The sequence below is a fragment of the Pantherophis guttatus genome, chromosome 17 (assembly GCF_059756535.1).
Source record: "Pantherophis guttatus breed Tessera chromosome 17, ASM5975653v1, whole genome shotgun sequence".
Classification (NCBI taxonomy): Eukaryota; Metazoa; Chordata; class Lepidosauria; order Squamata; family Colubridae; genus Pantherophis; species Pantherophis guttatus.
Window position 1 is genome coordinate 8,498,203 of NC_142079.1, and position 104,874 is coordinate 8,603,076.

The 104,874-nt window shown below is 44.0% G+C and overlaps 5 protein-coding genes across 7 annotated transcripts; 2 read left to right on the plus strand and 3 right to left on the minus strand.

The window, feature by feature from the left end:
* Positions 1-455: 455 nt before the first annotated feature.
* On the minus strand, positions 456-40,486 carry HIRA (histone cell cycle regulator). 2 transcript variants are annotated; one of them, XM_087880225.1, is made up of 25 exons: positions 39,849-40,486; positions 35,554-35,616; positions 32,890-33,000; positions 32,021-32,111; positions 30,172-30,266; positions 28,487-28,582; positions 26,977-27,137; positions 25,808-25,975; positions 23,144-23,257; positions 21,645-21,715; positions 20,595-20,700; positions 19,173-19,400; positions 17,955-18,040; positions 16,264-16,458; positions 15,367-15,537; positions 13,552-13,744; positions 11,096-11,197; positions 8,884-9,032; positions 7,871-8,032; positions 7,678-7,736; positions 7,279-7,384; positions 5,848-5,970; positions 3,946-4,109; positions 2,640-2,728; positions 456-1,466 (listed from the first exon to the last, which is right to left on the minus strand). In XM_087880225.1, exons 1-25 carry the CDS (start codon positions 39,883-39,885, stop codon positions 1,350-1,352), a joined length of 3,057 nt encoding a protein of 1,018 aa, XP_087736351.1. In that variant the 5' UTR covers positions 39,886-40,486; the 3' UTR covers positions 456-1,349. The 2 variants fall into 2 exon arrangements, with proteins under 2 accessions (XP_087736351.1, XP_087736352.1); XM_087880226.1 differs by lacking the exon at positions 16,264-16,458 and having other exon boundaries at positions 39,849-40,473.
* Positions 40,487-43,033: 2,547 nt separating this feature from the next.
* On the plus strand, positions 43,034-48,733 carry MRPL40 (mitochondrial ribosomal protein L40). Its single transcript, XM_087880231.1, has 4 exons — positions 43,034-43,179; positions 44,638-44,721; positions 45,888-46,046; positions 47,110-48,733. Exons 1-4 carry the CDS (start codon positions 43,121-43,123, stop codon positions 47,417-47,419), a joined length of 612 nt encoding a protein of 203 aa, XP_087736357.1. The 5' UTR covers positions 43,034-43,120; the 3' UTR covers positions 47,420-48,733.
* Positions 48,734-49,954: 1,221 nt separating this feature from the next.
* On the minus strand, positions 49,955-55,137 carry C17H22orf39 (chromosome 17 C22orf39 homolog). The gene is made up of 3 exons (XM_087880230.1): positions 54,944-55,137; positions 52,496-52,663; positions 49,955-50,359 (listed from the first exon to the last, which is right to left on the minus strand). Exons 1-3 carry the CDS (start codon positions 54,968-54,970, stop codon positions 50,234-50,236), a joined length of 321 nt encoding a protein of 106 aa, XP_087736356.1. The 5' UTR covers positions 54,971-55,137; the 3' UTR covers positions 49,955-50,233.
* Positions 55,138-56,995: 1,858 nt separating this feature from the next.
* UFD1 (ubiquitin recognition factor in ER associated degradation 1) lies at positions 56,996-76,289 on the minus strand. Its single transcript, XM_087880229.1, has 12 exons — positions 75,624-76,289; positions 74,695-74,827; positions 72,303-72,335; positions 71,119-71,240; positions 69,039-69,169; positions 68,156-68,228; positions 67,906-67,974; positions 65,799-65,864; positions 63,891-63,938; positions 61,586-61,674; positions 58,776-58,857; positions 56,996-57,112 (listed from the first exon to the last, which is right to left on the minus strand). The coding sequence occupies exons 1-12, from the start codon at positions 75,624-75,626 to the stop codon at positions 57,038-57,040; spliced, it is 924 nt and encodes a 307-aa protein (XP_087736355.1). The 5' UTR covers positions 75,627-76,289; the 3' UTR covers positions 56,996-57,037.
* On the plus strand, positions 75,937-97,754 carry CDC45 (cell division cycle 45). Of its 2 annotated transcripts, none has more exons than XM_087880227.1 (18): positions 75,937-76,005; positions 78,504-78,563; positions 79,611-79,703; positions 80,088-80,225; positions 81,532-81,675; positions 81,992-82,047; positions 82,176-82,224; positions 83,646-83,707; positions 84,432-84,482; positions 84,724-84,843; positions 85,751-85,882; positions 87,621-87,719; positions 88,522-88,683; positions 91,749-91,887; positions 93,068-93,151; positions 94,483-94,601; positions 94,838-94,914; positions 97,380-97,754. In XM_087880227.1, the coding sequence occupies exons 1-18, from the start codon at positions 75,937-75,939 to the stop codon at positions 97,442-97,444; spliced, it is 1,719 nt and encodes a 572-aa protein (XP_087736353.1). In that variant the 3' UTR covers positions 97,445-97,754. The 2 variants fall into 2 exon arrangements, with proteins under 2 accessions (XP_087736353.1, XP_034291682.2); XM_034435791.3 differs by lacking the exon at positions 75,937-76,005 and adding an exon at positions 76,861-77,219.
* The last annotated feature ends 7,120 nt before the right edge of the window (positions 97,755-104,874 follow it).

The window sequence follows — 104,874 nt, forward strand, 5'->3', positions numbered from 1 at the left end:
GTAAGCCGCCCTGAGTCTCCGGAGAAGGGCGGCATATAAATCGAACCAATAAATTGACTCAGCCTTCCATCCTTTCTAAGGTAGGTAAAATGAGGACCCGGTTTGTGGGGGCAATAAGCTGACTTTGTATACAATATACGAAAGTATGAAGGCTATTGCTTAACGCATTGTAAGGCACCCTGAGTCTCCGGAGAAGAGCGGCATATAAATCAAAATAATAAATAAATAAATAAATAAATAAATAAATAAATAAATAGGTCACTCATTGTCATAATCTGATATTATCCCCCTTGCTTTGTAAACTGCTTTGGACCAGTATTACATAAGGAACCATGGCCCCCCCAAAAATAAAACTGACTATTTGAACGCTGAGTTCAAGATTTTGTTTTCACAGGTGGAGGCCTGTAGAGTTTAATGCTACCAGCAGCACAAAGGCATTCACGTTCGTTCTGAAATCAATGCAATGTTCATTTATTAATTGTACTTACAAAACAAAACAAAAAAATAATGCCCTCCCACCCCAAATCCCTTTTCCTTTTTTGAGCTATCCCTTCCCGTTTTGCCAATACCTTTTACAAATAGTTAAAAAAAAAAAAAAGACATTTATTTTGGTACAATTGTTCAGCAACGTAGCTGTCATAATTAATGAAGTTACGTTTTGATACGACAAGAGGACTTTGGGGATGAGGGGGGAAGGGGAGGGGAGGGGAGGGACGGGACGGGGGAAATTATTGGCCAAATAAAATTCTCATATTACAAGTTAGCAAATTCTAGTATAAAAATAGTCCGCGGTGATCAAAACAGCCTCTCGTTTCTAATGGTGATCCGCAATTGGGAGAGTTTTTGTGGGCTGCATAATTCTGTAGGGATTTTCGGATTTTCTGTTTTGGGCGGCTCCTCTTTTTAATCTCCCCAATACATAAATCCTCAGTAAAGAACCCCGAAATGAGGGCTTTGTATGACATTCAGTTTAGCTTCTTGTAATGTGCTTTTTTTCAAAGGATATTCAAAAGGCTCACTAAAAACGTGTCTCTGGAATCCAACAATCCTCTTTGAAGACCATTCTCACGCCCTGACAGCTACAAGCTGTGAGGCTCAACTTCCAGGAGAGAACCAAAAAAAGACATCCTTTTGCTTCCCCCAGATGTTCACACTTCCCTCTTGCGATCTTCTTTTTAAAAACGGCAACATTTTAGCTTGTTAAAAGACCCCAGGCCTGGCTCCTGCCCCCCTCCCCCGTGTTTTTCAGGAGTGTTAGCTTCTGCCAATGGACCTTCTATTTCTCCTTCTTCTTCTTCTTCTTCTTCTTCCCTGCTCTCCTATAGGCTGGAGAAAGATCTCAGAGGACGCTACTTGTCTTTCAAAATGTCCAGCTGCTCCTGGTATTCCGTAAAAAGTCGCTGGAAACGAAGGTTCTGCCCGATGACGGGCAACAATTCCTTCAGCAGGTCCCGTTTCCGTAAGCCCTGCACAAAACACACACACACAAAGAAGCATGTCACGGAAGTCAAAAGTCAGAGAAGCAGGGTGGATACTACTGCGCTGAGCTCTTCCCTGTCCCTTGTCTGCATGGAAACGCCCCATTTCTATAGAAAGAGGCTTGGGAAGTGTAGTGGTGAGAGTGCAGTACTGCAGGCTACTTCTGCTGACTGCCGGCAATTTGGCACTTCAAATCTCACCAGGCTCCAGGTGGACTCAGCCTTCCGTCCTTCCAAGGTGGATAAAATGAGGACCTAGATCCATGATGGCAAACCTATGGCACAGGTGGCGCGTGGAGTCATATCGGTGGGCACGCGAGCGTTGCCCTAGCTCAGCTCCAGCGCACATGCGTGCACCGGCCAGCTGATTTTCGGGCCTTCTGGGCCCACCGGAAGTCGGCAAACAGGCTGTTTCCAGTCTCCAGAGGGCCTCTAGGGCGTGTGGGGAAGGCTGTTTTTGCCCTCCTCAGGCTCCTAGAAAGCCCTTGGAGTCTGGGGAGAGTAAAAAATGGGCCTTCCGGGCCCACTGGAAGTCAGCAAATGGGCCGTTGCTGGCCTCCGGAGGGCCTCCAGGCGGGTGGGGAAGGCTGTTTTCACCCTCCCCAGGCTCCAAGAAAGCCGCTGGAGGGTAAAAAACAGCCCTACCAGGCCCACCGGGCCATCGCGTGCCAAGAACAGGTGGAGCATGAGGCGGAGTGACCGTAGCGGCATCCCCATGGTCACATGATCAAAATTAACCAACTTGGCAACTGAGTCGTATTTATGACGGTCGTGGTGTCCCCGGGGGTTACAGGATCCCCTTTTGCGACCTTATGACAAGCCAAGTCAATGGGGGAAATCAGATTCATTGAAGAGCTCTGTTACTAACTTAAACGACCGCCGTGACGTAACAAACTGTGGCAAGAGAAGGTCGTGAAATGGGACAAAATTCATTTAACCAATGTCTCAGTCAGCAACAGAAATTTTGGGCTCAATTGTGGTTGTAAGTCGAGGACTATTTGTATGTTATACGTTCCGTTCTATATGGCTGGAAAAGTGAGCAAGATGGGGGTGTGGGGGAGGCATTCAGGCTGATGCAGCTGAGTTAGGGAGGGAGGGAGGGAGGGAGGGAAATGTAATTTTATGTGTTCCCCCCCCGCCCCCCAAAAAAGCAATGCTTACCACGACGGTCGATTCCCACTGACTTCCAGAGGAAGAATGGACAGGACCTAACAAATCCTTGCATAATTCCCTCAAGCGATATTCAAAGCCTGAGGAAGAGAGTAAAGAAGAAGACGATTCACAAAGAAGGCAATACTCTCTCCAACTAATTCAGAGACAATAGGTGCCTGGGGTGCAATCCCCAAAACAGCCGGAGCACTATTTGAATATCATCGGCATTGACAGAATCCCCATCGGTCAATTGCAAAAGGCAGCTTTGCTTGAAACAGCTGACATCCTGCAACGAGAACTTTGATACCGTCAAACAGAAACATTGGCCTGTCCTAAGCCCTCGGTATGTCCTAAGTCCTTCAATATGTCAAATCCAATCTGAGCATCTGGCTGACTGTGCAACAAAACCATAATCGTAAGCATCCCCAAACATCTCGAACATCATTTGAACACCATCTGTATTGACAGAATCCCGGTTGGTCAATTGCAAAAGGCAGCTTTGCTTGGAACAGCTGACAGCCTGCAACGATACCGCTAATACCATTGAACAACAACGGATCCTTAGGAAGGACTCAGAAGGTGGACAAAAATGCCAAATCCAGTCTAAACATCTGGATGACTGTGTGACAAACCACTGACAACATCTCCATCGGTCAATTGCAGAAGGCAACTTTACTTGAAACAGCTCGCATCCTGCGATGGTATCTTTGATATTATTAAAAACTTCTGGCTATTCCAGGTCCTTAGAAGGACTTGATGCTGAGATAAAAATGCCAAATGCAGTCTGAACATCTCTGTATAAAGGTAAAGGTAAAGGTTCCCCTTGCACATACGTGCTAGTCGTTCCCGACTCTAGGGGGCGGTGCTCATCTCCGTTTCAAAGCCGAAGAGCCAGCGCCGTCCGAAGACGTCTCCGTGGTCATGTGGCCGGCATGACTCAACACCAAAGGCGCACGGAATGCTGTTCCCTTCCCATCAAAGGTGGTCCCTATTTTTCTGCTTGCATTTTTTAGGTGCTTTCGAACTGCTAGGTTGGCAGAAGCTGGGACAAGTCACGGGAGCTCACCCCGTTATGTGGCGCTAGGGATTCGAACTGCTGAACTGCCGACCTTTCGATCAACAAGCTCAGCATCTTAGCCACTGAGCCACCGTGTCCCTTTTATCTCTGAATCCCAAAGCAACTGGAGTACAACTGGAACAACACTGGCATTGACCACAGTCCCATCAGTCAATTGCAAAAGGCAGCTTTGCTCGAACAGCTGACATCCTGCGATGAGACCTTTAACATCGTCGAACAAGCACCATCATTCCTTACCTTCCTTAACCAGGTACCGTGCATAGATAAGCAGCCAGTGACGATATTCATGACTTGACTGTAAAGCCAAAGCAGAGGCCACCTGATTCTCCAGGTACGCCGTGGTGGTTTCTTGCTGCACCAAATGAGGCATGGAGAACAATTTGGCTGCCTGTCGCCCAGAGCTGTGGGAAAGGAACAAAGAGGAGGCAGGTTTTAGGAGCTGAGAATGGAAGGAAGTGTAGGTGGTGACCAGGCTGAGCCCGTGGGAAGGGGTCAAACAGGTCATAAGTCACGAGTCCCTGCGTGCCCACGAGAGATCTAAGACCAGCCCAGTTTGAATGCCTTTCTTATCTCCCGCTCATTTCCCTTGACTGTTAGTTGGCCAGATTCTTGTAGAGAGCTTTAAGCTTGCAATAAATCTTTATAAAGGTAGTCCTGGACTTACGAACACAATTGAGCCCAGAAGTTCTGTTGCTACTGTAAGTGAAACCTTTTGTTACGTGAGTTTTGCCACTTTTTACACTTTTCTTTCCAGTATTGTTATGTGTATCATAGCAATTGTGCAGTTAGTAACATGGTTGTTAAGTGAGCCTGGCTTCCCCCATTGATTTTGCTCGTTCAGAAGGTCGCAATGGGGGATCCCATGTCCTCGGGACACTGCAACCGTCATAAATAGGAATAAGTTGCCAAGCATTTGAATTTGGATCATGCGACCACGGGGATGTTGCAATGTCGTAAGTGTGAAAAACAGTCATTTTTCAATGCCCTTGTACCTTTGAACAGTCGCTAAACGAGCTGTTGTAAGTAGAGGACTACCTGTACTCATTGGAGCTGCCTGGATATCCTGATTTCCCTGGTGCTTGACAGGAAGCTATATAGGAGCTTTTGGGGGATTGATTGATTTAGCGTTTGGCAAATACAGCAGGGGTGAAATCTAAAATTTGTTATTACCAGTTCTGTGGGCGTGGCTTGGTGGGGGGTTAATGTGACTGGGTGGGCGTGGCCAATTTTTTTTTTTTTTTTACTTTTAAAACCATTTTTCGAAGAGGTTGTAAAAAAATGTTTTCAAAAGGCTCTGACGATCCCAGCTGAGTTGCCTGATCAGCAGAGGCTTTTTTTCTTTTAATCAGGCAACTCAGCTGGGATCGTCAGAGGCTCTTAAAAGCATTTTTTCTACAACCTCTGAAGAGGTTGTAGAAAAAATGCTTTTAAAAGCCTTTGACGATCCCAGCTGAGCTGCGCGATCATTGGAGGCTTTTTTTTTTTTTAACTTTTAAAAGCATTTTTTCGGCCGAAGAGGTTGTAGAAAAAATGCTTTTAAAAACTAAAAAAAAAAAAAAAGCCTCTGATAATTGCGCGGCTCAGCTGGGCATGGGGGGGGGGGGGGAGACAGGGATTTTTGCTACCGGTTCTCCGAACCACCCGCCGCCATCACTACTGGATCGGGCGATCCGGTCCGAACCGGGAGCATTTCACCCCTGAAATACAGGGACTTATAGTAGTTCAAATGTTAATGTCCAGTCCACCCTGCCATTCAAGGACAGGGCAGTCTATGTTGAAAAATATCAGACAAATATCAGACATTGGGCCAGTGTAAGTTCTTGATGGAAATTTGGACACAATGTGGTGAATAATTTGTCGAGGAGCACCACAGTCACACTGAGGGGTAGAGACAAGACCCCACTTAAACAATGAGTCCTGGCAGACACCATGTTGGGTACGGATCCTGTTCAGACTTGTCCAATGCTGGCGAGGAAGGTCAAAACCTGGCACCTTTTCGGGGGGGGGAAATCTGCACAGTTCCAACAGGGGCAGCATTCAGAGTTCAACGCAGGGGTCCCCAAGGTTTTGGGTGATCAAGAGCTTGGCTCGTTTTGGCGGTAAACACAGAGAGGTAGAGCGAGACAGACAAAGTCGTACTTTGACATTCGTCCTTGAATGATGGCTAAAGGTCCCGAACACAGCATGGACTCCTGGGATGGTAGACTGCTCCTGAAGTCTGCACACTGTGCCAATGTTTCCTGCTTGTCGGAGACAAGGTTCCTGGAAAGGCAGAACATGTTACAGTTATCCAAGTGGAGGAAGGAGAGACCTTCTCGCAAAATTAAACAGGTGCAAAGTGGGAATTTAACCAGGGGTGGGCTGCTGGGGGTTAGCCCTTAGCTAACCTCTAGCTAAGATTCTGTGCAGTTCGGAGAACCCCCAAATCCCACTCCTGGCTGGCCCCGCCCCTCCCAGGAGTCCCCACCCAGCTCGTTTTAGATGCAGGTAAGTCCATGCGCGGAGGCTCAGGGAGGGTGAAAAACGGGCCTACTGGAAGTTCTGGAAGGCCGGAAAGGAGCCTGTTTCCAGCCTCCAGAGGGCCTCCGGAGCCTGGGGAGGCCGTTTTCGTCCTCCTGGAGGTTCAAGGGAAGACTCTGGAGCCCAGGGAGGGCAAAAACACCCCCCCTCCCCACCGCCGTGGTGCAGAAGGCTGACTAGGCTTGGCCACGCCCACCCAGCAACCCGGCAAAGAACCCCTTGCTAAAATGTTTGAAGCCCACCCCTGAGTTTAACAGATTTCATTTCCCATCCAGCCGAGTATAGGGACCTCAAATCCCATTTAGATTCATCCCATTGTGCAAAGCCCAGCCCTCCACTTAAACAACAGGTAGGTCAACTGCCAAACAGATTCCCATTTTTTTTTTTAAAAAAAAAACCTGTATTCTTTTTTAATTGACAGCAAGCCCAAGGGAACTGTAGGACAAGGCAGTGGCAGGACCTGAGGGTGGAGTCAGAGCCTCTAGTACAGTGGACTAAAGCACTGTTATTAACATCTGCTGCTTGCAATTACTGCAAGTTCAAATCTCACCAGGCTCAAGGTTGACTCAGCCTTTCTAAGGTTGGTAAAATGAGGACCCAGACTGTGGGGGCAATAAGCTGACTTTGTATAAATATACAAAAAGTATGAAGGCTATTGCTTAGCACATTGTAAGCCGCCCTGAGTCTCCGGAGAAGGGCGGCATATAAATTAAAGCAAAAAAAAAAGAAGAAAAAAAAAGAGAGGGGTTAGCCTAGAATCCTACGTAGCCACAATTGGCTTAAAGTCCAATTCCCCTTGAATTCTGTCAACCCTTATCTAATTCCGAGCTGGTGCTAACCGTGAGTCGAGCATAGACACGAGTAGTAATAAGTCAAGTTTAATTGGGAAGCTCACGGGTGGACCTGGTCTTTCGTGCAGGAGCAAAATAAAACCGCGTCTTATTGCCATATTAACTTTATATCATTTGTTCCAGAAGCATTAACGGCGGATCGATCCTGCTTAGCTCTTAAAAGAATCACCTCCCTTGTACCTTCCACCTTGGGGCTCACCAAGAAGACAGAGAAGGGTTAAAGCAATATGCTCTTCCGTCCGACATATTCATCACGGGGATGCCATGCTGAGTCAGCAAGATTTGAGAGACGGTGGTTTCACTTCCTGCGGAGGTCAAACATACCTGTCAGTTTTCTTGGCGGCACAAACACGGGACGGGTCTTGTCAACTGACGGGCGGAGGACGGGTAGTCCTTGACTTATAACTATTCATTTTAGTGACTTTTTGAAGTTACAGTGGCGCTGGGGAAAAAAAGCGACTTGCGTGCGGTCCTCGCACTTGCAACCTTCGGTCACGTGACTGACCACTTGTCACCAATTGCTAAACGAATGGACGTAAGTCCAGGACTACCTTCGAAGAGAGTTTAGGTGGCCCTAGGTGGACTTGAGCGTCGTTACCTGCTAAAATGGTTTGTAGGGACTCGTCTTTCACCACCACGGACTGCTTCCGCACGTTCCTAAAAGGGGAAAACGTGGAGGAGGAAAAAAAAGGGTCGTTCGAGTTCCACGTGACGTGTCTTGGCAAAGGAAGATGTGAAAATGTGATGGGGGGGGGGGGAAGGGAGGGGAGAGAGAGAAGTCCGGTGCTTACCAGACGGAGAGGGTTGCAGCCGTTGTGAGAGCCATCATGTAAAACCCTGTACAGTGCAACGTGGAGATGGGGGAGTGGAGAACGATGGGAGGGAGAAGGCGACGGCCACACGCCGAAAACACAGAGAGGGTCCGCTTTTCACAGGCCACACTCACCACTTCGCTGGAGGGAGAAGCACAAGACAAAAATAGTCGTTTTGGTACTTTGGGCTAGTGGTGAAGGCATCCGGCTAGAACAGGGGTCGGCAACCTTAAACACTCAAAGAGCCACAAAGGTCCTAACCGGAAGCCCCCGTTCAATTCTGGAGCCGACCGGAAGTCCGGTTCCCCCCCCCCCCCCCACCATAGAGTCTCCTCCTAGAGCGGCGTCCTTTTCCCTCTACCTGTCCTAACCGAAAGCCCTATCAATTGCGGAGCCGACCAGCAACAGGGAGCCGCAGCAGAGGGATGAAAGAGCCACATGCGGCTCCAGAGCCGCGGGTTGCTGACCTCTGGGCTAGAAAGAGGGAGACGTGAGCGAGTTCTAGTTCCACCTTAGGCGTAAAAGCCAGCTGAAGGACTTTTAACCAATCATCCGGAGAGTTTCTAGTCCGGCCTTAGCCATGAAAGTCAGCTGGGGAACTTTCGGCCAATCATTAGGAGACTGGGAGGTCTAATCCAGCCTTAAGGCATGGAAGCTGGTTGGGTGACTTTGGACCAATCACCAGGAGACTGGGAGTTCTAATCCAGCCTTAGCCATGAAAGTCGGCTGGGGAACTTTCGGCCAATCATTAGGAGACTAGAGGTCCAATCCCGCCTTAAGGCATGAAAGCTGGCTGGATGACTTTGGACCAAGTGAGTGTGTGGCAAACTGGTAGTAAAGATAAGTGAAATCTACCTCTGGTACAGAGGCATCACATTGGGAAATGTCACTTTTTAATCCGATGCACCAACTTTTGAGACTGGGCACCTGAGCATTCTCTCTTTATTGTGCACCTCCTCAGACTCGTCCCCCCCTGCCCCCCCCAAGCTTACCAGCTTCCCGCCGCAGAGAGAATTCGGCTGGTGAGCACCGTTTCCCACTCTTTCCCTTCTCGGTTGCACTTCAGTCTGCTAAGTTTGACTCCTCCCACAGTTGTGATCTCGTTTTCCACTTCAATATACATGGAGGGATCGGAGCTCACCTGCAAGAGAGATTCCTTTGGAGCCCTAAGCAATCCCAGTTCAAGCCAGGAAAGAAACGTGGAGGTTTGTGAAGAACCTGATATGGTGTGTAATTAAAAGGGCAGCTGCTTGTCTATTCCTCTCTGATAAACAGATCGATAGATCGATAGGAGATAGAAATAGAGACAGATAAGCTGAAATAGGTATAGATAGATAAGATAGATAGATAGATAGATAGATAGATAGATAGATAGATAGATATAGATGAGAGAGATAAACGTAAAGATAGACAGATAGACAGACAGATGAGAGATAAACAGATAGAGATAGATAGATAGATAGATAGATAGATAGATAGATAGATAGATAGATAGATAGATAGATAGATAGATAGATAGATGAGAGAGATAAAGATATAGATAAGAAACTGAAATAGGGATAGATAGATAGATAGACAGATAGACAGACAGACAGATAGCCAAGAGAGAGATAAACAGAAAGATATAGATAGTTAAGAAACTGAAATAGGGATAGATAGATAGATAGATAGATAGATAGATAGATAGATAGATAGATAGATAGATAGATAGATACCATATTTTTCGGAGTGTAAGACGCTCCGGACTATAAGATGCACCTACCTTTTTTAGTGAGGAAAACAAGAAAAAGAAATCTGCCTCTGCCTCCCAGAAATTTTGCCTCGTTGCAGCAAACAGTGTCCTTTCGTTTCATTTTCGTTTTTAGCATAGCTTGATTAGCACAAGGAAAAAAAAAAAAACTTCTCCCAGCAATTTACCTCCTTGCAGCAAGCAGCAGAGGCCCGAGCAGCAATAGGCAATGGCAATCCCTGCAGCCTGAAACAGCTGAGAGTCGGGGACAATCAGCTTGTGCTAATTAGGCTGTGTTGAAGCTGAAATGGGCTGTTTCTTCTTGCTGCAAGGAGGTAAACTGCTGGGAGGCAGAGGCCAAAGGGTGGGGGCCAGAGGGTGGGAGGGGCCACATTCGGTGTATAAGACGCACCCAAACTTTCACCCCCTTTTAGGGGGGAAAAAGGTGCATCTTATACTCCAAAAAATATGGTAGGTAGGTAGAGCTAGATAGATAAGACAGACAGACAGACAGGCTGAAATAGATAAGTAGATAAACAGACAGATATTACAGAGTCAGTCTCTCAGTCTATCTATCTATCTATCTATCTATCTATCTATCTATCTATCTATCTATCTATGACAGACAGACAGACAGACAGACAGACAGACAGACAGACAGACAGAGAAATTCTTGGAGGAGTGGGAAAGTGTTAGCAAAAGAGAAACAGAGAAGGAATGTGTGCAATTGAGGCAAACGTGAAATCTCCAGTTCCCAGTAAGCTTTATCCAAAGTTCTTAGCCAATTTGTTTTTTTCCATTAGGACAATAATTCTATTTTTTAAAGACAGTAAACAGTAGACGGCTGGGGAAATAAAGTGGTGTTTGCTAATTATGATTCCGACACCCCTTTAACTAGGCAGCAGTACGACTGTATCATTTTCTCCCTCTTTTTTGAAGATGTACTAATCTAGATTATCAGTGCGTCCATTTGTCTGTAGGGCTCTTTCCCATTACTTACTGGGGGGAATTCCTCCAGCATGCATTTTTAAAACTGCAGTGAGCCTGAGTTATTGGTTTCGGGGGGGTCCTGCATTCGATTCCACATTAGACAGATACCGTGTTTCCCCGAAAATAAGACCTTGTCTTTTATTTTTTTGAACCCCGAAATAAGTGCTTGGACTTATTTTCAGGGATGTCTTATTATTTTGGGGCGCGTGGAGCAAGACGGGGATTCTCTTGCCGTCTTACCTGATTTGCAGCTCTGTCTCCCTAACCCTAACCAGAAGAAATGGCGGGGACCGACTGTGCATGCATTTAAATATTTTCGGCGGAGGTCTTATTTGGGGGGGGGGAGCTTATTTTAGCACATGCACTCAAAAGCCCAATTGGGCTTATTATCAGGGGAGGTCTTATTTTCAGGAAAACAGGGTAGAAAAATGGCAGAATAAAAAAAAAAAAACACCTAATAATAAATACTATAATCTACCTCTTACCTGCAATGCGAACGATTTCTGTAGGACTGGGTTCGGCAATTTAAGTGCTAACGGTGTACTGTGGCAAGCACCATCTTTCTCAGTTGCTAATATAGCCGGAGACTGGGAGACAAAACAAAACAAATGTTAAGAGCCTTGGTGGCGCAGCAGACTAAAGTGCTGTTAAGTAGCACCAGCTGCCTGCAATTACTGCAAGTTCAAATCTCACCAGGCTCAAGGTTGATTCAGCCTTCCATCCTTTCGAGGTAGGTAAAATGAGGACCCGGATTGTGGGGGCAATAAGCCGACTTTGTATAAAAAAGAACACCGCTTTGGGGGGGGGGGGCAAAAGCCCTACTAAGCAGGTCTATACAAAAGTATGAAGGCTATTGCTTAACACATTGTAAGCCGCCCTGAGTCTCCGGAGAAGGGGAGCATATAAATCGAACCAATAAACAATAAACAATAAGATGCCCCTCTCAACTCCACTCTAGCACAAATTCTATCAACTGATTAGATTTTGCATTTGAGATGGTATTCGGAACAATTTTGCAGGGTGAATCTCAGCTAGTTTTGAAGCAGGCCAATTGGGCTGAAGCGCGAGCGTGTTTGGTGAAAAAATTCTTGGGAGATCTTGGAGTCTTAGTGGACAACCAATTAAATAATGAGCCAGCAGTGTGCAGCGGCAGCCAGGAAAGCCAATGCAATCCTAAATTGCATTAACAGAGGGATACGATCAAGATCAAGGGAGGTACTAATATCACTCTATAAAGCCCGAGTAAGACCACACCTAGAGTACTGCATCCAGTTTTGGTCACCACACTATAAAAAAGATGTTGAGACTCTAGAAAGAGTGCAGAGAAGAGCAAGAAAGATAATGAGGCGACTGGAGGCTAAAACATACGATGAACGGTTGCAGGAACTGGGCATGGCCAGTCTAGTGAGGAGAAGGACCAGGGGAGACAGGATAGAAGTCTTCCAATATTTGAGGGGCTTCCACAGAGAGGAGAAGGGGGTCAAGCTATTTTCCAAACCACCCGAAGGCCAGACAAGGAACAATGGATGGAAACTGACCAATGAGAGATTCAATTTAGAAATAAGGAGAAATTTTCTGACAGTGAGAGCAATCAACCCATGGAACAGAAGTTGCCTTTGGAAATTGTGGGACCTTCATCACTGGAGGCTTTCAAGAAGAGAGTGGACTGCCATCTGTCAGAAATGGTGTAGGGTCTCCTGCTTGGGCGGTGGGGGGTTGGACTATATGACCTACAAGGTCCCTTCCCACTCTGTTCATCGGTTAAAAATCAGTTCTTAAAAGAGTGGGATTGATTAAATCAAGTAGCTATATAGAGATCACCGATTGTTCTCAATAGCAATAGCACTTAAGACTTATATACCGCTTCTCAGTGCTTTACAGCTCTCTCTGAGTAGTTTACAATGCCAGCAGATTGGCCGCAACAATCCGGGTCCTCATTTTACCGACCTCGGAAAGATGGAAGGCTGAGTCAATCTTGAGCCCCGTCAGGATCGAATTCTAGGCTTTGGTATTCCAGAATTTGCCTGCAATATTGCGTTCGAAATCACTGCGCCACCAGGCGCCGGTAAGCCAATAAAAGAGAATTATTGGCAGCTCAGCTGCTAATAATTGGTTGGTTGTTTTCTTGCAAATGTCTCATTACCGAACTAAGCAACATCATCAGTGTGCCACTATGCAATAAACCATGATGATTGGCTTAATGTGCTTGCAGCTAGATTTAAGAAGATACAGTCCCGTTTCTAAAATGGAAACGAAAAGGATCGATGGTTGTGTATCAAAGAGAGGTGGCTACCGCTGACCTAGGCTCCCTTAAAAACCAGGAAGCAGAGTCTTGGACCCGGCAAAAAAAACCCTTTTATTTACACGACTGTGAATTCCTTTCATTCACAGTCAGCAAGGCCTGTCCAAACAGTCTTTCAGAGGAATATTTATCAACACAGACCTTATCTCGCTTGGCAGGCTGCCAAGTCAATAATTTACAAACATAGTGCAAGGCCAAACTTGGTACAGAGTCATGGACAGATCTTTCCACTCTCGAAACAACCGAATGAACGAACTGTTTCCTGCAAAAGCCCCCTCCCCGTTCGCTCCTCTTTTGTTTCCTATGGGAGGGGCCAATCACCTCCAAGGTGTGGCTTTACTCCCAAGTCGACCCTGCTTTCTGAGTTGTTCTTGTCTTCTGGCAGCTCTGCGCATGCGCACACTGGGAACGGGCTCCAGCTGTTCCTCTGCCTCTCTGATGTCCAACTCTGGAGGCTCCGGAGTCCGTGCATAATAGATGGCCCAAGTCTCATCTCTGCCTCCAACGCAGAGCCCTCGTCCGAGCTTTCCCCAGCCCCCAAGATTGGCCCATTGTTCCTCCCCAACCTCCTCACTGTCTGACTCTGCTGCCAGCTCTGCTGGCTGCCGGCAGGCCAAAACAACCACCTTTTTTGGTTACCTGAACGGTTAAAGTGACAGGCATGAGCCGGGAGTCTTTCCGAGGTCTTCCTTTCTTCTTTTTTTCAACGTCAAGGTCCAGCTTTCGCTTGGAGAGCGACAAGGGTTTGATGGCCAGCTTTTCTTCGCTATCGCTGCTACTTTCTAGGAGATCCCTGGGTTTGCTTTCCCGAATAGAGTTCTGCTCCTTCAGTCTGCAGAAAAAAGAAGGGGAAAAACAACAACCGTGTGATCCAGTTGTTAAGGAACCAGCTTAAGCTTAGCAAATGGAAGGCTCCGAGTTCTAGTCCCCCCCTTAAGCATGAAAGCTTGGCTGGGTTTTGTGACTTTGGGCCACTCGCTCTCAGCCCAATGCACCTTAGAGTTGTGCTGGAGAAAATAGGAGGAAGCAGATAAACCTGCGGTCTTGAGTACCGTATTTTTCAGAGTATAAGACACACTTCCCCCCCCCCCAAAAGGGGGTGAAAATTTAGGTGCGTCTTATACACCGAATCTAGCCCCGCCCACCCACTGGCCCCCACCCTTTGGCCTCTGCCTCCCAGCAGTTACTTCCTTGCAAGCAAACAGCAAGAAAAAAACAGCTCCTTTCAGCTTCAGCACACAGCCTAATTAGCACAAGTTGATTGGATCGGCCTCCTGACTCTCAGCTGATTTGCTCTTAGCTGTTTGCAGGGCTCTCCTGCTTGCCGCAAAGAGGTAAATTGCTGGAGCAGATTTTTTTTTTCCTTGTGCTAATCAAGCTATGCTGAAAACGAAACTGAAAGTAAAGCAGGCTGTTTGCTGCAAAGAGGCAAAATTGCTCAGAGCAGAGGCAGATTTTTTTTTTCTTCTTTTCCTCACCAAAAAAGGTAGGTGTGTCTTATACTCCGGTGCGTCTTATACTCCGAAAAATACGGTATTTCTAAAGATTATAAAGGTGAGATACAAATAGGTAAGTAAATAAATTAGGGTTCCAGGTCTAGACTGTAAATAGGGATGGGTTCATGGGGGTTCGGCAGGGTTCAGGCGATCCTCTAGCCAAGGATCGCCGGGGTTTGGCGAACCCCCAAATGCCCACCCCATCCTGCCCCTCCCAGGAGTCTCCATGCGGCTCGTTCATCATTCCAGGTAAGTGCAGGGGCCGCAAGGAGGGTCTGGGAGGGTGAAAAACAGGCCTCCTGGAAGTTCCAGAAGTCTGGAAACAGGTCTGTTTCCGGCCTCCGGAACCCAGGGGAAGCAGTTTTTGCCCTCCCAGAGGCTCAAGGAAAGCCTCTGGAGCCTGGGGAGGGCGAAAAATGTCCTGTCCCCCCCGCCATGGTGCAGGTGGCCAACTAGGGCACGCCCACGCCCACGCCCACCCAGCAACGGGGCAGCAAACCCGTTGCTAAAGGATCTGAAGCAGTGGTGGGTTGCTCCCAGTTTGGTCCGGTTCTATAGAACCGGTAGTAAAACCGGCGGGAGGCTCCACCCACCCGCCACGCCGTCATCATAGGTGATCTGTGAACGCGCAGAAGCTTCTGCGCATGTGCAGAAGTGCGTACGCTCCCGCTGCGAATTGGTAGTAAAGGTAAGTGGAACCCACCCCTGATCTGAAGCCCACCCCGATTGTAAATATTTGGCTGACCACTAGATGGCACCAAAGAATGAGAGTTTCTGGCTCTCTTTGCTGCCATCTAGTGGACATTTACATTTTTAAAGCGCATACCGTTATCTCCCTAAACGAGCATTCTTTGGACTGCAGCTCTCAGAAAAATAGAGGAGGCTAGCTGGGTGCTTTCTCCTTTGCTTAAAGAAAGGCGTCCAACTGAAACGGTTCTTTTCCAGTTCAGCATCTCACCTGTCCAAGGTAACCTGATTGGTGTGCGAGACGGGGGAAGTCCCTGAGGTGGCTTTGGATCGCTCCGTAAACCGAGAATCGAAAGCCTTCATGGGCTCAATCTTAGAAGAGGTGGGCAGCACTGAGGGCGAAGCGGCTGGGAGAGCAGCTGAAGTCGAGGTAGCGTTCAGACTGGGAAAAGAAGAAAGGAAAAACGTATTTGAGGCACCCCACATATCTGGCAGGGCTCCGCTCTGCTCACAATTGGGCAAGAAATAAAATCACGAACCGCTGCAGTTTCTATCCCCCTACCCCATTGGATTTAGGGGTAAGAAACGCCACACTCAACCCCAAGTGCCATCAACTTTCTGAAGCAGCGTTTCCCAACTGTGACAGCTTGAAAGATGCGGGGACTTCAACTCCCAGAATTCCCCAGCCAGAATATCTGGGAGTTGGAAGTCCACACATCTGTAAGCTTGCCAAGCTTGAGAAAACGCTGCTCTGAAGTAGCCAGGACTGGGACAAATCCAGATCAGACTAGCGGATGGCGCTCGCTTCGCATCTGTTACATTAAAAATTGGGGATACCTAAGAGGGGCACCGGGCAAGCCACATCCTTCGGAAACGTAACCTGACCTAACCATGGAATTTCCGTCTGCGTATCTAGGTTCTAGTAGCAAGCAAAGAAGAACGGGGCAACTTGCTGCGGCCAACTCACTACTGCCTACTCGCCATGGCCAATTTGCCACGGGACACGGGCTCGCTGTGGAACAATTCCGTTTTTAAATGATTTTTTTAAAAAAATATATACGGGGCTTCCTCCTCGCTAAGCCAACCCACGCTGCAGTGAACGGGTCCTTAAGTTTCCACCCCACCCACCCCAATTCGTAAGGAGAAGGCCTTTCGTTTCGATGCTCACCCATCCTTGTTGGCTACGTCTTCCGCCGATTTAGCGGCCGCTGCCATGGGCTCTAAGGCAGGCTTAACGGTGCCCAGGGAGTTGGCCGCGTTGTAATCTAACGCTATGAGCTGATTGGTCTGGGAAGCTGACATCATGGACCCGGCTAAAGACCCCGAGAGTGGGATGCTGTTAAAGAGGGCTGTCGAAAAATCCCTGTTGGGAAAAAGAAAGGCGGTCAGGGGAAATCGGGGCGTATTATCCCCGCCGGACCATCATCTCCTTTTTAACAACCCCATCATCCCTGGCGGGGTGGAGCCTGGGCAACTGAATGGAGCTAGCAGAATGTTTTCCTGGCCGGATGCCCTTCCTGTCGCCAATGCGGAGTTTTGTTCAGCAGATATAGTCTCGGTGCGCGCAGAGAGAGAAATATCTGCCTCTACCTACCGTATTTTTTTGGGGAGTATAGGACGCACCTTTTTCCCCCCGAAAAAGAGGGTGAAAATCTGGGTGCGTCTTATACTCTGAATTGTAGCCCCGCCCAGCTTCTCAAACGGAGATTTCAGAGGTTGAAAAAAGCATCAGAACTGATGTTTCAGAAAAGAAGCCTCCAAACAGAGCTTCAGAAAAAAAGCCCCCAAACAGAGCTTCAGAAAAAAAGCCTCCAAACAGAGCTTCAGAGGCCTTTTTTTTCTGAAGCTCTGTTTCGGAGGCTTTCAGAGGCAGGAAAAAAAAGCAAAAAAAAAATCAAGGCACAGAGCTTACAACCAAGGAACCTGTTGCTAAAATTCACCTCTGGGATCAGCTGATTGGGGGTATTCCGGGAGGCCGATCCACCTGCCAATCAGCTTTTTACTTATTTTCCTCCCCAAAGACTAAGGTGCGTCTTATACTCCGAAAAATACGGTAGGATCGAACTCACGGCCTCCTGATTGTGAGCTGAGAGCTCCACCACTAGGCCACCGTGCCACTCATTATCCCCGCCGGATTGATCAGGACAACCTGATCCTATATAACTGAAACAAGACCGTGGTCTACAACTTACAAGCCTTTCTTTAGTGACTTTTCTGACAGAAAACAATGACTTATGACCCATTCTCACACTAACAACGGTAGCAGCGTCCTCGGGTCACATGATCAAAATTTAAATCTTTGGAAACCAATAGGCCATTTATGACAGTTGTAGAATCCTGGGATGATGTGATGGCCACTAGTGACCTTCCCAACTGGTTTCTGACGAGCAAAATTCACGGGGGAAAGCTGGATAACCACCGCGTTAAGGATGGTTCAGTGAACAAGAGTGGCAGGTTTACTTAACAAAACCACGGCTCCCTTAGTGACTGCGGCGACCTGCCTAACGACGGTGGGGGAAAAAAAGACTACATTTGGGCACAATTCATTGAATGACAGTCTGGCTTAGCAACAGAGCCTCCGGTCCCAATTCTGGCCATAAACCGGAGACTATTTGTATGGGCTGAAATCTGAGATTTTTTTTACAAAAAGAGGAGAGGTGATATCGGGATACATCTCATTCCTTCTTTGCGGTCGTAGCTGGATGGGGATGGGGGGGAGGCCCTTTTGAAAGTGGTTTGGTCTATCCTGCTTCTTCCTCACACTGAGAGAGAGAGGTGAGGGGAGCTTTGCAAGGTTTGTTCACCTCTACCTTTGTTTTCAAAACAAAATGAAAATCCGACATATTTTGAAAACAGTACCCTGTGTCCAACTGAGCTATGCAGAGCGGTGTGATCCTTCGCCGACCATCGGCCGTCCTGGTCTCGACTTGTTTCTTTAAAAGGTTCTGCCAGGAAGAAATTAGGATTATTAGGATTTTGGGGGGTTTTTTTGTCGTCACAACACAGTTTGTCTAAAGTCCAGCCTCCCGGTATCGCTTGCTCAGGTTGGCGGCCGTATGAACGGGAGGGATAAAGAAATATTAGATAAATAGATAATCTCAAAATATCTTTAGATTGATGTGAAACCCCCGTTTGCCTTTTAGCCTTTGTTTTTTGTTTTTTGTTTACTCCCAATGATGTATTCAAAAGCAGTTAATCGAGAAATCTACTTTTAAAGGCAGTTTTGCTTCATGCACCAAAGACAAATTCCTTGTGTGTCCAATCAAACTTGGCCAATAAAGAATTCTGTTCTATTTCTATTCCTTTTGCTTCCACTTCTCTCATTCTTCTATTACTACTTCTTTCCCTCCTTCTCCTTCTCCTTCTCCTTCTCTATTCTATTCTATTCTATTCTATTCTATCCTATCCTATCCTATCTTATCCTATCCCTATTCTTCCTACCCTATCCTATCCTATCCTATCCTATCCTATCCTATCCTATCCTACCCTACCCTACCCTTATTCTATTCTATCTGTTTACAATGGACTGCCTCAACCTTGTGTTCCCTAGACACAAAGGGAGGGAGGAAGGGAGGAAGGAAGGAAGGTATACCTGTAAAGAGAGAAGAAAAGAGAAGACAGAAAGGGAGATAGGAAGAGGGATAGAAAGGGAGGGAGAGTGGAAGGTATACCTGTAAAGAGAGAAGAAAAGAGAAGACAGAAAGGAAGGGAGGTAGGAAGGTATGAGAGAAGGAAAAGGAAGCAAAGGAAGGAAGGAAGGATATACCTGCAAAGAGAAAAGGAAAGAGAAGATAGTGGAAGGATAGGAAGAGGGAGATAGGAAGTGCGATAGAAAGGGAAGGAGGAAGCGAGGGTAGGAGGGCAGGAGGAAGATATACCTGTAAAGAGAGAAGGAAAGAGATGACAGAGAGGAAGGGAAGAAGGGAAGAAGGAAAGAAGGAAGGAAGGACCATCTTCTATCCAAGAGGCATCAGCTCTTCCATGGCTACATGGCCTGACATGTATATTTCATTTTACCATCTGTTCACCAAAAAAGAAGGACCAAAAAGAATGGAAGAGGCGAGAGGAAATCGCTACCTTTCTAATGTCCTCCAAGCTTTCTCCATTCACCATGCTGGCCAGTTTAGGCGCCGTTATCGCTGCTGCGGGGCCCATTCCGTCTCTCAGGGCCTCGTTCTTCTTCTCCACTTGCTGCTGCCTTTGTTGGTACTTCAGCATCTCCGGATTCTCGATAATAGCCGTTGAGAGATGCGCCTCCGTCATGATAGCTAAACTTTTACCGTACGTCGACTGGTGGATGTTGCTCTGAAAGGGGAGAGAGCACCGGAACGTAACATCAGGCCACTGGCCCATCTAGGCCAGGGGCGTCAAACTCAAGGGCTGGATCCGGCCTGCGGGGTGCTTAGATCTGGCCCACGGCACCACCATGGAAACAGCGAAGGACCGGCCCGTGATGCCTCCGCCAGCGAAAACAGAGCTCGCCCTCCCGAGCTCTGTTTTCGCTGGCAGAGAGTTGCAGGAGGTTATTGCAGCCAAAAACGGAGCTCGGGAGCCCGTTTTTGCTGGTAGAATGCTCGGACCTCCACAAGTGCCCCCAACACGAGTGACGTTGAGCTAGCCACACCCATTCCGGCACCCCGAGGTCAAACCCAACCCTGATGCGACCCTCCAATGAAATCGAGTTTAATACCCCTGCTATGGAGGGTTAGTATGTTTTCTGGACTTCTATCCAGTTTTCTTGTTTTGTAAAACTTTCTTTTTTAAAAAAAACCTGTTGCTGCTTTGCACCAATGCAAACAATTTCCCCACTCGGCTCTCTGCTCTCTCCTCGGCTTCCAACTAAGACAGATTTAGTAACCTGAGATTCTCAGATCCAACTAAAGACAGCCTAGCTCTCAGCTCCATCCCATTTGCTATTTCTGGGAAACCTGTGTAGGCAGTTTAAGCCAAACCACTCATTTCCTTCCTTGTTCCTTCTCTCTATCTGGAGATTCCCCGATCGCCTTCACCAAGCCTGGATAATGTCGTTTTCTGCATCTCAATCTACGTTGCCCGGACGATGATCCAAACCAACGAAGCAAAGTTTAATAAAGCGTGGTGGCATCACAGATTATATCTCACTTTGCCTGATCTCTGGGGTCCTATCTCAGAGCCCACCCAGGCTCCGTTTTTGGCCGCGACAGCCTCCTGCAGCCCTCTGCCAGTGCAAACGGAGCTCTGTTTTTGCTGACAGAGGGTTGCAGGAGGCAACCGCGGCCAAAAATAGAGCTCAGGAGCCCATTTTCACTGGAAGAGCGCTCAGGCTACTACAGATGCCCGGACATAAGTGACATCAAGCTGGCCATGGCCCCCCCTTCACCCCCCACCCCCGAGGTCACAAACAACTCTGATGTGGCCCTCCATGAAATCGAGTTTGACACCCCTGATCTAGGCAGTCTGAGAATATTTAAAACAGAAGGAATTTGAAAGGTCAGCATGCTCAGCGTAAATCGCAGCCACCTTCTCTTCCTCGCTCAGGGGGTCCCCAAGCTCGTCTTGGGAAAAATCCAGAAATGCCACCGATCCATCCATGGAGCAGACTAAAATGCCAAGGCCGTTCAAAGTCCTGAAGGAGGAGAAACAAAGAGAGAGAGAGAGAAAAAATCTATGGAGATTCTCAACTCATCCAGGTCATTCTTTTTTTTTTTCTTCTTCTTGTGCCATATCTGTCATCGGACGTTGGCGATCCCTATTTTGATCAACAGCCGCAACGAAAAAGTGCCGCTGAGTTTTGTCCAAACCCAGTCCCTTAGATTTTGAAGCTATGAGCTTCTTCTTCTGCCTGGACCTCGTTTGCCTTCAATCTTTCCCTGGAGGATTAAGTGAAGTAATCCAGGTCATCGTTGTTTCAAAAGCAGACTTCATTTTTCCTTGAAGGCATTTCGCTTCTCATCCAAGAAGAGTTTGAAAACCCCCCAAAAAACTAACTCTGAAATAATTTCTGCTTTTCAGAAGACCTGGGCTTCGCCCAATCCCGTTTCAATCCCTCCGGGAAAGCCCTTTAGGGTGTGGAATTGCAATTCTAGCACTGATGAAGTTACCTGCTGGGGTAATGAAACGTCTGCAAAAAACAAGCCAAATTCAGAGATCTTCCCCCCTCCCCAAGGATCCCACAATTGTAATTAAAAGAATTAAAATAAATAAAGCCCATAAACCACTTTCCAGGGTTTGACCGTTTAAAGGTGGGTCGGTTGTGATTAAATTTTCATCGTAAAAAATGTGCTCTTAGAATTATGCATGATGCATGAGCAGTAACGTAGCTAATTGAGTTCTTTGCGAGCAGATTCAGTTGTTCTCACGCAAATGCTTAAAATAACATGGAGGAGGGGAGATTTTGAATAGAATAACAGAGACGGAAGGGGCCTTGGAGGTCTTCTAGTCCAACCCCCTGCTCAAGCTGGAGACCCTGTGCCATTTTCAGACAAATGGTTGTCCAATCTCTTTTTAAAAGCCTCCAGTGATGGAGCACACACAATGTCTGGGGGTGAGTCCCCATGAAAGCCACCTTACCATGAGATATCCATGATGGACTTGTCGAACAGCTCATGTATGACGACCAATGGCCTTTTCAGACACGTCAGCTAAAAACAAAATGGCGGGTATATGAATTATCACAAAAGGAGCCTCATGTCCTAAGATTTAATGACACACCTAATTTAGCATACATTCGTCTTTGGCTATAAGAATGGAAAATTTTAAGAAAATTGGTGGGAACCTGCAGCTTTCAAACTGTGTTACAGGTAGTCCTCGATTTATGTCCGTTTGCGGCATTCACCAATCTCACAAGCCAGTGGTTTAGGGTGGTTTTGCCAAAAACCAACACAATTGGCAAAACGTTGTTGCAGTAGTAAGCAATGGGTTCATTTAACACAACGGCGGCGTTCGCACTTCGGCCGCATAAGAATTGCCACAAAATACTCCACAAAATCAGGTCGGCCACTTATCCGACCCACACACAAAAGATCACCTGCCCCTGGCACTTCCCACCCACAAGATTGGCAAGAATTAGTAAAAAACACTCCCCAATTTGTTGGAAATGTGAGGTGGATCTAGGGTCATATTACCATATGTGGTGGGAGTGCTCAAAAGCCAAAAGTTTCTGGCAGCAAATAAGGAGCTGGTTAGAAGAGATGTTAATGTTTAAAATAGAAGTTAAGCCGGAATTTTTCTTACTGGGCATGACAGATGTCAAATATGACAATAATGTAACCTATTTAATATTGCATATACTTACCGTGGCAAGACTAGCATTTGCTCAAAAATGGAAGTGTAAAGAAATACCCTCAGCAGAAGAAGTAATACACAAAATTTACAGCTGTGCAGAGATGGACAGACTTATTTTAAAACTCAAAGACAAAAGTGAATCAAGATACTATGAAATCTGGAATAATGCCTCCTACTAAGGCAGCATTTAACATCCAGCTGCCTGCAATTACTGCGAGTTCAATTCTCACCAGGCTCAAGGTCGACTCAGCCTTCCATCCTTTCTAAGGTGGGTAAAATGAGGACCCGGTTTGTGGGGGCAATAAGCTGACGTTGTATAAAAATATACAAAAGTATGAAGGCTATCGCTTAACGCATTGTAAGCCGCCCTGAGTCTCCGGAGAAGGGCGGCATATAAAAATAAATAAAAATTAAAAAAAAAAAATTGGTTAGATAAGAGGAAGAATGCCAAAAACAAGGGATAATGAATGTCTGGGAATGTACATATCAATGTATATCAATATATCAATGTATATTGAATTTGTGAATGTAATATAGGTTTATTAAATACATGCATAGTTGTTTAGGAAGTAAAATACTGCATACTTGATATATAATGAAATAGGAGATATGTAAATTTGTATATAGATCAGGGAATAGATTACTTATTAACTTGATTTAGACGCAAATGTTAGAAACCAGAGACGTTGAGCAATGTCCATTGTTTTACTTTTAAAACTAATAAAATATTTTTTTTTAAAAAAAGACCACCTACCACTTAAAATCTGACTCGGCCTGTTACTTACCCAGACAGAAAGCGATCGGTCTTTGCTCCCAACTGCACAACAGCAATACGGGCAGCTGGGTTTGGTGGAACTGCCGTTCTTCTGCTTCTTTTTAAAGATTTTTGGATTGAATTTCTGGAAAGAAAAAAAATCAGTGTGGTTTGCTTTTTTTTTTAAAGATACTTTTAAGAAACAGAACCAACAGATACTTTGGAGGCAGTCCTCGACTTACGACCCGTTTTGAAGCGGCTGTTTGAAATTACAACAGCGCTGGGAAAAAAAGGGGGACTTAGGAGCGCTCCTCTCACTTATGACCATCAAAGCATACCTATGGTCATGTGATTCACGTTTACGACGGTTGCAGAGGTCCCAGGGTTACTCGATCCCCTTTTGTGACCTTCTGACAAACGAAGTCCGTGGGGAAGCCAGGTTCACTTAACAACCCTGTTACTAATTTAACCACTGCAACAATTCACTTAACAAATGTGGCAAGAAAAGTTGTAAAATTGTGTGTGTGTGTGGGGGGGGATTTCTCACTTAACGACGTTTATTTTATTTATTTTATTTTATTTTGAATTTGTATACCGCCCTTCTCCCTGAGGACTTGGCGGTGAACAGCCAAGTAAAAACATCAAGTACAAATATTAAAATACAATTTTATTTATACAACCTATTTATTTCAACTAGCTGGGCTGGCTTGAGTTAAATTTTAAATTGATTTTAAATTGGGTTGTTTTAATTTACGGCCAAAATATTTAATTATTTTAAACTGCTTTTAAATTTTGTATGTTCTGTTTTTTACTTTGGCTGTTCACCGCCCTGAGTCCTATTGGAGGAGGGCGGTATAGAAATGGAAACAAACAAACAAATTAATTAATTAATTAATTAAATATATATATATAAATTTGGCCCCATTAATTAAAAACGATAAACAAAACACTTAAAAACACTTAAAAAATTAGGCATGAATTTTGGACTCCGTTGTGGTTGTAAGCTGAGGGCTATCTGTACTTTCTTAAGGGGAATGTTGTGGGGTTTTTTAAAATTTTTTAATTTTATTATAATATATTATAATTTTATAATAATATAAATAGAAAAAAAAGCAATGCTGTTTTTGGCCCCAGATTTGTCTTAATATGAAACTCTGATATTCTGGGTATTTTGACTCTCCTTCAATCTACCCACATCAACATTTTATTTAGAATAGAATTCTTGATTGGCCAAGTGTGATTGGACACACAAGGAATTTGTCTTCGGGGCATAAGCTCTCAGTGTACATAAAAAATACATTTATCAAGAATCGTATGATACAGCACTTACCGTGTTTCTCCGAAAATAAGACCCTGTCTTAAATTTTTTTGAACCCCGAAATAAGCACTTGGCCTTATTTTTGGGGAGGTCTTATTATTTTGGGGTGCATGGAGAAAAACAGAGGAAATGGCAGGGACCGGCTGCACATAAATATTTAGGGGGAGGGCTTATTTTCAGTGGAGGCTTATTTTAGTGCATGTGCTCAAAAGCCCAATTGGGCTTATTATCAGGGAATGTCTTATTTTAGGGGAAACAGGGTAGTGATAGTAATAGGATACTAAACAAGCAATTAAATCATACTAGGAAACTAAATAAAACAATATAATCATAAAGATACAAGCAACAAGGTTATAGTTGTAAGTAGAAAAGGTAATAGGAAAGATGAGAATAATAATAGTAATACAGCCTTAGTAAATAGTTTGACAGTGTTGAGGGAATTATTTGTTAAGCAGAGTGATGGCATGTGGAAAAAAACTGTTCTTGTGTCTAGTTGTTCTGGTGTGCGGTGCTCTATAGCGTCGTTTTGAGGGTAGGAGTTGAAACAGTTTATGTCCAGGATGTGAGGGGTCTGTAGATATTTTCACAGCCCTCTTTTTGACTCCTGCAGTATACAGGTCCTCAATGGGAGGAAGGTTGGTAGCCATTGTTTTTTCTGCAGTTCTAATGATCCTCTGAAGTCTCTGTCTGTCTTGTTGGGTTGCAGAGCCAAACCAGACAGTTATATGGGGATGATGTCAATTAAAATTGTTATGTCGCCCATCTCACCTGTAAAGGGGACTCCCCCAGGGGTGAAATCCAGCAGGTTCTGACAGGTTCTGGAGAACCGGTAGTGGAAATTTTGAGTAGTTCGGAGAACCGGCAAATACCACCTCTGGCTGGCCTCAGAGTGGTGAGGGAATGGGGATTTTGCAATATCCTTCCCTCAGGAGTGGGGAAGGAATGGAGATTTTGCAATATCCTTCCTCAGGAGTGGGGAGGGAATGGGGATTTTGCAATATCCTTCCCCCAGGAGTGGGGAGGGAATGGGGATTTTGCAATATCCTTCCCCCAGGAGTGGGGAGGGAATGGGGATTTTGCAATATCCTTCCCCTAGGAGTGGGGAGGGAATGGGGATTTTGCAATATCCTACCCCCAGGAGTGGGGACGGAATGGAGATTTTGCAGTATCCTCCTGCCACGCCCACCAAGCCACACCAAGCCCACCAAGCCATGCCTACAGAACCGGTAGTAAAAAAAATTGGATTTCATCACTGGGGGAGTCCCCTTTCCCCTATGAACCCCCGAGCAAGATTTCCTCCAAAGCCTGACTTATCATCATTTGCTTTGGAGCCGTTGACTTTGGAGCAATCTACCTTCAGGATGGGAGAGAACTCACCACTACTGTCACTGCTTTGCGGTGGCCGACAAAATCCATGTTGGTTTTCCATCCGTCCCTCTCAATGATCTGGGCGGTGGGCCCGGAATTATTCATCGCATGGGCCGAGACCAGGTAATGCCCGTCAGGAGACCAGCTGATGCGCAACACGTGTGTTGTGCCTCCACACTGAAAGAGAACGAGGGCATCGTGCACAAAACTGCCGAAGATTCACAGGCAGAGAAGCATGAAAGAAAGAAGCAGGGCTATTCGGATTTTCCATAGCTATGTGGTGTGGCATGCCAGCGGCCAGCAGAGCTGGCAGCGGATTCAGACAGTGAGGAGGTTGGGGAGGAACATGGGCCAGTCCTGGAGTCTGGGGAAGGCTCTGATGTGGGCTCTGCGTCCGAGTCAGAGAGGGAGCCAGGGCCGAATGCCAGTTATCAGCTGCCTTTGGAGTCGGACATCAGTGAGGCAGACAAACAGCTGGAGCCTGTTCCTAGTGTGCGCATGTGCAGAGTTGCCAGACGAAGGGAACAGCTTAAGAACAAGGGTCAGCTTGGGAGTAAGGCCACAGGTGGACGATGAAAGGCCCCTCCCAGAGGGAATAAAAGAGGAGCGAAAGGGGAGTGGAGTTTGCAGGAAACAATTAGTTCATTCCTGCATTCTTGCCAAGTATTGCAGCATCTGAAAGATATCGGCCTGGCCACTCTCCAAGGCTGATAAAGGCCGGTAATTGTGAACTATCTTGAAAGACTGTGGGAGAGGAAAGACTTTGCTGGAGAGGAATTCACTGTAAAAGTACAGTACTAACGGTCAAAGCAAATTGATGATAGATAAGAGTCAATGAATTCAAGGTGGCCTGGACTTAAGATCTCTTGTGGATGCGAAGGGACTCGAGACTGATGACATGTTTGACCCCTCCCTCAGGCTCAGCTGGTCCTCTCCTACGATGGCACTTGGTATCTGATTCCCCACCCCAAAAAATGGTGCTGCGAAGTGTGAACATAACCATTCTCTGCAACTTTTTCAAGCAGCTGGATCTTTCCACTATGAGATTCCAGGAAAAAATGCAGCTGCTTTAAAGAGTTTTGGGCAGGTGGGTGTCTTGAAACTGACTCGGAAGCCCGACTGCGGAAGGACGGAACGATGCATGGAAACGTTAAGCTCATCGTTATCACACTACGTACTTCGTCAAAAGGTTTGGTAATGCTGGTTTCTAGCTGCCAGTCCATGGTTCGCCAGACTTTCAAACTTCGGTCATCAGCTTGAGATGCAATATATTTCCCAACAGGGTCCCAGGTCAGCCCCTTAACCAGGCCGGAGTGACCTTTCAGAGTGGCAAGGATTTCTGCGGACAGATTAAAAAAAAAAAGAGAGAGAGAGTGTGAAATGGGTAGTTAATGGAAATGCTTTGGATTCAAGCAGGAGACGGGAGCCTCACACATTGGCAGGACAATTCAGTCAGTGGGGAGCTCCTTACCAGAATTGAGATTCATTTTTTTTAAAAAAAATTAATTTTAGCAAAGCATCCAATACAAAAATATAAAGAGGAGGAGAAATAGAGGAGGAAAAGAGGAAGAGAGAAAAGTATAGGAGGGGGGTGGGGAGAAAAGAAAAAAGCATTGACTTCTGAGTCCTTTTGGTGCAGTAGAATAGGACAATAACATGAAATCTCAACTTTTTACTTTTATACAGTAAAGTATAAAGTAGCCATTTCTACAACATCAAATAGCAATAGCACTTAGACTTATATACCACTTCACAGTGCTTTTACAGCCCTCTCTAAGCGGTTTATAGAGTCAGCCTCTTGCTCCCCAACCATCTGGGTCCTCATTTTACCCGACTCGGAAGGATGGATGGAAGGCTGAGTCAACCTTTTGCTGGTCAGAATCGAACTCCTGGCTGTTGGCACAATCAGCCTGCAATACTGCATTCTAACCATTGTGCACCATGGATGGATGGATGGATGGATGGATGGATGGATGGATGGATGGAAGGAAGGAAGGAAGGAAGGAAGGAATAGCAATAACAGACTTATATGCCGCTTCACGATGCTTTTACAGCCCTCTCTAAGCGGTTTACAGAGTCAGCCTCTTGCCTTCAACTATCTGGGTCCTTATTTTACCAACCTTGAAAGGATGGAAGGCTGAGTCAACCTTGAGCCGGTTAGGATCGAACGCCTGGCTGTAGGCAGAGTCAGCCTGCAATACTGCATTCTAACCACTGTGCACCATGGATGGATGGATGGATGGATGGATGGATGGATGGATGGAAGGAAGGAAGGAAGGAAGGAAGGAAGGAAGGAAGGAAGGAAGGAAGGAAGGAAGGAAGGAAGGAAGGAAGGAAGGAAGGAAAATATATACTGCTTCACGGGGCTTTTACAGTCCTCTCTAAGTGGTTTTACAGAGTCAGCCTTTTGCCCCCAACAATCTGGATCCTTATTTTACCCATCTTGGAAGGATGAGAGGCTGAGCCAACCTTGAGCCTGGTGAGATTCCAACTGCCAAATTTCAGGCAGCCGGCAGTCAGCAGAAATAGCCTTGCAGTCCTGCATTCTAACCCACTGTGCCACCGCGGCTCTTATCTCTCTATAAACCTATCTAATCAGCGAAACCCAAAATCAACGTTTCATTACCCCCCCCCCACCCCCAGCCACCTCAAGCACAAAGTCCCAAAGCGGTTTCCAAATATTCTTACCGGGGAATTTGAGAGCATTCCAGATCACAACCGTGTTGTCCACGCTGCAGGAGGCTAGCCACGCGTCGTGAGGGGACCACGCCACGTCCATGACGTCTATGTGGAAGTGTGAAAAACATGGTAATATGAATTCCAGGGACAGCATCTGGCCCATACCAATTAATCCTGTGACAGTAGGTCATAAGTCAAGGACTACATGTGCTCTTCTTCACAGAAACCTGGTAAGGACAGGTGGGCTGAGAGACCATGATCAAAGCAACCAGCAGGTTTGAGTGGCTGATGGGGTGGGGGTGGGTCTAATATCTGGGTATTGCTGGCTGTAGTCCAACAGACCAGGGTTCCCCAGCTTTGGAAACTTTAAGGCTTGTGAACTTCAACTCCCAGAATTCCTCAGCCAGCCTGGAGAATAGAAACCCACAAGCCTTTAAAGTTGCAAAAAGTTGGAGACCCCTGCCATAGACCACCTGAGTAAACTAATACAGGTGTCAGGGTCGGATGCCCTAATTAATTCATGAGCCTCAAGCCAAGTTTCAAAAGAAATCCAGTTTTTTATTAGGAGCAACATGTCGGCACATACCCAAGTGGAGTCAGCTCTGCCCCACATAATTTACGTCCCAACTATGAGCCTGTTTCCCCCCCCTCCCTGGGTGTGTCATTAATCACATTCTCCAACGGAGCACTTTCGCGGGCAGTAGAGAACACGCCTCTCCGGCTGGCTCTGGTAACGTAGGTTGAGGCCTTGAAAAAGATATGCGTGGAATGTGCTGCCGTGTTGCTCCATCAGTTTTCCCCCCTCCCTTCTATGGCAACTCGAGAGCAGGCCAGGAATGCTTTACGAGTTGATAACAGGTAGTACTCGACTTATGATCACAACGGAGCCCAACATTTCTGTTGTTGAGACATTTGTTAAGTGAGTTTTTGCCCCGTTTTACAAGCTTTCTTACCGCAGTTGTTAAGTGAACCACTGCAGTTGATAAGTTAGTAACCCGGTTGTTAAGTGAATCTGGCTTCCCTGTGAACGTTGTTGGTCAGAAGGTCACAAAAAGGGGATTCACCTGACCTTGGGACACAGCAACGGTCATAAGTCACATTTTTCAGTGCTGTTGTAACTTCGAACAGTCACTAAAAGAACCATTGCAAGTTGAGGACTAACTGTGACTAGACTGGAATAGGTAAAGGTAAAGGTTCCCCTCGCACCTATGTGCTAGTCGTTCCCGACTCTAGGGGGCGGTGCTCATCTCTGTTTCAAAGCCGAAGAGCCAGCACTGTCCGAAGACGTCTCTGTGGTCATGTGGCCAGCAGGACTCAACGCCAAAGGTGCACGGAACGCTGTTCCCTTCCCACCAAAGGTGATCCCTATTTTTCTACTTGCATTTTTTTAACGTGCTTTCGAACTACTAGGTTGGCAGAAGCTGGGACAAGTCACGGGAGCTCACCCCGTTATGCGGCACTAGGGATTCGAACCGCTGAACTGTCGACCTTTCGATCGACAAGCTCAGCATCTTAGCCACTGAGCCACCACATCCCGGACTGGAATAACACGATGCAAAAAAAAAAAAAAAAAGAATGACATCCAAACGTCATCAAGCTTAGCCCGTCAGACGATCAAGGAGGAATCTTATTTTTTTTAGAAAGCAGACAATGCGACACAACCAAACCCCTCGGGAGTTTTCAAGCAGTCTTACCGCCTGAGTGGCTTCTCAGAATTGAGACACACCTCCACTGCTCTACGTTAGCCAGCTTACTACTGGAACCAAACACGGTGCTGGGCCCAATGTACCTGGGGAAGAAACAGGGGAGGTGTCAATAAAGGAGAAGATTTGCAGCTCAGAGTTGAAACGAGGGGTCCTTGCTGCTCTCTTGAGCTTGGTTCTTTTCTGGCAGACGTTTTGTGTCCGACGGGAATATCGTCAGCACTAGAAAGGGAGTGGAATTTGTGGAGAGGAGGAAGAAGGATGGATGGATGGATGGATGGATGGATGGATGGAAGGAAGGAAGGAAGGAAGGGAGGGAGGGAGGGAGGAACTGTGGGGTCCTTGGTGCTCTCTCAGCTTGGTTGTTTTCTTGCAGATATTTCATTATCCAAACTAGGTAACATCATTAGTGCTAGTCTGATGATGTTACCTCGTTTGCTAAATGTCTATGGAGATTCTCTGTCATCCAGGTCATGATTGTCTCAAAGGTGCTTTTTTCAAGAGGCAACTGGACTTTTTGCTTTTTTTTTTTTCTTTGAAGATGTTTCGTTTCTCATCCAAGAAGCTTCTGAAGAAGCTTCTTGGATGAGAAACGAAACATCTTCAAGGAAAAAAACCAGAAAGTCCAGTTGCCTCTTGAAAAAGAATCTTTGGGAAGATAGTTTGGTAAGATCATCAGACTAGCATCGTCGGACTAACACTAGCACTGATGAGGTTACCTAGTTGGGTAATGAAACGTCTGCAGGGAAACAACCAAGCTCAGAGAGCACCAAGGACCCCACAGTCCACCCCCTCTCCTCCCTTCTAGTCCTGATTATGTTACCTAGTTGGGTTATGGTCTGTTGTGTGGATGTTTGGGTGGTTTAGGGGTGGGGAATTTGTGGTGGATGGGAGCGTGTTTGGGGATTGTTATGTGTGTTGGGCCTGGTCTTTGGGTGTTAAGTGAATTTCGTTGTATGGGTATACTGTGTATACACGTACAATGACTATTTATATATTTATTTATTTATTTAATCAATCAATCAATCAATCATTGGCATCCTTCAGTCTCAAGAGACTATAGTACTGTGCTCTGGAAAGAGGTCCTAAAACAGCATTTAGTGCGACTAAAAAGGCCAATTCGAGAGTGGCAATCCCTTCCACTCTGAGGGCAGATATGTTCATTATTAAATTCATTATTTATTTATTTATTTATTTATTTATTTATTTATTTATTTATTTATTTATTTATTTATTTATGGATGGATGAATGAATGAATGAATGAATGAATGAATGAATGAATGAATGAATGAATGAATGAAATGTCTGCAAGAAAACCACCAAGCTCAGAGAGCACCAAGGACCTCTCAAACACGTGACGATTAGTAAGAACAGCCAAGTGGCGGCATTGATACAAGAAGTGATGTAAACTCATTTTAGGAAACAAAACCCAGGTTTAACTTCCTCTCCATCGACAAGCCCATTCTTTGAATTCATGTTTACCCAACTTATCTATTTAGCGTATGGCACCTACAGAGGCGGTGCAATCGATGACCTACAACACTGATAAAACACACAAGAGTGCACAAACCCAGAGTGAAGTTTAAATAGAGCCATCAGCATAGGCAGGCAGGCATGCAAAAATGTGTGAACGAGACAGTACAGCAAGATAAAAGTATTAAATTAAGGTAAAACCATGATAAAATGTGGCGCCGGGGTGTCGCTACAGGATAGATGTTATAGTTATAGATGTTTACCCAACCTTGACCATAAGATAAAGAACTCCCCCCCCCCCAAAGAGCCTGAGGAAGATGCCAAGAATTAAATTTAGTGGGGGGGAAGGGAGGAAAATACACTTACGCTGCTCTCTTCCAGATCATGATCAGTTTGTCATCTCCCCCTGAGGCAAGGTATATGCCGTTGTTTGACCATCGCACGCAATTCACGCAGGCTGGAACAAAAATTGGAAGAGGAGGGTACTTGAAAAAAGGACACATTTTTTCCTAAGGCTGGAGCTGGTGGAAGGGTTACCACCTGGTGATATTTTCAAAGCACAGGTGGTGTTTTTCATCCTCCAAAATGTCAGACGAGCTTTTTTGGCATTGGACGATATATATGCTTTATTTGTATCCTGCCTTTGTTATTTTTACAAGGCGGTGAACCTATCGAAACTCACCTTCCTCCTCCTATTTTCCCCATAATAACAACCCTGTGAGGTAGGTTGGACCGAGAGAGAAAGAGAGTGATTGGCCCAAAGTCACCCCAGCTGGTTTTCATGCTTAAGGTGGGACTAGAACTCACCCTCTCCTGGTGATTGGCTCAAATTCACCCAGCCAAGCTTTTGTACCTAACTCAGAACTAGAACTCACCCTCTCCTGGTGATTGGCCCAAAGTCACCTAGCTGGCCTAAGGTGGATTGGACTGAGAGAGAGAGAGAGACTGGCTCAAAGTCACCCAGCTGGCTTTTATGCCTAAAGTGGGATTAGAACTCACCCTCTCCTGGTGATTGGCCCAAAGTCACCCAGCCAGCTTTTATACCTAACTCGGGACTAGAACTCTCCATTTCCTAGTGGCCCAATGTCACCCACAGTTGGCTTTCATGCCTAAGGCAGGACTAGAACTCACGCCTTCTTGCTTTCCAGTCTGGTGACTTAACCACTAGACCAAACTGGCTCTCAAATTACGCTGTCCCATCACTCCCCCCAAAAGAAAGATCTATTCTACCATACCTAAATGATTGTCCATCTGACAAAGCATTTTGGGTACATTCTCGTTCTTTTCATCCTCCTCCTTGAGGACAGGAGCCATATTCCATATTACAACTTTTCCGGAATCTTGCCCTAAAGACACAAGGAAGAACAAACTTTTCACTGCAGTTATTGCGAAGAAGGAAAGGTAGGTTTTTATCTTTGCTAAAGAGCTTTCTTCAAAGCAGTGTGTAACCTCCTTCTTAATTTAGCAAACAATAGAGCACTAGACGTGTCTGCTTCGGCAGCAGAGTTTCTCCATCTCAGCAACTTTAAGCTGTGTGGACTTCAATTCCCAGAATTCCCCAGACAATCTGGCTGAGAGTTGAAATCCACACAGCTTCAAATGAGAGAACCCAATTCCACTGAGGCTTCTGCTGCAGCAATAGCATTTGAACAAAAATACGCTACAAAGAAATGCAGTATTTCAAATATGGCTGCACATGTTTAAGTTTAGCTCAAAGTTGCAAAACTATGAATACACGTAGCTACAACCTGGATTCTAAAGAAAATGTAACTTCTGTACTGATACTACAGAGCAACAAATATTTTTTAATGATAAGATCTCAGGAAACACCTATGGCTTAATTCACAGTGGGGTTTTTTTTTCTTCCAAATTCTGTAGCTAGCATCACTTTCATTAGGGGAAAAATGTACCCCTGCCACTATAAATAAAGGAGAGGGAAAGATACTGAACGCTGAAGCCTATTCAACTGCACATTTTAAATTAATCCAACTAATGCCACATTAATTATAACCTCGGGGTTGGCAAGCGTATTTGCTTCCGATATTTTATCCTAAGAATCTCAATCGCTGCTGTTCGCCACGCACGCTGTGGGGCTCACTGCAGGCGAAGTCCACCCCCTAAATCCGTGATGGCAAACCGGTGGCACGCTGAGCCCTCTCTGTGGGCATGCGCGCTGTTGCCAGTTGCTCTTCTCGTTTCCGGCCAGCTGGTCTTTGCAGGTGCCAGAAAATGGTCTGAAAATGGCCAAAAACCAAGCTGTTTTTTGGGCTGTCTCCGGACCTTTTTCGGGCTGTTTTCTGGGATTTTTAGCCCAAAAAACAGCCTGGAAATGGCCTGGAAAACAGCCAGAAAACGGCCTGGAAAAACACCGGAAAACGGCCAAAAAACAGGCATGTGTGCGCCAGCCAGCTGGTCTAGAGGTTTCCGAGAATCCAGTTTGGGCACTTGGTCCTGAAAAGGTCCACCATCACTGCCCTAAATAAATCAAAACCAAATGCAGGCGGACTCAGGAATAGCCCAGGCCTATTATAACTAGCAAAACAGCCTGCATCCGAGCAGAGAAAATGCACAGAGAATGTCCAAGTCAGATATAACTCTAGGGGCGATGCCTGTGTCTGGTTTCTGTCCTTTACTGTCACTCTGTTTCTATCGTTTTAGGCCCAGCAATATTTCACTTCTGTGATCCCAACTGAAAGGACCAGAGCAACAATACTTTAAAATATTCCTTAGGTAAAACGTAATGTTTAGCATGACTCGACCCATGTTCTGCCCCAGCTACGGACCCCAAAGAACGCAGCACACACAAAGTCTGTACAAACCTTAGTTTATATGGTTGGCAGAAAGCCCAGAAGCAATTTGCAGAAAACTTAAGATCAAGGCACGAAGGAGAGTGAACGAAGTTGTTCCCTGCAAATTGCTTCAGTCGGCATTCCTCCTTAAATAGGCTAAGGGAGTGGCCAATTAGCCCCAAGCCTTACTCTCGAGGAGACCTCCTCCTGAAGAGCCACTCGTGCCTTTTGGCAGCTCTGCGCGCCCGTGCATCGAGAAGAGGCTCCTCCTCTTCGTCCTCTTCACCCATGGAAGCTTCTGGAGGTTCTGAAGGCCCTGGCTGAATCCCCGCCTCTGGCACATCTTCTCCGGCCTCGTTGTCTGAATCAGCCACCAGGTGCACAGGCTGCGTACGGGCCACAACAATCCAGAATTGTTAAGGGCAAACGGATGCTTTTGTTTGCAGGCTGTTCTCACTTAATGACCTGAAATTAGCTGGTAGGAAACACCACTGCTAAGTGAAGCGGTCATTCAGCAAGGACCTCCAAGATGACTTACATTACCCTGTTTTCTTCAAAATAAGACATCCGTTGATAATAAGCCCAATCGGGCTTTTGAGTGCACGGCAATAAGGCCAAGCGCTTATTTCAGGGTTCAAAAAAATATAAGACAGGGTCTTATTTTCGGGGAAACACAATAGCTGGCAGGAAACGCCACTGCTAAGTGAAACGGTCATTCGGCAAGGACCTCCGCGACGACTCACAACATTTTTTCAGGATGGCCGCTAAGTGAATCACAGGTTGTTCAGTGAGGAGCGTTTGGCTTCCCCCACTGACTTTACGTGTTTGGGAGCCAGCAAGGAAAGTCCACAGACGGCGATCATGTGACAGTGGGAAACTGCAACAACCATGAATGCAGTTTGCCAAGTGCTCAAATCATGATCACATGACCGGAGGTGGGGGGGGGGGGAAACGCAGCTCCATGTTTGTGGAGCAGTTTTAAGTCTTCCCTCCCTGGTCGCGGAACAAGCGGCCCCCTAAGCGAAGTGTACCTGCACGGGTTAACTATTTAAGCTCCTTTGATAGACTGGGTGCAGGACTTTTAACAAGAAACTTTTTCGGCAACCCTACCTTGCCCTCCGGTTGCAAACTTGGTCCCATCTGGATGAATGTCAACTGAAAATATCGGCTTCGCTGGAAAAAAAAAAATAAGAGAGAAAAATACTTTGAGCAGAGTATCCTTGTAATGCACCACACTGCGGGGAGACAGAGAGATAGTTTATCACTAACAAAGTGATAAGTCAGCCAGCAACTATCTAAAATAAAATTTCAAAGCTTCCAAGTTAAATTTAAAGAGGAAGAAACCCGACTATTCCACTGCGTTTTTCCAAAGAGATCAATGACCAAAGATGCTGTAGACCGGGGTTTCTCAAAGTCAGCCAATTTAAGACAAGGGGACTTCAACTCCCAGAATTCCCCAATGTAAGGTAAAGGTAAAGGTTCCCCTTTGCACATATGTGCTAGTCGTTCCCGACTCTAGGGGGCGGTGCTCATCTCCGTTTCAAAGCCGAAGAGCCAGCGCTGTCCGAAGACGTCTCCGTGGTCATGTGGCCGGCATGACTCAATGCCAAAGGCGCACGGAACGCTGTTACCTTCCCACCAAAGGTGGTCCCTATTTTTCTACTTGCATTGTTTTTTTACCTGCTTTCAAACTGCTAGGTTAGCAGAAGCTGGGACAAGTCACGGGAGCTCACACGGTTACGCGGCACTAGGGATTCGAACCGCTGAACTGCCGACCTTTCGATCGACAAGCTCAGTGTTTGTTAGTTGTCAACAAACAACTAATAATACACTTTAAAACCGACACGTATCACACCCTCTGGGGGTGACCTCTTTCACGGCGAGGTTTGCACTCTGGAGGTCTTATTGATCAATGTGATTTTAGCTGACTTTCTAAAAGAAAGCACAACGGCTCCCAAGGAAACTCTGCAATGGGGCTACTTTGAGGAGTCCTTATCCACCAATCCTTTGGATGGAAGGAACTTCAAACACCCCTTCCTTGGAAGCCCAGCAGGACACTCTGGATATGGTATGGGTATTTGTAGCCCTTTCTTCACCTCTGCAAAGAAAAAAAATCCAACGATGCTTCCAGATCCTTCTTGACAATAAGGATTAAAGGATCAGCAATACGCTTTGGAGATTTGCTCGATCTATATTCTTTAGAGGGTTAATATGTGATCTTCCGTTACTGTTGTTGGTTATCTTTACAAATCTCCTAGCAAGAAATCGCTAACGCAAAGCTTAACTGTCCAGGAGGCTAAATAAGGTTCAATAATGCACAATGAAAGATGATCAAAAGACAATCCTGCTTTCCATAAAAACCAACCAGACCCGTCGTAAAATGTTTTCCAAGTTAGAGATGCTGACATTTGTCTTCCTAATGGGAAATCTATGATCTGTTCAGCAGCCCAAAGTATAGTTTAATACTTTTTTTCCAGCGAATGTCCCATAGAGGGTCCAAGCAATTTTTGATCTGGATGGAAAATACATTTCCTTCAGAGGTCATGAAATGGCCACTTATGTGCTAGATTACTTCCAAAGAGCTCTTTTAAGTTTTCAGGGGGAGAAAAGGCCGTTTAGCTTCCCTTTGATGGAAATACTGCATTTCCCTGGAAATAAGACCAGGCCTTATATTAATTTTTTTGCTCCAAAAGACGCATTAGGGCTTATTTTCTGGTTAGGTCTTATTTTGGGGGAAATACGGTACTAAATGCATCCATCTGGCTGACAATCTTAACTGGGGCTTATTTTGGGGGTAGGATTTATATTACTAGCATCCTGAAAAATCATGCTAGGACTTATTTTCCGGTTGGGTCTTATCTTCGGGAAAACAGGGTAGCACAATGCTAAAATAGGGAACTGTGCCCTTCAACGAAGGTATTGGGAAGATATACACTGTCCCAGGTCTGCAGAAAGTAAGTACTGTTTTCAAGTAGCGGAAGAGATCAGAGAACCAGAAACCGTCTCTTTAAATGCTAAGTTGTCACTAACACCTTTCATTCTACGCTGAACAAAGAAAGACTCAAACCACGAAGCCTAATTTAAATGTCAATAAATATCTCCAAGAAATGTCTATTACAGAATGTCTATCTGGTTTAATCATCCAGATCATGGGTGTCCCAAATTTGCTTTTTCCAAAAGGCAACTAACTGAACTTCCTTGGTTTTTTCCTCTTTGAATGGAAGAAGCTTCTTGGATGAGAAGCGAAACGTTTTCAAAGAAAAAACAACATGGAAGACCTGTTGCCTTTGGGATCTCCAAAAAATGTGTACCATAGATATAAAATTGTAAATACTGTGTTTCCCTGAAAATAAGACCCTGTCTTATATTTTTTTGAATCCCGAAATAAGTGCTTGGCTTTATTTTCGGGGAGGTCTTATTATTTTGAGGTGCATGGAGCAAGATGGGGGTCCTCTTGCCATCTTACCTGATTTCCAGCTCTGGGTTTAAATATTTTCAAGGAGAGTCTTATTTTAGCGCGTGCATTCAAAAGCCCAATTGGGTTTATTATCAGGGGATGTCTTATTTTCAGGGAAACAGGGTACTACAAAAGCTACTGCCATCAAACATGTCAAAGAAAACGGTTTTACATGCAAAATCCTACAAGGGAGGCGTTTTTTTAAAAAATGCAGCAAACTCTTTATAAAAGTTTTCTGTATTATTCCTGCGCTTCAAGGTCCTGATATCAAAACCCAGGACAAAGGAGAGTCAAAACTGTAAGGAGCTACAGCACTTCAGCTAGTAAACAAAAGACACTGCCCTCTGCCACCTATTCTGATTTTCCTTAGGAATGGAAAACTTTGCACACGCTTACAAGACTTAGAGAGAGTTAGAAGACCTCTTGCACTGGCTCAGAGGACTCCCCCCCACACACTTTTCTCCTTCCCTCCCACGAGTCTGGAGGGGTCTCGCACTGGAGTCTCCCCCTAGCCCTCTGCATGTGCTCAGAGGTCCCCCCCTCTCTCCACCCGCCTCCCCATTGAATATGGGAACCATTGACACTTCCCTAGCCCTCTGCACTGGCTCAGAGGACCCCCTCCTTCCCTCCACCCCACCTGTGGGGATAAAGCCGAAGACCCTTTCTCAGCACTCTGCACTGGCTCAGAGGACCCCCATCCTTCCCCCCCCCACTTTCTCCTCAACCCCCCCCCCATTGAATATGGGAAACAGTGACACCTCCCTAGTCCTCTATACTCGCTCGGACGACCTCTCTCCGCCCGTGGGGATAAAGTTGAGGACCCTCCCATAGCACTCTGCACTGGCTCAGAGGACCCCCATTCTTCCCCCCCACTTTCTCCTCAAACCCCCCCCCATTGAATATGGGAATCATTGACACTTTCCTAGCTCTCTGCACTCGCCCAGAGGACCCCCTCCTTCCCCCCTCCCCATGGGGATAAAGCCGAGGACCCTCTCCCAGCACTCTGCACTCGCTCAGAGGACTCCCCCCATTTCTCCTCAAACCCCCCCCCACCCCACTGAACATGGGAATCATTGACACTTTCCTAGCTCTCTGCACTCGCCCAGAGGACCCCCCCCCCTCCCCATGGAATATAGGAACCATTGACACCTCCCTAGCCCCTCTTGCACTGGCTCAAAGGACCCCCTCCTTCCCCCCTCCCCGTGGGGATAAAGCCGAGGACCCTCCCCCAGCACTCTGCACTCGCTCAGAGGACTCCCCCCCCTTTCTCCTCAAACCCCTCCCCACCCCACTGAATATGGGAACCATTGACACCTCCCTAGCCCTCTTGCACTGGCTCAGAGGACTTTTTCCTCCCCCCACCCCGCCCATGGAGATAAAGCCAAGGACCCTCCCCCAGCACTCTGCACTCGCTCAGAGGACTGCCCCCCCTTTCTCCTCGAAAACCCCACTGAACATGGGAATCATTGACACTTTCCTAGCTCTTTGCACTCGCCCAGAGGACCCCCCCACTTCCCAATGGAATATGGGAACCATTGACACCTCCCTAGCCCCTCTTGCACTGGCTCAGAGGACCCCCTCCTTCCCCCCCCACTTTCTCCTCAAACCCCCCCCCCATTGAATATGGGAATCATTGACACTTTCCTAGCTCTCTGCACTCGCCCAGAGGACCCCCTCCTTCCCCCCTCCCCATGGGGATAAAGCAGAGGACCCTCCCCCAGCACTCTGCACTCGCTCAGAGGACTCCCCCCTTTCTCCTCAAAACCCCCCCACCCCACTGAATACGGAAAGAATGACTGACACTTTCCGAGCCCTCTGCACTCCCTCAGAGGACTTTTTCCTCCCCCTCCCCCACTCCACTTTTCTCCTTCCATCCCACGAGCCTGGGGGAGGGGGGTGTCTCCCCCCCGGCCCCCCCCCTCTCTCTCTCTGCACACGCTCCTCTCACCGTTGTGGTTGACCCAGGTCGGCTTCAGGAGCTTCATTTTCCTCCTCCTCCTCCTCCTCCTCCTCCTCTTCTTCTTCTTCTCCTCCTGCTTCTTCCCTCCACCGAACGGCTCCGTGTCGAGAGGCCCGGCTCAGGCTGCCCTGGGCGGAGGAGGAGGCGACGACGACAGCGGCGGCGGCAGCGGCCTCAGCCCCGGCCCCGCCGGCCGCCTCAGCGCCGCCTTCCTCCTCCTCCTCCTCTTCTTCCTCCCTTCTTCTTCTTCTCCTCTTCGAGGCCCTCAGGGCCGCCTCGCCATCGCCCGTCCCGCCAGCAGCAGCAGCAGCCGCCGCCACCCGGCCGCATCCCCCGCTCCCGGCGGCTCCCCGGCAACGCCGGAAGTCAGCGGAGGGCAACGACCCAAGCGGCCCGGCGGGAAACAAGGGACGACGCCCAGAGAGGCCGGCCGGGTGGCGCGGCGGGGGGCTTCCCGGGAGGGACCCGGGAAAGGCGACGGCCCCGGTACGCCGAGACCGTCAGGGAAACCCGGCGTCCCCGGAGAAAAAGAAAGCGGCGGGGTAGAAAGAGGCTCGGAGGCGGCTCAGAGGCCCGGGCGGTCGGCATGGCTAAGGCGAGGGGGCTGGGAGGAGAGGAGAGACAAGAGGGGCGGCCCTGTCAGGCGGCGGGAAACTACAGCTCCCGGGAGCCTCGGCTATGGCGGCTGGGGCTTGAGGCATGCTGGGAGGTGTAGTTCAGCGGGAGGCGACGGGGAGCGAGGCAGAGAGCGAGAGGGGGGGTGACGTCATGAGTGTCCTTGCAAGTCCCCCGGCCTGATTGATTTGGAGAATGGAATAGGAATAGAACTAGAATATAGAATATAGAATATAGAATAGAATATAGAATATAGAATAGAATATAGAATAGAATAAAATATAGAATATAGAATAGAATAGAATATAGAATAGAATATAGAATAGAATAGAACATAGAAAATAGAATAGAATAGAATAGAATAGAATAGAATAGAATAGAATAGAATAGAATAGAATAGAATAGAATTAGGATAGGATAGGATAGGATAGGATAGAATAAGATTAGAATAATATTAGAATAGGATAGGGTAGAGTAGAATAGAATAAAATTAGGATAGAATAGGATAGGATAAAATAGACAATAGAGAAGGAAGGGGAGTAACATGGCATGGCATGGCATGGCATAGAATGGAATACTTTATTTAGCCAAGTGTATTTAGACACACAAAGAATTTGTGTCCTGTGCAGAAGCTCTCAGTATACATGCAAAGCAACAGAGTAATGATAATTTTAATTCTGATGCCAATAAAAGGGGTTATAGTAAAGAAGACGAGAATGATAACAATAATACTCCAGCCATACAACATTAGGTAAAAATAGCATAGCATAGCATAGCATAGCATAGCATAGCATAGAATATGAAATGGAATTAGAGTAGAATAGAATAGAATAGAATTCAATAGAATTCAATAGAATAGAATAAATACAATTCAATAGAATAAAGAATAGAATAAGATTAGAAGTAGAATAGAATAAGAATAGCATAGCGTAGCATAGAATGGAATAAGATTAGGATAGGATAGGACAGAATAGAATAGAAATAGAATATAATAGAATTCAATAGAATAGAATAGAGAATAGAATTCAATAGAATAGAGAATAGAATAAGATTAGAAGTAGAGTAGAATAGAATAGGAGTAGAATATAAACTTTATTGTCACTTTAAATGTACACTAATCAGCATACATTAAAATGAAATTTTGTTGCATTCAGCCCTTTAAAAGAGAACCATTATGCATATAGCCCCATATACACATATTCAAGGTATACAAATATTATTTATTGATATATTTTTCCTATTGTATTTATATACTTTATTAAAATATATTTTAAAATACATTAAAATGTATTTACCTATTTTACCATTCAGGTAGTTCTCCACTCATAACAGTTCATTTAGTGACCGTTTGAAGTTACAACGGCACTGAAAAATATGACTTATGACTTTTTCACACTTACGACTGTTACCGCATCACCTTGGTTACGTGGTCAAAATTCAGATTCCTGGCAGCTGGCTCATATTTATGACCGTTGAAGCATCTCGGGGTCATGTGATCCCCTTTTGCGACCTTCTGACAAGAAAAGTCAAGGGTGGAGCCCGATTCATTTAACAATTGCGTCACTAACTGCAGTGATTCGCTTAACAACTGTGGCAAGAAAAGTCAAAACTCAACAAATATCCCACATAACAACAGAAATGTTGGGCTCAATTGTGCTAATGGACTACCTATATTAGATAGATAGATAGATAGATAGATAGATAGATAGATAGATAGATAGATAGATAGACAGATAGATAGATATGTGTATATATATGTGTGTGTATGTATATGTATATGTATATATATGTGTGTGTGTGTGTGTGTATGCTCGTATAGGCCTTACCAGCCACCTGTGGACACATCGTGGACAGCCCACAACCAGTTAGATGTCATCCTCTTTGAACACGATTGCTGCCTGCAATTACTGCAAGTTCAAATCTCACCAGGCTCAAGGTTGACTCAGCCTTCCATCCTTTCGAGATAGGTAAAATGAGGACCCGGATTGTGGGGGCAATAAGATGACTTTGTATAAAAAAGAACACCGCTGGGGAGGGGGGAAAGCCCTACTCAGCAGGTATATACAAAAGTATGAAGGCTATTGCTATAATGCATTGTGAGCCGCCCCGAGTCTCCGGAGAAGGACGGCATATAAATCGAACCAATAAATAAATAAATAAATAAATAAATAGATAGATAGATAGATAGATAGATAGATAAATAAATAAATATTATGTATAATATAGGTAGTCCACGAGCACAGTTCAAATATTATTAAAATAAAAACAACATTCATTATAATTTATTGGCCGCCCAATAAATTATATCTTACCATAGTCCAATTCTGGGCAGCTTTATAAATTCATAAAGGTTTTTATTTTTATTTTTTTGGTTGTTTATATGTTCTGTTTATACTTTTCTAATTGATTTATTTACACCACCCATCTCACCTTGCAACCCACAAATCAATGAGAGAAAACATTCAAAATAATAAATATTAACTTTCAAATTGAGACACAGAGAGAGAGAGAGAGAGAGAGAGAGAGAGAGAGTTGCGCGCGCAGCTCTTCCGGAACTTCCCGACGAGCCTTCGGAAGCGGGAGAGCAGCAATCAGAGTCGGACTGCGGTCCGTCGCTGAAGCGGTCCTCCATCAGGAACGGAACCATGTGGGCTGGTGGTGCGTTAAACCTCCTCGGGAGCCGGACGGGAGGCGTTTTATTTCGGTAGGCGGCCAAAAGGGGGTCCTAGGTGGGGGTCTTTTCGCCCCTTCGTCTGTTTCCAGCGGCGACCAGCGCATTCTTAGGGTGGATTTAGGGGAAGCAAGCCTCGCCCTTGGGGACGCCCCGCACGAAAACCTACCATACAGCAGAAGAATAACAACAGTTGGAAGGGACCTTGGAGGTCATCTAGCCCAACCCCCCGCTCAAGCAGTTGATCCCTATTCCATTTCAGACAAAGGGCTGTTCAGTCTCTTCTCTAAAAAAAAATTCCAGTGGTGGGTCACCCACCATTTATCATAATTTATAGAACATCGAATAAGGTTGGAAGGGACCTTGGAGGTCATCTAGTCCAACCCCCCTTCTCAAGCAGTTGACCCCTATTCCATTTATTTATTTATTTATTTATTAGTCACATTTCTATGCCGCCCAACTCCCTAGGGACTCTTTATTTCAGACAAAGGGCTGCCCAATCTCTTAAAAGACATCCAAGGATGGGTCATCCAAAATTTATCATAATTTATAGAACATTGAATAAGGTTGGATGGGACCTTAGAGGTCATCTAGTCCAACCCCCTGCTCAAGCAGTTGACCCCTATTCCATTTATTTATTTATTTGTTTGTTTGTTTGTTTGTTTGTTTGTTTGTCGCATTTCTATGCCGCCCAACTCCCTAGGGACTCTTTATTTCAGACAAAGGGCTGCCCAATCTCTTAAAAGATGTCCAGGGTCATCCAAAATTTATCATAATTTATAGAACATCGAATAAGGTTGGATGGGACCTTGGAGGTCATCTAGTCCAAACCCCTGCTCAAGCAGTTGACCCCTATTCCATTTATTTGTTTGTTTGTTTGTCAAATTTCTATGCCACCCAACTCCCTAGGGACTCTTATTTCAGACAAAGGGCTGCCCAATCTCTTAAAAGACGTCCAGGGTCATTCAAAATTTATCATAATTTATAGAACATCGAATAAGGTTGAATGGGACCTTGGAGGTCATCTAGCCCACCCCACCCCCTTCTCAAGCAGTTGACCCTATTCGATTTCAGACAAAATGGCTGCCCAATCTCTTAAAAGACATCCAGGGATGGTTCATCCAAAATTTATCATAATTTATAGAACATCGAATAAGGTTGGGACCTTGGAGGTCTTCTAGTCCACTCCCCCTGCTCAAGCAGGAGACCTTATCCTATTCCAGACAAATGGCTGTCCAGTCTCTTCTTCAAAAAAAACTTCCAGTGATGGAGCATCCACAACTTCTGGAGGCAAGTCGTTTTATTGATTAATTGTTCTAAGTGTCAGGAAATTTCTTTAGTCCTAGGTTTGATCTCTCCTTGATAAGGTTCCATCTATTATTTCTATTCATTTGTATCCTGCCCTTATTGCTTTTACAAATAACTCATGATGGCAGACACCTTCCTTCTAATTTGTCTGCAACCCTGGATTGACATTATATATACTTTTAGTTCTCAGTTAATCTGGAATGGACAACTTCGCGCGAACCACTGGCAGTCTTCCCTCTTGGAACTGAGAACAGCTCTGCCCATGAGGTAAAGTAAAGCCCAAATTTTATTATTATTATTATTATTTATTCAATTTATATACCGCCCTTCTCCTAGTGGACTCAGGGCGGTGCACAGCCAAAACTAAAATACATAACAATACAAAATTTAAAATTAATTAAAAGAATTATATACTTTGGCCCGAATTAAAACAATGCGAATTAAAACCCATTAACAGATTAAAACTAAACAATTAATAACCATTAAAAACTAAAAAATTTAGGATCAAATTTTATTTGATCCTTTCCACCTTATAATATAGGAAGTACTATAAAATTTATTCTTTCCCTTACCTTATCTGAGAAATGTTGGAATCTTGTGGTTAGGTTCTCCATTCTCTCATTTTATCATCCAAGAACTGAACAAGGTTAACTTTGGTAGACAGTGAATGAGCCGAGATCATTCCTGGATGAGTAGTGATTTAAATCTTTATCATATTAATTATTTCTGAACATTTCACATCTGTTTTGCCATCTGTTGAAACCTAGATAAAAAAGTGATAGCTTTCTTGGTTTAGTCCTAGGAGTGAGGTCAGCCAGGCTCTTTACAATTCATATACGTGTTTTAAAAAAAGTAATTTGACTGGGAGAATCCATTAAATGTTCTGGAGTGAGGAACTTGGCTTGCTTTTCCAAGTTCACATTTCAAATTTATCCAATACACTCAACTAACTAATTAATATGACTGCAATTTATTTTTTGCTTATGCAGGAAAAAGTGCTGCTGAATCCAATAGGATTTACATTTGAGTAAGCACATATATATCCCAATACCCACACCCACACGTATAAGTGTAGTCTCAACTTCTGACCATAACGGAGCCTGGAAATCTGTCTTACGTGACCGACTCAATTTTACAATTATTTTGTGGTGGTTGTTAAGCAAACACTATGATTGTAATGTAAATGTGCCAGTTGTTAAATGAATCCATTCCTATGGTTATTATTTTTTTTTTTTTTTGCTATTAAACTGGCCCAAAAGGCCATGAAATAGCAAAAAAATGTTATAAATCAGTCACAGGACTGCACAACGCTACAACCGTCTGTGATTTTGAGATTTCTTTTTTTTGCATTGAAGTCCTCCTGAGAAGGTGAAATAGCATCCTATAAAATTCAAGCGACCACTGATATTTTATTTATTCCCCCCCTCCATTAGAGCAGAGCCCCCAAGGAAGAAGAAAAGGATAGATCCGAAGAGGGACTTCGCTCTAAGAGAACGGCTGAAAAAGAAAATCAGAAAATTGGAAAGAGCAGCTCAAGAGTTGGTTCCTATTGAAGACTTCATCATCCCGTTCAGATTCATGGATGAAAAAAGGTAATGGAACACCAGGCAGGTGGGATCACTGCGGATCGTTACCGCAATTTAAAAAAAAATTATTTAGCATGTTCATTCGTGCCGGCTGGGGAATTTGGAGAGTTGACGTCCACACGTCTCCAAGTGGCTGAGATTGAGAAACCCAGAGGGTATACCATCATAAATATGAGTTACTTTGTCAGGCATCTGAATTTTGATCATGTGCCCACGGGGACGCTGCAACGGTCATTAAGTGTGACAACTGATTATGAGTCACTTTTTTCAGTGCCGTTGTAACTTTGGTGACTAAACAAATTGCTGTAAGTCGAGGACAACTGTTCTGACCAAGACTTCATGAGATAGTAACAATCACACCCTTAGTCCCCAAAAACCTCTTTTTATTTCAACGGCAGTGAATTATGTTCATTCACAGCCCGTAATGAGTCCCAAGCAGTTTGTGAATAGTCCGACAGAAGTCTGCCACAGACTTTCGGGATAAGGCTGATAAGCACCCACCTTTATCTCCCTTGAAACACTGCCAAAGACCTAATTGCCAATTAGCTTTGCAAGGCCAAACAGAGCACAGAGTCAAAACGGAGCTTCAGAGTTTAAACCGACCAGAACGAACAAAGTTGCTTCCTGCAAAGGCTCATGTCCCTTTGCTCCATCTTTATGTCTTATGGGAGGGGCCAATCATTTCCAAGCCTTACTCCCGAGTCGCCCATTTTGTCTTAACTGTTCTTGCTTTCTGGCAGCTCTGCTTATGCGCGCACTGGGAATAGGGTCCCCCTGTTCCTCTGCCTTGCTGACGTCAGACTCTGGAAGCTCCGGAGTCAGCACATAACTCCCAGATGGCCCTGGCCCCCTCTCTGCCTCCGACGCAGAGCCCTCGTCTGAGCCTTCCCCAGACTCCAGGACTGCCCCATGTTCCTCCCCAGCCTCCTCCCTGTCTGACTCTGCTGCCAGCTCCGCAGGCTGCCGATGGACTACAACAACAATCTATATGAAACTACAAAAAAAACCTTGGTTTAGAAAAATCTCCCACGTGACTTTTTTTTAAATTTGCAACCTGTTTTGCTCACAGGGTCCGAGAACTTATACCGCCCTCCCTTGAAGAAAGCGAAAAACGAGCTAAACTTTTGAAACAGTGGGCCGCCTATAAGCAACGACAGGACAAGGCCGAGATGGACACCATAAAAACTCTCATCGCCGCTCAAGAACAGGCTTTAAGGGAATTGCGCCTGGAGTCGGAAGAGCTGTATCAGGCAGCCATTCTGCGGGATGATGGCTTGTTCCCTTTCGACAGGGAAGAACCCCTGCACACTCCCCCTCAGGCTACGTACGAAGCCCCTGAAGGAAAATGCAACGATCTCACGAAAACATATACTTACTGATTTGGGTTGTGGGAAAAGCAATACCATCAGCAAGCATAAACATGCTCCATTATGTTCTACCTGACCATTGCTTAGATCTCAATCACCAGTCCAATGTAGCTGTTTGATAAACTTACCATTGACACACATACCATATTTTTCGGAGTATAAGACACACTTTTCCCCCACCAAGAGGTTGAAAATTTGGGTGCGTCTTATACACCGAATGTAGCCCCGCCCACCCGCTGGCCCCCACCCTTTGGCCTCTGCCTCCTAGCAATTTGCCTCCTTACAGCAAACAGCAAGTTTCATTTTCAGCACAGGCTGATTAGCACAAGCAGCTGATTGTCGGTTGAATCGGTCTCCTGACCATCAGCTGTTTCAGGCTGCAGGGATTGCTATGCCGTCTCCATGGGCCTCCTCTGTTTGCTGTTTGCTGCAAGGAGGCAAATTGCTGGGAGACAGATTTTTTTTTTTCTTGTGCTAATCAGCCTGTGCTGAAAATGAAACTGAAACAGGCTGTTTGCTGCAAGGAGGCAAATTGCTGGGAGGCAGAGGCAGATTTTTTTTCTTGTTTTCCTCCCCAAAAAAGGTAGGTGCGTCTTATAGTCCGGAGCGTGTTATACTCCGAAAAATACGGTAGATCATATAAGAGTCAGGGGGAAAAGCTTTGAATGCTGACTCTTTAAAATAGTTTAATGTCCTACATGCTCCAATGTTTCGGTGGCCACACACATATATTCAATAAATAAAATCTTGTGAGATACCTATGAGCCAATTGGAAAAGATTAATTTTCTTGGGAGATTGAAAATGCAATGCATCCGAAGCCCCATCCTAACTAGTCTGAGCTGATTCTTAAGATATTAAGATTCTTAAAATATTAACATTTTTAAAATATTAAGATTAAGATAGGGGAGACATGATAACAGTGTTCCAATATCTCAGGGGCTCAAGGACTCAAGCTATTCTCCAAAGCACCTGAGGGCAGGACAAGAAGCAACGGGTGGAAACTAATCAAGGAGAGAAGCAACCTAGAACTAAGGAGAAATTTCCTGACAGTTAGAACAATTAATCAGTGGAACAACTTGCCACCAGAAGTTGTGAATGCCCCAACACTGGAAGTTTTTAAGATGTTGGATAACCATTTGTCTGGTGTAGGGTTTCCTGCCTAAGCAGGGGGTTGGATTAGAAGACCTCCATGGTCCCTTCCAACTCTTATTCTATTCTATTCTATATTAAAGGTGCAATTAATGTATTGATCAGCGTTTTGTAGAAATTCCACTTTTTGCTACTCTTCTGGAAGTTGAATAAATTATACTTGCCAATCGTTTAAAGTAGTTTTGCCCGACAGAGTGCTGATGAAAAGCTATTTTATACAGGGTAGTCCTCGACGTATGACCACAATTCAGCCCAAAATTTCCATTGCCAAGAGTCGTTAAGTGAGTTTTGCCCCATTTTAATACTGTCGTTAGGTAATTGCTGCGGTTTGTTAAGCTAGTAACAGGGTTGTTAAGGGAAGCTGGCTTCTCCATTGACTTTGCTTGTTAGATGGTCACTAAAGGAGATTCTGCAACAGACATAAATCCATGCCAGTTGCCAAGCATCCAAATTTTGATCACATGACCATGGGGAATGGGGATGCCGCAACATTCCTGAGTCTGAAAAATAGTCAGTCCTAAGTCACTTTTTTCAGTGCCAATGTAACTTTGGTCACTAAATGAACTGTTATAAGTCGAGGACTACCTGTACATCTGGACCGTGGAGTTGAACAGAACAGAATTGCCAGTTCTCCAAACATCCAGCTTCTTGCTGAGTTCACACATCCTGTTAAGCCATAATGTATTGGTTTTTGGGGGGAGGGTTATTAGGTTTATTAGTAGGGACGCAGTGGCTCAGTGGTTAAGACGCTAAGCTTGTCGATCGAAAGGTCGGCAGTTCAGCGGTTCGAATCCCTAGTGCTGCGTAACGGTGAGAGCTCCCGTGACTTGTCCCAGCTTCTGCCAACCTAGCAGTTGGAAAGCATGTAAAAAATGCAAGTAGAAAAACAGGGACCACCTTTGGTGGGAAGGGAACAGCGTTCCGTGTGCCTTTGGCGTTGAGTCATGCCGACCACATGACCACGGAGACGTCTTCGGACAGCGCTGGCTCTTCGGCTTTGAAACGGAGGTGAGCACCGCCCCCTAGAGTCAGGAACGACTAGCACATATGTGCGAGGGGAACCTTTACCTTTTTAGGTTTATATAAACAACCCTGTGGTTTGTAAAGGATGCTTTAAGACGGACTTGAATCATCATCCTCTTTTAACAACCCCATAATGCCTTGCAGGATAGAGTCTCAGCAACTGAATGGAGCTGAGAGTGTTTACTGGCCAGATGCCTTTCCTGTCTCCAATGCAGAGTTATATTCAGCAGATATATTCTCACTGTGCCCAGAGAGAGAAATATCTGCCTTTATCTAGGATCGAACTCACAGCCTCCTGATTGTAAGGCGAGAGCGCCACCTCTAGGCCACCACACTACTCTTAAACCAGACCTGAAGGTTGCATACAAATAAAAGAATTTTTCAGTTGTCCCTTTATTACCCAGTAGAGATATTTTTATAGCTAATTTGCAACAAAGGCAGAACTTGTAAACAGCAAAACATATCCTTTGCAACGATCGTCCTTTGAAACTTCGCCCTGACTTAGGAGAAGAATTCAGAGCAGCTATTTACAGAAAAAAATAAATCTGACACACTTAAACCCAAGTTTAGCCAGGTGGGAGCACAGATTTATGACAGGAAAATCCCTATATTCAGGATTAAAGAGGTCCCACTAGGATATTTGGAGAGCTTCATCATTTGAAGTTTTCTTCCTCAATGGGTGAATTCCATTCAGGTGGAGGGCTTTTTCTCATCTTCCATACTGGGGAATGTTTCTGTTTCTTGGCCATCCGTTCAAGCTCGCTGTTACACAGCTCTTCCTGCAACGGATCAAAGCTCTTATTAATAATATCCCAAGACTCGGTACACACCGTGCTTTTCAGAGTCTGTAGGGTCCTTGGTGCTCTCTGAGCTTGGTTGGCTTCTTGTTTGGCTTCGTGAGCCAAACGGGCAACATCATCAGTAGCAAACCCCACTCCCTGCTAGCACTGATGGTGATACCTAGTTTGGTAATGAAACGTCTGCCAGAAAAGAACCAAGTTCAGGGAGCACCAAAGACTACTCATTACAAACATGAGCTCCTTCCTTTCCTTTCCTTTCCTTTCCTTTCCTTCTTTCCTTTCCTTTCCTTTCCTTTCCTTTCCTTTCCTTTCCTTTCCTTCTTTCCTTTCCTTTCCTTTCCTTCTTCCCTTCCCTTCCTTCCTTCCATCCATCCATCCATTGTGCACAGTAGTTAGAATGCAGTATTTGCAGGCTAATTCTGCCCACAGCCAGGAGTTCGATTCCTCGCATCCTGGACATAAACTGTTTCAATTCCTCAAAACGACGCTATAGAGCACTGCACACCAGAACAACTAGACACAAGGACAGTTTTTTCCCCAAACGCCACCACTCTGCTAAACAAATAATTCCCTCAGCACTGTCAAACTATTCACTAAGTCTGCATTACTATTAATCTTCTCATCGTTCCTATCACCCATCTCCTCCCACTTATGACTGTACGACTGTAACCTTGTTGCTGGTATCCTTAAGTTTTATATTGACTGTTTCCCAATATGATTTGATTGCTTACTTGTTCCCTATGACTATCATTGAGTGTTGTACCTTATGATTCTTGACGAATGTATCTTTTATGTACACCGAGAGCCTAAGCACCAAGACAAATTCCTTGTGGGTCCAATCACACTTGGCCAATAAAGAATTCTATTCTATTCTGACTGGTTCAAGGTTGACTCAGCCTTCCATCCTTCCGAGGTCGATAAAATGAGGACCCAGATTCTTACGGGCAAGAGGCTGACTCCGTAAACCGCTTAAGAGAGGGCTGGGAAGCACTGTGAAGCGGTATATAAGTCTAAGTGCTGTTGCTCTCTTGATTGATAAAATCAACTTTGGGTCACATCTACAATATCTCTTTATAGAAAACAACATTTTTGGTTGTTTTGCAAAGGGTTCTACCCTGTTTCCCCGAAAATAAGACATCCCCTGATAATAAGCCCAATTGGGCTTTTGAGCACATGCGCTAAAGTAAGCCTCCCCCCCAAAAGTAAGCCCTCCCCAAAAATATTTAAACCCAGAGCTGGAAATCAGGGAAGACGGCAAGAGAAGCCCCATCTTGCTCCACGCGCCCCAAAATATTAAGACCTTCCCAAAAATAAGGCCAAGCACTTATTTTGGGGTTCAAAAAATATAAGACAGGGTCTTATTTTTGGGGAAACATGGTATAATTACATAAAGCCAGTTTGGTGTAGTGGTTAAGTCACCAGGCTCAAAACCGGGCGACCCCGAGTTCTAATCTGGCTTGGGCTTGGGCCAGTCCCTCTTTCTCAGCCCCGGAAAGGAAGCAATGGAAACCACTGCTGAAAAACCTTACCAAGAAAACTGCAGTTGGACACAACTGAATGGAAGAGGGGGAGGGAAAATTTAGCCGTTCCTGCCGCTAATCAACCAATTCATGAGGTAAAGAAATGTCTCTTTCTGTTCTATTTTTTTTTTATTTTTTTATTTATTTCGTATGGCGTAGCAAAACGCAGCCTAGTGCATAAAATTCACAGAAACCACACCTAAAATGGGCTATGAAAATACAAAACCGAGGTGGCGCACTGGTTAGGGTGCAGTACTGCAGCTACTTCAGCTGACTGCTAGTTCAGCAGATCAGCGGATCAAATCTCACCGGCTCAAGGATGACTCAGCCTTCCATCCTTCCGAGGTGGGTAAAATGAGGACCCAGATTGTTGGGGGGCAATATGCTCTTTAGTATACTGTCTTTGGTGTAAGCCGCCCAGAGTCCTCGGAGAGTGGGGGGGCATAGAAATATGACAAATAAATAAATAAAGAAAACCCCAGAGCAGTGAATTATTTGAAAAAACCACTGTACGAAATGATGAATAAACGCAGGAGTAAAATTATACTTCTGTAACTTTCATCTTCCAGATCCCTCGCCGGACTCCATACTGTACCTTGGCCGCCGCGCTTTTGCTTCTCTCCCATTCTTTGCAATTTTTGTAATCCTTTTTCCACTGCGCACAAGATGGCGTCTCCCCGTAAGTGTAATAATGATGGTATAGATTACGGATACTCCGGCACAGCTTCCATTCAGACCAGTAATCTGTACAGGCTCGGGGTGGCTGTCGGACACAAAGCACAAACACACCGGGAGATGAGATGCTGCCTAGGGAATGATTAGATAATGGACAGCATAGCCCTCAGCTTCCTAATGGGTGGAGAGAGAGACTCAAGAAGGGATCCTCCCTAGTTTCTCGGGATATAAAGGAGGCAGCTATAATGGTAGGTGGGAAAACCTTGGGAGTTGGGGCAGAAAAGGAGAGGAGAAGCTGCCTAGGGAGCAGTCTAATAAGAGATGGCATTGCCCAGAGCTGCATAATGGGTGGAGCAATAGAATCAGAAGGGACCCTCGCTAGTTTCTTTGACTGTAAAGGAGAGGACTGTAAATGGTATGTGGGAAGGACTTTGGGAGATAGGGGGAAGAGATGCTGCCAAGGGAACGGTCAGATAAGGGACTGCTTATCCAGCAGCTGGACAATGAATAAGACAAGAGACTCAAAAGTGACCCTCCCTAGTTTCTTGGGATGTAAAGGATATGGCTGTAATGCTATTTGGGAAAAACCTTGGGAGACAGGGAGATGAGATGCTGCCTAGGGAATGTTTAGATAATGAACAGCATAGGCCTCAGCTTCCTAATGGATGGAGAAAGAGACTCAAGAAGGGACCCTCCCTAGTTTCTCAGGCTGTAAAGGAGGCAGCTATAATGGTATGTGGGAAAGACCTTGGGAGTTGGGGCAGAAAAGGAGAGGAGAGGCTGCCTAGGGAGCAGTCTAATAGGAGACGGCATAGCCCAGAGCTGGACAATGGGTGGAGCAAGAAAATCAGAAGGGACCCTCCCTAGTTTCTTTGGCTGTAAAGGAGAAGGCTGTAAATGGTATGTGGGAAAGACTTTGGGAGACAGAGAGAAGAGAGGCCAGTAAGGGAACGCATACCCCACAGCTGGACAGTGGGTGGGGCAAGAGGCTCAGAAGGGACCCTCCCTAGTTTCTCAAGTTGTAAAAGGGGATGTGGGGGAGGGAAATATACAGGTAGTCCTTGACTTACAACGGCACTACAAAAAGTGACGACTGTTTTTCACACAAGACCCTTGGCAGCATCTCCCTATGGTCACATCATCAAAATTCAGATGCTCAGCAACTGATTCATATTTATGACGGTTGCGTTATCCCGGAGTCGCATGATTCCCCTTCGGCGACCTTTTGACAAGCCAGATCCATTTAACCGTGTTACTAACTTAACAACCTCAGGGATTCCTTTAACAACCGTGGCAAGAAAGGTCGTAAAAGATTACAAAAAGTCACTTAACCAATGTTTCGCTTAGCGACAGAAACGTTTGGGCTCCATTGTGGCCGTAAGCGGAGGATTACCTGTACAAGCAGCTGTTCATCGGCATTGTTTGCAATTGTGCTGAACGACCCACAATCTGAGATTCACCCCGATCAGAAGAAAACTCAAACAGGGCCCACAAAGTAAATTCTGCAACGTGCATATGATGGCTAAATCTAAGGTGCGTTCTTCATTTTTGCTTTCTAACTTTCTCGCTTTTTCTTGCCTTCAATTTTTACCCGTTCAGGTTGCACTCACTGGTCTCACCCTATTCTTATTTTTCTCTAGGCTTTCCTGCTTTATTTATTGACATTTATTTATTTATTTGTTGTGTCACCCAGAGTCAGTTCAGAGGCAGGCGGCGGCATACAATTTTAAGGAATTATTTATATATTATTATCTATTATGCTATTATCACAACAGCAATCGATGTTATGTCTTTAGAACGTGTTCTAGCTATGTAAATACACACGTGTAATATACACTCTATATGACATACAATACGTAATGTACGTATTAATATCAGTAAATATAAATTAACATTTACTTAATGAAACTTATATGCCATCCGTCACACCTGATGCACCCCCCCCCCCGCCCACATATAATTTTATTTTAAATGTAGGATACAAAACATAATAAAAACCATGATGCAGCACATACATTTAGGCTGAAATGCAGAATGTAAAATATTAATAATTCGTGATTATTGTGCAAAATAATGGTTACTCTAAAAAAAAATACATTTCCAGTTCTGGAGTTCCTTAAGAGCATCAGAGGAGTTGGAAAGACTGCTCTATCCTGGAGAAAGTCAACATCGGGCTGCATTCACACGACCTGCAAACACCCGTGTCCTGCATTCGCACAACCTGCGCGCTTCACCCACCCACAGGCACAAACACACACGCGGGAAAGGCTTTTCCCTTCCTGCTGGCTCAAGGAAGGACCCACCCAATGGCCGCTTTTTCCATTATTAGTCACGATTATGGGGTTAATTGTGACCCGGGAAAGCTCACCTGCCAAGATTTCCCTTCAGCGGCCATCGCGTGGTCTCCTTTCCGCTGGGAGAACGACCTGGGAGGGGCGGAGCTTCTGGCCGACCGTCCCCGCCCACCTTTGTCCCAATGGGCGGGGCAAAGCGCCGTTTGGAACTTTACCAGGGACCCCTAAGGGCTACGGTCAATAACGCGCAGTCATCTCTTCCGGTTCTCTGGTTGTAATTGGAAAAGCGGATAGGCGGGTCGAGGCTGGGGGTGGGGAAACTCAAGAGCTACAGTCCGCAGCGAATACACATCACGTCCGGTTCCCAGGCGTAAAGGAAAAGTTCCTCCTTGTGTGGGATATATATATAAAACTTACATAGACAAATATATATATATATGTGTGTGTGTGTGTGTGTAATGTAATATATATAATGTAATATATATATTAGATTACTGATTTGTATTCCGCCTTTCATTGTTTTAAAAGTCGAAGCTTTAAACGCTATATATACGTGTGTGTGTATATGTGTGTGTGTGTGTGTGTATGTATGTATATATGTATGTATATGTATGTATATTAGTGGTGGGTTTCAAAATTTTTTTTACTACCGGTTCTGTGGGTGTGGCTTGGTGGGTGTGGCAGGGGAAGGATACTGTAAAATCTCCATTCCCACCCCACTCCAGAGGAAGGATACTGTAAAATCCCCATTCCCTCCCCACTCCAGGGGAAGGCTACTGCAAAATCCCCATTCCCTCCCCACTCCAGGGGAAGGCTACTGCAAAATCCCCATTCCCTCCCCACTCCAGGGGACGGATACTGCAAAATCCCCATTCCCTCCCCACTCCAGGGGACGGATACTGCAAAATCCCCATTCCCACCCCACTCGAGGGATACTGCAAAATCCCCATTTCCTCCCGATCAGCTGGGACTCGGGAGGCAGAGAATAGATGGGGGAGGGGGGCAGTCAGAATATTTACTACCGGTTCTCTGAACTACTCAAAATTTCCGCTACCGGTTCTCCAGAACCTCGATTCTGGGATTTTTTTCTTCTGGCAGCCAGCAGGCCTTATGCTGCCCTAGGCTGCCTAGGCTGCCAGAAGAAAAAAGCCCAGAATCGAGTGGATGTGACTCATATATATATATATATATATATATATATATATATATACATACAGTGGTGGGATTCAACCAGTTCGCATCACTTTGGGAGAACCGGTTGTTAACTTCCTGAACAGTTTGGTGAACTGGTTGTTGGAAGAAATCATTAGGGCAGAGAACTGGTTGTTAAATTATTTGAATCCCACTACTGTATATATACATATATACACACACACACACACACACATATATATGGTGTTTAAATCAACTTTTAAAACAATGAGAGGCAGAATACAAATCAGTGATGTAATTTCGCCAGTCTGATCGTTTTGGAGCAGTATAAGCCTTGTGGATGTTTGAGAACTGTAGTTGTAGGGTGGGAGCAGGAGGCTCTCATTGGAACTCACAAGTTTAAAAAAAGTTATTGCATTTTTTAATGATTTGGGCCAGTGCGTTATTCGCAATTCATACCCTCGCTCTCTTTAAAGCAAAGCAATTTGACAAAAGATAATGAACGGTCCTCGGTGCTCTCTGAACTTTGTTGTTTTCCTGCAGAAATCTCCTTACCCAACTAGCTAACAACATCAGTGCTGGATGGGATGGATGGGAGAAGGAGAAGGAAAAGAAGAAGGAGGAGGAGGAGGAGAAGGACTGTTGAGTCCTTGGTGCTCTGAACTTGCTTGTTTTCCTGCAGATATCTACCCAACTAAGTAACAACATCAGTGCTTGGGATGGGATGGGATAGGATGGGAGGAGGAGGAGGAGGAGGAGGAGGAGGAGGAGGAGGAGGAGGACTGTTGTGTCCTTGGTGCACTAAACTTGCTTGTTTTCCTGCAGACATCTCTTTACCCAACTAAGTAACATCATCAGTGCTGGAAGGGAATGGGGGCTTTGCTCTCAAAACTGAAATGTCTTCAGAAGCCCATTTTCATTTTCTGTTCAAATTATCAATGCGGAGTAGCAGGAATACAAACAGTCTTGCCAGAAATGCTACAGGATTATTTTATTGTCGTCCGAGCGTTAAGAGTTCAGGGTTTTCGGCCTTTCTTGCGAAGGGACTGACCTTCTCCAGAAAACGCGATAAAACGACTGCCAGCATCATCCTGAAAAAACGGAGAAAAGGTGATTTTGGACCCTAATTATTTTCTGGAATTGCACTCACAGAGTCAACAGGTCCTGCTTTCAATGCTATTCGGATGAACAATTTTCAAGTTTATGGAGGATCCAGATATTTTTTTGACAGGAGACATCAGAAAAGCTTATATAAATCATCTCTGGGCATTTTGGCTCGCAAGCTACTTAACACAATATTAACATCAGATTTCCGACTTCCATCAGATTCAGATTTAAAAAAAAAAAAAAAAAGACGTTGAATTATTTATTATTTCTTATGCCATATATCAATACTGCCCAGTTTTAAGATGGGAAAGGCATCCAAATGCAATTAACAAAACAAACACCAAAAAAAAAAATATGTGCAGAAATGAATAGATTAACGTTGGTAATTAAAGAAAAGGAAGAATCGGAGTATTTTAAAGTATGGGGGAAATTATATTAATGGTTAGAGAAGAGATATATATATATAAATTTAGATAATTGATGAATTAATATAAACATAAGAAATTTGGGAAGAATGATGTAACAATCTAAATGAAAAAATAAAGGTATGATAGAAATATGAAGATGGAGGAGTAGAAGACACAAAATATTCACTCAGATGAAACACTGAATGATTAAGGATGTATTGTTTGTTTTTATGTTTGTTAAAAAAAACTTTTATTAAAAAAAATGCTTGGGTGGGGGTTGGACTAGATGCTCTACAAGATCCCTTCCAACTGTGTTAATCTCTCTTTTATATCTGTTATCAAGATGTGTCACTGGATTAAAAAAAAAGCAAACAAAAAAAAACATTTTTTGATATATTTGTTTCTTTTTCCCCCCCCTCATCTTTTTTTCGTTTCTCCATCAAATAATATTTATTGATTGATTGATTGAATTTCTATACCGCCCTTCTCCCGAAGGACTCAGGGCGGTGAACAGATTAAGATTTCATATACATATAATATATAATATATATATATATATTTATAAACAGTAAATAATAGATTGAGTCAACTTGGTGTATCTGCTAAGACCTTGGCATAGAATTTAGATGTTTATGCTAGCCCTGCTTGTTGAAACAGAAAAGTCTTCAGGGCACGTCGGAAAGTGCGAAGATCTGGGATTATTCGTATTCCAGGGGGTATTTTGTTCCAAAGAGTAGGTGCCCCCACAGAGAAGGCTCTCTCCCTTGGAACTACTAGGCGACATTGTTTTAATGATGGTACTATGAGTAGGCCTACTCTGTGAGAGCGTATTCGTTGGTGGGAGGTTATCGGTTGCAGCAGGTGGTCTCGTAAGTACTCAGGTCCTAAGCCATGGAGCACTTTAAAGGTAAGAACCAATACCTTGAAGCGCACTCGGAAGGCCACCGGAAGCCAGTGCAGCTCGCGTAGAAGAGGTGTTACTTGTGAGCGCCATGTTGCTCCCATAATTACTCGCGCAGCCGCATTCTGGACCAGTTGGAGCTTCCGGGTGCACTTCAAGGGGAGCCCCATGTAGAGAGCATTGCAGTAGTCAAGTCGGGAAATATATTGCTGATGTTTGGAATGTGATGATGTATAACAGATCACAATAACCGGCTACAACTTCTCTGGTTGGCTGGTTTGGGCAAAGCTTGTTGAAATTCACAATCTAGGAAAAATCCCTACCCAACTTCACTCTCACCTCTTCTACTTTCTTGACCAGCGGCCGGGAATTTCGAATGAATGTGATTTTGCCAATTTTGAACTCGTAATTCGGGATGCCCCTGGCAAGAGGAAGGGAGAAAGTTATTCCTTTAAAAAGACAGGATTGAGGAAAAAGTTTATGGCGGTCAATTTTGCATTTCAGGGCCCCGTGTTCACATGTCCCCTTTTGTTCTAGGCCTAGATATTTAACTCACTGAAAATTTTACTGTATTTTGTAAGACGCTATAAGTCAAAAGGATGCTGGCTGGCACAAGCATTTCAAAATCAACCCATTAAGCCAGAAAGACAATTGGAGGTGGAGCTCTCGCTTCACAATCAGGAGGCTGTGAGTTCGATCCTAGGTAGAGGCAGATATTTCTCTCTCTGGGCACAATGAGAATAGATCTGCTGAACAAGAACTCCGCACTGGTGACAGGAAAGGCATCTGGCCATTAAAACACTCTGCTAGCTCCATTCAGTTGCCCAGACTCCACCCCACAAGGGATGATGGGATCGTTAAAAGACGATGATGATGATGAATCCAGAAAGACAATTGCTGGATTCTCACAACACGCTGCTCTACTCCCACCTCACCTTATTTTAGGGTTCAGCATAATTTGCAAAACTCAGCCGTGAGTTATTTCGGTTTAAGCGGCTTTACAAAACCAGCCACTCTGGTTATTAATATGGTTTGATGACCCCATATACTGGATAAACCCAGACAACTATCAGCAGTCACCAACTGGTGGTCCGTGGACCAACAGCGGTCCGCGAGAAAATTTAGGTGGTCCGCAGAAAAATTATTTGCATTTTTAATATTACACTAAATCAGGGGTCCTCAAACTACAGCCCCTGGGATGGATACGTGCAATGAACGTTTGCATTGCTGCAGAGAGTCTCCCCCTTCGGGGTCTTTTTGTGTGGGTCAGAGGGGGGCAGAAATTCCAACTTGGGGTCTGCTTCAGCCTCCTGGTGTGGGGCTTTGGGCGAAGGCTGGAGGGAAGTGCCGCTGGTGGCGAAGAGCCGGAGAGCCTCGTTCCGGTGGGACTGCATCATGGCCTGGAACTGGCTGACCATCTCAGCCCACTGAGCCTCCAGGCGTCGGTACCTGGCCTTGCACTCCTGCAGGTCTTCCCTCTGCTTGGAAAGCCTATGCTCCTAGTCCTCAGTGAGGTGCTTCTGCTGAGCCCCCTTCTTGGCCAGATCCAATTTGAACTGAGCTGTTTTGCCAACTTTCTCGTGGTGGCTGCTTAGCTCCAACAACTGCTTCCTGTTGGGGCCCTAAGGAGCCTTGGGGGGGGAGGGCAGGCGAGGAGGGGCTGGGAGGGGAAGGGCGAGTAAAGGCGATGTGAGTGACATTGAATTGGCCACGCCCACCCAGCCAGTCATTAGGCAAATCATATTAGTGGTCCGCGGGATTTAAAATTATGAATTTAGTGGTCCCTGAGGTCCGAAAGGTTGGGGACACCTGGTTTAGATATTAAACTAGGCCAGGTGTCAGCAACCTGCAGCTCCGGAGCCACTTGCGGCTCTTTGCGCCCTCTGCTGTGGCTCCCTGTGTCGGGTGATCCCACTACTGGCTGGCCCTACCCCTCATCCTCCCCTCCCAGTCACTCCTCGCCTGGCCTGACAAGGGCGATGGCAGGGGATGGAGAAGCGGCCAGGACAGAGACAGAGAGATACAGAGAGAGGGGGAGAGAGAGACATAGAGAGATACAGAGAGAGGGGGAGAGAGAGAGACATAGAGAGATACAGAGAGAGGGGGAGAGAGAGAGACATAGAGAGATACAGAGAGAGAGGGGGAGAGAGAGACATAGAGAGATACAGAGAGAGGGGGAGAGAGACATAGAGAGATACAGAGAGGGGGAGAGAGAGAGAGACATAGAGAGATACAGAGAGAGGGGGAGAGAGAGACATAGAGAGATACAGAGAGAGGGGGAGAGAGAGAGACATAGAGAGATACAGAGAGAGGGGGAGAGAGAGAGACATAGAGAGATACAGAGAGAGGGGGAGAGAGACATAGAGAGATACAGAGAGGGGGAGAGAGAGAGAGACATAGAGAGATACAGAGAGAGGGGGAGAGAGAGAGACAGAGAGATACAGAGAGAGAGGGAGAGAGAGAGACAGAGAGATACAGAGAGAGGGGGAGAGAGAGAGACAGAGAGATACAGAGAGAGAGGGAGAGAGAGACATAGAGAGATACAGAGAGAGGGAGAGAGAGAGACAGAGAGATACAGAGAGAGAGGGAGAGAGAGAGACAGAGATACAGAGAGAGGGAGAGAGAGAGACAGAGAGATACAGAGAGAGAGGGGGAGAGAGAGACATAGAGAGATACAGAGAAAGGGAGAGAGAGAGAGACATAGAGAGATACAGACAGAGGGGGAGAGAGAGAGACATAGAGAGATACAGAGAGAGGGGGAGAGAGACATAGAGAGATAAAGAGAGAGAGGGAGAAAGAGAGAGATGTCAAAAGGATTTTGTGGTTCCCGGTGTTTCTTAACAACCGGTTCTCTGCCCTAATGACCAGCTGGGTAGGCGTGGCTAGGGAAGGGGTCATGTGACTGGGTGGGAGTGAGTGACATCGAGTTGGCCACGCCCACCCAGGTTTTGTGGCTCCCGGTGTTTTCTTTTCTGTGGGAAATGGGTCTAAATGGCTCTTTTGAGTGTTTAAGGGTTGCAGACCGCTGAACTAGGCCTAAACAAAACAAGCGATGAGGAAAACCAGACCACCAGAAAAAAAAAACAGCAAACGATCTGAGGGAATTGTGGTGGAAGTAAAAAAAAAAAAAAAAGAAAGGCCCAACTAACCGTCGAATATCTTCTGGTTTAATTGGAGACGGGCTTGGATCGACTCCCTTCTTTTTTCCATCCAACCTGTTCCCAGATCCAGAAAACGCCTTAAGAAGAGAGAAAAATCATCACTTATTTATTTATTTATTTATTTATTTATTTATTTAATGCAATTTATATTTATTTATTTATTTATTTTAAATTTATATGCCGCCCTATCTCCGAGGACTTAACTACAACGTATATCTGACAAGGGGGGGCATCAAAACTGAACCGAATATATTTGTATCAAAGAAAAGTTGGGAGCCATTTCCCCTTTTTGCTTTTCCAGAGTCCTCCACTTACGACCACAACGGGTTCCAAGATTTCCAGACATTTCTTGAGTGAATTTTGCCCCATTTTACATGGCTTTTCTTGACACGTTTGTTAAGTGAATCACTGAGGTTGATTAAATTAGTTAAACATAGCTGAGCTCAATGTTTCTGTAGCTAAGCAGGACAGGCGTTAAGGGAGTTAAAAGATGATGATGAATGGTGCATAGCCTAGAGGTGGAGATCTCCCCTCACAATCAGGAGGCTGTGAGTTTGATCCTAGGTAGAGGCAGTTATTTCTCTCTCTGGGCACAAGGAGAATATAATCTGCTGAACAAAACACTGCATTGGTGACAGGAAGGGCATCCGGCCAGTAAACACTCTGCTAGCTCCATTCAGTTCCCCAGACTCCACCCCGCAAGGGATTATTATAAGGTCGTTAAAAGATGATGATGATACAGGGAGTCCTCAACTTACAACCACAGCCGAGCCCAACATTTCTGTCACTAAGCAACACAAGCGTTAAGGGAGTTTTGCCCCATTTTACGACCTTCCCTGCCACGGTGGTTAAGGGAATTGCTGCAGCGGTTAAATTGGGAACACGGTTATTAAGTGAATCTTAAGCTTCCCCACTGAGTTTTGCTTGTCAGAAGGGGATCATGTGATCTTGGGATATAAATACGAGTCAGTTGCCAAGCATCTGAATTTTGACGTGACAATGGGGATGCTGCAACGGTCGATAAATATGAAAAACGGTCGTGAAGTCACTTTTCTCAGTGCCGTTGAAACCGAACGGTCGCTAAATGGACTGTTCTAAGTCGAAGATAATTGGGGGGGGGGGTTCCCACTTTTATCTTGCTTTTCGTTGAGATTCTTTCTTGCTTCTCTATTTTCTTGCTTCTCTGCCATTTTCGAAATTTATTGAGATTTATTTATTTATTGGTTCGATTTATATGCCGCCCTTCTCCGGAGACTCAGGGTGGCTTACAATGCGTTAAGCAATAGCCTTCATACTTTTGTATATACCTGCTTAGTAGGGCTTTTGGGGGGGGGGGCCAAGCGGTGTTCTTTTTTTATACAAAGTCAGCTTATTCCCCCACAAACCGGGTCCTCATTTTACCTACCTCGGAAGGATGGAAGGCTGAGTCAACCTTGAGCCTGGTGAGATTTGAACTCGCAGTAATTGCAGGCAGCTGGCAGCTAAGTGCTACTTAACAGCACTTTAGTCCGCTGCACCACCGAGGCTCCGAGATCGCATTTTAAAAAAAAAACACCTCGACAGAACAGATTTAAATCAGACTTTATCCCAAAGTTCCCCGAAGCCAACCCTCTAAGGAACAAAAATCAGAGCATCAAAGATCTTTTTTTTTTTTGGTTTTTTTTGCTTTTCTTTACAGGGTTTGCAATCTGACTGAGGTAGCTTAAAATCCCAATGATTAAACCAAGTAAGATTTATCCAGTGGTGGGATTCAAATAATTGAACAACTGTTTCTGTGCCCTAATAGATAGAATAGAATTCTTTATTAATGCTTTATTCTTTATTATTTAAGTGCGATTGGACACACAAGGAAAGCAGATGGTCTCGAGTATGAAATCCGTAGCGAATCGCAGAGATTAATAAAAAATAAGTGACCGGCTGGGTGGGCGTGGCCATGGTGGGCATGGCCAGGGGTGTGTGACAGGCAACGCTCCGCCTCTTGCACCCCACTGGGAGCAAAAATGGGCCGTGGGAGGGGGAAACACACGACGCATCTCCCGCGCCCCGTTTTGGGCCTAGTAGGCTTCCCAGCAGCCTCCTGAGAGCAAAAACGAGCCACGGGGGCTGTGCCACACCCCCCATGCCCCGTTTTTGGCCCTAGTAGGCCTCCCTGCACTTACCTGGGAGCTAAAATGGGGCACGTGAGGACTCCTGGAAGGGGCGGGGTAGGGAGGGGCCAGCCAGCAATTTAACTACCGGTTTGCCCGAACTGGCTAAATCCCACCACTGGTTTTATCTCAATAAAGAGACTTACACGGAATCCCAGATCGCTCACATAGCCGCTGTGATCTGCTTCAACATCCTAAAAAGCAAGAGGAAAAAAAGATAAATGAAGCTCTTTCATTTAGCAACAAAAATGATGAGGGGACTGGAGACTAAAACATATGAAGAACAGTTGCAGGAACTGGGTATGTGTAGTTTAATGAAAAGAAGGACCAGGGGAGACAGGATAGCAGTCTTCCGATATCTCAGGGGCTGCCCCAAAGAAGAGGGAGTCAACCTATTCTCCAAAGCACCTGAGGGCAGGACAAGAAGAAACTAATCAAGGAGAGAAGCATCTTGGAGCTAAGGAGATGTCTCACTGTCTCCTGACAGTGAGAACAATTAATAAGTGGAACAACTTGCCTGTTGTGAATGGCTCCAACACTGGAAGTTTTTAAGAAGATGTTGGATAACCATTTGTCTGAAGTGGTGTAAGATTTCCTGCCTAGGCAGGGGGTTGGACGAGAAGACCTCTAAGTCCCTTCTGTTATTCTGTTATTTTGTCATGGCTTCAGAAGGCAGCACAGATAAATTGGAGTATTCCTCTAGAAGAATTTAGCTCTTATCAGGCTTATCACAAACTCTGCTTCCAACTTGTCTGCTGTTGGGGCAATAACCGAAGAAACAAAACCTCTACTAAAGTAGAGTTTTATGCTTGGAATAACCCTGAGGTTCCCAGCGGCATAAATCAGATTAAATCAACATCTTTATTATGCTCTTTAACCAGTCTTTACAGTACCGTGTTTCCCCGAAAATAAGACCCTGTCTTATATTTTTTTGAACCCTGAAATAAGCGCTTGGCCTTATTGCCATGCGCTCAAAAGCCCGATTGGGCTTATTATCAGGGGATGTCTTATTTTGGGGGAAACAGGGTACAAGAGATATAGTTTGACACAAACCATTCATTATAGGGAAAGGGGAAAAAATCAACGATGAAATGACCTATCTAAATTAAAACTTTTGTGCAATTGCATAACTTGGTGAAGGTATTTGACCCCCCGATATGTTAGTGTTAAGGTCAGCACCCCTTAAAGAAAAACAGACATAAAATTTAACAGGGTAACCCTCGTATTTGGAAATGATTGGGGTGATAGGAGCCATGGCACCAATAAATCTTTTTTTTTTTAAAAAAATCCAGCAACCCATAATTGTGCCAGGCTGTGATGTGAAGAGAGAAAGGAGTTGAAGATCAGCTGATCCAATGGAGAAAAACCATCAGTCCCAGTTCCATGTTTCCTATGGCTGTACTGAAATACTGCTGGTAAATTTCTACCGCTGCACCATAGAGAGTATTTTAACTGACCGCACCTGTGTCTGGTTTGCCAATTGCACAGTGGCAGATAGGACAGCGCTCCAGAGGGTCAACGTCATTGCCCAGAGGATTATTGGTTGCCCCCTCTCGTCTTTGGAAGAGCTTTTATAGCTCCCGCTGCCTTAAGAAAGCTCAAAACATTCTTAAAGATCCATCTCATCCTGGGCACCCTCTTTTTTTTTTTGAACTATTACCATCTGGCAGCCGGTACAGGGCAATAAAAACAAGGACAAATAGGCTGAAAAACAGCTTCTATCCCAGAGCAGTAACTATATTGAATTCTAGTGTATAGTGCAATATTAATGCAATATCAGGGGTTTTCAATACAGTTGTATAGAATGTGAAGGATGTGTGTTTGTGTTTTTATTTTTATAGTTACAATGTACGCTGAAGACATTTAATTTTGTTGTACGATGTGCAATGACGATAAACTAAACTAAACTCTCCAAACATTTTGAAGATGAAATGGATCACTACTTCTCTCAAGAAAAAGAGAGAGAGTTTGTGTGTGTGTGTGTGTGTGTGTGTGTTTCTCTAGCGGGAGAAGGAAGCCAAGAGCCAACAACAACACAACAAGAAGCAACTTACAGCAGACTCCTCGTGAGGCGCTTGTCTCTCGGGCTCTTTGTAACCCAAAGGTGCATCGAAGTCCACCTGCATTAAGTCAACGCAACACAAAAGTTACACCCAGCGCACAAATTTAAGTCAATGCAACACAAAAGTTACACCCAACTCACAATCATCACGGTACCTAGAAATCCACTTTATGTCAGGCACGAGCAATCAGACGCACTCACGTAGAGTTTAAAGTTGCTACTTTATTGTTCTACGCCTATAATACAGGAATCTTCCTAGATGGGCAGATTTCCCCTTGGAAAAACCATGAAGTTCAAAAGCATTCAAGGGGTGGGAGGGGTCAAACCATGCTCTCTTGTGCTTAGGTAATGAGTCCAGGCTAATTCCCTATTTGATCCCTCCTTCCAGCTGGGCCAGTTGCTTGCCAACGTCTTTATTACAGATTGTTTACAAACCCCGGTTTATTTAATGAGTATCTCTTCACTCACAGAGGGTTAAAAGATGCATGAACTTAAAAGGAGGCAGGGAATGCTGCAGGTCCCATCCCCGAGAGAGATACACCTGGTGGGACCCAGAAGAAGAGCCTTCTCTGTGGTGGCTCCCTCTCTCTGGAACATCAATCCCCCAGAGATTAAAATGGCCCCCCCTCTAATACTCTTCCAGAAGGCGCGGAAGACCTCGTTCTGCCAGCGGGCCTGGGGAACCCAGAGCGGGATGGAGCCCATTCAATGGCTCGCGTGATCTGCTGTTGCCGGGGCGGGAGGTGGGGAGTGATTTTATTTTATTATGATATTAATTTATTTGATTTTTTAAAATTAGTTTTATTGTTTTAAATGTGGTTTTTGTATTCTGTAAGCTGCCTTGGGTTGCCATGGGCAAATAGGCGGCAATATAAATTTAATAATAAATAAATAAATAAATAAATACAAAAAAATTTTTATTTTATTTTTCAATTTATATACCACCCTTCTCCCTAAGGACTCAGGGCAGTGCACAGCCAGAATTAAGAACATGAAATACAAATATTAAGAACAATTAAAATATATATAAATTTGGCCCAAAAATTTAAAAATCACAAACCAATTAAAACATTTTAAAATTTCTTCTTAAGCCAGCCCGGCTTGCTGGAAAAAGTGGGTTTTAAGGGCACGGCGGAAGGCACTGAGGTCTTGGATTCTCCTTATCTCTGGGGGCAGCTGATTCCAGAGGGTAGGTGCCCCCACAGAGAAGGCTCTCCCCCTGGGGGTCACCAGCCTACATTGTTTGGCTGATGGCACCCTGAGGAGGCCCTCAGATAAATGAATGAATGAATGAATGAATGAATGAATGAATGAATGAATGAATGAATGAATGAATGAATTTCAACTTCCAGAATTCCCCTGCCAGCATTGCACTGCTGATTGGGGGATTCTGGAAGTTGAAGTCCACCCATTTGAAAGTATATGACTGTGAGAAACGCTGATTTAGAGTCTGCTTGTTAGAAGACTTTGCAAGACCGAGTTTTGTTGTGTTAAAGTGTGTGGTGAGCAGACACGACAACCAGGGCTGGGCTTCAGATCCTTTAGCAACGGATTCGCTGTCCGGTTGCTGGGTGTGCGTGGCCATGGTGGGCGTGGGCTACTCGGCTGCCTGTACCATACCACGGTGGAGGAGTGGGGAGGCTTTTTCACCCTCCCCAGGCTCCGGAGGCTTTTCTTGAACCTCCGGGAGGGCGAAAACAGCTTCCTCTGGGGTCTGGAGGCCCTCCGGAGGCCGGAAACAGGCCCGTTTTTGGACTTCCGGAAGGCCCATTTTTGGACTTCCGGAAGGCCCGTTTTTCACCCTCCCAGACCTTCCGCGTGGTCCCTGCACTTATCTGGAATGATGACTGGGCCGCATGGAGACTCCTGGGAGGGGAGGGGTGGGCATGGCCAGCCAGAGGTGGCATTTGGGGGTTCGCCAAACCCCGGCAATCCTTGGCTAGAGGATCGCCCGAACCCTGCCAAACCCCCAGGAGCCCACCCGTGACGACAACCCTACCAGGCCGAAGTCTGCTTTGTTCCATTTTGGTATCGCAATGGTACCAATCTGCCCTACCAGTGGCTAAGCCAAGATGGAAGACTGTCCATCCCTGACTTACATTCATGTCACATTCAATGATGGACACAGCTTTGTCCGGCTTGGTCTCCATGACGCGAAGTTCATAGATCTAAAAGAAAGAAAGGGGGGAAAGAAAGAAAGTAAGGATGAAGAACAGAGTGCGTGGAAGTCTTTCCCATCCCTTAAAAACTAGCCGGCTGGGGAATTCTGGGAATTGAAGTCCACATAATTTAAAAATTTCCCAGGTTGAGAAACACTGTTGTAGCCTCTCCTTGTCTGCAAATAACTACCTTTTCGTTGTAATTGATGGCGATGACGTCTCCAGTGGTGAGGCAAGCAAAATTCCGGAGTGCGTTTTCCAATCTTCCGAGAGTGTTAAGTGGAAATACGGAGATCTCCCGATCACAGTGTAAAAACATGAGAAGAAACTTTGGAAAATGATATACAAGTTACTGAACGCAGCTGAATTCCCCCGCCACACACACACACATACAGGTAGTCCTCAAGAAGTAGTGCGGTGGCCTAGAGGCGGAGCTCTCGCCTCACAATCAGGAGGCTGTGAGTTTGATCCTAAGTAAAGGCGGATATTTCTCTCTCTGGGCACAATGAGAATATCATCTGCTGAACAAAACTCCGTACTGGCGACAGGAAAAGCATCCGGCCACTAAACATTCTGCTAGCTCCATTCAGTTGCCCAGACTCCACCCCGCAAGGGATTTTTAAAAGATGATGATGATACAGGGAGTCCTCAACTTACAACCACAGCCGAGCCCAACATTTCTGTTGCTAAGCAAGACAGGTGTTAAGGGAGTTTTCCCCCATTTTACGACCTTCCCTACCACGGTGGTTAAGGGAATTGCTGCAGCGGTTAAATTGGGAACACGGTTATTAAGTGAATCCATCTTCCCTACTGACTTTGCTTGTCGGAAGGACGCAAAAGGGGAAGGCGTGACCCCAGGACACTGCAACCGTCGTAAATTTGAGTCGGTAGCCAAGCGTCTGAATTTTGATCATGGGTCCTAAGTCACTTTTTTCTGTACCTTGGTAATGTTGAAAGGTCACTAAATGAAGCATTGAAAAGTCGAGGGCTACCTGTATACATTTAGAAGCAAAGCATTCCAGCTCTAATGAATCAAGGTGATTCCCTCTTGAAGGACCACCCAAAAAGGATACACAGCTTTGGGGTTGGTGATGTCGAGAAAATCGGGACTCTGTGGCTGAAATTTGGAGTAGGTGGCCACTTGGAGGTTGACGCTTTCCACTTGCACCAGGCCTCCTTCCTCCAGAAGAAGATTCTGCATCATCTTGAGGAGAAAAACAGAGTGGAAACGGATTTCATGCCAGGCCCGAAGCTCAATATGATTCACTATAAAGTTTGCAAACAGAAGTAGGAGGAACAGATAACAAATAGGATTGCAACAGCCAGAGGGAAGAAATTCATCTTTAATTTTCCCACTAGGAAAGGTAACTTCTCCCCGTGTATGTTCACTCTTTAACCAGTCATCTACAATTCCAGATCAAATCTTTTTAGTACGGTTAAAAAAAAAAAAAAGAGAGGTCTCAAAATTGAGAGTGGGGGGAAAAGAAAAGGGGGTGAAATTGACCATGAATTGATAGGAGGCTATTGAAATTGACTATCTACCACTTTTACCTGAGAATAGAAACAGAAATAGAGACATAGGAAGAGAGGAGGAATGGAGGGGGGAGGAAGAGGAGGAAGAAAAGAAGAGAGAAGGAGAAAGAGAACGGGACAAGGAGAAGCAGAGATGGAAGGGAATGGCATGGCATAGAATGGAATGCTTTATTTGGCCAAGTGTGATTAGACACACAAAGAATTTGTCTCCCATGCAGAAACTCTCAGTGTACATGCAAAGCAACAGAGTAATAATAATAGTAATCCTGATGCCAGTAAAAGGGGTTATAGTAAAGAAGATGAGAAGGGTAACAATAATACTCCAGCCATACAATATTGAGTAAATATAGAATAGAATAGAATAGAATAGAATAGAATAGAATAGAATAGAATAGAATAGAATAGAATAGAATAGAATAGAATAGAATAGAATTTTTTATTGGCCAAGTGTGATTGGACACACAAGGAATTTGTCTTGGTGCATACGCTCTCGGAGTACATAAAAGAAATATATACATAGACCTCAAGACAGTACTGTGAGAATTAGATGTTCAGCAGAGTGAAGGCAAACTTTTATTTGTTCATTTGTACCCAGCCTTTTATTATTTCTACAAATAACTCAAGGAGGTGAACACATCCATCACATTCCTCATGGAGTCTGTCCTAGTGCTCTGTAAGGTTAAAGACTCGCAAAAGAATGTCCGGGAAATAAATATTTGATTGTAAAGGATTTTCAGCTGAAAGTGGTATAAGGTAAAGGTAAAGGTTCCCCTCGCACATACGTGCTAGTCGTTCCCGACTCTAGGGGGTGCTGCTCATCTCCGTTTCAAAGCCGAAGAGCCAGCGCTGTCCGAAGACGTCTCCGTGGTCATGTGGCCAGCATGACTCAACGCCAAAGGCGCACGGAACGCTGTTGCCTTCCCACCAAAGGTGGTCCCTATTTTTCTACTTGCATTTTTTTATCTGCTTTCGAACTGCTAGGTTGGCAGAAGCTGGGACAAGTCACGGGAGCTCACCCCATTATGCGGCGCTAGGGTTCGAACCGCTGAACTGCGGTGTACAAATGAACAAAATACATCCACCTTAAGTAATCCACTTTCACCAATGGTTCAGGAGCAAGAAATTGGCCAAGTAGCAGATGCTCTCATCGCTATACTAAATGGTCTAAGGCACCCTGTTATTAAGCTGGTTATCAAGACCAGATGCCTGCAATTACTGCAGGTTTGAATCTCGCCAAGGCTCAAGGTTGACTCAGCCTTCCATCCTTTCTAAGGTAGGTAAATTGAGGACCCGGTTTGTGGGGGCAATAAGCTGATTTCGTATAAATATACAAAACAATGAAAGCTATTGCTTAGCGCATTGTAAGCCGCCCTGAGTCTCCGGAGAAGGGCGGCATATAAATCAAAATTAAAAAAAAAAATGGGGAGAAGATTTGGGACACGCCATGAAAACAGCATGTAAAATAATTTGACGTTGCCGAAGAGACTCGCGCTTTGTTGAGGGTTGCTAAATTAGATGCCCATAGACGAGTTTAAAATGGATTTTGTTTGTATTAAATCAATCTTGACACATATTTGAGCACCGTGTCTCTAATTTCATGAAACAAAACCATCTACTTACCCAGTGTGGAAGGTAACAGATGCCTTCATCAGCCACAAATTCCAGCACGCCGCAATGAGTCATCCGGTCCGAATTTTTATTCGTCAATTTAAACAACATCGGGTAGGTAATATTAAGCCGACCTGGTGGAAACAAGTAGAGAGGAAATCTACAAAGTTCATTATATCCAAGGAGACAATTCTTGACCTTGCAGAAAATCGCTAGGACAGCTAACGCCATCGGTTAGTTAGTGTTACTAAGAGGGTGGTTTTTTTTTAATTTGCTTAAACTTAATTGCTCTCCTCCCTATCCCATTTCCCTCCCCCAAAGATGTCTTTGAGACCGTAGGTTGGCAGAGAGAACCTATCTTTGGGTAAAAATTGAATTCAATTTTTTATCAAAATTTAATTTCTAAGATTAATTTTTGCACTTTTTAAAATTTCATCAGTTATATTACATCGTACGCTGCCCAGAACCTCTCTTTGAGGGAGACGGGTGGTTTAGAAACATGATAAATAGATAGATAGATAGATAGATAGATAGATAGATAGATAGATAGATAGATAGAGAGATAGAGAGAGAGAGAGAGACAGACAGACAGACAGACAGACAGACAGACAGATATAGATAGATGATAAATGAGATAGATAGATACATTAATAGATAGATAGATAAATAGATAGATAGACAGACAGACATAGATAGATGATAGATTAGATAAATGATAGATGAGATAGATAGATAGATAGATAGATAGATAGATAGATAGATGATAGATAGATGAGATAGATAGATAGAAAGAAAGAAGGATGGATGGATACTAGATAGATAGATAGATACCAGATAGATAGATAGATAGATAGATAGATGATAGATAGATAGATAGATGAGAAGAAAGAAAGAAAGAAAGAAAGAAAGAAAGAAAGAAAGAAAGAAAGAAAGAAAGAAAGGAAGATGGATGGATGGATGGATGGATGGATACTAGATAGATAGATGATAGATAGATAGATAGATAGATAGATAGATAGATAGATAGATAGATAGATAGAGCTAGATAGATAGATGAGATAGAAAGATAGATAGATAAGATAGATGCTGCCAAACCAATAATTTTGGGCAAAGAGTAGGACAACAGTGCTTTAAAGAAATAGATGTGCAGTAATAGAATATCAAGCATGAAAACACATTAAATATACACAACTTACTGAGTTGATCCAAGGCAGAGGGTGGCATAATTACTGCAGGAAAAAGACAAAAACAATTTGTGAAAAATGTCAGGAAAAACAGACACCTGCTGGCAACAATAACAACAACAACAACAACAAAGCAATTCTAGGACATTTAAACCACAGACTTCAACCATTTCGCCAATATTGAAGGTACCAAAGTAGTGTTTTTCAATTTAAAATCTTTTCTGGGATTGTCAGGATTGTACAGGTAGTCCTCTACTTACAACAGTTCACTTAGCGACCGTTCAAAGTTACAACCGCACTGCAAAAAGTTACCGTATTTTTCAGAGTATAAGACACACCTTTTTCCCTCGTAAAAGAGGCTGAAAGTTTGGATGCGTCTTATACTCCGAACGTAACCCTGCACACGCGGTGCCCAAAATGGCTACCGGGAAGCATCTGAATTTAAATCACGTGGACATGGGGATGCTGCAGTGGTCGCAAGTGCGGGCCTGGGGTATTTGCAGGATCACCTCCTACCGGCCTCCCACCGCCCAGTGCGCTCACATAGGGCTGCCCTCCTCCGGGTCCCCTCAGTTAGACAATGTCGGCTGGCGGTCCCCAGGATGAGGGCGTTCTCTGTGGCCGCACCGACCCTCTGGAATGGGTTACCCACCGAGCTCCGGACGGCCCCCGACCTTCCGCGCCGACCTAAAGACATGGCTCTCCCACCAACTTCCCTGATCTGCCGCGGATTTTAATTTGGGTATTTGGGGATTTTAAATTTGGTTTTAATATTATCTAATTTTTACTTATTGTCGGGTTTTTCTACCGGAGAAGGGCGGTATATAAATCTGACAAAATAAATAAAATAAATAAATGTCCATAATCCACTTTTTTCAGTGTCGTTGTAACTTCAAACGGTCATGAAATGAAATACCCAGATTCTATTATGTGGGATATCAGCTGCTATGAGTTGTTTAGGTCAAGACATAAATATGAGGCTCCCTATATGAGGTAACCAGGTAAAACAGGATGTTCCCACAGGACAACAACTAAGGGACACGCCCAGTCAGTTGGCAAACAGGTATAGGAAGCACAACACTCGTGAAGAAATGATGACTCTTTTAACCAGAGCACGAGACCAGGTTATCTAAACACATTAAAAGAGATAAATCACATTTCTAGCAAACACCGGCCTGTAAACAGATTTACAAGCTTTGGCGGCTGTATTGAGTACAAGCTGATCTGGTCCATTTTTTTTTTATGAAAAAAAAGCAAATTTAAAGCAAGGGAAGATAAGAGTTATTAATGATTCATAGCCATGTTGTCTCCAGCTTATTTTTTTTTAAAAAAGATTGGAAGCACTTGAGTTCTTTCCATAGCCGCTTGTGAAGAAAATCGTTAGAAATCAACTCTGAGAGGCTTGGAAAATAAAGCGCTTTTTAAAAAAAAACCCGAAGAGGAGCTCGATAAATAATGCAGGGCTATATTTCTTAAGTTCATCAGGCAGGTTTCCTGTGAAAGATGGTTCCAGAATAAAAGTGGGCTTATCCTCAGTGGTGAAATCCGAATTTTTTTTATGACCGGTTCTGTGGGCGTGGCTTAGTGGGCGTGGTGCAGCTTGGTGGGCGTGGCAGGGGAAGGATACTGCAAAATCTCCATTCCCACCCCACTCCAGGGGATGGATATTGCAAATTCCCCATTCCCTCCCCACTCCAGGGGAAGGATACTGCAAAATCCCCATTCCCTCCCCACTCAAGGGGGAAGGATACTGCAAAATCCCCATTCTCTCTCCACTCCCGGGGAAGGGATATTGCAAAATCTCCATTCCCTCCCCACTCCTGGGGGAGGGATATTGCAAAATCCCCATTCCCTCCCCACTCCAGAAGGATACTGCAAAATCCCCATTCCCACCCCACTACAGAGGAAGGATATTGCGAAATCCCTATTCCCTCCCCACTCAAGGGGGAAGGATATTGCAAAATCTCCATTCCCTCCCCACTCCAGGGGGAAGGATACTGCAAAATCCCCATTCCCACCCCACTCCAGGGGAAGGGTACTGCAAAATCCCCATTCCCACCTCACTCCAGAGGAAGGATACTGCAAAATCCTTATTCACTCCCCACTCCTGGAGGAAGGATATTGCAAAATCCCCATTCCCACCCACTCTGGGGCCAGCCAGAGGTGTTATTTGCCGTTTCTCCAAACTATTCAAACTTTCTGCTACCGGTTCTCCGAACGGCTCAAACTTTCTGCTACCGGTTCTCCAGAACCTGTCAGAACCTGCTGGATTTCACCCCTGCTTATCCTCCTCTTCCTCCTCCTCTCCCCCCATCACCTATGGGCCAAAATCATTGCTATTTCAGCCTGCCAGAGAGGGAAGTTACAGTAAATCAAATTGAAAAGAAAGCCAAACAGCGCATACTTTTCCCGCCCTTCTCCACATCGGATCGGTCATTAGGGCCAGCGAGCATGGAGACGGAGAAACAGCGGTATTGGGTGGAGAAACGATTCTGGAAGACGCGGGGAATGGGGTGATCAAACATGTTGAAAGAAAACTGGAGAAAAGAAGAAAAAGAAGGGGGCGTTAAGACGAGCACAATCGATTTGCCATGATCAATTCTCCTAATTTATGTTTTTAATTTATATATTTCTAAATCTTTTACAGTTGTAAGCCGCCCAGAGTTACCTCGAGGTAAGATGGGCAGCCAATAAATTTTACAAACAAGCAAACAACCCTGGGTGGGATTTATAGCCCATGAGGCTTGCCTGCAGATAGGCAATCCACCCCGCCTGCATGGGATTTGTAGTCCACCTCATCCAGATGTGGTTTGAAACCCACCCTGCCAGGATGGGATTTCTGTACCCCACAAACCCTGGGTGGTTATTTGTAGCCCATGAGGCTTGCCTGGAGATAGGCAATCCACCCCGCCTGCATGGGATTTGTAGTCCACTCCACCCAGATGTGGTTTGAAACCCACCCTGCCAGGATGGGATTTCTGTACCCCACAAACCCTGGGTGGGATTTGTAGCCCATGAGGCCTGCCTGGAGATAGGCAGTCCACCCCGCCCACATGGGATTTGTAGTCCACCCCACCCAGATGTGGTTTGAAACCCACCTTGCCAGGATGGGATTTCTGTACCCCACAAACCCTGGGTGGGATATGTAGCCCATGAGGCCTGCCTGGAGATAGGCAATCCACCCCGCCCACATGGGATTTGTAGTCCATCCCGTGTCAGCTTTCAGCCAGCCAAGCTCCTTCCCGGCCAGATGAGTCTGCATTTTCCCTCCCTGCCAACATCTGGCCCTCCCTCGACCTCTGGATGGGGAGGGGGGTATCCCGAGGCCTGTACCATGGTGGCGATGCCTCCTCCGGCCTCCCCTCCCAGCCGGCCAAGGGTCCCCCCAAAAAAACCGGCAGCCGCCGAGCCTCTTCTCCGCTCTTCGCCCGGCTAGGAAGCCTCTCGCTGCGGATGGAGAGCCGCTCTTCGGCCTAGACCCAGGCCCAGGCCTCGCCACGCGGGGGTCCCCCAAATCCGGCCTTCCTGGCTGGGGAGCAAACGGGGATCGGACCCCCTTTCTCTCTTCGGATTATGGGTCACTTCTGCGGGGAAGAGCAGGCAGGAAGCTTTAGTTTAAAGGAGCCGAGAAACTACGCCTCCCAGAATGCAGTTCGCGCCATCGGTCCGTCGATGTTTTTTTTTCCGGCTGTGCGCAAACGACTCAAGCGGAACGGTAAAACTATCCTTGTTTTCCCTGCGTAGTTAACGCAGCCGAGTCTCCTTTAAGATACTCGGAATTACAGGAGCGTCCTTACGGCTTTCTTCATAAGGCGACTCTAGAGTTGTTTTTAGGGGTTTATCAACTCAGACAGAAAGCGGGGAACGTTATAGGAAAGGGAATGCCCTCATCAAAGATGGCGGCCAACCAGTTTGCCCTTACTATGCTGGCTCTGTTTTTGTTTTGCTTCTGAAAAGGGGGAAAAAAAGATGGTGGGTCACTCTCCTGGCCCAAGAGTTAGGAAGACTTGCGTTGCAACATCTACTACCGGTACTGTTTAGGCACTGCGAATAAGAATAGGAAAATGGATAGGGGATAATAATTGATTAGTGAAACTTCTTTATACAGATAGTCCTCGATTTACAACACTTCATTTAGTGACCAAAGTTACTGAAAAATTATGATTTATGATCATTTTTCAAGGACTACTGTGTAGGACTATTATACATTGTACTGTTCAGAATATAAATAACTTCTGAGCACTTTAGAAGGCATAAAAGTGTAGAAACAAAAAGAGAAGTTTGTTTATTTATTTATTAAGGACAGAAGTCTTAACCTAAAAGAAGTCTGCCTGCCCCAAAACGAAATTAAATTTTTTTTAAAAAAAAAATTCCTGTCCTAATGTCCCTTTTGGTATCCTTTTCATGTATTCAAATTATGTTTATACTTTTATCTGTTATACATGCTTGACAAATAAATAAATAAATCTATTTCTTTCTATGTATCCTGATTTAATTATTTCAAGCCTTGGAAAAGAACGGGACCCCCACCCTGCGATTATCTATATAAGCATCCTACCGTATTTCCACCCTCTTCGCCCCGCACGTATGGAATGATGCTTTTTTTTTTTTTTTTTTGAGAGCCGGAAGTCTCTCTCTGAAACTATAAAGACCGTATCCCCCTTTTCTCTCCTCGTCTTTCAGACGGGTGAAGAAGAGGGCGGGACTGAGAAAGGTATGATCCCGCCTATCCAGAACGTCAGAGCGATATCCTCGGCCTCCGATTGGTCTCTTTCCGGAGCGTCCCAACCAATGAGGGGAAGGCGCTGCTTTGGCGCCTTTCTTGAAGCGGGTCTTTCTTCTCGCCCTCCGCCGCCATTGTTGTTTTCGCGGCCGGTCATGTTCCTGACAGACTTTCGGAAGGAGTTTTACGAGGTGGTCGTGGGCCAGGTGAGGGGGAGGCTGGAGCCTCTCGGGGTCAGCAGGAGGAGGAGGATTGAGGACGACGGCTGAGGAGCATGGGGCTTGTAGTCCGCGGCGTTGAGAATGACCAATGAGCCTACCCGGTCGGGCTGTTGTGCAAGCTTAACACTGCTGAGGGGACAGGGTGGCGGGGGTGGGGGGGATAAAGGAGCGGAGTTGGGCCTGGCCAGATTCTGAGGGTTTTTCCCCTTGAAAGAGGGGGCGAGCCAGCAGAGTCGTGGCTGGGGAGGATGGGCGTTGTAGTTCAGCCTGGGTGTTGTAGTCCCACCTTTCTGCCCATAGGCTGGGTTGTTGCAGAGGGTTTACAGGGTCGGGGAGGAGGCAGATGGACCTGGATGGGGATTTGTTTGGGGATGGAGGTGTCTGTGTGTGTGTGGGGTGGGGGAAATGACTGGTGGCTGTGGAGGATGGGACATGTAATCCACCATTGGGCTGCTCCAGTGTGGCTGTTGTACAGGACTCCGGTGCTGAGGCCTGGGAGGAGCTGGGCCTGGGATGAGGGTTCCCCCTTCAGGGTTTTCGGGGCTGGGGAAGATGGGTATTGTAGTCCACCCTGTAAAAGCTGTAGGCTTATCTGGTAGGGCGGTTGGATAGGCCTCCTGTCAGGGTGGTGGAGCTGGGCTTGGGGTGGGTGGGTGGTTCCCTTTCGGGTTTTAGGGACCGGTGGCTGGGGAAGATAGGCAGTGTAGTGCCTTGGGGTTAGAGAGTGGCCAGCGAGATCCCACTGGGGGAGTCAAAGCTCTGAAAGGGGAGAAAACTTTTCAGAACTGGCTTTGCGGAAGTCTAAGCAAAGCCCTTGAAACTATGGAGGTGAAGATGAAATGGACTAGATTGGAGAGGGATTCAGGGATCGGCTGCTCCTAACTAGGAAAGGCAGATAAACCAACCTGGTACAGGTAGTCCTCGTCTTACAACGGTCCACTTAGTGACCGTTTGAAGTTACAACGGCACTGAAAAATGTGATTTAGGACTGTTTTACGACCGTTGCAGCATCCCGATTGGTCAGGTGATTGACATTCAAATGCTTGACAACTTGACTCACATTTTTGACGGTTGCAGTGTCCTGGGATCATGTGATCAACTTCTGCGACCTTCTGACAAGCAAAGTCAGCGGGGAAACCAGATTTACTTAAACAACCGCATTACTTGCTTAACAAGTGTCTCCCTTAGCAAGATACATTTTGGGCTTAGTTGTGGTGATAGGCTGAGGACTCCCTGTAGTTGCTAATTGTATATATATATTTTTTACAGCGGGTGCTGCTTCTGGTAGCTTCAGACATAGATGCATTATGTGCTTGTAAAATCCTCCAGGTAAGTCTGCCCTTCAAGTGTTTTGAGTGTACAAGTGACAAAATATTGTGCAATTGGGTTAAAGAACTGTAAGTAAGCATGCAATGAATATTATTTCCAAATAAATGGATATAGTATCAGTATAAGGGACACAGTGGCTTTGTGGGTAAGACACTGAGCTTGTCGATTGAAAGGTCGGCAGTTCAGCAGTTCGAATCCCTAGCGCCGCGTAATGGGGTGAGCTCCCGTGACTTGTCCCAGCTTCTGCCAATCTAGCAGTTCGAAAGCACCTAAAAAATGCAAGTAGAAAAATAGGGACCACCTTTGGTGGGAAGGGAACAGCGTTCCGTGCGTCTTTGGCATTGAGTCATGCCGGCCACATGACCACGGAGACGTCTTCGGACAGCGCTGGCTCTTCGGCTTTGAAACAGAGATGAGCACCGCCCCCTAGAGTCGGGAACGACTAGCACATATGTGCGAGGGGAACCTTTACCTTTACCTTACTACAGTATCATTCATGCAGGGCAATGGCTGGGGGGTGAGGTAATTGAGGGAGTTTGCCTTATTTTCTAAAAAATACATGGTTTTTAGTTACAATTACCTCCAAATACGTCCCAGATGTTTCCTATAGAAAGTGCTCTCAGGATGCTCTTTTAATGATAAATGAATTAGTGTACAAATCTATAGTCATTGGATATGAGTCAAATGGCAAATAAATTTTATAAATATAAATCAAAGTTATGTCAGTGGAACAACTTTATAGAACGGGGAAAAGAAAATTATCCTTGCATGATTTTGATGATAATTATGATTTCCATGATAAAATGCCAACTTCCCTCTAGCCTATAAATCATTTATTTTAAAGATAGTAAAAATACAAAATTAGAGTGTTAAACAACATGAGCGATTACTAAAGCTCTACAATTCGAGCTTGTTTGTCTTTAAATATAATTGGTAAATGTACAGTTGCTCAAAAAACTTGCTTGGAAGCTGCTGTTGCTATGCTCAGCTAAAGTGAAGCTACAGTATTAGCCTTTGCTGTTAAATCTAGTCTTCATTTTTCTCTAGGCTTTATTCCAGTGTGATCATGTGCAATATACATTAGTCCCAGTATCTGGATGGCAAGAACTGGAAACAGCATTTCTAGAACATAAGGATCAGGTAAAGAAAAATAATAATAAATGGGACGTGTGTGTGTGTGTGTGTGTGTGTGTGTGTGTGTATGTATGTGTGTGTGTGTGTGTGTGTGTGTGTGTGTATATATATATATATATATATATATATATATATATATATATATATATATATATATATATATATATATATATATATATATATATATATATATATATATATATCCATATCCTATTATGCTAAATGGAGCTTAAATAATTAAAATTCTGATTTATTTTTTTTTAATCGGAATTTTAAAACTTTTCTTGAAGGATAATTGTATCTATTCCCAAGAGTTTAGCTACTCTGGGATATATATTAACAACCTTTCATGCAGATTTATTTCCACAACCTGCTTGCTTTTATTTACAGTTCAAGTATTTTGTGCTCCTAAACTGCGGGGCCAACATTGACCTCCTGGAAATCCTTCAACCCGAAGATGATACCCTGTTCTTTGTTTGCGATACTCATAGACCTATCAATGTAGTGAACATTTACAATGAGACGCAAGTAAGTTCTCCTTTTTGAGAAAAATAAAATAAAATATTGACTTCATAAATGAGGCCCAGTTTCCTGGCGTTTGTTCTTATAATGTTATATGTCCTCTACAGGATTGTGGGAATTTTTCATTTGTGGATCCTCTGCTATTATCTCAGCAATGGGGATGCTGACTTTATTATCAGTTTCTGGACATTTACAGTCACCCTTAGTCTATGTTTTGTTTAGACTCAAGACTCTCTTGTCTGGGGATGTTTTTCATTACTACCACTACTGTTAATCTTCTCATCTTCTTATCGTTCCCATCACCCATCTCCTCCCACTTATGACTGTAACTTTGTTGCTTGTATCCTTACGATTTATATTGATATTGATTGTTTCCTGATTGCTTATTTGTACCCTATGACTATCATTAGGTGTTGTACCTTACAATTCTTGATGAACATATCTTTTCTTTTATGTACTCTGAGAGCATATGCACCAAAGACAAATTCCTTCTGTGTCCAATCACACTTGGCCAATAAAAAATTCTATTCTATTCTATTCTATTCTATTCTATTCTATTCTATTCTATTCTATTCTATTCTACAGGTAATCCTCAATTTATGACCACAATCGAATCTACAATTTATGGTGCCAAGTGAGATATTTGTTAAGAGAATTTTGCCCCATTTTATCATCTTTCTTGCCACAGTTGTTAAGTGAATCACGGCAGTTGATAAGCTAGTAACACAGTTGTTGTTAAGTGAATCTGTCTTCCCCATTGATTTTGCTTGAAAAAGGGGATCACATGATTTTGGGATACAGCAACGGTCCTAAGTATGAGTCAGTTGCCAAGCATCTGAATTTTGATCACGTGATGGTGGGGATGCTGCAAAAGTCATAGCTGTGAAAAATGGTCATAAGTCACAGTCCCGTTGTAACTTTGAACAGTCACAAAATGAACTGTTGTAAGTTGAGGACTACCAATATTAGGTAGGTTCACCACCTTCAAGTGGTTAAAAGATGATAAAGATGGAATACCAGTGATCAGTTTGCCAATGTAATGGCAACCATGCAATTGGAGGAAAGATAGAGATGAAATTTTGTAATGCAAATTTTAAACTGGCACTGATGATGTTACCTAGTGAGGGTAATGAAACGTCTGCAAGAAAACAGGCAAGCTCAGAGAGTACCAAGGACCCCTCACAAATGTTAAATTTAATATAATGTAAAATATTTTACTATGTGGTCTAAAATTGTCCATAATGTATGACAAATTCCTGTCTTTCACCAAGATCATTACTGGGTTTTTACAGTTTTATTTAAATTTTTCTAGGTCAAACTCTTGGTCAAGCAAGATGATGACCTCGAGATTCCTGCCTATGATGATATTTTCAGGGATGAGGAGGAGGAAGAGGAGGATTCTGGGAATGAAAGCGCTGGATCAGAGCCTGCAGGAAAACGTAGACGATTTGAAGAGGTTAGATTTGAGCAAGTTAAAATGGCATTTTAAAGGAAAGTCATAGATTAAGGTTATTTAACAGTGTCTGTACTAAGAAAAAGAAGACGCAACAAAGTATACGAGTCTCTTTCAGGGAGTAAAAGTGATTTTTAAAAATATTTTGGTTCATGGCTATTTTGTATCGTTTGAAACCAACTCAAGTTGTAATTGTTACCTTTTAAGGAATGTGTTGTTGTTTTTAAGTTAATTGTTTCATTGTCAAATGTTACACTTGTCAACATTGAATCAATTATATTTATTTTTAGGATCATTGTTTATTGTAATCTCTCCATAGGAAGTGATAGAAAGAACAATGAAAAGACGCGAAAGAAGAGAGTGGGAGGCACGCAGGTACGTGACCCAAGCTATCTGCATACTGGATACCGGTATTTCTCTTTATGATCATAGCAGAAAAAACTGTTGCTGATTTCTCTCCCCCCCACCCCTCCCACCTTTTTTTAAAATTTTATTTTATTTAGGCAAGAAATTCTTTTTGACTACGAACAGTACGAATATCACGGGACATCAGTACGTATTGAATCTCCTTCACAGTATGATTCTTTACTCTTTTAAGGAAAGGGGTTATTGCATGATAAAGTTTCTTAATTTCTAGAAAACTAACTTAAAGGTTTTGTATCTTCTATGCAAATCCACCTGGTTTTTGAAGTTCCTTTTTTTTTTTTGTAAAAACTTTTTTATTGTTTTATACACAAACAAACACATAATACATCAGTCGTTCCGTGTGTCATCTCGGTGTTTCTTCGGTGACTTCTTGTTACTCCTCTTTTCTTCCTTTTTTACAACATCCTTCTCACAACACAATATTTTTATTATATCATTCTCTTATTTAATTATTAAATTATATCTATTTTCTAACCAATGATAGAATTGTCCCCATATCTTAAAATATTCTGTATCTTCTCTTTCTTTGATTTTCAAAGTTAATCTATTCATTTCTGCACAATCTAAAAAAATTTTTAATCACTTCCCCTTCCGAAGGGATTTTCTCTACTTTTCACCTTTACACAAATGGTTTTTAAAGTTCCTATACGGGTAGTCCTCAACTTAAAATAGTTCATGTAGGGACCGTTCGAAGTTACGACAGCACTGAAAACCATTTTGCACACTAACGACCGTTGCAGCATTCCCATGGTCATGTGATCAAAATTTGGGAGCTTTGGCAACTGAATCGTGTTTATGACCGTTGCAGTGTCCAGGGGGTCATGTGATCCCCCTTTTGTGACCTTCTGACAAGCAGAGTTAATGGGGAAGCCGGATTCACGTAACCCGTGTGACTAACTTAACAACCGCAGTGATTCATTTAACAACTGTGGCAAGAAAGGTCCTAACATGGGGCAAAATTCACTTAATAACGTCTTGTTCAGAATCATAAATGCTGAGCTCAATTGTGGTTGTAAGTTGAGGACTACCTATAATCCCCAAACCCTGCCAGCTTTTAAATTAAAAATGTTAACCTGTTGGTTCAGGTTCTATTCTTATTACCGTCTTTCCCCAAAAATAAGACCCCGTCTTATATTTTTTGAACCTCAAAATAAGCGCTTGGCCTTATTTTCAGGGAGGTCTTATTATTTTGGGGCACGTGGAGCAAGACAGGACTCCTCTTGCCATCTTACCTGATTTCCAGCTCTGTCTCCCTAAACCTAACCAGATGAAATGGTGGGGACCGGCTATGCATGCATTTAAATATTTTCGGGGCGGGTTTATTTTCAGGAGGGCCTTATTTTAGCGTATGCACTCAAAAGCCCGATTGGGCTTACTATCAGGGGAGGTCTTATTTTAGGGGAAACAGGGTATGAGCAATAGAAAAAGGCGAGACTCGGATGACGTATGGTGCAGAATTTACTTTCTGGCTGTGGAAGATTTGCTTTCTTGGCAGTTCCAAACAGTTTCTCTTTACGCTGATCACTTCATCAATTCTTCCTTTACAGTCTGCCATGGTGGTATTTGATTTGGCATGGATAATGTCCAAAGACTTGAACGATATGCTGTGGTAGGTAGTCTTGTTTCTGATGTTGCTAATTTTTTTTTTTTTTGATTTATATGCCGCCCTTCTCCGGAGACTCAGGGCAGCTTACAATGCGTTAAGCAATAGCCTTCATACTTTTGTATATTTTATACAAAGTCATCTTATTGCCTCCATAATCTGGGTCCTCATTTTATCTACCTTAGAAAGGATGGAAGGCTGAGCCTGGTGAGATTTGAACTTGCAGTAATTGCAGGCAGCTGATGTTAATAACAGCACTGTTAATAACAGTGCTTTAGTCTGCTGCGCCACCAGGCTCAATTGTCCCAAAGGTGCTTTTTTTCAAGAGGCAACTGGATTTTCTGTTGTTTTTTCTTTGAAGACTTTTCGCTTCTCATCCAAGAAGCTTCTTCAGCTCTTGACTGGATGGTGGAAAGGATTTATATTCCTTGAATATAGAACGTAATTGTGTCCCAGAGTCATGTGATCAGTGTGTGTGTGTGTGTGGTCCCATGACCTTGGGACAGAGCAAGGGTCATAAGTATGAACCGCTTGCCAAGCACCTGAATTTTGATCACGTGATCATAGAGATGCTGCGAAGATCATAACTGAAAAACAATCCTAAATCACTTTTTCCAGTACCGTTGTAACTTTGAACGGTCACTAAATGAGAATGGTCAAATAAGTCAAGGACTTCCTGTACAGGAAAAAAGGAAGCAGTGCAAGTCTCGATTCTTTTTCTTTTTTTAAGGTGGGCTGTTGTTGGACTAACAGACCAGTGGATCCAAGACAGAATCACTCAGTAAGTGAAAAGTTGACACCTCCTTTAAATCATTTGCTCCTCCCATGAATTCCATGATGTTTCTTGAGCCAAGAATTTGTTCAGCATGGGACCAAAATCTTTCCAAAATAAACGCTTTCCTTAACATTTTCCCAGAAAACATTTTTCATTTCCTGAGCTTCGAGGTAGAAAAAGAGGCGAGGGAGCTGCTATTCCCATCAATCAATAACATGTTGCCTTTATTTTTTTTTTTTAATGGAAGAATGAAGTATGTGACGGATGTCGGGACTCTCCAGCGTCACGTCACTCGGCATAATCATCGCAACGGGGATGAAGATAACTCCCTTTCTATCGACTGCATGAGAATCGCCTTCGAGTATGAGTATCCTTCCAAAGGGTGATGGAAATTGTTCAGGGCTTCAGCTGCAACTTGACACAAATTGAATTTCCAATGTAAAGTCAATGGCCCAGATTGTGATGGGGGCTGCGTCTCCCACCCCCGATCTCGCAGCTTCTGAGTGTGTGACTTTGCGTCTTCTGTCTTTCGGTCCACCTTTTCTCTGTTGTTCCAGTTTCCAAATCGAGTCCTGGTTTTTAAGCAGTATTTGACTCAGAGTCCCTTGGTTCCAACATCATTACTACCATGTTTCCCCGAAAATAAGACGGACTTATTTTCTTTTGACCCCGCCCCAAATAAGGGCTTGGCCTTATTATTGGGAGGGTTTCTTATTATTTTGGGGGTTCAGGAGGCGGCAAGCATGGGACTGGATGTCCTGTCGCTGCTGTCGCCTCCCCTCCCTGTTCTTTGCGCCAGCCGAGCGGCCCAACACGTCCCACCCCAATGGCAACAGCTGCTTCCCTTCCCCACCATCTTTTTATCAAGAGGGGTGGCAGGTGGGGCGGGGGAGAAGTGAGATGCATGGAGCGAGACGTGGCTCCCCTTGCCGTCTCTTCCCTCCCCCCCTCTCCAGGCATGACAGGGCTCCTGCACCTCGCTTAGCCACCCGCCCCCTTTAGGGATGCAATTTGGGGGTGGAAGGTAGGGCAGGTGAGAAGCGGGACATGCGTCTTACCTTTCCAGCTCCGTTGCATTCCTCACCGTTGGGTCCAGGGAAACACGCTGTAAAAGAAAGCCTTCTCGCGAGTTCAATCAAACTTCTCGAACTCGCGAGGTTTTCTTTTACATTGTGTTTCCCTAGACAGAACGGTGAGGAAAGTTCCACTTCTAGGCCACCACACCACTCTGATCCCAATCACAATTATTCACCCTTAATTCTTGATGGCCTCAGCTTGTGCCTTGCACTTTATCAGCATTGGTCTCTCTACGAAAGTCTGTGCAATACTTGTTACACGTCTGCCAGCTTCAAGCTTTGGTCTGTTCAAGGCCAGAAGAGGCTGCAAGAATTCTTGGCTGACATGGGGTGAGTTAATTAATTGGGTTTTATTGCTGGGTCGCTTCTGACTAACAAGGTTCTTTAGTCAGCTCCATAGATTTTCAATTGGGTTAAGGATTGGGCTATTCCCAGGCCATTCCAGCAGTGGAATAGGATTATCTTGAAACTCAAAAAAAAAAAAAAAGTGGTGTTATTAGTCATGAAACCTCAAAAATACACTTTTCCCAAAAAGTTTCCACAATTTTGGCCACTATTGTAGAGTAGGTCTCCTTGACAACTTTAAGACTTGTGGACTTCAACTCCTCATGGTTGGGAGTTGAAGTTCACAAGTCTTAAAAGTTGCCAAGACCCATGAACCAGAGTTGAAAATAAAGTCAGCTTGCTATCACTTGGTTAGCCAGAGCCTCTGTTATTTCACAACCTCTGCATGTAGAAGATTCTAGGTTCAAATCCAACATTTCTTTTAGCAATTAGGAAGACATTTTTTTTTTGCAAAACTCCTACCATTGGTCAGCAGAAAATACAGAGACGAGTAAAATAGAGTAGAATAGAATAGAATTCTTTATTGGCCAAGCGTGATTGGACACACAAGGAATTTGTCTTTGGTGCATACGCTCTCAGTGTACATAAAAGAAAAGATACCTTCATCAAGAATCGTAAGGTACAACACTTAATGATAGTCATAGGGTACAAATAAGCAATCAGGAACAATATCAATATAAATCGTAAGCAACGAAGTTACAGCCATACAGTCATAAGTTACTAATAAGCAATCAAATCATACTAGGAAACAATAAAAACAATATAAGTTGTAAAGATACAAACAACATGGTTATAGCCATAAGTGGGAAGAGATAGGTACTAGAAAGAATGAGAAGAAGAGTAGTTATATAGTCTTAGCAATTAATTTGACAGTTGTGGGAATTAGTTGTTTAAAGTTTTCAATGTTCAATAAAAGGCCTCATTCTTAGAAACTAGCAATACAGGTGTAGTCCTTGACATACTGTGACAATTGAGCCCAAAATTTCTGTTGCTAAAAGAGCCTTGGTAGTACTAGGGTTTAAGGCACCCTGTTATTAAGCTGCTTAAGACCAGCTGCCTGCAATTACTGCAGGGTTCGAATCTCGCCAAGGCTCAAGGTTGACTCAGCCTTCCATCCTTTCTAAGGTAGGTGAAATGAGGACCCAGTTTGTGGGGGCAATAAGCTGACTTTGTATAAATATACAAAAGGATGAAGGCTATTGTTGAGCACATTGTAAGCCGCCCTGAGTCTTCGGAGAAGGGCGGCATATAAATCAAATTAAAAAAAAAAAAAAAAAGACATTGGTTAAGTGAGTTTTGCCTCATTTTACAACCTTTCTTGCCCCAGTTGTTAAAGTGAACCACTGCAGTTAGTAACCCGGTTGTTAAGTGAATCTGGCTTCCCCAATGACTTTGCTTGTCAGAAGGTTACAAAAAGAATTACATGATTCTGGGACACTGCAACTGTCATAGATATGAGTCAGCTGCCAAGCGTTTGAATCTTGATCATGTGACCATAAGGAGGCTGCAATTGTAAGCATGAAAAAGGGTCATACATAATTTTTTTCAGTGTTGTTGTAACTGAACGGTCACTAAATGAACCATTGTAAGTCGACTAACTGTACTTAGCGGATAAGCAGGAAGAGATTGGCAGTGTCTTAGTTTGGTGTGTCGGATTAATCTTTTGGGAAGCTTTCCTGCCATCATTCCCCAGATACTTAATTCCTTATTTTGTGTTTTAAAGGTTGCCTTTAAAGCAAGTCAAACAGAAATTTAATTCCATGGACATGTCCTTGAAAGAGAATCTTCGGGAAATCATTGAGGAGTCTGCAAATAAGTTTGGGTAAAGATACCTTTTTTTTTTAATGATACAGAATTCTGAACTGATTTTCTTATATACCGTATTTTTCGAATGATAAGACTCTCCAGACTATAAAATGCACCTAGTTCTTGGGGAGGAAAACAAGAAAAAAAAAAATCTGCCTCTGCAGCAGTTTGCCTCCTGGCAGCAAACAGCCTGGCCAGCCTTAGCACGAGCAGCTGATTGGCAGTTGGATCTGCCTCTCGGAATACCGCCTATCAGCTGTTCCAGGCTGCGGGGATCGCCGCCACCCATCGCCGCCGCCATATGCCCTGTTTTTGGCCTCCGGCATCCTGTTTTCGGCCTGTTCCAAGTGGGGATAGGCGGTGGCGATCCCCGCAACCTGGAACAGCTGATAGGCGGTATTCCAGGAGGCAGATCCAACCGCCAATCAGCCGCTTGTGCTAAATCAGGCTGTGCTGAAGCTGACCACGCTGTTTGCTGCAAGGAGGCAAATTGCTGGGAGGGAGAGACGAAAGGATGGGGGCCAGCGGGCAGGCAGGGCTTCAGTAACATTTGCTGTATAAGACGCACAGACGTTTCCACCCATTTTGGGGCGGGGGGGAGTGCATCTTATACCCCGAAAAATACGGTATGTATTCATTGGTAAAATTTATAGGCCATCTTACTTCAGGGTAACTCTGGACAGCTTACAATCGTAAAAGATAAAAACTGTATAAGTTAAAAGACATAATTTAATACAAAAAGCCAAACACTACAGTTTTCCAAAGTGTGGGGTCAAGTTGTTTGAACATCTCCACTGACTCCCCCTTTTGTTTTTCAGAATGAAGGACCTGAGAGTACAAACCTTCAGTGTCCATTTTGGTTTTAAAAATAAGTTTTTAGCCGGTGACGTTGTGTATGCCACGGCGGCGTTGATGGAGAACATGGAAAAGGATGAGAGCCAAACCGATAATTTTATCAAGGCTTTGGATAGTCTTTCCAGGTAATGTACATTTTTTCCTCTTGTAATCCTAGCATTGGCAAATCTAGACAGCATACTAAAAAGCAGAAACATCACCCTGCCAACAAAAGTGCGTATAGTCAAGGCTGTGGTTTGCTCAGTTGCAATGTATAGCTGTGAAAGTTGGACCACAAGGAAGGCTGAGCGCCAAAGAATGGAGGCCTTTGAACTCTGGTGCTGGAGAAGATCCTGCGAGTCCCTTGGACTGCAAGGCGATCCAACCAGTCAGTCCTAGAGGAGATCAACCCTGACTGCTCTTTAGAAGGCCAGATCCTGAAGAGGAAACTCAAATCCTTTGGCCACCTAATGAGGAGGAAGGACTCACTGGAGAAGAGCCTAACGCTGGGAAAGATTGAGGGCAAAAGAAGAAGGGGACGGCAAAGAACGAGGTGGCTGGATGGAGTCACTGAAGCAGTCAGCATGAGCTTAAATGGACTCTGGGGGATGGTAGAGAACAGGAAGGCCAGGAGGAACGTTGTCCATGGGGTTGCGATGGGTCGGACACGACTTCACAACTAACAACAACGAATCCTAGCATATGTTCAAGAAGCCAGGTTACAAAACTGGGCAGTATTTCTCAACCCTGGCAAACTTGAAAGATGTCCAGACTTCAACTCCCAGAATTCCCCAGCCAGGCAAGCCTGGATTTTCTTTCTTTCCTTCTTTCTTTCTTTCTTTCTTTCTTTCTTTCTTTCTTTCTTTCTTTCTTTCTTTCTTTCTTTCTTTCTTTCTTTCTTTCTTTCTTTCTTTTGTAATAAGTTTTTATTTTATTTTATAGCGAACAAAAATTCCAATTTCAATTGATCAGTGTGTTGTCTGGATACAGATCATTTTAGGAAATAATAATGTTTACAACAATAGTCATTACATTAATATCAATTATATGAATATTAATAACAGTAACAATCAGGCTATTTGTTTAACCAAGTTTACGTGTCTTCCTTAGATCACTAATCCTTTCCTATATTTCCCTGTTTCTAGCTCCTCCAATCAGGTAGCCATTGATAAAATAAGTCCCAGGTCAAAAAATATTCAGTTTCTTTCTTTTTCCTTAATTGTAAGTGCTAGCTTATCCAAGCCGGGACTCTTTTTTAAAAAAATATTTGTTATTTAAATACAAATAATACAAACAATGCATATACATCTAAATACAAAAAAAGAAAGAAATTTCCCCCCCTTATTTCTTCGTCTATAACAATTAAAAGATATACAATATATTCCAGTTGTGCCCTTATCCCCTCCAAAACAACATATATTTTTGAAGTAGGTTTATTCCCTTTGTCTTCCACCAACACTGATTTTATAAAATCCCCCCATATTTCACTACAATTGTTTGCTTTGATCATCCCTTTTTTAAATTTAATTTCTGTTGTTAATTTATCATTTGTTGCCATACTCCGAATTTCATACCACTCATTTCTTTGAATATCTCAATTTCGTCTCCAATATTTAGCCAAGTTTCTTTCTTTTCCTTAATTGTAAGTGTTAGCTTATGGAAACCTGGATTCTTGAAGTTCACGGATCTTCACATTGCTACTGAAGGAAAGGGCAAAAGACCCCCTTTTTCTAAAATGGTAGCCTTTATAAAAAAATTATTATTTGCAGACATTTGTTAATGCATGAGAAGGAAGGGAAACAGCTTAGCTAGTAAAATCTTCAAAACTTGCTTGCTCAGGGTGGAAATAAGGCAACTGTGTACACAGGAAACTTGAGGTTCACAAGAACAAGGAACAGATCATTATGCTAATATATATATATATAGGTTTTGCAGACAGGTCAAAGGCAATGGTTTGAGAAAAGAGGAACTTTGGGGGTGTTGTGTACTAATTCTACAGAGGAATTATTGAGTCTGTCATCTGCACCTCCATAACTGTCTGGTTTGGTTCTGCAACCCAACAAGAGAGACAGAGACTTCAGAGGATAATTAGAACGGCAGAAAAAAACAATGGCTACCTACCTACTTTCCATTGAGGACCTGTATACTGCAGGTCAAAAAGAGGGCTGTGAAAATATCTACAGACCCCTCGCATCCTGGACATAAACTGTTTCAACTCCTACCCTCAAAACGACGCTATAGAGCACTGCGCACCAAGACAACTAGACACAAGGACAGTTTTTTCCCAAACGCCATCACTCTGCTAAACAACTAATTCCCTCAACATTATCAAACTAGTTTCTAAGAATGCATTACTATTAGTCTTCTCATCGTTCCTATCACCCATCTCCTACCACTTAGGACTGTATGACTGTAATTTGTTGCTTGTATCCTTACAATTTATATTGATTTGATTGCTTATTTGTACCCTATGACTATCATTAAGTGTTGTATCTTATGATTCTTGATGAATGTATCTTGTCTTTTTATGTACACTGAGAGCTTATGCACCAAAGACAAATTCCTTGTGTGTCCAATCACACTTGGCCAATAAAGAATTCTATTCTATTCTATTCTAATTGCTGTATGGCATGTTGTGCTACTTGTTACTGGGAATTAGGGGCAAATGTGCTAATGATTGCTAGACATTTGCAAATGCGATCTAAGCAACAATAACAAACCTTGATAAGGTCATGGGATGATCTAAGAGGGACGGGCTTAACAGCTGCACTGATTCACTTAGCAATTGTGGCGAGGGAGGTCATAAAATGGGGCAAAACTCACTTAATCAATCTCACTTAGCAACAGAAATTTTGGGCTCAATTGTGGGCATAAGTCCAGGACTACCTGCATTGCTAGTTTCTGATAATGATGCCCTTTATTGAATATCAGAAACTATTTTGCTGAGATTCAAATCACCGTCCCTGTATATTATTCTCTGCTGACCGATGGTAGGAGTTCTGCAAAATTTCGGATGTTTTCTTCCTAATTGCTCCAGAAGAGTTGGGTTTGAACCTTAGTCCTGTAGATACTATCCAGTTAACAAGCTACCAATATTGGCCACTGATGAGCCTTTGCACTAAGGGGATAGTAAGGAAACATTTCCTAAGGATCTTATGAATGACTTTCCTTCTGGGTAAAATCAATGTCTTCGTTTTGTTTCTGCTTCCAGGGGTAACCTTAACCAGTTGCTTCAAGGACTGGAGCTGGCCAAGAAGCAGCTGTGCGCCATCCAGCAGACAGTGGCCAGCTGCATCTGCACCAACCTTGTCATCAATCAGGGACCGTTCCTGTACTGCTACCTCATGGAGGTGAACATCCACTTGCACTCACTCCTTTCTCCTTTCCATTCTATATTCTGCCCCCCGCCCCCCCGGGTGTTCCTGTCTGTCTGTCCATCCATCTCTATCTATCTATCTATCTATCTATCTATCTATCTATCTATCTATCTATCTATCTATCTATCCTCTATTTACTGTATAAGTATAAGGCGCACTTTTTCTCCCCCCTAAAAGAGGGAGAGGACAAAAAAGAAATAGAAACCCAGATGACACCAGAGTAAATGGAAAAGGGGGATGGGAGGGGCGAAAAGAAAGAAGATTATAAGTAAAAATGTACAATTATGATGATAAAAGTGATAGATTGGGTAAAATTGAAAAGAAATTGAAAGTATATTTTATCAGAATATTGGAGTTGCTCTGATACCAAATAGGGAATATATTCCACAACAAAGGAGAAAGAAAGGAGAGAGGAGTAGAGGATAAGAAGAGAAGAGGGAGAGGGAGGAATGGAAGAAAGGGGAAAGGAGTAGGAGAGAAGGTGAGAAAGGGGGAAAAGAGGGGAGGAGTGGGGGGAAAGGAAGGAGAGGTAGGAAAGAGGAAGGAGAGGAGGAGGGAGAAAGGAGAGGAGAAGAGGGAGGGAAGGGAAAGAAAAGAGAAGGAGAAAAAGGTTTGTTGTGAAATGAGGGAAAAGAAAGGGTAGAAGAGCAACCCAGAATGTCATTAAAATGTCGTATTTTTATGGTTTCTTTAAGAAAAATATGTATATGTATGACCAGTTATGTATAAGAGAATGTACATTTACATTATGTGTATAAGAAATAAAAATAAAAAAGAGGGGAAATGTTGGTGCGTCTTATACACTGAATACAGCCATTTTTGGCCTCCTGAAACCCCGCCCCGCGTGTCCCGTTTTTGCCAAAAACAGACCTGTTTTTCACAAAAACAGGATGCGCAGGAGGTTTGGGAGGCCTGCAGAGTGCTCCTGGGGGCCGGGGAGGGCAAAACCTTTTTTTTTTTTTTCTGATTTTCTTCTTCGAAATCTTGGTGTGTTTTATACTCCGGTGCGTCTTATAGTCTGAAAAATACGGTATCTATCTATTATCTCTCTGTCCATCATCTATCTATTCTATTTATCATCTATCTATCCATCCATCTATCTATTTTTCTATCCAGACATCCATTTACCTAGTTATAAATATTTCTTTTTCAGGGTACCCCAGATGTGAAATTATTCTCCAGGCCAATATCCTTATGTCTGCTCACCAAGTGCCTCCTTAAATCCTTTGTTTCTTCTGTAAGTAAGCTATTAATTTACAATATGGCATCCGCCATTAGAAGCTTTATTTTTTGAAACGTGACATTTAAGACATCTTAACCAAAAATACTCCGAACAATGCCCAAACTAGATATGACTCGCACACCATAAAGTTTGCTTTAAAAACAGCATCAGGGCTTTTCTGAACACACACACAGACACACACACAAAATGTTTTGTAAAGAGGAAGTTTCCTTGAAATTGCAGACGGATTGGGTGAAAAACTAAAAATCACAGGCTTCCTGCTTGATCTCGTTTCTGTAATCCACCCCACGAATGCCTTTAAAAAGAAAATAAAAACATCCACATTAACTGTTTTAACATCTTGCCTCTTTTTGTTACGACATGCCAATGTTTGTCATGACATGCAAATAACATGAAACAAACGTCATGATTTCTGTATATGTTTGCCCCATTTGTGCAGTTACAAATACATGTCATTTTGCTGTTGTCGTAGTTGTTACAAATTCTAATTAGTATACCTGAATAGAGGTAGTCCTTAACTTATGACCATAATTCAGCCCAAAATTTGCGAAGTGAGTTTCGCCCTACTTACGACTTTTTTTGCCACATTTGTTAAGGAATCCCTGCAGTTTTTAAATTAGTAACACAGTTGTTAGCGCATCTGGCTTCCCCCATTGACTTGTCATGTCAGTAGGTCGTAAAAGGGGATCATGTGACACCCCCCACCCCCCAGGAGACTGCAACCGTCATATATATGAACCAGTTGTCAAATCATCTGAATGTAAATCACATGACCATGGGAATGCTGCAATGGTCATAAGTGTGAAAAACAGTCCTAAGTCGCTTTTTCCAATGCTGTTGTAACTTCAAATGGTCACTAAATGAATTGTTGTAAATTGAAGGCTATCTGTCTCATTATCCATCCGTCCGCTATAATCTGGTGGTAACCTTACTTGGATAAGTATTGTGGGTGGCATCTTAAAAGCATTTTAATCTTGCTCCAAACTATTTTTATGGTTGCGAGGTATGCCAATCTCTCATTTTAAAAGCAAGGGAGATTAAAAAAAAAGAATCTCAAACTTAACGACACAACAAAACTGCGACGGCAATCAGTGGAAGCAAAGTCTGTTTAAGGATGCTAAGCAGCCCCGTCTTTCTCCAGCATTTTCTTCTATCTGCAATCTTTCCCCAGATAGCTTTAATCCTCAAATTTGTCCTTCGCCTGTACTTCAAACAAAACCAGCACCCCAAACCCAGGACGTTGGTCTTAGGATTCCGCCTTTGAGCTTTCGTCTAATCCTTTTAGACTTTAAACCCCTTTTCTGATTTATTTATTTATTTATTAGACCAGAAACAAGCGCTGCAAACTTCTGCCCATGGTTATGGCGGCTCCCATGAATCTCGAGCAAGGGACGGTGATCATGGTGGGGACCCCGCCTCACACAGAAAGCTCCGACAAAAAAAAGTAAGGGCTTTGCCTAATGATTCCTAACCTACAGGAGGGTCTCTTTGATCTCAAATATTTTGGCTGTGTTGAAGATAGGCCTGTTAAGAACAACTGTTTCAGGGAACAGAATGGAACTTCTGGAATGTTACAGGATCTAACACGGAGAGAGCAGTAATAAGTGGCGAGTGAGATCAGAAACGTAGGACGTGTAGTTTGCAGGGATCTCACCAAGATACGTTTTTCTCTCTTTCTAGCTTTTTTGGGAGAGCGTTTGAAAAAGCTGCCGAAAACACCAATTCTCGGACTTTACACAACCACTTTGACATGTCTAGTGAGTAAAATTCATATATTTTACATATATTTTCCCCTATAGGATGGTACATGAAGCGCATGATGGTTAAACACGGTCACTCATGCCCTCGTCACTTCACGCCTGGACTACTGCAATGCTCTCTACATGGGGCTCCCCTTGAGGAGCACCCGGAGGCTCCAGCTGGTCCAGAATGCAGCTGCGCGGGTGGTTATGGGAGCGACGTGGCGCTCCCATGTGACCACCCTCCTGCGCGAGCTGCACTGGCTCCCGGTGGTCTTCCGGGTGCGCTTCAAGGTTTTGGTTACCACCTTTAGAGCACTCCATGGCATTGGACCGGGGTATTTACAAGACCGCCTTCTGCTACCAACAGCCTCTCACCGACCAGTACGCTCCCATAGAGAGGGGCTCCTCAGGGTGCCGTCGGCCAAACAGTGTCGACTGGCGGCCCCCAGGGGGAGAGCCTTCTCTGTGGGGGCACCTACCATATGGAACGAGCTCCCCCCAGAGATACGGAAGATCCCGGACCTGTGCACGTTTCGCCGTGCTCTCAAAACTTTTCTATTTCAGCAGGCTGGCCTGGCCTAACTCCCCTTTTTTAAATTTTTTAAATTTTTTAATTCGTGACTTTATAAATTGGGTGTTTTAATCTGTGTTTCGGCCAAAATATTTAATAATTTTAAGGGATTTTTAATATTTGTATTATCTGTATTTTATCTTGGCTGTTCACCGCCCTGAGTCCTTCGGGAGTAGGGTGGTATAGAAATTTGATTAAATAAATAAATAAATAAAACTGGAGGCTAACAGTGCCGTGATGGCGAACCTATGGCACGCATGCCCAAGGTGGCACACGGAGCCATGTCGCCTGTCATGCGTGGTGTCGCCTATTCCTCTTCCAGGTTTCTGGCGTGTATGCACAAGCAGCAATCAGCTGGCCTTTGTGCTTGCATCAGTGCCAGAAACCGGAAGAGCTGGTCTTCCATTTTCCAGCGTGAGCATGTGCACTGGCCAGCTGATCAGCGTTTGCGCATGCATGGCAGTAACCTGAAGACTTGCCAGCCGTCGCACATGCGCTCGTCGGAAACCAGAAGTACATTTTCCAGTGAGTGCTCACCAGCTGATTGGTGCATGTGCAGCAGTAACCTGAAGAAACTGCAAGTACATTCTCTGGTGCTGCATGCCCCTGGGCAACTCCTATTGCTGGTCTTGGCCCAGACGCGCGCGAAGTGCTCCCTTTTTGGCGCTTGGTGTTGCGCATGTGCGCCCTCCCTTTTCAGCGCTCGGCGCCGAAAAGGTTTGCCATCACTGATATACAGTAGTGCCTCCCTATATTTATAAATCCGCTGCTAAAGTTTGACCAGTGAGACTTTTACTTCACATTGCTGGCTAAGCCATAATGAAGACCATCAATTGCTTAGTTGCAGGCATGAAAACAATTTAGCTTAACGTTTACCACGCTCGATTAATTTCCATAGGCTGCTTTAAATTCTGAATTGATTCTTAAGAACGTAGAAGGCTATTAGGCTGTTGATTATTAGAGATCTGAAGTTTCCAATGTCTACGGAGATTTTCAGTCATCCATGTGACAGTTGTCCCAAAGGTGCTTTTTCAAAAGGCAGTGTTGTGATCTGCCAGCAGCCTGTGGAGCTGGCAGCAGAGTCGGAAAATGAGGAGGCTGGGGAGGAACATGGGCCAGTCCTGGAGTCTGGGGAAGGCTCGGACGAGGGCTCTGCATCGGAGGCAGAGAAAGGGCCATCTGGGAGGTACATGCTGCCTCCGGAGTTGGACCTTAGCGAGGCAGGAGCCTGTTCCCAGTGTGCGCATGCGCAGAGCTGCCAGAGAGCAAGAGCAGTTAAAACAAAAGGCACAACTCGGGAGTAGACCTTGGAAATGATTGGCCCCTCCCGTAAGACTTAAAAGAGGAACAAAGGCACGTGGGCCTCTGCAGGAAGCAACGTTGTTAATTCTGTGCAGTTTAAAGTCTGAAGCTCTGTTTGATTCTGGGCTCCATGTGGCTTTGCCAATTCGGTCTTTGGCAGCGTGTCAAGGGAGATAAAGGTGGGTGATTATCAGCCTTATCCCGAAGGACTCTTTACAGCTATTGGGGACTCATCTGTGAATGAACAGAATTCACAGCTGTTAAAATAAAACAGGTTTTTGGGACTACTCGTGTGTTTTACTGACTCAGGAAGCCTAGGTCAGAACAGGCAGGTGGACGTTGTTTTTCTTGGAAGATGTTTCGCTTCTCATCGAAGAAGCTTCTTCAGTTCTGAACTGAACTGTGAAGGATGGAAAGATTTAAATTATATCCCTCCTGTTATTCAGTCAGAATTGAAGAAGCTGCTTGAATGAGAAGCGAAACCTCTTCCAGAAAAAACAAAGTCCATTTGCCTTTTGAAAAAAAATGATCTTTGAGACATCCTTCAGAAGGTGCACTCAGGATAATGAATTATCCCTCTGACACTTATTTCCCTTTATTGTTTTAGTAATCGAATTGAAAATGGAAGACAGGAGCAAATTTCTCGACGCCCTTATTGTTCTTTTATCCTAATGGTAAGCTGTTGAAGGACGTTGGTTGTTTCTTTCCCACTACGGGAAAAATTTTAGAGCCACTTAACCATTTTTCACATTGTGGCATTGGCTATATTTGGAAAGGTGTTCTTTTCTTGGTAGAAGGGAACTGAGGCCTTGCCATCCGTGTGTTTTATTTTGTACATATGAATCTGTAAATACCTTGTGTCTACCAAAACTTTGCCTTAGATTTTATGCAAGCCTGTTTTAAACCACTTTTAAGAGTTTTAGTGTAACCAATGCCAGTTTTGGGCTTGGAAAAATGTAATGAAATAAATTTTTAGATTTTATATCTTGTTTGATATAGGACCCTTTCTTGTTTAAAGTACATTAACATCATATCGTACTACATTAAAAATAATTACACGGGGAAAGTTTCCTTTTAATGTGGCTTCTATGTGACTTGGTATTAGTTGAAAGACATGATAAAAAGTTTAAAAATTTGTTACTCAATTGTGCTAGGTTCACATTTTTTAAAAAAATTTATCTGCAACTCATCATTTCCTTGCTTGTAAATCATGGTTTCCAGCCAAATTTATTGTATGAACTCAGCTAGTTGGGTTATATTGGGAAAAAAACCATGGCTTTCATGAGTGCAAACCACTTTCATGAGTGTTTGGTCAACTGAATTGGCTTATTACTATTCTTATAACTTCCTCTTTTTTCTGGGTGTTACCCTAAAAGAGAACCTGATCTGGGGCGCTCACATTGCAGCACTGATCAAAAGGGCCCCAGCAGAGATTATACTACCTGAGACTTCTCAGGAAACAACAGCTGAATGAAAAACTGCTGGGGACCTTCTACCGCTGCACCATAGAGAGTATTTTAACTGACTGCACCTGTGTCTGGTTTGCCAATTGCACAGTGGCAGATAGGACAGCGCTCCAGAGGGTCAACCTCATTGCCCATCATTGGTTGCCCTCTCCCCTCTTTGGAAGAGCTTTATAGCTCCCGCTGCCTTAAGAAAGTTCAAAACATTCTTAAAGATGCATCTCATCCTGGCGACCCCTTTTTTTGAACTATTACCATCTGGCAGCTGATACAAGGCAATAAAAACAAGCACAAATAGGCTGAAAAGCAGCTTCTATCCCAGAGCAGTAACTATATTGAATTCTACTATATAGTGGAATATTAATGCAATATCAGGGGTTTTCAATTCCATTGTATAGAATGTGAAGGATGTGTGTTTTTGTTTTATTTTTTTATATATAATGTGCATTGAAGATGGCATTTAATTTCATTGTAAGAGGTGCAATGGCAATAAAGTAAACTTAAACTTTTGCAGTTTAAGGATCTAGTTAGATTTGAAGCGATAACACGATTTTCATGGAAAGTGGCTGGATTTGCACCACATGCCGAGTTCCAAACTAAGGCATTTGTTTGGTCTAGGACGGGGCTCTCCAAAACTTGGCAACCTTGTGAACTTCAATTCCCAGAATTCCACAGCCAGCCATGTCAAGTTGCCAAATTTGGAGACCCCTGGTTTATATAATATGCAAACTCAACCGGGTATTGTGTACAGATGATGCTCACTCACCAGCTGCAATTGGGACCAGAATCTTAAGTGGTGCGGACATTTTGCCTCATGTCACATATCCATGCTGACTGACAACATCAATTCTGCCTGTGGTTGTTAAGCGAATCATGGGTCGTTAAACACAACATCATACAACTTATGACATCCTGCTGATTTCCCCATTGAGGGAAAACGATTGTGTGAAGTTCGCAAACGGCGATCATAAGATTGTGGGACTCTGCAACCATCCCAAATGCACACCACTTACCGATGAATCGTGATTGTGCATTGTTACTGTGGGAACGTTGTGACAGCCACAACTTGAAGACTGGTCATCAGTGTCTTTTTTTTCCCCAGCACCGTTGTAACTCTGAATGGTCATTGAACAAGTGGTTAGTGGGTTAGGACTACTTGTATATACTTTCTGTCAATCTTTAGCAAGCTGGCTGGGGAAGTCTGGGAGTTGAAGTCCTCCTGCCATCTTCAAGTTGCCAAGGTTGAGAAACACAGCACTAGTGTGTTGTACCTATGCATCACAACAAAGCAACACTGATATCTTTTAGGGATCTCAAAGACAAGGATGACTTAAAAAAACATATTTCAGGACCTTGGACAGAGCTCAGAGACTCAATTCAATGAGTGAAGCTCCTTTCTCCCGGAAGACTAATTTCTCTATCCCTTTCCAGACCCATCTTTTTTATAACGTTTGCTCCACCTTTATTACTTTTTAAGTAACTCAAGGCGGCGAACATATCTAATACTCTTTCCTCCTGTTTTCTCCACAAGAACAAACCTGTGAGGTGGATTTGGCTGAGATAGTGATTTGTCCAAAGCCTAAGGGGGAAGGGGGACTAGAACTCACCGTGTCCTGGTGATTAGTTTAAAATCACCCAGATGGCTTTCACGTTTAAGGCAGGACTAGAACTCACCGTCACCTGGTGATTAGCCCAAAGTCACCCACATGTCTTTCTTACCTAACGTGGAACTAAAACTCACCGTCTCCTGGTGATTACTCCAAAATCACCCAGCTGGCTTTCACATTTAAGGCAGAACTAGAACTCACTGTCTCCTGGTGATTACCCCAAAGTCACCCACACGTCTCTCCTGCCTAAAATGGGACTAGAACTCACCATCTCCTGGTGATTAGCCCAAAGTCACCCACACGTCTCTCCTGCCTAAAATGGGACTAGAACTCACTGTTTCCTGGTTTCTAGGCCAGCATCCTAATGACACTAAACTAACTTTCTTATATATCCATCAGAAAAAGGAACTTCTATAGTCTTCCATTGGCCACACATATTACTGGTATAAATATTTTTGGTAACTTTCTTCACATTCCTCTTTCTCTTTACCATGCTTAAAGCAATAACCTGTTTCCTTTTAATTATTCATTTCTGTTTATTTTCTTGTAATATGCTGCTTCAGATACATTTGGGTTCCTTGTTGATTTCATACCAGATAAAGTGGCAAGAGGAGCAGTTGTTGCTATAACAAATCCTTGACTGAACCCCTGTTCTCATTACTTTTTATTTTTAAAATTTCTCCAGACAAGAATACTGTCATACGTCAATGATTCATCCTTACTACCACTAGACACTTATCAGATACTCTGTGGGCCAATTATGAAAGATTTCTGGCTTTTTTTTTCTATCGAAGCTAAATAATCAGGCTTGAGCTTTCTTTTGTAATTATGACAGTCATGTTTACAGTCGCTTTAGATAGTAAGATCTTCCAGCTCAAATGCCATGACTTGCAACAGAAATCAATACCCTTTTACCATGAAAATGTAATCCTGTTCTGCAGAATTCTCTTTGTAGTAAATAACAAGTCTCGGTAGTACGTGTGGAATTTTAAAGACTTATAAAGGAAGGAGAAGTCCCTCTTTTCTGGGTGTTCAAATTTTTTATTCTTAGTTTATCAAAATGTAAATTAATACGAAAGAAAACAATGGGAAAATAAGAGAGGAAAAGGGGAAGAGAAAAGTGTAGGGCAAAGAAGAAAAAAGAAAGAAAAGTGTTGACTTCCAACTCCCTTTGGTGCATTAGAATAAGAGAACAGCATCAAACCAACTTTTTTTGCTTTTATATAATAATACAAACTAGCCATTTCTATAACAACAAAACCTATCTAATCGGCAAAACACAAAATCAAAGTTTCGTGGTTTTTTTTCCCACCTCAAGCATAGTCCAGAAGTGGTTTCCATGTAGAAACAAAAGTCATTGTGATCTTTTCTTTAATCAGAGCAGTCAATATAGCCATCTCTGCTAAACTCTCATCAGCTTTTGCAGCCATTCTTCCATTGTGGGATGGAAGTCCCTCTTCTTTTTGAGCTGTGGGTGGGTGGCAGATTAGAGAAAGCTGCATAACGGAAATAGGTGAATTGGATATTTGTATTTTATCAAATTTAGAAACTACCCATCTCTCACACACAGCAACTCTGGGCAGTGTACAAATAAACTATTAAAACATCAAAACTATATACAGGTATATACAAGAGAGGAATATGGGAAGCAAGTCAAAAAAAGCATAGCAATTACAGTATTTTTCAGAGTATAAGACGCACCTTTTTACCCCCCAAAAGGGTGAAAATCTGGGTGTGTCTTATACTCCGAATGTAGCCCCGACCAGCTTCTCAAACGGAGGTTTCAGAGGCTGAAAAAAGCATCAGAAACGAAGCTTCAGAAAAAAAGCCCCCAAACAGAGCTTCAGAGGCTTTTTTTTTTCCTGAAGCTCTGTTTCGGAGGCTTTCAGAGGCAGAAAAATGTTTTTTCTGAAATGGAGTTTCAGAGGCAGGAAAAAACAAAACTTAAAAAAGCAAGGCACAGAGCTCACAACCAAGGAACCTGTTGCTAAAATTCACCTCTGGGAACAACTGATTGGGGGTATTCCGGGAGGCCAATCCACCTGCCAATCAGCTTTTTTTCTTATTTTCCTCCCCAAAAACTAAGGTGCGTCTTATACTCTGAAAAATACAGTAAATTATTGAAGCGGACAAGAGACGATGGATAGAGGATTTCTATTTTTTGTTATTATTCTGATTTGCTTTCCCTTTTTTCTTTTTTTTTTAGGTAGGTGACATGACTAGAAGTTAGTTAGGATAGAAAGAAAACACCTTTTAATAAAGGGTGACATGATTAAAAATTAGAATAAGAGATAGAAATAAGAGAAGGGGGAATATTAGTGTATACACTTTATATTATAAAATAAAAGCAATAACAAGGGAAAACGGAATAATTGAATAATGACAGACTGCAACCTAATGTAAATGTGTATCGTTATTAGAAAAATATAAGTTGATTGAATGTAATAATTATGATTTATCCTCCTAGTTTTATTTGAATTAGAATGTATAACACTCAGGTGCCACACTGTTCACGCATTAATATGTTTATAAAAAAAATTAAAAAAACTTGTAAAAAAAAAACCCTATATACAGGTAGTCCTCGATGTATGACCACAACTGAAGCCCAAAACGTATGTTGCTAAGTGAGAAATTTGTTAAGTGAGTTTTGCCCCATTTTTTACGATTTTTTTCCCTGTTAAGGTGAATCACTGCAGTTGTTAAATTAGTGACACAGCTGTGAAGCGAATCTGGCTTCCCCATTGTCTTTGCTTGTCAGAAGGTTGCAAAAGGGGACCACGTGACACTGCAACCGTCATAAATATGAGTCAGTTGTCAAGCGTCCAAATGTAAACCACCATGGCTGCAATGGTCGTAAATGTGAAAAATGATCATAAGTCACTTTTTTTCAGTGCCGTAGCTTCAAATGGTCACTAAGCGAACTGTTGTAAGTCAACTGTGTAAAAAAATTTTTATAAGAGATATTGCCTCTTTTCCTCTGCATTTTATTTTAAAATCTGTATTAAGGTTTTAGGCTTACAGTGTAGCTGAATTATAGCAGTGCAGTCAGAAAATACACCAGGGGAACCACATAAAAGGATTCATGGCAGTCTATACTTATGTGGCCAAAAGTTGACCACTGCAGCTATAAAAACCTTAAAGCTGGGATAAGATGAAAAAAATATAAAAGAGAAATTTGGGCTTGTTATTATTCCCATCCCATTCGCCGGACTGAAATCCCAGGTATACAGATTTAGAGGTAGACACAGATTTAAGCAGCATAGCTAACCTGATATTCACGGTGAGTTTATTTTCCAAAACTTTGCAAATGAACTGAAATTAAAACTTGTACTGTCCACTTGCCTGCAGACAACAGGCGGGGGAATGGGGTGGCCCATTCTGATAAGGCATTGTTTGATTCTAATATAAAAGAATGTTTGTAGCTCAGGTTTGAACTGTGGGGGTCCTTGGTGCTCTCTGAGCTTGGTGGTTTTCTTGCAGATGTTTCATTACCCAACTAGGTAACATCATCAGTGCTAGAAGGAAGTGGGTTTGCAGAGCGAAGGCAGAGGAGGAGAAGGAGGGCGGATGTTGGATCCTTGGTCCTCTCAGCTTGGTTTTTTTCTTCCAGACATTTTATTACCCAAATAGGTAACATCAACAGCGCTAGAAGAGAATGGGGTGTGTGGAGAGGAGGAGGACTGAGGGGGTCCTTGGTGCTCTCTTGGTTGTCTTCTTTGCAGATGTTTCATTACCCAACTAGGTAACATCATCAGTGCTAGAAGGGAGTGGGGTTTGCTCTCTGTTGCTATACAGTAGTGGCCAAAATTGTGCAAACCTTTTGGGGAAAGTGTATTTCCTAAAACTAGCTAATAACACCACTCTTTTGGGGGAGTAGTAGTACCATAAAATTATATATCAATGGAAAGATAATTTAATCAAGAATGTAATGCAATGACTTTTATGAAGGGTTTGCTATTAGAATAGCAGTTACAGTATAAAGAAGAAAAGTTAAACTTGTAGAAAAAACAAGATTATCACAGCAGAAAAAACAAGATATACAAAAATTACCACCATGTCAGTTAATCCTTAGTTGGGTAACCTTTAGCATGAATGACGGCCTTACAACGTCTTCCCATGGAGTGAACCAAGTCTTTTAGTTCTGCACCTGTTATCATGTGAAACCAAGATTGAATGATGGCTTCTATTAACTGGGTTTTATTGCTGGGTTGCTTCTGACTAACCAGTTCCTTTAGTCGGCTCCATCGATTTTCAATTGAGTTAAAGTCTGGGCTATTCCCAGGCCATTCCAGCAGTGGAATAGGATTATCTTGAAACTCCAAAAAAGAAAAGAAAAGAAAAGAAAAGAAAAGAAAAGAAAAGAAAAGAAAAGAAAAGAGGTGTTATTATTCATCAAACCTCAAAAATACACTTTTCCCAAAAGTTTTCCACAATTTTGGCCACTACTGTACAAGCAGCTTCCCCTGTGAGCGTTGGTGCGAGTTTTCCTGGTGCTTCCTTAATTAGGCTGTTTACTGTCTGAGTTAGTAGTTCCTTAATTGAGGTATTGTTCGATTCTTTTACATTAAACGTTCGGATTTAAAAAAAAAATTATTCCTTTCTTTGGCTGCCTTTCAAAATACCCTCCGTCTAGCTAACGAAATGAAACGGGTACCAGGGTGGAGCCTCCCAGCCCAGTGCTAACATTAAAACTTCCAGACGTTCTAAGAAATACGCATTTTGCCAAGAGGAAACATTAAGAAGCGTTAAGTGCACTAAGAACAATGCAAATCTGGTAGGGTGGGAGAACCTTTTCCTTAATTGGAAACAGAAGGCTAGTCATTTGTGAGCATTTCGGCTCCCTAATTACCGTTTGAAATTTGGCACAGCAAAAGAAGTGAGGCAAAGATTAAGGAACAAGAATGCTGCGGCTTTTTTTAAAGACAGGATTGAGGGGCAGGGTGGGAGATATAGAAGCAAGGGACTTGTCTGTCCTGCCTTGTCATTCATTGGCCATGCAAAGAACTAAAGTAATATCTAAGGAGTCTGCCTT

Coding starts and splice junctions, on each gene's coding strand:
- HIRA (XM_087880225.1), bottom strand. CDS start 39,885: ATGAAGCTCCTGAAGCCGACCTGGGTCAACCACAACG. Junction 23,258..25,807: donor GCAAAGCAGTGACAGTAGTG/GTGAGTTCTCTC, acceptor TTTTCTTTCCAG/AAATTCAATCCAAAAATCTT. Junction 16,459..17,954: donor ATAGCTCAGTTGGACACAGG/GTACTGTTTTCA, acceptor TTTTCCCAACAG/GGATTTTTCGACAGCCCTCT.
- UFD1 (XM_087880229.1), bottom strand. Junction 68,229..69,038: donor ATCACCAACCCCAAAGCTGT/GTATCCTTTTTG, acceptor CACTCTCGGAAG/ATTGGAAAACGCACTCCGGA. Junction 61,675..63,890: donor TGAGCGATCTGGGATTCCGT/GTAAGTCTCTTT, acceptor TCTCTTCTTAAG/GCGTTTTCTGGATCTGGGAA.
- MRPL40 (XM_087880231.1), top strand. CDS start 43,121: ATGTGGGCTGGTGGTGCGTTAAACCTCCTCGGGAGCCGGACGGGAGGC. Junction 43,180..44,637: donor ACGGGAGGCGTTTTATTTCG/GTAGGCGGCCAA, acceptor ATATACTTTTAG/TTCTCAGTTAATCTGGAATG. Junction 46,047..47,109: donor AGATTCATGGATGAAAAAAG/GTAATGGAACAC, acceptor TTTTGCTCACAG/GGTCCGAGAACTTATACCGC.
- C17H22orf39 (XM_087880230.1), bottom strand. CDS start 54,970: ATGGCCGCTGAAGGGAAATCTTGGCAG. Junction 52,664..54,943: donor CTGAAGGGAAATCTTGGCAG/GTGAGCTTTCCC, acceptor TGTGTCCGACAG/CCACCCCGAGCCTGTACAGA. Junction 50,360..52,495: donor GCAAAAGCGCGGCGGCCAAG/GTACAGTATGGA, acceptor GATCCGTTGCAG/GAAGAGCTGTGTAACAGCGA.
- CDC45 (XM_034435791.3), top strand. CDS start 77,007: ATGATCCCGCCTATCCAGAACGTCAGAGCGATATCCTCGGCCTCCGAT. Junction 85,883..87,620: donor GAATTCTTGGCTGACATGGG/GTGAGTTAATTA, acceptor TGTGTTTTAAAG/GTTGCCTTTAAAGCAAGTCA. Junction 91,888..93,067: donor TGTACTGCTACCTCATGGAG/GTGAACATCCAC, acceptor TTTCTTTTTCAG/GGTACCCCAGATGTGAAATT.